At 40.9% G+C, this 108,409-nt stretch overlaps 2 protein-coding genes across 4 annotated transcripts; one reads left to right on the forward strand and one right to left on the reverse strand.

Moving 5' to 3' along the window:
* Positions 1 to 10,167: 10,167 nt before the first annotated feature.
* Positions 10,168 to 78,824, forward strand: ROS1 (ROS proto-oncogene 1, receptor tyrosine kinase). Its single transcript, XM_030944940.1, is given in 45 exon segments — positions 10,168 to 10,191; positions 10,193 to 10,288; positions 11,974 to 12,027; positions 13,899 to 13,958; positions 14,655 to 14,681; positions 17,681 to 17,741; positions 18,350 to 18,498; positions 19,682 to 19,820; positions 20,298 to 20,499; positions 21,167 to 21,243; positions 23,440 to 23,562; positions 24,514 to 24,698; positions 25,756 to 25,853; positions 26,385 to 26,896; positions 27,494 to 27,706; positions 28,555 to 28,665; positions 29,169 to 29,350; positions 30,315 to 30,506; positions 35,243 to 35,343; positions 37,325 to 37,539; positions 37,920 to 38,077; positions 38,651 to 38,813; positions 39,579 to 39,841; positions 40,654 to 40,717; positions 41,298 to 41,500; positions 41,977 to 42,188; positions 42,591 to 42,877; positions 43,787 to 43,963; positions 45,692 to 45,909; positions 46,317 to 46,458; positions 50,412 to 50,644; positions 51,464 to 51,640; positions 52,646 to 52,820; positions 53,294 to 53,411; positions 55,402 to 55,589; positions 56,226 to 56,318; positions 56,672 to 56,807; positions 57,218 to 57,380; positions 57,647 to 57,711; positions 60,367 to 60,496; positions 61,240 to 61,337; positions 61,955 to 62,158; positions 63,279 to 63,413; positions 68,488 to 68,651; positions 78,679 to 78,824. Coding segments are annotated over 45 exon segments (6,933 nt in total).
* A 12,113-nt stretch (positions 78,825 to 90,937) lies between these two features.
* Positions 90,938 to 97,768, reverse strand: VGLL2 (vestigial like family member 2). 3 transcript variants are annotated; one of them, XM_030944960.1, is made up of 4 exons: positions 97,637 to 97,768; positions 95,192 to 95,483; positions 92,987 to 93,505; positions 90,938 to 91,915 (listed from the first exon to the last, which is right to left on the reverse strand). In XM_030944960.1, the coding sequence occupies exons 1-4, from the start codon at positions 97,715 to 97,717 to the stop codon at positions 91,875 to 91,877; spliced, it is 933 nt and encodes a 310-aa protein (XP_030800820.1). In that variant the 5' UTR covers positions 97,718 to 97,768; the 3' UTR covers positions 90,938 to 91,874. The 3 variants fall into 3 exon arrangements, with proteins under 3 accessions (XP_030800820.1, XP_030800818.1, XP_030800821.1); XM_030944958.1 differs by having other exon boundaries at positions 90,938 to 92,077; XM_030944961.1 differs by lacking the exon at positions 97,637 to 97,768 and adding an exon at positions 97,355 to 97,494 and having other exon boundaries at positions 90,938 to 92,077.
* Between the last annotated feature and the right edge of the window lie 10,641 nt (positions 97,769 to 108,409).

The raw sequence follows: 108,409 nt of genomic DNA on the forward strand, positions 1-108,409 counted from the left end.
ATGTGGAACTGTTTTCTAGCTGACTTTGTAGCTTTTACTTGGAAAAGAGAGTGATCAAATGGGTTTTGATTAGTTCTCATGGCATTATCTGATTCCTCTCCTACACTCCCACCAATATGCTCCTGTTACCAGGGTTCTAGAGAGGCAAATCCTATCCTCTAAATGAGCAGGAGCAGCAAGCCCAGCTGCTCTTCAGCCTGCCTCTCCGTTACCAACCACTCTGGAGCACATGTAGGTAATTTCACATTGGCTTCTGCTGGTTGCAGCCTGGATTTGGTGGACCATGAACTTTCACTTACTTCCTTGCATCTTATGCCCAGTATTTTTTCTTGATGTTCTTTGTTCTATGTTACTGTCCCAGGATTTTTGTTGTTGTTGTTGCTTTGATCTGTAGAATTACATTAACGTGATAAAATAGCAAACACTGAAGCAAAAGAAACTGTAGGAGGATAGAACATAAATAAATAAAGGTAGTATAGAAAGTGGTCTTACCCCCTAAAGAGTTGCAGCTGAACCAATTATTAAAGATTAGGAGCAGGCCTGATTTTAACAGGCCACAGCTGTAGCCAATCAGAAGAGTGTTATAAAAGAGTGGATTGGTTGGTTGAGGGTAACTGTAGTCAGCTGGCTGCTGTGAGCACAAGGAAGAGTCAGTGCCTAGAGGAGTTGACTAAAAGAAACATCAAGGAGATACGAAACTCTAGCAATATGGAACCCTTTCAATATAGTGACAATAGAACTCATGCACTATAATGGCAACAGGAAACAAAAACAGCATGACAGAGATACCATAGTCATAGAAAATAATTATAACATTTGCAGACAGCCATTCTACCAAGTAAAGGCTAACTTGTTGCTACATAAAGGAAATATTTATAGCTGTTTTGTTTTACTAGTGTTATAAAGACACACTTATAGACAATTCCTCATATGTATTACATTTATCTGAAAAATTTGTGTGAAAATGCAGTGAACTATTTTTACTGGCATACAAACATTGGAGTAGATCTACCTGGGTACTCTGCACCTGGAATCTCCACTAAATGAAACATTACTGCTTAGTAGCCCTGTTTGGGCAGAGTCTCTTTCTTCAGATTAGTTCTTGGGCCTAACCTAAAGTACCTTGACATTACTGCCTCTCTTGACAGCAGTGCCAAATGTGTTTTGGGCCCATGCTTTCTAGATTCTAGTGCTGTAACATTTCAAGATGTTGCTGTATGCATAGCTCTTCATTCTGCTCAACCTCTGCAGTTTGCAGAGCAATGGAAGACTGCATGTGTCTGCACCTAATTTAAATTGCTGTTAGGATGGGTATTCCCCTGTACACTGGACTGAGAGCACAAATGCCCAGGGAGGTTGAAGGATATGGTCTTTACTTAACCTGTGCATTATTGTGAAAAGGGCACATTAACCTTTTTTCAGACAACAGTCTTTCTGTGGTTTGTGATTTAGTAGAAATCCAAAACATGGCTGGAAAATAAATTTTAAAAAGACAAAAGAAAGAAAAAAAAACCAGACAAAACCAAAAACCAACCAAAAAATAAAATCACCAAAAAAAAACACCCCCCACCCCAACCTAGCCAGAAGAATCTTCTCAGAAATAATTGTTTTAGTTATTGTTTTAAAATTATTCATTCTCTTATATCCATTTTGACACGGAGATTTTCTCTTTCTAGCGCATCCCTTTCTTTGAGCTCCACTGAGTCCTTTCAGCCTTAGAAAAGGCAAATCATTGTGCATGTAAATAATGCTGGAAAAATAATATACTTTTCATAAACCAGTTTAGATCTTTAATCCTGGGAGCATAAACATATGAACCTGTATGACATCCCTTGTTTAATGTTTGTCCTGTCTTAGCCTCTTTGCGTTGAGGTAGTGTTTGTCATTACAGCTTACGCATGTAATTGTTCTGCAAATCTTTTAGGAGTCCAGATGTGCTCACAATTGAAGGCCACCTCTTACTATTCGTGTTATCATAATGCAGAGAGAGGTCACTGCTCTGTTGTGCAAGATCACACTCAAACATGTCATGAGCAGCAGACCCTGCTCCCCTGGCTTCCCTCTATTAAGGGACAATGATGTATCAGACCTAAATTTAGTTAACAATAGCAGCTGTTAGAGTGAAGGCTCAAACCAACTGGGTCAAAGGGTTCCTTTCTTTGCCTCATTTCCCCTCTTCCTGGAGCTCACCTGATGTTGTGTTGAGCTCATTCAATTTGCTGAGGTAGCAGAACACTTTCTTGACAAGAAGGTGGATGGCTTTCCTCTGTGCTGGGGACCTGAATTAGCTCAGGAGAGGATCAAAACAGCGCCAGAGCTGGTGCCGGGGGGGGAGGGAGGGACCACGCTGCTAGGGGAGGAAAGCAGGTCTGGGACTGTGCCAGGGATACCAGGGCTGATGTCCTTCACAGGTGATAAATCCTCTCAGCATCGGGATGCACCCTCACTGGCAGTGTGCATCCCCTCCTTGCTCTGGCATCTGCCTGGCTTCTCAGTAAAGAGGAAGGAAACTTCCCTCAGCCTGAAGGAAATTTCCTCAGCAAAAGAAATAAAAAAGCTGGTTTAACACCCAACCCACCATCTTGCTGTGATTCTGACAGCATGCCTGTGCCAGCTCGGGGGTCAGCACATATGGCTGTGGGCAGATAATACTCAGGCTGTTTAAAAGCATTGCAATTAATTTTAAATCAATACATCTAAATTCGAGTGATGGCTGCTGCAGTCAATGGAGTTGGCAGACTCAGATCAGTGGCCTTTTGAGATTCTTGAATGATCCCTGTGACTCTCAGCTACTGGTCCAGAAGGGCAGGGGTTCCCTTGCTTGGGGTGACACCTACCAGCCTGCCCTGAGGGCACACCTGGGCTGGCTCTGCCCAGCTCCCCTGGGCTCCCCCAGGGACCAGGCCCTATGCCAGACCCGGAAGCCATCAGCCCCTGCCCCAGTGGTGCAACTCTCCATCCCTGGGCCACATCCCAGCCTTGGCCTCTCTGTCCCCAGGAAGGTGCTGGATGATGGCCCTGGCTGCCCTGCTCTTGGCTGGGGGTGCGATGGGCTCTGCCCTGGGAACCCCCCTACCATGGTACCTGATAAAAATGACAGCAAGCTCCAGGACAAAAGTGATTTCAGCTTTTATTATAAGAAAAAGAAAGACCTAAAGCAAGGGGGCCTGTGGGCCGAGCAGGAGCATTCCTGTCAAGGATGCTGCAGCACTGGCGCTGGGTCTTTTCAGCAGTGATGTCCCAGATGGAGCAGCACAGATTCAGTGGGTCAGAAGCCCCTTTTTATCCTGTTTTTTGTCCCTTTTGATTGGTTTCTTTTTGGATGCTTCATTTGCATGAAAGTTTAAGGCACTTGATTGGCCTGTTACGGTTCTGTCCAGGCTGGCCCATTTCGCTTGGGGGGTGATGCCCTTTACTTAGGGGTATCATGGTATGTTGAGTACAGTATTTCTTATAACTACCCTTTTAACCCCTTTTACAATATAATAACCAAACTAACAGTACATGCTTAACCATCTATCAACTCTTTTACAACAGTTTCTAAGCTATTTTTGACAGTACCTAAGCACTGCTAGTCCTGGGTGAACATCTGGTTCTCCCCGCAGCAGGGAAGGTGTCACTGGGGACCTGTGTTTAGGGAATAGGAACAAGCCCCGTGTTCCCCATAACAGGGGGCTGGGTGCCCAGTGGAGGAGCTCAGCAGGGGCTGGCCCTCATCAGGTTGATCTGAATTTGGGGCTGTGGAGCTCTGCTCAGGCCTTCCCCTGCACCCAGAAGGGCAAGGAGCAGACTTGTCTAAAGTCGTGGCAGCTGTTGGTGTTCCAGAAGGGTTTGTAACCCTTGGAGGATAAAGCCTGAAGCTGACTAGGCTGCTTGTGGTGTTGGTGCATGTTAGCAAGTAGAGACAAAGTGTTGTCTTGCCCACAGCATTTACCTTCTTAGCAGTTACTGCAGGTAAAAATTATGTGCTGGATTACCATCCCCAGAATTTCTCCTCATGGTAGATCCCAGCTAATTATGGTCTTCCCAGGGAATGTTTCCTTCTCCTTCAGAAAAGAAGGGATTAGATATATCTCCAACTGTTTGCATCAAGCCTTTGTTTTAGAGAACATCCTTAATTTCCCCACCCCCCTACGGTGAGGAGGTTTGCTCTAGCTTGCATGGAGAAAGGGATCTGCTTGTTCCTGTGCACCAGTGTCCGTGCCTGTACCCAGGGGTGCTGCTCAGTCAAGAAGAGGAGTGTGGGAATTTATGGGGGGAGAAGGACTGGGACTCTAGATACCTACCAGAAGGTCAGTGAGCAGTGCATCCAAATGATAGTCCAGCAACACACTTTCTCAGGCTGGTGATTGAAATGGTCAAATCCAGCCCCAGTTAATTCCTGTCTCCGCAGTGGGCACTGTTACTTCTCAATCTGTAAGGAGCTCAAGGCAGATGGGCTCTCTCCTGGATTGCTGGATAAGCAATTTCTTTTTATGGAACTACTGGGAGATGAAATGTTCAGGTATTTGGGAATGCCATGGAAACCAGGAGGTGTCAGAGGTAGAGACTTTTATGGGAGATGTTTATGCAAACTGAACACCTGACTGTTCTGAAGATCTTTACAAAGATTGAAGATTGTGTAATCTGCACTACTGCTTCTGCACCTTTTGTCTTTTTCTCCTAATCTTGATTTTATATCTTCTTACACACTGATCTACATGCTCAGAGAGGCAAGTCACTCCTTCTGTGGTATGCAATCTTCTTTCCTTCTGTTTCCCTCTAAAACCCTTGGCACATCTTTTTCATGCAATCCTCTTCAGACATCCTGCATCAGGCCATTTTACACTCACACTGTTGCACTGCCTGCTGTATGTTGAAAATTAGTGTATGTTGAAATTTAGTTTTCTTCAAATTTCAGACAGCACATTTGATTAGTAATAACTAATAGATAACACAGTTGAACAAATCACTAAACAGCTTTGCAAATACTTTGCCAACTCACCCTCTTTAAAGAAATACAAAAAGAAGTGCAAGCTTTACCTACTTAACAGCAAGGTTTTTATTGTTGCTTTGTGTTCACTCTCTCCTAATGTGTATGATGATCACACAAACATAGTCTAATAAACTCTAATTATTTTTCTTTTTAGATTTGAATTTTTTAACAATGTAGTTATAGATCCATGTTATCCTTTAGCATTCCTTATCTTTTCTATCCTGGCCTAGCTTTTACATCTCTTCCTGTTAATCTCCACAGCTCAAATTTGCCTAGTCTGAGATCCATCATTGTGCATCGTTTAATGAGACATTTCTCCAGTCATCATTACTGCAGATCAATAGGAGCAAATCCCTGTCTCCTGACTGGTTTAGCTAAGGATCTCATGCATGACTGTCTTTCCAATTTGATCCAGTTTAACAGTCTGTTTCTCCCCCCCCTCCCCAACCCCACTTTTCTAATCTGCAGAGATAGATATAAATCTTGAGCCAGACTCCAAGGGGTTTCTCTTGTATGGCCTTCCCTCTGTTTGTGCACAGCACTCCCTGACCGACTGGCTGCTATTGCCAGACAAACAGCTGTCTTAGCAGTTGCACTAACAAATGAAAGGGGAAGGAGGGAGGCCAGGGCAGTGGAGGGAGCTTTTTGCCCTAAGGGTCCTTGTTCATTTACTTTACTAAGAAATTCAAGATCTAACGGGGGCCCATTGCTGGAGGGAAAATGAGAATAATCTATGATCTTTGGAAAAGAGTGAAAATCCATTATCACTTAGTACTTCACATCAGCATATCTTTTCACGATGACCTCCCCAAGACAAAGATAGAAACTGATAAGTAAAAGCTGAGATTTTCCTTTTCACTGCTCTGGTAGGCTGGTTGAAGGGTTGACAGTCTCTCCTTTCTCACCTCTCCCAACTTTCCTTCTCATCAAAATAGGATTCATGAACGGTGGTCTATCTTCAAAGAATTTTTGGTGCTATGTGACTGGACACAAACAGCCCAGATTAGACACAAACATCTGCGGGCTTTTGGGTTTCCCTGCCTGCCTCCTCAGCCATGCCACGTTCAGTTTTTGTTGTACTGCCGATTCCTGCTGTGTGCTGCTGTTTCGTGAAACCGTGCACAGATGTGTTCGAGAGGCAGCACACAGACAATTGTTTCATTTGATGAGATTTTGGGTGCCTGACTCAAACGTGGGAGGAGATTAAAGTTAGATTGCTGGAGTGGGTATTATGTTGAGATTTTTGGCCAAACTTTGTGATGGAGGCTGCTGTCACAAGGGCAGGAATGATGGCACAACTCCAGGTCTGGATCAGCTGGGAGTTGACCATTTGAGAGATTTTGTCCTGTACTATTAAAATAAGCTGAAGTTGCCATCAGTTTATGTTGATGTGTTGGTCTGTAACCTTTTGGCAGCCCAGAAGGTGTTTCCCAGCTGATCTTTCTGGCTGTATGTGCAACAGCCTGTGGCTGTGCACTGGGGTGGATGGTAGAGGCTGCCAACCCCCCTTGAGCCAATAATTTTAATCTTCTGTAAGAGCAGCAAAGAACTAAAGCTCTGTGTCTTTGATCCTTGGTCTGCTTATATTATACCATTCATGTGTACAAATGCACAGTCTTGTGCATGTTCATGTACAGGAAAATTTTGTTTTTATGGATTATGCTGATTTCAGGTATAAAGAAGCTATTAGTTACTCACTTTACTGGCAGTAATAACGTACATGTTTCTCCTCAAGGTAGGATAGCCCTTACTCATTGCTATCAGGACTGACCCTTTGTCTGTACATAACTCTATTTCTCCTACAAGAGACTCAAAAGAACTTGAAAGGTGAATCCATAGTTTGTAAAGAGCTCTGATATGTACTTCTGTCCAGGTAGGGAATTGTGATCAAGTTTTCTTTTCTCTATTTTTCTCTTAATTCTCAGTCTTCTCCCTTGCAGATATACTGGTCTGTACTTGTGCTGCTCTTTGCGATAAAGGAAATTATATTCTGTAAGGAGATCTGTAATATAAAGGACTAGGTTTACTAATGATATCTCACAAAATTTGGATCCCTAGTACCACATCAGGGTGCAGTGTAATGGAAGTGATGTACTTAAAAATTACACTTAATTCTGTGTTATTTACAGATATTGCAAACAGTCCTTTTAAAGTTCAGCTTCTAAAGACCATTAGTGCTCTCTTCTTGTAGAATTCCTGAAATTCAGGTTAAAAATCTAAAGACTCAGGCGACTGTTACTGTTTGTTCTCCCAATATGTTCAAAGGAAGGTAAACAAGAAAGGAGATATTTCAGCGCTCTTTTTCTTTGAAAGTCGTGGTTTATGGGATGTTACAGTGACACCTGGTGGAAAACGGTGCTGGAAGTTGAAGAAAAATTTCTGCACCATTTGAGTAGTTAATTTGAATCATGTCTTTAATATTACTATTTTATTAACTAACTGTAATGGTTAGAGCCCATTTGTGCGAGGCATGTGTGTACTACCCCTGTATGAGTGTGCAAAGACACACACTCACAGACTGACAAGAATTATCCTCGTCAGTAACAGCCAAGCTTTCTGGTTACAAAATGTTCATTATGTGTATTTCATAGTAACCAAATTTCCTTGTCTGAAAAGCCAAATATTGTTTTGTTATTGTTACAGTGCTGTGGATTTTTTCTTCAGACTAAGATGCACCTTGATTATATTCCTTACCAGGAGTTAACCTGGTTCTTAACCTGGTGGAGTCACTGTCCCTGGAAGCATTCAAGAAACCTGTGGACATGGCATTTAGTGCTGTGGTTCAGTTGCACGGTGGTGTGCAGTCAAAGGTTGGACTCAGTGTTCTTGGAAGTCTTTTCCAACTATAATGATTCTATGATTCTGTGTTTCTCATCTCCCCGTGCTTCTCCCTATACATCCTTAAAAAACACCCTAGATATCCTAACAATCAAACAGTTCCTTAAAAAAATCCCAAACAAATTTTAAAAAAATGTTGACTATTTAAATGCTATTAAAAGTTTTTTTAAAAAGTTTGAACTTAGGCATATTTTTTTACCTGTGCTACATCTAAGTTAGTAATTTAAATCCACGCCAGACAGCACTTTTAATCCTGAGTGACCACATCCTGAACTCTCTCTGATTTTGATCCACATCAGCACTAGCACAAATAATATCCAGGAACAGTTTGGGACATAATAAATCTAAGAGCCATTGACCATAGGTATTTCAGCTGTGCCTATCCTCTTTTGGATTGTGAGAAAATTTTAAAGTGTGGATGTGGGTTATCCCATGTCACTTGCTGGGTATTGCTGTGGGTACCTTGAATTTACTAGTAAAGACCTAAAAGTCCTAGAGACCAAATCCTGAAGGTCCTAAATGTCCTAACTGTCCTAAGCCAAAGTTCTTTGCTTCAGGAAGAAATTGCAGCCTCCATCTGCCTGTCACCAGCCTCCTCTTCAGTGCTGCTGGTCACGTGAGCTCTGATGAAACTTCTTCAGCCAAGATGAGCTGGATTAGCAGAGACCTGCTATTTAAGCAGTCAGACTAAACTGGCTTATTTTGGCTGGGTCTAAGGAGGTCCTTCTTGAGCAGCTTTGCTCATGGGCTGGAGTGGGGGCAGCATCCTTCTGGAGTGGAGAAGTGACAAGCATAATGATCAGCAATTCCCCCACATCTGCATAGCTGAAAGCCCTTAGTTGAAAGCAAATCTCACCCTAGATGAGCCTTACCTTCATTTGGAAGCTGCCTTGAATAATAAGACTGAGATAATGCACAAGGAAACCCCCCAAAGCTTCCCAGGGCAACTGGGAAAAAAGGAAAGGAGGGAACCTGGTCCTAAAAGCCTTTCCCTCCTTGGACCACGTTGAACCACATGCTTCCCAATATTCATTGTCTGTCTCCATCCTGGCTTTCCCTTTCTTCCTGCCTTAGTGCATTTACTCCTTTCACTGCATGGGCAGAACAGCACAGGGGATTCTACTGCAGCCTACTACTGCAGAAAAACCAGCATCAGGTTAATGCCAACCAATTCACCTCTGCTGTTGCTGGGTTAGTGTAAACCAGGTTCTCAGCCTGTTTTATTGCATGACTGTAGAAATGTTTCCTTGGCAAGTCAACGGGGCTTGGAAAGGTATAGTGGAAAAGCAGGTACCCTTTCCAAGCAGCAGTAACAGGATGTGCCAGCCTCAACCAATCATCAAAATGCTGTGTTATTTAAAAATTAGCACATTTGATTTATAATGAGTAATACACATGCACAAAATGACATAGCATTTATATTTATATATACATCCAAGTGTGTGTGTGTGTAAGCTGGATTGATCTTCTACTGCAGAATTACTCTGTGGATATCTCTGCTGGTACAGCACAGATGTGCCACAGACCAGAGCCTGGATGTGTCTTAAGCTTGACTTTCCATGGACCTCTTTAATGTGAGTCTTCAACTTTCAACTTCAACCACTCTTTAAATCAGACACATGATTTATCTATCAGCTTCATTTTTCTTCCATGATATGGATGCAAACTTACTTGTACAATTGTGCCTCCTCATCTAGAGAGCCCCTAGCAAATTGGCTCTGGTTACTTTGTGTCTAGATTGCATCTGAAGGCAGACACTGTTCTGCATGATATTCTGCATGAAGGCAGAATATCTGTTCTGCATGATATTCTGGTGTGGAAGCAGAACATTTGGAAACAGTCATTCAAAAAAAGATTCATTAAAATTTTTACCATGTCTGATATGACCGATGGTGCTCTAACAATGTTATTCATCATCAACAACAAATTTTCTTAGTTGCATCCATGTACAAATACTTAGAGAAATACCTTCGTCTTGTCAAAATTAACATTAGGCTGGTTTTTTCCCACTGTTTCCCTGTTTCCGCATGGCTCGGAGCACCTGATCAAGCATTGCCCTTGGTTTCCTTCTTACGTTAATGATATTTGTGTAAGTCGATACACTGACTTTCATTTGTCAGCTCTTTTGTTTCAGTGGCTTAATAAGAAACTATGAAATAGAGGTTGCGTAACCTCAAGACAGGTGCTCCAGGAAGCTGAGAAGTTGTTGAAGGAGTGGAGTGTAAACTAGGATTCAGAAAATATTTTAATGACCTGACATGTAGAAATTTCAGTTGTGTCTCTGTCGCCTAAACTAGAAGGAGTTTGTATGGCCGAGTCAAGGGAAGAGGCGGATTATCAGATGAAATTAAGTTATGAAGAACGCTTGCCTGTGGGTTTTCCCCTAAAACACTTGTTGCTCTTTGCTGCCTATGGATCTCTGCAGTGTACTGTGCTTTCTCAAGGAACTGTCAAAACTTATGTACAAGTAACCTGGTAAGTTTTCAAGACCTGTACCTTATCTTTTGAAATACAGATTGATGTTAGCACTGCAAGATCTTCATATTACATATCAGTGTTTTCAAAATTTCTCTAAAGAACATCTTTTATTAAGAGCAGAGTTTAAGAATTAACATTTAACATTTTAATTTGTGGAATCTGGTAAGGAACAACTCCCACTTCTCTGACTGCATGCAATTACGATAAATGCTAAAGACTCTGGAAGGTGGGGAAGATAAACATTTCTTCTTTCAGTTTATTCACTTATTTTGGTCTAGTCTAGGGCTTTTTTTTATATAATTGAGAAAAACTGTAAAGTCACAAGAAATTTTCTTTCTGTGACACACAGAGCTATCCTGAACCTAGCTGCAGCTTAATTTTCAAGTTAGCTGGTTTAAATTGTGAGTAATTCTGTAAGTATTAAAATTAGTGGTCAGATCCTTAGTTTTATACTTTTTTAATATTCCTTGGAATAGTGTGCAATACATTCTACAAATACAAGACAAAGATAAGCAAAACCTCTGAAATCTAGATAATTATTCTGCCTTCAGGAGCTGCCTCCTTGCTTCTATTTGCCAGAAATGTGTTGATGTGTTTTAGAGCACTGTGTATCTTTGCATTGTAAAAAGGACATTTTGTGACTTGGTGCTAATTGTGGAAACCTGCTGCAGAGAACTATCACCTGCTCTATTTTATTTCATACACTTCCCTGACAGTTCCTTTAAAACTATTTGGAGCTCTTTCACCAGTGAAAGAGTTAATTGCCTTCCCTGATGGAAACCTATCGTGCAATGATAACTTTAATGGGGATCCTTTGATTTGAGTTTAAATTAATTCAGAATGAGAAATAAGCTGCTCTTTCTTTCAGCTTTGAAAGACAGGAAAATCACATTTATGTTCAGTGAATGTATTGATTCAGGTGTGAAAAATGTAATCTTTGAGTCTGAGAGTTGTAAATCTTATTTTTCTCCTCTGGTCTACTTGTTGTTTTTGATTTTTTATTTTGTGACAGCTTTGATTCTCACTATTGTCACAGTGTACCCAGTGTGCTGGAAATTTCTTCCTGGGAATTGTTTTGTTAAGGCTGCTCTTACCTGATTTCAGGTCAAAAATTTAAGAGCTGCTATTCAGCTTCTCTAAGGTTGTGGCATACATCCTCAAATTGTTTGCACTTGAGCGACTGTGATATGTTTTGTACACTGTGAATGATGTGAAAAAGCTGGCAGGTTCACTGGAGAGCACTTTTGGCAGGAGAGGAAGGGTGGTGGTGATCACCATATGGCTGCGTAAAACCCCTTCAAAATGTGGCCAGACAAAAGGCATTTAGCTGGAAGGAAGGTCTTTCCGCTCCCAGGAGGTCAAAGCCACTTGGCTTTGTCATTTAAGCCCAACATATTTGTGAAGGATTTGTTATTGACTCAGTGAACCAGAATGGGGAGGTAAGAGCCAAATTCCTACCTCAGACAGTTTGACAAACACCAACCGATTCCACCAGTGTCTTTGTTTGATGGTATCTCGGAAATCAAGTGAGAAGCTACTTCTCAACAGTAAATTTCTCCAGATGAGGAAACATCAGCCAAAGAAAATTTGGTTTACAAGAAGCCGATGACTGAGTGTGTTTTAATCAAAGAATTTTGGGGAGATATTTTGATACTTTAAAAAAATTATATATTTTCCTACAGGAAGGAGAACTCGGAATTACTAACCTTTGCAATGTTAGTGACATCACTGGAGCAGTGAGTAATGCTTTACTTTGTTAATTACGGACATTTTATGTTCCTGGTATTTGAATACAATGGGTACAGTGATCATATTTTCAAAGAATTCATGAAAATGTGCGCAGTTGCCTGTCTAGCATAAGTCACTAAGTTGAGTGGGTAGATTTGGTTGAGATTTTTAGAGACATGGCTATATTTTTTATTTAAGGAAAAAGTGTAAAGGGTGATGATCTCTGCTGTGAGTTATGTTCACATTTGTGGTCTACAAAGTTTATAACCCCTCATTTTTGAGACAATGAGTCAAAACTAGTGTTCTGTCCAACGTGTAGCTGTCTTATTCAGTTACCTCTGTACAGTTAAGTAGTTTATTTCATTTTCTCAGTGATTCAGTGTAAGAAAACTTATAATTGTTGAACATTTAGAGTTCTTTATGACTTCAAATGGTTGTGTCTGTCATGGAGGTTTAACGTGAGCTTTCCATAGAACCATTCTTGGAGGATTTCAGCTGATTTCCTAATTCAGATTGCAAATGCAATTCAAGCTGGTGGTGATAGGTAACAGAGAGAATAAAACTTTTCAGCTCCCATGAAGCTGCTGAATAAAGCTTAAAGACTAACTGGCAAAAAAAAAAGGAAAAAAGAATGTAAAGGTATGCATGCAGGATGATAAGCATGGTTGGAACCAGTGGAGAAACAGATAAACAGGACTACAGTGGGGTTTTTGCAAGTTATGTAACAAGAAGCAATAGTACATGGTCAAAGAAAAAGTTCAAGGAAAAGTCACCTTTAATATTGAAGCATTCAGTGAATATGGCCACCAGAGACCTCTCTTGATAAACCTTCAGGACCATAACAGGACTTCCAGTAGGAGGCAGCTACATGGAAATTAATTCTAGGAAATTGATCTTTATGTATTAGATAATTTTATAATACCTATAAAACACAATTTATAGGTATGATTATAGTGGATAAATATTTTTTTGAAAAGTCTCACTGCACACACAGAAATAAGGTGTCTTTCTGTGTGTCCTGTACAGATAAAGAAAACCTGCTTTTTAATGGCCCAGATTGTGTTACAAGGTTTTTTCCTGCCAATTTCAATATCAGTGATTATACATATTCTTTGAAGAGTGGTGGAGAATTCAAACTTCAGTATTTGCCACAGACTCGTGGCAAGCAGCCTCCCAGCACCTGGTATTGAGCGAGGCTGGGCCATTTATGATGCTGGGACCATAAAAGTCTGTGTTGTCAGTGACAATACATAGCAAGGTTGACTCACCTGTTTAAGTTACTGAGTATCTTTGCTCAGTGTTATCAAGTTTGCACTATATTTTTCATGAGGCTTTCCAGCACTCAGTATCAGTCTTCTGCTTCTAAAGTTGTTCCAGCTTCCCTTTAAAAAGAAAAACCTTCACAATCGTTAAGAAGTAGATGGGACAGCATGAACAAGAGAGGTCCAACATCAAAACTGAACAACATAATATTTGTTACTTCTCTGAAAACTCATGGTTTAAAGCCAATGCCTATTGGCACGCACATGTGGGAGGGCTTGTGCTGAACAGCTTTTCTCTTGTGCTTTGCTGTCCTGCACACTGCATATCTGCTGCTTCTGCACAGAGAGTAAATGGTAAAACAAAGCTGGGATGGTGGGAGTGCTGGCCACATTGTAGCAGGCTGAGTAAACTCATTCCCAGAACAAGACTGAATTTATTTTGCTTTGTATTTGGTTTTGCATGGAGAAGGGACTATACAGCATAACTGTCTTACTGTAGGATTTGAGTACTTATAATACCCGTGTGTACCTTTAATGTATTGCTAATGCTGGAGCAACACTTGCCTTTGGAATTCTGCTTTCAAAGTAATTTTTAAAGCCATCCTCTGTCTTTGCAGTGTACACAGGGATGTCAGTTTTGGAATGTAACTGTGCAAACTGACTGTCCACTGAAATGTGTGAGTATTACCTGAGTGTGAGTATTACCTGAGCTTTGGCTCTAGAGCACTTGTCTCCAGCCTGTCAAGTATCCTATCCAATGGCAGATGTTTAAAATCCAATCAGAGCAATGTTTCTGTGAATTGCTGTAATGCCTACATTTTTTTTCTCTGTTCCTTATAAATTCTGTTTTGGAAAATTAATGATTCTTGTTATGCAAGTTGCATCTAATATCAAAGGTTTTCAATTAGTTTGTCAGAATATATGTATTTTGCAGTTCATTCAGCTTAATGCAGGTTTTCAGACAGTGAGAATGCACTAGTGCTTTTCAGGATTTTACTCTATTGGACCTGTTTCAGAGTTGCATGCAGATGTAAATGAAGCACATTTTAGGCCCTCGGTAGATTGATTTCTTGTTTTTACTAAACCAGGTGGCTGAGAACTAGCTTTGGTCTGGGAAAACTGCCATGATAGCTTTCAAACTTCTAAGTTTTCTACATATTTTGAACACCTGAATCTTATTCAACCTTAGCATCACTCTAATGATGTCTTTCTGATTTCAAGTGTGGGTTTCCCTTCTTTCATTAGTTGCCAGTGATAAAGTTTTGTAATGTACTTTCACTGTAAGTAATTCTAATAAATTGGTATTATCTGTTTGAAATACTCTGTGATTATATTTTACTAACCCCATATTTTATTAATTTGTTTCTTGGCAGAATGAGACATACACTAGAACATGTGAGGTAAGTTATATACCATCAGAGCAATACAAAAAAATCACTATTTTAGTGATTGCTATGTCCACACAGTGCTAAGAAATACAATGTAGATACACAAACTTATCAATTCAGGTGTAATTGTTTTGTACTCCCTAAAGCTGAAGGATGAGTTACATACCTTTTCAGCATGGTGACCAAGGACAGGCTTGCATTAAGAAAGCAGACAAATCTCACTGTTATGGAACAGGACAGACCTATGTAAACCATGTTCTAGGCTCTCACAAGAGTGTTGTTCTTCCAGTTTTTCATTAATTCCATCAAAGACTATCCAGAGAGAATGCTTGTTAAGACTGGTATGATGCCAGCTTGGCAAGAAGTGGAAACAGAGTGGGAGCTAAAAGACAAAACTCTTGCCTGGATAGAGTCTGAATGAAATAAAATGCTATTCAGTAAGGGACAACATATGGGCCCTTAGAAAGAGACCTCAAGTGGGTAGTTCTGTGGATGGACTGGTGTTCACAGTGATGAGTTTGGGTCAACAAAGTGCTGGTAAAGAGATAGGCGCTTTCAGCATGAACATAGAGTGTAGGATAGGATGGGATAGGATAGGAATGAGATGATTGAAAGATTGTGTTTGGCACTGCTGAGACCTCAGGATGAAGGTTGATCCCAGGTGGAAGCAACACATTTCAAGGAGGTGATGGAGGAGTTAGAGAGAGTCACGAGTAGAATACAAACCCATTGTATTTGATCTGGAAATTTGATCAAAAGGATTTTTTTTAACGCTTTTTAGTCTATCCAATTGTGATGATGATGACAAAGGTTTACTAATGGTGGTTTTAGAGTGTAGGACCAGTCCAAGAAGTAACCAAATTACTTTTGTAGAAGCATAAAATGAGTGTGGGGGTTTTGTTGCTTTTGTGTTGGGATTTTTTCTTTGCCTGTCTGGTCACACGGTATTCCAATTAAATGTGCTGACTCTGCAGGGGCTTTTTTGGTCATTGCAACCAGAGGATCAGGTCATTGCAGCCTGTGGAGCAAAGGAGTGAGAGTAAGAGTGGGACTTTTTCTTTGGCATTAGCTCAGTTCTGTTTTCTGAATACACCTTGTGACTGAAATCTGTTAGTATTTCTCATTCTATCTAGGCACAGTGGATTGCCACTGAATTTCATGGGAACAGTCACAAGAAAAGACATCAGACTGTGGTTTATACAAGAACATTGCTGATGGATGGAGAAAATATGAGGATTTATTTTTCACAAGTAGAACAGCTGGCAAATTGCCCTTAAAATTTAAGGTTAGGAGCCTTAGCACTCCTCTTACCTCAAGCGAAAATTGGATTTATGATTCAGGTTCTTCTGATTTTTGAAGAAAGAATAACACAACAAATAACAAATGTTCAGAAATACCTGTGTTCAATGAGACAGAAGGCACTATGAATCAGCATGGAATCTGGGGACACTACCCCTTAAAACAAATAAATATTAGTTATAAATTAAAGCTCCAGTGTACACTAGATATCTACTAGTACCTGAATTTTCACCTGCTAACAGTGGTGATAATTTACCTGGAATTATTTTATTTCTCTGAATATGAAAATATTGGAAAAAATTATAAGTGGTTGCACTCGGCCCTGAATGTCTGGATGTGACATAATGTACCTAGGAATATACAGCTAAGCAAGTTTTCAAAGTTTGTCTTGATTGCAACTGTGTTGTCTGAAATAACATGTCTTACCAGTTTCCATGGGGTGCTGGAAATGTGTTTCCTCAAATCATATGAAGAGCAATTTAAAAACTTCCCTCACCTGCCATAATGAATTGCTTCTGAATGATCCAAAGGTTGATTATCACTTGAAAGGTTGCTGCTGTGTGGAGCAAACTTCAAGACTTTAAAGGCGAATGAACTTGCAGAATAAAATGAGCCCAAATAAACCTCCTGCCTGGAAAAGCTCAAATCACCACTTCTCGAAAGGTTTGGATTTCCAGGAGACTCAGTCTTGCATGTAGTTTTAAAGCTACTGAGACTTACCTAGAACAGGTTTCTACTTCTTTTTAAGTTCTCTGCATAAAAAGCAGGATGACATTGTATTTATCTTCCCTACTTGAACTGAAAACTCGGGAATTTTCTGTTCTTAGGATGTCATTGCGGAGCTCACTGCCCTGGGGTATTTGTTATATTTGCAGCTTGTAGGCACAACTGTAACAGAAGGAGTAGCTGCTGAAAAGGAAGTGTGAATTAGGCATGGCTGTTACAAAAAATTGCTGATTTCAGCTATTTTGAAAATTCACTGGTAATGCATTGTAAGAATGTGCCTCATTCATAGGGAATACATGAAGCAGGAAAGGCTAAAATGCAACATGTGGAATATATTAGTAACTAGTAAAAAACCTTGTCTTCCTAACTCCACGGTCATCACTGAAGTCTATTTCCAACTGTAATGTAGCCCCACGTTCATGCTTTCCACAAAGGGGACAGTGTGTTAGGAGGAAGCCTTTAGTTCAGGGCCCAGTGAATTGATGAAAAGTCTTTCAAGAAAACCTTCAGAGTGAGTTCATGGTAGTGCTATTTTTTAGATTTAATATAATTATTTCCACTGGGTTTGTGCATATGCAAAATGTCCACAGAATTTGTATGTATTTAAAATATGTTCGGCGGTCATGTGATGGACATGTCAAGAGGAAGATATCACCTGCTCTGCACTTGAGGGGTTTATTGAAGAGACGCTAAGAAAAAACAAGTGTAAGAGGTCGGTATGCCGAAATGATGAGAATAGGGAGGAGTATTCAACCGACCACTTGTATCTGTGAAGAGCAAGGAGGAGGGAATTCGTCAGGTATGTTCCTGAAGTTACAACCAATAGCGCAAAAGAGCAAGGTTAGGAGATGTATGCGCCTGCAGGGCAATAACGTAGGGTACTTTAGACGTTGAGTAGCTCGTCTAAAGTAAAATGTGTCTGCATGATTCTGGAAGGAAGTTTGCCTTCACACAAAGCTAACCAGTGAGTTCTGTGCCCTACACAGACAGTTTCCTGTAAGTTTGGCTGTAGCTGTGCAGAGGATGCATATGAAGATGAAGCACTAAGTAAGTCTGAATAGAGTCCTGTGTCCAACCGACAGCCTGATAAATTTGTAGTCTTGTTCTATGATCTGGATTTATTTAAGAAATAAGAAAGTCTTGAATATTTTCATTAATCAGAAAACTAACACTATTTTTTTTTCTTTTAACAAATGCACTGAAGTTTATCTTGGAGTAAAACATTATTCCCTCCTTTTCATGGACAGGAGACGACTTGAATCCAGTCTCAACTGTTTAAGATGATATCTTGGGCCAATACAGTGCTATTGAAATAGTCCCCTTGAAAATATTTTCAGAAGTCTCTTATGCCCTCTGTATGTTTATATTCAGAAAAATTTTAGTAAGCAGCTGTAACTAGAAATGCACTTATGCAAGTATGGGGTAGTAGTCACAACAGCTCACATTGATCCTGGCCCATTTCTGTCTGACTTATCAAACTGTCTTTGCCTTTAAAATGCCATGCAAGTTACTCAGCAACATTTTCAATATATTCTTTTATGTGTTTTTATGGGCTTTGCAGCTTTTAGTACATGAGGTAAAAGGTTTTTACCTTTGAGATGTGGGGATTCTCATGAAAGACTTTTTCTTACTGTTATACTGTATTTTCCCTTCAGGCTACTTGAACAAACCTAGTGCACCCTTTGCATCTGTCATTGGAAACCACAGTGTCACATTAGGGTGGAAGGCAGCTAACATCTCTGGGGTGAGATATGTTATCCAGTGGAAGTTCAACAAGCTCCCTGGTGACTGGAGGTACACAGAGGTAAGGGAGGACACCTCCTTTTACTTTGCAAGGCAATTGGCTGTTCTTTGATATTTTTTATTTTTAGAAAGATATTGGATAATATATCAGGTACATGAAAGAGATTTTCAAAATCATGAGTGGCATGGGGAAGCTGAGAAGCTGAGGATTATTCCCCATTTCCTGCAGCACAGGAACTAGGGACCTTGATGGAAACTAGCAGGCAGCAGGTTCAAAACTAGCAAGATGTATTTCCTCGCTGAATGAGTAGTTGGACTGTTCAGCTACTTCCTGGCACGTGTGGATGTTAAATTGCTAAATTTAAACTCCTGAATATTAAAATTGCTAAAATTACTAAATTGGGTTTGAGAAGTGACTGGAAAAAATAGCAGAAGAAAAAATCAAGTTCTAATAAATGCAAATATTCCCATTGTTTCAAGTTGAGTCATGCTTGTGAAAAGCCAATGAGAATATTCAGGAGAAATATAGCTGTAGGCTTTCTTCTCTTTTTTTTTTTTTTAATACCTTTCCCTAGAGAACTTTTTTTGGTTCTTGTCAAGGCACAATACTTGGCTAGAAAGACCTTTGTTCTGACTCAGTAGAGTTATTCTCATAATTTGTTCTTTTGCGTCAGCTGTACACTTTTTATCTTGCCATCATCTCTATTGGACCAATTTACAGGGCCAATTTACAAGTTGGTGCCACAAATCAAAAGTAAAGATAATTTGCTAAGCAGGAAGTTATTCCCAATGAATCATTGATGAAATAATAGGGAGCAATTACTTCAGACAATAAATATTTCAGTGTAACTAGGATCCTTTGTATCTGAAACCTGTGGTATACATTTAAAATACATTGCTTGTAACATGTTACTATTTCCGCTTTTTTTTTGCCTTTTTCTTAAAAGTCATATTGCATCAATTAATTACCTATTGCATTAATATTGTCTCAATCCTTTGATCTACCTGCTCATTGTTGGGATTTGGTGCTGTGTTCTAAGGAAAGAGAAGAGAAAATGTTCTGAAGAGATGGAAAATCAATGTCTATGCTGAAAATAACTTTCAGAATTTCCTCTTAAACTTATGATGCTGCCCTTTTTTTCTCCTGAAATATGTATATTGTTGTATGAGACCTGTTTTGCCCTCATAAAAGTAGCTGCAGCTGGAGGAAGGAAAAGCCCAACTGTGTTTGTGCATTAATCTAGGTAGTATCTGAAACTTCATATGTTGTCAAAGACCTTCAGGCCTTCACCGAATACGTGTTTCAAGTGGTTTGGATCATTACATCTCGGCTGCAGCTCCATTCTCCACCTAGCCCCAGCTACCGGACACATGCTTTTGGAGGTAATGAATTGCACCATTAATTCCATCTTTCAGGACCTTAACAGAAACACTTGAGTTTCATTGTTGTTTCTTTGGCAGAAGACATCAGTGTCTAATCTTTAGAATCACATGTATGTCATCTCTTGGGTAGCTGCAGAAGACAAAACTAAAAAAACTTTAGGTTCTTTTTGTTTGACCTAGAAGATTTAGGATTTCTCCCTGTCTTTGGTTTTAAAAACAAGCACAGAAACATGGAGAAAATTGTGAGGGCACATGGGATACTTTTGTCCATAATTATGCATGTATTTGATTGAAACACAATCCTGTTTTCCTGGACATTAAAAAAAAACCTGGAATGTTGCTGAAATGTTAAGTGTCCTTTATAATATTTGTTGGTGTATAAATGAATTAACAGGTGTGAAACTTAAAAATGTATTTAAAAAATCAAAATCAATTAATGTCTTAATCAAGTGCCGGAGTCAGATATTTGTCTTGCAGTTCCTGCTACAGCTCCTGTCATTAAAGACATTCAGAGTTCAAGTCCAAACACTGTTGAAGTTAGTTGGTCTCCACCACTTTTTCCGAACGGATTGATTATTGGATATAACTTGCACCTGAACAGCGAGAATCATGAATTGCTGAGAGCCTCAAGAGGGCACAGCTTTCAGTTCTACTCCACCTTCCCAAACACCACTTACAGGTACAAAAAGCAAAGAGCAAAGATACCAACATGGCCAGGTGTGAGGTCACGCTTCGTGCTCAGATAGCACCAAGTATGCCTTAATGCCACTTCTGCATAACCGTGCTCTTTACTTGCATCCTTGCCAAAAGCAAGGGCACCTTCCGTGAGGTAACAGAGTTATCCCAGGTGACTTGGCTGCTTTTATAGAAGTCAGATGGTGAGGAAGCAAAAGCACCTGGATATAGGGCTGGGAGGCTCCATTTTCTTAGCTGATGTTTTTAATTTTTTAGGTTTGTGTGGCATGTTTTTAGTATAGAGGGATCTTCTCTGGTCCTGTAAGCATCTGGAAAAATTCCTTCATTTTTATTAAACGCAAAAGTCTGCATTCTGCTTGCACTGGTAAATGCAGTTCTTCCTTGGAAATTAAATTGGAGTTGCTCTTCTGAGTCTGAAAACTAATTTTGAATTGAAATTTAGAAGATGCTGTTGTTTTTAGGCCTTTGGGCAATTCAGACTTTGGTTGTTTTTGTTTTTATTCTAAATTTTCCCAGAGCATTATATTTAAATGGGCATTTTCTGAAAGTCAAACACTTCTGTAGCAGCTTCCCAGCTGAATAAAATGTTTCTCAGGCAATCTTTCAAAAGGAACCTGCTGACCAAAACCTGTCTCTTTGGTGTGCCATAGGTTCAGTATTGTGGCAGTTAATGAGGTCGGTGCTGGACCCCCTGCTGAAGCCAACATCACAACCCTGGCATCCAAAGGTACAAAAGCAGCAGAATCCCTACCACTGTCTCTTCCTGGGGACAAACTCATGTTCCCTGGCCTGCCACATTCCTGGTAGGAGTACAAGTATTTAGACTGTGAATATGTCAAGGAGTTGTACACTGGAGAGTCAATAGCACATCGGAGAGGGGCCTGTTCTTCAGCTGTGGACGTGATAAGGCAGAACACCATGGGAATGATCACTTAATGTGAAACTCCTTTGTCAAAAATTCTCAATTATCTCGAGCAAAATATGTGAAATTCTCAATTATCTCAAGCCAAATATGTGAAATCGTACCAACTTTATTTTTGCTCTTTCACTGAGGTATTTGTTTTACTATATCAACTAATTAATATTGAAGGTAATGATGCACTATAGCTATTACTCAAAGAATTGCAGAATTATCAGTTAATTGGCAGAGAAAGATACACGTTGAGATAGAACACAAATAAGAGTGAAATCGATGTTCTCAAAATGTTCTTTTAGGAAAGAAAATAAAAGACTTCCCTTCTCATGAAAAGATTCAGTTGTCAGACATCTGGAAATGCTTCAGCTTTATGAAAACACTTCAAGACTGTCTCTGAATTGCCATTGGTTAGAGACATTGAACTTGCTTCTCTAGTGCTTTTTAAAATATTGGCCTTTTTTTTTTTTTTTGTCTGTGTTTATTAGTTCAGACACACTGATGTTTCCATACTTACGACTCCACAGAGGTTTGCTCTAAGGTTGGCTCACCCTGAGTTATCAATATTTGTGTCCTTTTTGAAACATCCGGACTGTGTTCACTATGTCAATCCAATTGACAAACAATTAATTTAAGGTAGAATACAAACAAACACTATAGCCCCTGAAACCCCTGCCTTATGGGGGTGGGCAGCCACCCCAACCCCCCTTACTAGTCACCACATAAAATTTCAGTTGTTTCCCCCTGAATTGCACAGGCACATGCTTTCTCTCTCTACTAACAGGAACAGCCTTTTGTCATGTCCAGAAATGGTGCTACTGTATCAGGCACTGAGCTGTGTAGATCTGAGCCCTGACAAGGGTCGGGGAAAGAATCTGATTTCTGCAGTAGATTGCAAGAAACGTTACTTGAAAAGAGATAAAGAGGTAATATTGGCCTCTTGTACTTTGCTCTGAAGGCATCATTATTGAGACTACTCACAGTGCATCATGTGAGAAATTCACGCAGCTCAATCTATGCAGATTATCAGAATAAATTAAGACAGCATTTGATCACAGTTTTGTGATATCCATATGAGGAAATGATATCTGATTGCAGACAGCTGCTTAAGCTGAAGAGGAGAAAAAAAAGGATTGTTTGCTGATGGAAATTAGCCAAAATCATACTTGAAATAATACACCATCTTTGAAAATGAAGGTAACAATCAGTTTAGCAGGGTGTGTGCTAGATTTCCAAGGATCTGAGCTTCAGAAGTGAGGCAAGCTATCTTTCCCAGGGTGATGTATAGCCCAGACAGAAAGTACAGATTTACTGCAGAGGTTTTGATGTAAATTACTTGGGCCTTTATAAGCATGAAATCAGTTTATGTGACCAAAACTATCCTTGTTGACTTTAAATTCTGTGACTTTATTAAAAAAACCCAAACATGTAAGTAAGTTTATCACCTTTGGAACAGATGATATTATCCCATTATCATCTGTATCTGTAAAAAGTACTTGTTTTTTGACTAAATCACTAATCATTACAATAAAACACCTGAAATAAGCATACTTGTCTTGCTTTTCTCCAGCTCTGTGGGATAATATTTTACTTTGACTGGAGTTTTCAAAAAGGTCCAGAGGGGTTAAATGTCCTATTTCTGCTGGATCTTGAAGTCACATGGATGTCTTAGTGCCTTTATTTCCTTGAGTCAGTAAGGCTTCATTTGCTCCAGCTTACCTTCCCTCACTAGGGAACTGACTATTGTCCCAGAAATGATGGTGTGAAATTCACATGGCCTGTTCTCACTCTGTGTGAGGAGCCAGAATCAAATGTAATGGTGAATAACTCCATATGCTTTCAGCACTCAAAGGGTTTAAGTTTTGGTCTGTCGCTGCTAATGTAAGAATGTATCCATACCTACAGACATACGTATGTTTGGGTACACATGCACATGCGTGTCTATTAATGATGTATCTGAGTTAGCAATGTGCTGTGGTCATCTGAATTCTGAATTTCCCTGTTTGCCAGTTAAGGAAAAAGCCTCATGGCTCTTCCTATCCAGAAAAGAGTCCTTAAGGAAGAGATACACAGGACATTTCCTCGAAGCTGCTCAGTGCCTGCCAAATGGTGCTATATACCACAACATCACAGGTAAAATCAGATTGGGCTCTCTCCTTTTCTGTCAAGTGCCACTAAGACCTCTTTACACTAAGGACAGAATGCATCTCACATAGCTTGAGACAGTATCTAGTCTCCCTTTATAGTCAATCAGGAGAAATAGGAGCTTTCAGGATGTGATTTGATGTATTTGAAGTGACAGACATTAGGAAGCGATAAATGGTTCTCCCCAGTGCAATTGTTTCTCCACTGTATCTAGGCAGCTGGTTCATTTTTTACATTGTAGGTATCTAAATTGAGGTAAGATGAATCCACGTTTCCTTGCAATTAATATCTACTTTTTCTCAACGTGAATATGGGGAAAATGAAGTGGTTCAAACTTCCGAATAAAATAATGCCAAGTTCTAAAATATAGTGCTAGTGCGTTAGCGTACTAATGAGTCATTTAGCAGCCGGAGTCACCAGATAACCACGTTATCTCAAATTACTCACCACTCCAATGTTTCTTATCTACACCGGTCCTTGGTGACAGTGTGGAAATCTGAGTTTATCTACCAAATTTTTCAGAGCCATAAAGGCTCCAGAGAAAGAATGTTGCCCCTGACTAAATAGCCTTGGATAGCGCAGAGGTGGCACAGATTATTTCAAGCTTGAATTCTAGAGTGAGTGGTGCTTTGTGAGGAGATGCCAGCCGCATCTGTTTGACCTGTAGAGGGGCAATCAGTGTCAGTTTGCATATTACGTGTCCTCTCTTTGATTACCTTTCTGAAGGGCAATTCTCTATAATAATGTCACTTACAAATGGGAATGTTTCCTTATTATCTGAAAGAATACTACAAGTGAGGAGAAAAAACAGTTAACTTTTCTCTGATGATGATGGGTTGCAGACTGAAAAATACATATTTTTAAGACAAGCAGATGAATTAACTGAAAAATGGAAACTTTTCTTATATTATCTGTGTGCATGTATCTTTCTATTTTTAGGTATTTCTGTGAATGTTTATCAGCAAGTTGTCTATTTTTCTGAAGGGAATTCTATCTGGGTGAAAGGAGTTGCAAATATGTCTGATGTATCTGACCTAATGCTCTTTTATGCTGGCTGGGGGAATATTGTGTCCATCTCAGTAGACTGGCTTTACCAGAGGATATACTTTGTTATGAATGAAAAGGTAATGCCCTAGTGCTTAATTTGAACCATTACATGATTAATTTTACATGAGAAAAATATTATTTATGTATAGATACGTATGCACAAAATAGAATTACAAAAATATATTTTAATATAACATTAATATTCACATATTTAGTAATTTAAAAAAGAAGAAAGTCTTGACTATCAGGTCATATTTAAAGTAAACACCCTATGTGGAACTCTGGCTCCTTGCTTTGTTTTTCTCCTTAGTACATAACTGTTTTGGTTTTAATTCATTTTTGAGACTGCCTTCACACCCTCCTCATACCCAGTATTGGCACACTGTTTCTCTTGGTTACCCATCTACCCTGTTCATTTCCTACTCTGCCTCAGGAAGGTGGTCAGATAACTAGATAGTGATTTTTTGCTGTCTGTCATAATTGACAAAAGATGCTAAGTGTTTCATACAATAGCAACAGCTCAGATTACAGCTGTTTCAGTTGGAAGTGAAAATGGAGATTAACCCTGCACTGGCTTTCCTACCCATAAAACATCCGTTACACTAATGGCCAGACTTTGTATGTGCCCATGTAATCCTGTAATGTACAAAGGACTAGAAACCTGCCCATAATGGTTAGTGGGGGATTTTTATTTTTTTAATCCTCTTGCCATGTTTGATCTTTTGCTTACTGAACAGGGAGCAGGAAAAGCAGTAGTGATGAAAAGATACAACAGACTGATGGCAGAGATGTCTGAATTCCAAGGTATTGCTTCCAGGACCAGAGAAACACTTCCCTTCCCTGCCAGATCATTTCAAAGAACAGTTTGCCTATACCCTCCAAATTGAGTATAGGCAGTTGGATAACCAGTTTTCCCTCCAGCTTAGAGGCATGACTGACAGCTTCAGGGTAAGCTGTCATGGCTTTGTGTACAAGGGTTATACTTGGCTGACTGAACACTCAGGAGCCCAGAAGGACCAAGGACTGTGAGAGAGGTGTTTCACTCTTTCCATCCCCTGAAGGAATCTCGGGTCAGCTTGTCTGCTCTGCAAACACACTATGAATGCATCACCCATTTTTTTTCTCATTCCCCAGATACATGTCTGCCACTTAGAGAACTGCACAGTAGCTGAAGACGTCACTCCTCTTTACGTGACATCCCCCAAGAAGGTTATAGCTGATCCCTATAATGGGTAAGTGAACTCTCTTGAGCACTTGGTGCCAAAGGTGCTATAAAGCTCCTCTCTAATTTTCTCCACTTCATTAGTCATCTAGGTTCCTGTTTCAAGCTCTTAAGTTAACAAAACAAAAGGGCAACAAATAACAAGCTACAAAACAACTGGAACAAGACAGATGCCATGAAGTATTGTTTCATGCATTTTCTTCTTTAGGGCATTAGCAGAAGAGATAAAGCTTTTCCAAACCAGAAATTTGAGTTTCAGAAATTTCATGCTTTTATGAATATGAAGCTCTATGAATTTTAAATGTTCATGGTTAGCATTTAAGGTATTATAGAAGAATATTCTCCAATAATCTGCTATGCAGATTCCCAGGAGGTAAAAGACTGATGTGTTTACTTCCCCAGTATATATATATACTAATAGTGCCAAAAGCATTTTTCTACTGTGCATAAAGGCAGGCACATGTCTTAGCTGCTAAAATATTTGTGGCTCTGCAGACTTCTTGCACTGTAGTTATTTGGGTTTATTTTGCTCTATGGCCAGTTATATCTTCTGTCTCCTGGAGGATGGCATATACAGAGCAAACCTTCCACTCTTTCCTGGCACTGCCTCTGCAGCTTCACCAGTGGTGAGATCCAGTGCTCTGAAAACCTTCACAATCAACTTCCAATCTAAGAGACTCATTTTCTTCAACAAAACACAACAGGCCTTTGTGTCAGGTTTTCTTGATGGTTCAGAGTTTCACACGCTGCGATCACACGTGCCATTTAATGACATGGTGAGCTTCGTTTATGAGGGTAACGCATTTACAGTCACAGATGGCTCGGCAGTTTTCCATGAGGAGGTCTCTCCAGTGGGAAGTTCTAGCTTCAATGAGTACATTGTGGACTGCAATTTGGTGTACCCAGAGTACTTTGGCATTGGCAACTTGTTTTTCTATGGGCCATCAACTCAGCCTTTTCCTTTACCAACTGCTCCTCGTCTTGTCACGGCTCTATTTGGATTGGACCAAGCCGTGATCAGCTGGAAACCTCCTGAACACACCATTGGAAGCAGTAAGTTCAGCTGATTATCCCTGAAGGCCCACTTACTTTCTTTCTACAGAAGTAATGTTCTAGTTTCCCTTTTCTTGATTTGGGCTCTAGCAATATCAATAGCAGGTACGGATGGAAGTTATGGCATTATCTCTGCTTCAAAAATTTAGCCCATAATTTGCCAGTAAAAGAGCTAAATTGTCTAAATTAACACAAGTGTGTGTTGGCAACTCATATGCCCCCTGCAAGGATTTGAAGCAAAGCTTGATCTTAAGTGTGTTGTAGAGTAGCAGTAATGCTGGGTGCTGGTATCACATAGGAAATGGATGGCGGAGATGTTAATGACCTTTGATCAGTGACTGTGCTATGTGCTATGCACTCTGTGCATGTGTCTTTGAATACCAGAAAATCACCTGGCCAGGGAAAATTTTTGTTCTAATGTCATTCTTCATGGGGGATTGAAGCATGGGGCTAGAGGGGATTTAATCTGTCCCTTTCCTAATTCCACTGGAATTGGCATTTTTGAAAGGAGTCTTCAAGACACATCTTTCTCAAAGGCTGTGTATCACCAGTTACAGCAATTTACTCTGTTCTCACACGATTATTTGCTTCACACAGGTTTATCTGCGTGGCAGAACTGGACCTATGATGTGAAAGTGTTGCCTCAGCACCCATTTGAGGAGGAATGGGTTGTCTCAAATATTACTAACACAAGGCTTACAGTGAAGGGGTTGGCCAGCTTCACAGCATATGAGGTGTCAGTCAGAGCTGTGTCTCCTGCTGGTGCAGGGCCATGGTCAGAGTCATTTAGAGGTACAACTTTAGAACAAGGTGAGAATTGCTTTGTCACACAGGGAAAATGAAGAACAAAGTGTGTATAAAACTTTCCACCTAGTGAGGCACACTCTTTTGGCAAAGACTGCAAAGTAAGGAGCACAAAAATGTTTTTCTTAGAATTAAAGAATACAGGATAAGTAAATTTGCTTTTATTTAAAGTAGTAAGATTTTCAAACTAGAATAATGATATTAAATATTATTTATGCATCAACGTTGGTACTTATCTACATTTTTCTAATGCAAATACTCTATCAAAATATTATTTGATACAGTAAAAGAGGTGTTATTCCTTTTCATTGCTCTGTGAAGAACTTTATATGAAGAAGTGGTTTGTGCAATGCCCTGAAGATTAATGACAATTCATGGAAAAGTGCAGCTTACCAAATGCTGAAAAGCCATGATTTGAGCATAGATATTCAGGGAAAATGGACGTGTGCAAAATGTCTGAGATTTCTATGTCTTTGGAATGTTTTTTGAAACCTCATTCACCCAAATTAACCTAATTCTGAGGAGAAAATAACTTCCAGTTTAAGGGGCTGGACTGGCTTAGGGGTGACTTTTACCTGACTTTGGTAAGGACAGGTCCAAAACCACAGTGATTTTTCAGCATCTGATAGGATTCCAAATTGCCTTATTGTTCTGGATCTGAAGGTGCCCTGAATCTCTGAATTTCTCAAATTATGATATTTTTGTGTATTTCTTTGTCCTTTATTCCTTAGGACAGGGGCAGTTTTAAAGGTGCTTTTGTAACTTTCCAGGAACAGGAACCACTGCTATTGAAATACAAATACTAACATAAATTGCTTGTTGGTGTGCACAACTGCAGTTTTCTTCCTTTGTAGCTGAAGAAGAGCCATATATATTGGCTGTGGGGCCTGAGGGTCTCTGGAAGCAGCGACTGGATTGCTACAGGCAAGGAGAACTCCTCTATCCTCATATAAGAAATGTTTCAGGTACATACTAAACAAATTGCACGCTGCTGCTACGGGCTTTTTGGCATTTGTTAGCTCTCCATAAATTTCACCAACAGCACTGAAAGACAAGAGTTCTCTAGACTTGAATGTCGTGAAGTGCAGTACAGCAGCTTCACTGGTCCAACACTTTGGGTTCATCCACTTTCTTCTATTTTATGAGTCAAATTAATCCTTAGTGAAGCCCTTCTGACATCACCACAGTTACAGAAGAGCTAAAATAAACCCTCTGAACTAAATAGGTCTGTCTCCAGCATCCCAATATATGTCATACATTTATAATAATCAGGGCTATATATGTACAATACATGTACATTATTTCCTATAAAGAAGCATCTATCTTCACATTAGCTGAGCCTAACTGTGCATTTATATTGATTTTTAAAAAGCTGAAGCACATGACTGCTTTTTATTCTTTAAAACAATGGAGTTTTTTTTTTAATTTACATGTTTGTGTAATGCTTAACATATTTTTTTTCTTCAAGACCTCGACTGGTATAATAACACTCTTTATTGGATTAATTCCATGGGCCGAGTTCAGACCTGGACATTGAACAAAAGAAAGGGTACCAATGAGAACACTTACGTCTCTGACATCAGAAATGCAAGGATGTTGGCCTTTGATTGGTTGGGTCAATGCTTGTATTGGGCTGGCAAAGCAAATACGGTAGGTATAGCTGCATTTCTTAAAAGAAAAAAATCCCTTAAGTCAACAGTAAAGACTCTTAGGCAGTATTTGGGAAAATAATCCCTACTTCTTGCAACCTGAGATACATTTGGACCTTTGCTATTATAGTGTAGAACAAGGAGGCCTTTCTTTACTTAAGCGATTTTCTACAGTTATACAAAAGTTTGGGGTAAAATATTCACTAACATTCACTAATGCAGGATACTGAATTCACCAGGTGCAAAACAGGCAAATCAGACTTGTTATCAACAGTTTTGTTGGATTCAACATTGTGAAAATAAATGAAGATAGTGAAAATGGAGGCTGCCCTGTTGATCTCAGCCAAGAAGTAGATGGACTTTATTTTAATCAAATTTGGCACTATTTGTTTACACAGAGATTTTCAAGGTTGACCTCTGCTCTGTGATATTTTGCAGATCACTGCAGTTAAAAAATAATTACAATTGCACTTTGTACACTCTCATATCAGGAACACTGACATGTGAATTATTTAAAAGGTATCTGACTTCAAAATTGTAGTGCTAATTTATGCAGTGCTGTCAAATTATGCCTTTCATTCCTTGCAAGTGCAAAGTCAGAAGCTGTTTTAAAAACTGGAGCTAGGAGGCCAGATTTCACACTGCCTTGCACCCTCATTTACACTTGTGAATAGTGAATATGAAGTGGGTGAGAAGTTCTGTCAGACAGAAGGCTGCCAAAACTGGGAAAGCGAAGGGAAAAAGCTATTTCAGCTTTTTTCTTTTGTTACTTTCTGGCAAAAATGAACTAATAATTTTGCATTATTCTTCATCCTTTTACTTTGAATGCAAAAGGTTTAGGCTTTGAAAGCTGAAGGCTTGCACAGTCTTTTGATAAACAGCTGTGGAAAAGTCACTAATGTACACTAAGCTGATCATAACTGATGATTTAGATGTGATGCTAAAGTCAATTATTTTGTCCCTAGATCTACAGAAAATCACTGTGGGGAGGCCATATAGATGTTGTAGCTCATGTTGTGTTCCCAGTGAAGGATCTAGTTGTGGATTCAGTAAATGGCTATTTGTACTGGGCCACGATGTATTCAGTGGAGAGCACAAGATTGAATGGAGAGGAGTACTTCATGCTACAAGAGCAGCCACAGTTTTCTGGTAAACAGGTGATTGAATTTTTACTTTTCTTTCTTTTTGTGAGATATGGGGTGGAGGGGTGGTGTGTGTTTTAGTATTTAGATCTCTTGAATATAGCCAGTGTTTATAGCTGTCAAAATTGTGGTGTAATGCTGCTCCTTCCCACATGTGAAAGGTTCTTTTTTTCCAAATGATTTCAGTCTAATGGTCACTTCTGGCTTTCTGGCTTGCATCAAAATATGCATCCAGAGCTTCATAGCATCCTGCCTCTTTTGTGATGATCCCCAGCTTGCAGTACTTCACAGGACCAGTTTTGATGCTTGGCACTTGCCAGGGTTGCATTTGAGGTTGCAGAAGTGCTGTTACAGAAACAGGTTTTACCCGTGGTGGTGAGAGAGAGGGGGAATGGCATCTGCCCCTGCTGCAGCCTGGCACAGCTTGCTGCTGCTGCCACAGTGCGGGTGAGGGTGCCACATATGCCACTGACAGTCTCCCTCCTGCCTGATCCTGTCCCTCATGTGGTGGCAGGAGCAGCAAGTTCTACACCCTGAGGATTGTCAAGGCTCTCCTTCCCCAGTCCACCCCTTCCCTTCCCCATCCTCTCTTTATCCCTTGCCCAAGTCAGACAGAGGCCTGGTCCCAGCTTGGGCACTCTTGCTTTGCCCCAGGCTCACGAGGAGCTCCAGAGGGGTGTGAAGAGGTTGGTGCTGAGCAGAGCAGCTCCTCAGAGAGAAGGGGGCTTATTGAAAGAGTAGGTAAAGACACTGGGCAGCACAGAGGGGAAAAAGGGATGGGGGATTGTTGTTTTAGCTGTATTAGAGTGGAAAACAGGTCCCATGCAGAAGTAATAAGGAGAGGGAAAATAGAGATGCTGTTTCCACCAATAGCTCACCAAAGATCCTGTAGTATGAGCTCATTAGCTCCCTTTTCCTACCTGGAGACACTTTGTTATGCTCTGAGGCATGCACAGACAATGTCCATATCTCTGCTTCTATGGGGATAGAATATAAGAAAATAAAGGTAGTATAGAAAGTAATCTTACCCCTAAGGAGTTGCAGCTGAGCCAATTATTAGAGATTAGGAGCAGGCCTGACTTTAACAGGCCACAGCTGTAACCAATAAGAAGAAGAGTGCTATAAAAGAGTGGATTGGTTGGTTAAAAGGGGAACTGGAGTCAGTTGGCTACTGCGAGAAGAAGGAAGAGTCAGTGCTTAGAGGAGTTGCCTATGAGAAACATCAAGGAGGTATGAAACTCTTGCAGTAAGGAGACAACAATATGGAACCTTTGCAATATAATGACAACATCTGCTGATGTCTCCGCTGCCTTTCTTCTACATTCACCCCTCTCTGAAGTCCTATTAAGTCTCTTAAAAACTTGGTTCACTGTTGGCTCCTCATAGATCAGTGTGAGCTTCTCTAAATCCATCCTGCCTTTGCCACCATGTGAGATTTGACCTCAGTCTTGGTAGGTGGAATTTGGTGTTGCCTACACAATGGGAGAACTCTGAAGCTGAGTATTCTCCTCATTAAAAGATCTGCCAAGGTCTTAGCATATTTATTCCTCCCTACCTCCCTCCCTTTCTTCCTTTATTTAAAACACAGAATTTCTTTTTATTCCACCTGTCATACACATTGTACTCTCATTTAATCTGAAGCCAGGTTGTCCATTAAAGACCCTCTCCACTTCTAGAGATCTGTCTCTCTTAGTTAGCTTTGCATTGTTCCCCAGAGCATTTAACTTTCCTTTCCCAAAAGAAAAGAATCTGGTGTTTCTCTGTTTGTAAAAAAAAAGCCAGGCTTGGTTTAGTCCATGAAAGGTAATTAATATTCTGAAAGGCCCACAAATCTCACAGGTGTTTTACTTCCATGAGGGCTTGGGAAGAAGGCAGGCAGGTTCTGGTGTGCCACCTGCTATACTTGTAATCCTGTATACAGAGGAACTGTAAAACTTTTGTATGTGAGAGAAAGGTCTGTGCTGTAAAGGACCAATCTATCTCTCAGTACCAGCCTCCCTACCTCTTTGTGGAAACTGGCTGGTGTGGACTGTCTCCATGGGAAGGTATATGTTGTCCAGGCTCAGTGGCACACTTGGTCTTGGACATATCTTCTGGATGATCTGTGGCAAAGGACCAACATGTTCCACTTTATTCTAAGTGGCAAACCTCAACTTCCTTAACCTCTTTTGGTTCTCTACTTGCTTCTCTGGATCGCCTCGTGCTAACCTCAAATTTCTTGTTCTTGCTTTCAGGAACCTTGGCAGCAGTAGGACTGCTTGTCTGGTCCTGTCATTTTTTTTTTCTGCACCTTTCTCTATGTCAGTGATACCAGCCTTCAACCATTCACTTATTCACACCTCCTACAAACAAACATCTCTCTCCTGCTTCTCTGCTGCCCTAATCTGTGCACTGACTTCTGAACTCAGCCTCCTGCTGTGATGCACACAGGCAAAAAGCCAAGCACAAATGTCTAGATTGAGAAGTGACCGGTTGTAGCTGACAGGTGTTTCTTTATTAAAATAAATCTCAGAATAAAACTATCAGAAAAAAAAGGACAGCACAACATTCTTTATTGGTGGAATTGTTGGGCTAGTTGTTACTAGCCAAAATATGTATTTTCTTTTCACAATGAAGTTCTTTACCTGGAAAGAGCTTGTCTTACCTCACTATTAAAGCACAGATATAATAGTTAATTGGTGTTATCCAACAGTTAAGGAATGTTCTCCATGTAAGTGGTTCTTACTGGTATTCACCATCTGTTTTTCTTATAAAGAATTGCTGTTCAGCTGGATCTTCAGCAGTTTGTAGCTGTACTTCCTTTTAGCTTGACATCTGAATGCTAGGAATAGGAATAGAAGAGCCTACTGTAAAAATGCCAGGTTTCCTAAACAAATACAAAGGCACAGCTTTGAAAGTCTAATTTCTTTGGCAGGAACTAAATCCTTCTATGGCAATTATTTTATTTTCTGATCAGTTTAGCTCAGCTGGTGTGTATTGGCAGAGCTTGATTGATTTTAGCAGAGCTCTTCTGATTTATTCTAACTTAGGATCTGGCATAGATTTCCAAAGCTCTTAGTAAGTTATTTACACCGTACAGTATGACTAGAACAAAAGTAATTTTACAGGGGACAAGCGAAGTGCATTATATGGAAGTGGGGCCAGGACCGTTTAAGTGTGGTTTCAATATTTTTAGTCAAAGAGTATTTCAAATAGCTGAGTTTATCCTGCATCTCATGGTGTTCAGTTACATAGCACCATCACAAATACATGTTGTGCCCAGAAACTAGTACCTCTCATGAGCTGGGAAGTGCTTGCCTGTTTTTGAAGCATCACAGAAAGGAGGTGTTAAACTGCTGCCTAACTCCTGAAAATGAATAGTACAAATATTTATTTGCCTTTTAATAATGATGATACGGGGGTCAGGATAAAGAAGATGGACACATCTATAGGAAAATGTAATAGCTGCAGAAAAAAATGGGGCAAGAAAGAGGGACTCAAAGGTTCAAAAAAGCAACATAAATTCAGGAAGATGTCGTTTAGTGTGGAGCATGGGAGGGAGAATAGGTAAATGGGATAAAATATAGCATGACTGACTAAATATACACTTGGGCACATACACGCTGTGAGATATTTTTAACAGGACAACCTACAGGAGCAATCATTCAAACCTTGATTTTCTGACATACAATGTCAACAGAAATATGTCAAGAATGTGATTACATAAGGAGCAACAGACAACTAAGTGATATAGCATTTGCTTTCCTGTCATCATCTTCTGCAGTTTATTAATGAAGAGTTGGGGAAAAAAAGGCTGCTCCACTTACGTACATAATGGAAATTTAAGCTTATAAGAGAATAGTTATGACTAGTGTTTGCACGAGAAATTTGAGAGCTGCTGGAAAACATGTTCAAAGAGGCCCCAAACAACTTGTTAGCTGTGCTAATGATATAAAATAGACTAAACTTGATAACATTTAGCAGACTAACTTATGGAAGCAAATTATTTTTTACTTGCAAAACAGATTATTAAAGATATGATTTTTATTACTGTTGTGTATGGTGTTGAATCTGTTGTTTACTGTAGAAACAAGAAAACTCTATTTTGAATATTAGGACCTATGAAAAAGAAGCAACAAATCTTTCACCTCCCTTAAAGGAAGGTAAAACATTGAAGTAATGAACAGGAAGATTGTTTAATTTTCTCCTTCACTTTATTTAATAATAAATTATTTACAACAATTTAAATATTCAAATTTCCTGCTTAATCAAAGAAATGAATTAAGATTTTGCATCTATTTTCCATAAGTAATGCAATATTTTAACTGGAAAACAAAGACAAAAGACCTGAAATGCTTTTTTCAAAAGGTGATTCTGACTTTCAGACTGGATATCACCCACCTGTTTCAGACAAAGAATGTTAAAATACCAGAGGTGTTCTGGAGATTTTGATAGGTACTTCCACTAAGCACTTGATATGCTATTGCCATCATATCTGAGGTACTCAGATATTCCAGGGATGAACATTGTGACAGGTGTTAAAAAAATGTTATCTGGAAAATCATCAGCTGCTATAAATAGGAGCCCACCAAGGACCTGATTATTTTCTAGTGCTATCTCTTTTTGTGTTAGAATAAACATTCATGGTAGTAATGCTATTTCTGTCAATAAAGAGGGACCCATGATGCTGTCTAGACAACTGTTATGCCTAAGGGTACTTATCTCAGAAGTGAAGATGTGTTCAAATTGCTATTTGGACTGTTTTTTCTTAGGTGGTTGGTGTAACTTTGGATCTCACCTATGGTTTTCTTTACTGGCTTGTGCGAGATAGTCTATATCTAAACCTACATAGAGCTTCTCTCTGCAGAGAAGGGTAAGTAAATGTATAGCAGAGATAAGAAAGTCTGTGTTCTCTACTTTTTGTCATACTCTTTATGAAAAAAATGTTGTCCAGTTTTGTATTTGCTGGGAAATGCCCCGACAAAGACAGGAATGATGAATCTGACACCATGTTCTCAGAAGGCTAATTTATTAGTTTATAATACTATATTATATTGAAGAATACTATAGTATACTAGCTAAAGAATACAGAAAGGATACTTGTTTAATGTTAAATTGGTAATAATGAAAACTCGTGACTCTTTCCAGAGTCTCAACACAACTTGGCCCTGATTGGCCAATGAGTGAAAACAACTCACGAGAATCCAATGAAACAATCTCCAAACACATTCCACGTGTGAGCACAACACAGGAGAAGCAAATGAGACAAGAATTGTTTTCCTTTTCTCTGAAGCTTCTCCGCTTCCCAGGAGAAAAATCCTGGGTGAAGGGATTTTTTTAGAGAAATGTTTATGCCACAGTTCAGTGCTGGGCACGCTGTTTAGTAATTTAATAATAAAACCAAGAGCTAATGATCATGGCTAGCTGATGGCAAACTACACATTGTGGTGGCTGGTAACACAGTTTTACGGTGAGAGAAACAAGGTATGGGACCTCAGCTGAACTGAGGTCATGCTCATCAATTTTTAGACTTAGCTTTAGGAAATAGTTGCTGCTTATTGTCTGTTTTATCTTGGCATTTACAACACTTGACAATTTCCAAGTGCCTGGAGCTCTGTAACTGACTCATCTTTTGTGAATCTCAGGACTTGAACTGACACCACTTTGTCACCTGAGCAAACAGTACTCAGCAGGCTTTCTTCTTGATCATCCTGAATGTGAAATGGCTGCATAACTCCAGAAAGGCAAAGTTTATTAACACAAAACATAAAGAACAATGTTTATGGGTTAGCTTGATTATATACTAAAGCCTTGAGAAAAATGGTGTTTTTTCTCTAAGTGCAAAGTATATAATGCATAGTAGTTTGTGAAACTATGTTTTTGCTCCCTTCCATGTGGAAAATGTAATTATATTATTTTTTTCAAGCATCAGATTAGACTGCTTAACCTTAATTGAGCAGCATCTGTATTTACATGTGCCCATAATGTTGCAGGCTGGTTTTGTGTGGAATCAGATGAATTTTCTGACTGCCTTTAGACTTGCTATGATTAATAGTAAACACTTAAAGAATCAAAATATGTTGATTAGTTTTAGCTGGAACATACAGCTCCATTATGAACCAATTGGCAGTTGTAAATCATTGTCCCTGGCATGCCAGAATACAGAGATTAGAAGTGATCCATCCTAATGGACCTGGATGGTGTGTCAGAGCTTTTCTGAGTTTGTTTTGGATGGCATGTGTCTAAGCTCAAACACCTTTCTGAGCTGGCAAAATGACACCTCTTACAACATATTTAATCTCTTCCCAAGATAAATTGGGACCTAAAAAGGCCTGTAAGTTTTGACATACAATATGCAAGGCAGATTAAATCATCAGTGATCCCAGTGAGGAAAAATGTTAATAGATCTTAGTAAATAATGGAAGAAAACTAGCAGGCCCAAATAAATCTGTGTTCCTGATCTAGTGAAGTAGAATGAATCTCATGCTCTGAGGTAGACTTCACTGTTTCAGTGGAATTGCTGAGAGAAGGTGGGCTGATTTTTCAAAATACTCATTTTTCTGCATATATGCAGCGGAATTTTAAACCATTTTATAATTGTTTTCCAATGAAATAAAGGGAATGAAGGTCTTTTTGTTCTTTCTGTGATGTCTCATATTCTGAAAAGCGTTCCTCTTTAAAGAGCTTAAAGAAAAATTTTTGATTTGACTTCCTGCCTCCTACATTTTAGAATTTGAATTATAAGTATTAAGAACATGAATTATAAGAAACGTAACAATATGTCAAACCTTGCATAAATCTGTTCCCTCTACATGTAGGCTATAAGTTTGCGAATTTCATACATGTTTCCACAGTTGTAGTAATGCCATCATCACGGAATTTGCAGCATGGAGTACTTCAGAAATATCTCAGGGTGCACTGGAATACTACAGTGGTCGTCTGTTCTGGATTAATAGGCTTCAGTTCATTACAGTCCAGGAAGTCAATCAGAGCCTTAGCATTCCCTTCTCACAACCAGCACAGTTTACAGCCTTCACCCTTGTTCAGGCATCACTTAAACCTTTGCCAGGTACATTATTTTCTTTGTCTAAACTCCTCAATTAAAGTATTCACTGTCAGCCTGCAATTCTTCATTCTTGACTTCTTTACCCATTTGACAAAAGATAAGGACAAGAGCAACTTATTCATAAATATATTAATAACTTATTAATAAATATATCAGGATACACCTGATATATGTATATATATCACTGATAAATAAATCAGGGTAATGTGCAATTATAAAAGCTGATGGTATATGTATGGATAAAAAGAATGTGTCATTCTTATTTATTGTTTCTATTTAATGTTGGCTTACAGGATTTACTTTCATGTTCTAAGTCATGTTTGAATAGTCTACCTATTCCTCACAATCCTTAGATTATTATTATTTCTTCTGTTTATGGACAGGAAACTTTTCTTCTACGCCAAAGGTGATTCCAGATTCAGTGCCAGAGTCTTCTTTCAGAATTAAAGGAAATTCCACAAGTTTCCACATCACTTGGAGTCCCTCCACAAAGGTGGAATGGGGAACTGTCTTTTACTGCGTGGGATCAAAAGCTCTACAAGTGAGCATATTGATGCAATCCCTCCCTACCTACCTGTATTTCTGCATCTACTTGCTGATACATCTATTTTTAAAAAGAAATGGAGTTTGTTTCATCTCTGGCATTTACAAATTGGTCAAGAACTAAACTAAATTGCAAACTCAGTGCAAGTTGTCCAGTTTCTCCACCACTGCAGCCAGCAGTGGCTCTGAGCTAGTGGTTGGAATGTGAATAGCCAGGCAAGGAGATCACAGTGATCAAAAATTCATGAGAAAGCCTCTCACAGTAACTCAGAGAAAGAAGTGACTGTGAGATGACAGTGGGACAGGCTTTGCCTGAATGTGAAATGTAGTCTTCATCCCTCCTTTAGTGCATTTGGCAAGCTTTACTTTAAATTCAAAAGGCAGATTGCTGACACATTGCTACCCATCACTACAGCGCCACAGGAGCTGGTGAAGCAATGACCACTCGCAGGAAGAGAAGCTGTGTTTTGATTTAGGTGACCCGTTTGGCTGGGGGATTTTGGAAAACTGAAGGCCTTTTGAGCAGGAAAAATGTCTTGCTTTATTTTGTTCTGTTTAATTTCATTTGCAGCTTCTGGAGAGTGAAGGATGCCTTCACCCCCATAATCTGACAGTGCCATCCTACCGAGTGGATTGGCTGGAACCATTTGCACTCTTTGATTTTACTGTCACTCCATACACATACTGGGGCAAGGCACCAATGACATCTGTATCCCTTCGGGCCCCTGAAGGAGGTACTAAAATTTTACATCCTGTTCCTTGTGTGTAATGGGTATTGGGAGCAGCTCAATGTCAGCAAATGAAACCCTGGTGAAGGATGAGCAGCTTTCAGAGCTAGTTAGCTGCAGGCAGAGTTGCAAGGACATGTTTCTGAGTATCTTTGGCAATCATCTATTGCATACATAAATGCAGACAATTGAAGTAATTGAATTCAGAGCAGAAAATGCAGGGCAATATATCCAGCACGTGCCTGTGACTATGAGCAAGAAAGAGAAACTGAATTCATTACAATGAACATGAAAAGCTGCATGCAATATCTTAATCACTTAGTAGATTAAAAAAAATGTTATGCGCATTTTACTCTTGCTTCAGTGTTTATTTTTGCTCTTATGCATGTAAAAATTAAGTTAGCTAAAATATAGTGTTGAGTGACTGAAGCACTGAGAAAGCTTATGAGATGCAGTAGATTTTGAAATGAATAGGAGAGGGAACAGAATATGCTCTGTGTTGTGAAAATTTTTACAGCCCCATAGTTACATACAGGACTTGGCTAAATAGATATGTCCCAGGCTCAGTGCAGGAGTGCAATTTTTTTCCTGTTTATACAGCTCTTTCTTTTGGCTAGGCAAGTTAAAATCAGATAGCTTCACATCAATGAAAAACAGAAAGGAGTAACCTTAAAGTTTTAGATAATCTTCTGTAGAGTTAATGATGAGTTAGGGTTTGTGTTTTAACAGGAGTATTTTGTTCTGTGTATTTTATCTTTATTTTTTACACAGTTCCTTCAGCCCCTAGGAACCCTAGAATATATGTGTTACAAAAAAGCCTACATGGAAGTGATGGGAAAGTCCTTGTTGAGTTCAGGTGGGACAGACCTGAAAGGGATAATGGAATATTAATGCAGTTCAGGGTTTACTATCAGCTAGTGAATCATAGCAGCCCTGCTGGCACTTTCACGGAGTGGATTGAAAGCAATGTTAAACCCACACAGATGAAGTTTTCTCTCAAGGATGTGCTTCCCAACCTCACAGTAAGGTTTCAGGTATGAAAAATTACTAAGCTTGTCTCATGCTAGATGGTAGATGTTATCTGTGCAGTCAGATGTTTTTGCCTGGGAGATATTTTTTTTGGCTTGGGCCAAGAGCTTGTGGTTTCTGCTTGTAGAACTGCTGATTTGCTGACTCACCCATGCATACCTACCTGGCTTAACTTCTTTTTGTATCGTGTTGTTCACTAAATGGTGAAGCCCGAAAGAAACTTTTCTAGAGGTCTCCCCAAACCACTGCTAGAAACCGCAAGTTTAACACAGATTCAACTGATGTGGTAGAGAGTGACAGGCCTTTTGAACAGAGCCACAGTTTGAAAAAGTCAAGGACTCGTGTGACTTCCATGGAAAGAGACTGCCAGTTCAAAACTTGTCAAGAAGTCATATTTTCATTGGTTTTGGAGCAGACTGAATGTGTGCTTGAAAGACAAGTTAAAAGCAAGACAGCATGTAATAGACCAGAGACTAATAAGAGAGAACACCATGTTGATTGCAAGGTCAACAAATAGTAGGAATTGTTCTAGGCTAGGAAAGGAAACAAAAAGACTGTCTGGAGTCCTTTGAGCTCTGACTATTAGATGCAGCATGGATTGTCAATCTCTGGGCCACTGGCTAAATTTCTCTTCACAGCCACGGTCCCAACTTGAATGCAGCCTTTGAACTGACCAGCATAGGCTTGTGTCAAACAGAGCACACACTTATGTTCCTAGATAAGCAGACAGGGGTTTTATCTCTGTTGGCTCTACAGGCTCTCTAATGCAGTAATTTATGCTGTTAGTTAACATAAGTATCAATCTCCTGTCCCACAGGTGCAGGCCTTCACCTCTGTAGGTCCAGGACCTTTGTCTGACATGGCAGAGAGGAATTCATCAGGTATGGATGATTTAGTTGCCATCTCATGATTTGTGTGCAGTAGCTGGTGAAATGACAGTACAAGAATTTGGCAATCTGATAAATAGCCTACAGCATGTTATGTAACGTACAGCAGACACCACAGAGGAAATGGTTACCTCCTCTGATATGAAAGATTAACACATTCATTATCAGTTGACTAAATTTTGGGAATTTCAACCCTTTCCTCAAAACTATGCTAAATTAGCTTTTTTGTGCAACCCCAGGTTAGGATGGAACAGGAGGTTTTCACCTGTAACGTGTTTACTGCTAAAGATCATAATATATTTCTAGTTTGGCTGTTAAAGGTCATTAAATGAGCAAATCTGTTTTACTGTGCTTAAATTTGTTAGGTAAGCATTCACAATGCCACTGAAAATATCTTAGTAGTTTGCCTGTGATGACAAGAGGGCATCTCATTGCTTTATTTATTTTCTGCTGCAAATACAATAAGTTCAGACCCATAATTTATTTGTATCTTGTACTTGCTTTCCTTATGAATGACTGTGTTTATCTAAGATGGGATTTTTTTGTTAATTGTGCTGTGCCCTTTTCCTTCCAGATCTTTTCCCTATCCCAACTCTAATAGCTATTTCTGCCAGCAAGTTGTTTCTTACTGACATAGATGGTGGTCATACCATCTGGGAACTTTCAGCCAAGACTAAAGTAAAGGACATCTGTTATACTGCTAATGATGATAAAGCATACCTTATCACTGAAGATTCTCTTTTTATTCTTGATATACAGAATGCTTCAATGTTTCAGGTACTTCGGTCACTCCCTGACTTGAGAGAATCTAGGAAAATGATCATTATGTGACCATTATTGCCATTATTTCATGGCCAACTGTGTTTTTGAAAAAGTAAAAATGACCAGAGTATGCCATTGTTAAAGTTGTCCTATTAATCATAAATGGTTTACTGACATCTGCTTTGTTGGTGTTTTTATTAGATGTTCAATTCAAAATTCATACTAGTAAATACAAGAAATTAATATTTTGTATCACATTTAATTTAATTTTATTTTATTTGCATCATTCTAATTTCAAGAATATGGAAGCAACAATTGATATTTGAGAAACAATAGTTTTGATTTTTCTAAAAATATTGCCAATCCATGACACGTCTTTGTATTTTGACTTCTACTTCCCAAGTAGACATTTTTCTTTCAGAAACAAATTGGTTTTCATAATGTCTTAACATCAGGTTGACAATTCTGTCTTTTTAAATTTTTTTCTTAAGTTTTTCAGAGATGCGCATCTTCACAATGTCACAGCTATCACAGTTGACTGGATTGCAAGGCATCTCTTTGTTGCCCTAAAAACACCACAGAATAAAACGCAAATGTTTTTTATTGATCTTGAGCTCAAGAAAAAATCTCTACAAGCCTTGAACAAGCAGCTCAGCAAAAGTAGTTCAACTGTATCATCTCTGTTGTCATATCCTTTCTTAAGGTAAGGCACATATTACTAATAACTTTTTTAAAAGCAAATTTTAGACATGATTTTCGTTAAAACTTGAACTTGTTAAGGACCAAAAAGGACTTTTTATAGTGGATGAGTTTTGGCATTATGTAATTCTCAGAAATTTTTGAATGTAGTGACACTTTAGTACTGCTAGTTGAGCTTGGACATGCCTAATTTCAAAAAGATGTTTGTGTTTAAGTAACAATTTTATATTATGCTTAAATACTGATAGGTACTTCTATATGTGTAGTGCAAATGAAAGTCAGCACAGATAACATTTTTTTTCCAGTAACCATTTTATCCAGAATAGTTATTGTGTCAGACCTGGATTGCATTTAGGTTGGTCAGGTTGAAATTTTCCTACTGAAAGCAGTGCATTTTCTTTGGTAGCCGCTTGTACTGGCTGGAAGAGTTTGATAATGGCAGCCACGTGTTTTATTATGATATTCTGAACAACACCGTGCACCACATCCTGGGACACGGATTGGTAGAAAAACAGATGAGGAACTACTGCACCTGTAATGTCACAGAAGCAGAGCTGGGAAGACCTATGAGTATAGATCTGTCTGACTCCAAAAATCCCCAGCTGCTTTTCATCAGAGGAAGAGATGAAATATGGGCCTCAGATGAGGATGGTTGCCACTGCTGGAGAACTATCACAATACCAAGTATTCAAGGTCTGAGTGTCTTTAATTTTTCTAGGTAGTTTGTGATTCTTGCTGTCTCTTACTTCAAACAACATTCATTTCAGAAAATAACATTCATGAAGCACTTTCTTTATAGAACTGATTAAGCTATAGTCAGATGTTTGCGTTCTGTGTCTCCAGTTGTATATCCTGTTCATGCAAACTAGAAGAGCAGTGTGAAGATGTTTACTTATGCAAGTGTGTATTCTAGTAAGACGTAAAAAAAATGCTACGGCCTCAAATGTTACTTGTCAATAGATTCCACTTAGAATATTTACATATTATTTTGCTAGGGTTTTGTATTAGCTACACCTATTGCAGTTTATTGCAATGAAAAGATACAATAACAACTTATGCCTAAAAATGGCTTTGCAGACTTCATCATGTGGGGAAGGTACTTCACGCAAGTAGGTTGTTTTGTATGACAAACTATCCATATTTCACTTCTTGTGATAATAACACTTACTCTTGGTTGCTCAGTTTTCAGCTCAGTTCTGGAGATCTGCTGGTAAAGCTGCTCTGTTACCAGATGAGCTGTCTTGTTCCTGAGGGATGGCAGATCATGGTGGTTTTCATCTTGGAAAAAAGAGCAAAGTTTCTTTAGACAGCTCTTGGTTTCGTGTTTCATTTCTTGTGTTTGTTAATTGAATAGCAGTTCTCATAATTATGGGTAATTATACACCTTCAAATCTACACCTGTAAACTGAAATAGCAGTGTCTCAGCTTCATGAGACCTGCTGGGAAATATCAGAAATCTCTTGTCAAGGGGAGGTCATTGGGGATACAGTATGGCCAAAATGGCTGTATTGACTCACTGTGAAAACAAGCACCCTTCTGCTCTTGTAAAATCATCTGCTCAGGGTTGACTATAAAACTTATTTATGCAATGTTTTCCTACAGGTAATAAAATTGGCAGCTTGACTGCAGATAAGAAATTTATATACTGGACTGCTGAAACAAAGGAATACACTGAAATTTGGCTAGCAGATAAAGAAAGCAGAAGACACTTTCTTCACAAGAGAGCAAACCACACGCTGAAAATCTTAGCTTACAGCTCAGCAGCACAGTCATATCCAGGTAAAGGGGATTTGGGTTGTTTTGTGAATTTAACCAGTTTCTATCAGAGCATGTATTTAAGTTGCAGATGTGTATTTACATAAAGTATGCTTCATGGATTCAGGTACCTTCTACACAGAAACAAATTAGACTTTTTAAAAAGGATGAATATAAGGACTGGCCTAGTGTTGGATACAATGAAAGGTCATGATGATGAATATTTCACCTGTTTGTTAATGCCAAACTATGCATATTTTCAAAGTTGTGTTAGACATGGAGATTTAGAAAAGTTGGTGTACATTACAGCACAGAAAAAGAGAAAATATGTTCCACGGTGTGGTAGCCAGAGTTTGATAGTGATCCCTGTTGCGACACAGATTTCTGAGTTTGTTCACAAATATATAAAACTAAAATAAAGGTCTGTCCTTTCAAAGATAAAAAGATAAGAACTCTACTTATTAAAGTGATTTATAATGAAATACCCAAGAGACAACTACAGGTTACATTATAGTAGACCCAGGCGTCACTTAGAACTCCTGGTATTTTAAACAAACCATTGTAGAATGATAATGAAATAAATAAAACATTAGTTTTAATAGAAAATTAGGGTTCATGATAACTATAGGTATTATCTTTGTAAGTGCAGAGGTTTAGAACAGCTACTACCATGATGAATATATTCAAAATAATTATTGAACACCAATTTTACATAAAAACCTGGAAAATATACAAATGATAATTTTAACAAGATGAACTTTGGAATAAAAAAATTTCACATTCTTTTGAGTAGCTGGTACAGTCATGCCTGCCTGTGGCTGCTCTGACCAATGCTCAGGCTATTCTTGCCAACACTCTGGGCATGTTTGTTCTCATGAGATCTGTGTGGGCTTGGCTTTGATGTTGGAGCCTGGTTTGGCCCAGGTACAGAATGTGCCAATCCCTATCCCCAGGGACAGGGTTTCCTGTAAGAGCCCCAGGCTTGGCTGCTGCAGAAAGGGAAGAACCAAATTTCAGTCCAAATGGATTATTCCTATCCAGAGACCCCACGGAGATTTTCTAATTTACATTGACAGCTGCAAATACATTTGGAGGAATATGCATGAACCTGACTTCGATAGCAACGGCAGGGTTACTCACTTTGGGAGAAAAGGTCTTAACTATGAGGTCAGTCGTTGTGGCCTAAGGGCAAGAATTAGTCCTTGTACCTTCCCTGTACACATGCCTAAATTTCTTCCTTCTTAGCAGGAAATCCGTTTAATATGTTTTTATTTTGTTTTAGAAGTACATCAATTTTCTTTTGTTACTTTTCAGTAACTGTCAGTGTAGTTTTCTACTGTTTTCTCCCTCCAGACTCCTTTTCCACCTCCCGCATTGTGTCTCATTATCTGTTGTTACATTAGACATGGAAAACTGTTTGGGAGAAAAAGCACACGACATTTAATTGCATGAGAAAGGCAAAGATGTAGCAAATTCTACAAACTTCCTCTTCTACTTCAAGAAGGACCTAAATTTTTCATTAAAATTGTATATTGTCAAAGATAAGAGTTTCTCTGAGGACCGCTATTTTTGCGTCCATGAACGCAATCAAATAAAGTTGCCTCAGGTAGAATTTTCTTCTGTTTCTCTTTGTGAGAGCAGAAAGAATACTTTGTAGTTGTGCTTTCTCATATGAATGGCGGCAGAATCCCATGCAAGTTTGCATTGGTCCACCCATAATTTTACTTTTTAATCTTTTGATGTCTTTCCTAGATAAAAGATGCCTGATTCTCTTGCCAGACACTGAGAAACCTACTATCCTTGCTACGACCAACACCAGTTTTACATTAAGCTTGCCATCTGTCACACCACAGCAATTCTGCCCTGGCATAACCCAGCCTACACCAACGTACCTGGTATTTCCCAGGCAGATGACAAACATCTGCAGGAACTCAAGGCAATGTTTGTCTGCTCCACAGCAAAAAACATTGGTATGGCTACTTCACACAGAAAGGCATGTGATACCATCTATAAACAGGGAATGTGATGTCACTTCTAGTGACTTTATGAACCATTCTGTAGTTTTCTGTCAGTGAGTTTTTCCATTTCTATATTCCAGCAGTAACTGTCCTTTCTCTATGGTAGATTCCTTAGTTTTTCCTTTGTGCAAGAGCCTCCCTACTTTTTGTCTTGTTTTTTGGTATGTTCTTTCTTTTCTTTAGGGACCTATTACCAAAACTGCGATTCAAACATTCTTTTTTTAAACAATAAAGTGTTTTACAATGCAAAAACACTACTGTGTTACTTTTTAACCACACATTTCATTGTCAGATGATTGGGTTGACATATGACTCTTTTCTCTAAGAATGCATGTTTATTATTTGATTTTGGCTTACAGGAATATCAGGGTCCTATTGCTGTTTTAGAGAACCTACAGCCATTTTCGAGTTATGCCATACAAGTTGCAGTGAAAAACTACTATTCAGATGAGGAAGTGCTGCCTGTGGGAGAAGGCACAGTTGGCACAACTCTATATGGAGGTTTGTTTCATATTTTATTCTGAATTTGAACTGAGTTCTCATCTCAGAGGAAGATGTATGCAAGTTTGGGTTGTAAATCAGAAAGTGGACAAACAGTCTGATTAAAATATAACCTGGGTAGATCTTCACAAGGTTTTGGCAAACAGATTTGATGAATTTGTAAGATTCATTCAATATATTTGTATCTATTCTTCAAATCTTTGTCTTACTTGCTTCCTGAGGAAAGATAAATTATGGTTAAAAGCTGCTAAACAGTTGTAGTTTCTGTCTTGGACCACATCTTTAAGTAAGTTGTGTTCGAATGCATGTGTGATTATGTAGTTTAAGTATGTGTTGTGTATTCATTCAGCATTAAGATTTTTTTTCTCTTGGCTTGATGTCGCTCTCATGATTGCTGTTTCTAAGGGTAATGCAGATTTGTTTTGTGAACTAGGCTGAAAAGTCAATACTTCATTTTTACTTTTGGCCTGAATGAAAACAGCTCATTTTCAGTTGATTTCAAGAATTTTGATGTGCCCTTTCAGTCCTTGTTCTTTGAGAATACTACAGTCTGAGCTGGATGCCTCCCATGCTTGTAAATACCTCAATTAGGGCATGAAGATACTTCTACTCATTCCCTGCTCCACTCTACCTGTTCACAGCTGTGGGGCAGCTGCTGTGCCAGTTTCCTTGAAGGTCTTGACATTTTCCAGAAAGAGAAGGATCATGCAAAAGGTGCATGCTATGCTTTTGCACATGTTGCAGCCTGGCCCAATAGAACTGCCTTGCTCAGCACTTTTTCTTGTTTAGCATGTGCAGTTCTGTACGCGCACGCTTGTCTTTATGAGGAGCTGCCTTTGTGCTCCTCTTCAGATAATTTTCTCTGTGCTTCTGCTGAAGTCCCTTGCTGAAAACCTGGAAAGCCATTATGAGGGGTAGCTATCCCCCCTGGTATACAGAGTGGTTGCTCTTCTGTTGTGTCAGTTTTGCTCTGTTGTGCCTGCTGTCAGCAGCCAGTGTCAGCTTGATCCACATAAACTCCACTTGCAAAGCCATCAGCCACCTCTCTTAATTCCTAAGTCAGAGAGTCAGAATTATAGCCAAGTCTACAGCATATCTGTGTTTTACTGAAAGACTGTGGAGATGGTACCTAGGGATACTTTGTGTTCAACTCACTGTGCTGTGGGAATGCTGTGGCCCTCATCTTCATTAGTTTTCTTGCCTGGGTCTTGTCCTGCAGAGTTGGAGCAGTTATTTTTTTGAGAGAGGGTAAGGGAGCGAAACTGAGAGGCACAGCAGCTTTTGGCCCTTGGGCACTGGCTCCCTTAGCCTGGCTGCATCAGGGCTGGCTGTGGCTGGCACAGAGCTGTGCTGCACAGCTGCGCATGTGGATATTGCTGTGACATGCACTGAGGGAGCCACAGCAGGGACCCCTAAGGTTTTCCTTTGCCTCTTTTTACCTCTCTGTGGGTTTTGACTGCTTCAGAAGTTGATGGAATAACTGGAATTCAAGTACAAACAGCCATCACTGAGTTTTTCTTACTTTCCTCAATGTCTTGTTTCCCTAGTGATCAAGTCTGCCCAAGAAAACATTTTATCCAGAACACCTGGAAACAAGTGCATGACAGGAGCCCTGATTTCCCTTTTTCTTTCCTTAGGGATGCACTCTTTAAAGGTTTCTTTAAGGGTTCATTCACAGAATAACTAGCCTCTCTTTTTGCCACCATTGTCCAGAGGAGAGCATCACCTGTGAGCCGCCAGTGGCTTCTCTTATGCACAGATCATTCCCTGGTTTTTATCCTGGGAGCAGTCACATTTTTCCCCTTAAAAGCCCTCTGTTTAAGGTGAGCTTCTTTTCATCTTTCAAATGGAAGTGAAACGAGGTGCAGGCATATTGTCACCCTTCTCATGGAATCCAGACTTGCTACACTTTGAGTTCTCTAGTTCCACTGTGCTGCATATTTTTCTCTTAACAGTCAGATCCCTTAGCATCTGCAACATCAAGGCAATAGGCTCCCATGTGAATCTCTGAATATTGTGAGCTGGTCTCTTCTACCATGCCTGCAGTGAGAGGACTGGAGGCAATGGCCTTTATCTGAGATGGGAGATTCAGATTAGATATCAGAAAAAATGTTCACAATGTTCAGGTGGTCAGGCACTGGAATAGGTTTCCCAGGGAGTGGTGGTGGAGTCACCATCCCCGGAGGTGCTTAAGAGGCACCTGGTGTTGGGTGATGTGGTTTAGGGGTTACAGTGGTAGTTCTGGTTGACAGTTGGACTTAATGATCTGAAAGGTCTCTTCCAACCTTGATGATTCAACCTTCCTAGGGAGTCTGTGGAGAAAAACAAACAACCAAACAAACAAAAACCCCCCAAACACCCAAGAATTCTGGCCCTCTATCAGTAGATTTCAATTCTTTGCGTGGGATTCCACATCTGTAATATAACATTTTTGTGATACATTGATTTAATAACATTAAATACTATTGGGATGTGGAAAGAATTGACATAATTATTTTTTTGTATGGGGAACTGTGCTATCCTGCAGCAATGTACATCCTTTCAGTGATGAAACATAAAGGTAGATTATAAAATGGGAGACTGGATTGCTCCACTCAAATGGAATTTTTTAGTCTCATGTTAAAATAAAATATGAAACTCAGAACAGGTTTCTCTAGTTGAGACAAAATATAAAATCTGGATGAAAATCAAGTCTTAGACAAAAAGCAAAGCAAACCAAACCAACAAAAAACCCTCACCCCAGCTTGGAAACCCTGAGTATTTTGAATAGATATTTGTATCAGCATTCAGAGCTTTTCAAATTTGTTGAAAAACTTCCAGCCAGCTGTAAATAGAAGGTATATGTGTCCTAACACTTATGTTCTCAATTTCATGAATGTAATTGCCAGTTTAAATTGTAATCAGATGCTGCTAGAGCCTCTTGAAGTGTGTACACTATTTAACACCTCTGAAGCTGTGTGAATTCCCTCAATGCCTTTTTCTCAATTCTCTAATGAAGTGAAAGAAGCTTGGAATAATTTGTGCTTTCCATCAAATAGCAAGGTAGAGGGAATGAAAAAAAGAGGAAAACAATGCATTGCTCTTGCCACAGAGTGTCACTCTTACTCCACATATGTTTTAGCTAGACAAATAAGAAACTTGTCCTTTCCTAGTCTAGTTTCTGTATATTTCATTAAATAATTTCTAGTCTTGCTATCAGGATATGAAATAAAACATATGGACTCATCATTTTGGTATGTTGGGAACATAAAGAGTGTAATGACTTGTTAACTTTTTACCTCTCTGGACACCTCAATAGGAAATAAAGATTTTTTTTTTTATACAGAGCAGGGACATGCCGTTACAAAGTCTGTGATCTTAAAGCTTCAAAGGAAGGGTTGATTTTTCCAGAACAATTAGTGAGTAACCAGCTGGTATGGACATCTGACCAGCAACCCAATTTCTTCCTTACACAGCTCAGCCAGACTCTTATTTCTGAGAAAAATTTTAAATGATGGGAAATAATGGATTTTCTTCCCTTATAAGTTTCCATTCAAGAAAAGACTTTCCAATTGGAATAGTGCACAGGTATTTTGTGTGTGTGCGTATTCAAGTAGACACCATAGTCAACTCACATCTGAGACCCTGATTAGGAAGCTAAGAGGGAGCAGGAATTCAGTGATATGGCTATCAATGTAGAGGTGTGTATATATATATGTGTGTGTGTTTGTTTTCCTGGTGTTCAGGTTTTTTGTCTGCTTGCATATTGGGATAGCTAAGAAAATACTAAAAGTCTCTCAAAATATTTTGAACTTGTCTTCAGCTGACTGACTATACCAGAATATGAGTTTTACCTGTGTAGAGTTTCAGTCCTGTGAATGAACCATATTAATAAACTTACATCCTTCTTTTCTTTCCTTGGTGACATTTCTTGACTACTCTAAAAAGGAGATTAATTTTTCTTTCTGTTCTAGTACCAGAGGCAGTTAACACTATTAAAGCATTAGTTTTGTCTGACACCACCATCAACATATCCTGGAGTGAACCTCTGAAGCCAAATGGACCTCTTGAATCCCTCCGCTATCAAATCTCTGTCAATTTATTGCCTCCTGTCCCAGCGACACCGTTGCGAAAAAGTGAATTTTCAAATGGGGTGCTTGCCTGGTCTGTCAGTGGGCTTCAACCTGGAACAAAAAATTTGTTCAAGGTATCATTGCAATTAGTTTTACTTGTCTGTTCAACCTGCAAATCTTTAGACTTCTCATCTGCAAAATAGACAAATGAAAGTATGCAATGTGGATTCATAAGAACAAAATTTGCTGCTTCTCCCTTTACAGGTGAAGGCTGAAAAATATAGTAAATCTGGACAGCAGGCCTGTGATCAGAGTGACAGTTTCAAAAGTAACCAAGTAAACGTGTTGTCTGCAGAATGTGCACTGGGTATCACAAATAGAGTGATTTACACAGTTGGGAGAACATTCAGATGATGGCAGGAGGGGATCTGTAGGTCCTAATTTGATTTTGGGCTTTTGTAAATGATTTGAATAATATAATGGGAAATATATGCACATACACATACCTAAATACCTGTATGCGTGTATGTGAGTATGCATACCTAACCAGTCATATTTGCCTGTGGCTTAGTGAAAAATAATGTGCTAAGGCACTTCTTGACTTTGTGTTTCTGTGGTTCTAAAACACTGCCTAATATGTGATGAGACATCTTCATAGCTGTGTAAGAGAGTGTGGCATTTAAGAAAGACCTAGAAAGAGAAGGGACTTGGTAGAAATCTGAGATGAGAAACTAAGAAGAGTCTCTGAGGAAGGGTACTCCTGGACATGAACTTTCAGCCTGAAGGTATATAACCTTGCAGCTATGAGGGGCAAAATCTTTCTACACCTTAATCTCTATTGCCTGAATACTGTCTTGTTTGAAATGTTGGTCTTCCAAACACTTGGTGCTGCTAAAGCAAAGCTACCTTTCCAACTGCTCTGGTATTGTACACTTCATCCATTGCCTTACTAGGTTCTTGCTTTTCATCCTGATGAGAACTGGCTTTCTGAAAGTGTCCCTGTCATTGCAAAAACATTTGAGACTCCAGCTGCACCTATCAACGTAGTCCCCAGAAACACCAGTTTCCAGCTAGAATGGAGAGCTCCTCTGCATATCAGTGAAAACAGCTTCTGGTTTGAGCTGCATAAGGTAAAAATACCTCTAAGTTTAGGGTGGGGTTTTTTTTCAGATCAGAGAAAATTTAACCTACTCTGCTCTGGTAAGCAGGACAGGGTGGGTGGCAGGATGTATATGAAGAGTCTCAGTGGATAATTTGGGCATGGTGATGTCAGTCTTAGCTGCTCAGCAGGGGTAGGATGGAGTCAGCATTTGCCAGGAACAAGGAGGAGTGCAGCTGTAGCATTTAGTGCTCCATAGTGCCAAAGGACATCCTGGATGACCTCACCAGAATTCCTTCTGAGTCTCCTGTTTCAGCAGTCCTATCCTGGTTTCCTCACTGCCCTGCCCCAACTGGGTTTGCAGTTGCAAATCCTATGTCTGCCCTGCACAAGAAAAAGAATAAAAGGTTTTTCAGCATTAAATATTAGCCACAACCTAGTATCTGGATTTATTTTCCTGTGACAGAGGTTAGGAGAAAATGCCAGAGAGAAGAGCAGGTCCAAGAAGTAAGGAGTAAGCACTGCAGTGAGAGCAGCATGCATGAAAACTTCAGACTTCAACACCTGAACCACTGGACACAGAAAAATTCATGTCCTAAACTGGATCATGTAAATTCTTTACTATAGAGAATCAGATTCAATAGACCTACACCAAACATTTCCCTGGCCTAAAATAAATGTCACATCACAATTCCACTAACCCACCACCTCCTTTCAATTGCATCATGGCAAGCTGAACTCATGGGCACGATGATCCAGAAATACGAGGGGAAGGCTCCTTTTGGCTGTGTAAAGCAGGCACTTAATCTGTTGTTCTTTGTTACTGCCAAGACTTGTAGGTCTCCTGAAAACAAAGAAGAAAATTAGGGTTTGTGTCCTTGGTCTCTGAGAGGACAGAGTCCCATGGTTGAAAAAGTATCTGCGTCATATTTCCACTATGATATTAAGAGGTGGCAAAGTAGTTGATCTACCCAGGAATAGAACTGTGACACACTTTCAGCAGAAAGTTGACCATAATGATATTTTATTTCTCTAGTGGCCAACAAAAAGTGACTGGTTTTCTCCTGCAAACACTACATGCATAGGAAATCTTGTTTACAAATGCAACATCACAGGAACTCTTCCTTGGACCAACTACTTTGTAAGAGTCACAGTAGTTTATGTCACAGGAGTGAAAAGCACTTCCTCTTCCACAAGCTTTAAAACTACAGGTAAGCACTTAACACAGCATGAGAAGATTTTAAGACTTTACAGGATGTGAACATTAAACATGATATTTTCAAAAATTTAGCAGGGAATTTTCTTATACTAAGACCCAATAGTTCTGTTTGTTTGAAAAATGAATAACACAATAGCATACGTTCAGATGTAATAGGGGGAAAGAAATGAGATTCATTTCCAAGTGGAGCAGAGGAAAGAGTGAGGAGAACTGAAATGAAATTTCTATAATGTAAGTGAACTCATTACTGGTGAAAGTCTGCATGTGGGTAAAAATTTTAGAATTCATCCATCACAAAGAGAAGGCCAAGGATTCATTCTCTCTGAGGGTTTTTAATATAGATCCTCTTTCCTTTTGTATGTCTAAACATTCATGTGTGCATCAGATTTTTCTCTGTGCCTGTTGGCCCTTTGTCATGCTACAAACATATTTTAAAGATTCTGTTTCTTCCCTGTTTGGCTTAAGCTGGTGTTCCCAGTAAGCCAGGAGTTCCTAAAAAAGCCGAAGACTCCAAAAACTCTCTACAGTGGGAAAAGGCTGATGACAATGGAAGCAAACTGACATACTACATCTTAGAGAGCAGGTAAGCAATGCATGAGGCACTCTTCCCATAGGTAACAGCCCAGAACAAATCTGGGTGTGCCGGGCTTTTCAAGTTGGCTCTGATGGGAAGAATGAAATGTATATGATCAAAAGGTTCTTCCCACTGGGATCTCTTTCTTAGATAAACCAAGAACCCATAATTTCCAGAATTTCTGGAAAACACAGAAGGAAAATAAACACTAACAACATTTTCAGAGTAATCTTGAAATACAATTATATGTTTAGATCTATGTCAGTGAACTGGAAGATTCGGAGAGAATTTCAAATCACAAATCTTACATGTAGTATGTATTTTTGGCTAATAAATATGTATAAATATATTAGTGTTCAGAGGACTGAAAGAATATTGCCAGAAATAAAGTATTCCCACCCATATGGGGTGACTGCATAATTTTTCAAGTTCTCTGTCATCAAATTCTAATTGCCTGGGCTACTGATGTCAGACTAGAACACCAGCTCGCTCTTGCACTGGCATTGGAAGGGCTGATAGGGCAGGTTATAGTATATTGCTGTGGGCAGTGACTTTGAATTTCTAATTTTTTGACCACGACTCTGGCGAGATTCCTTTAAAGCAGTCAGTGCAAAGTTTAATTAATGCATTATTTTAAAACTAGGAGAATCTATCTTCTGAAATATTCCAGTGATTGTTTGAAGTCATTATTGATGGAGGGAAGCAATTTTCTAAACTCAGCCATTATTTCTTTCTCTGTGCTTATGAAAACTAAGCACTGGCAGCACTCTGAGCTGGAAATGCTTTACCTATATAAGTTTTCACCCAGACATATTTTCCTGGTGCTGTAAGCTTCCTACAGTTCCATGAGCATGCAGGAGAACTGACATGCATGCTCTGAGAAAACGATGATTTTGATATGCCAGGAGACAATCTGTACCTGACTTGCTGCAAATGGGTAAGGAAAGGTCAGTCCCTTGGTCTTTGCCAGGACTGTGCATTAGCTGCTGTGCTCTCCAGACTCCAGCTTCTTATTTATCTATGGAATCATAATGCTTCACTGAAGTGGTCTTTTAAATTAGTCAGCTTTTCTCTTGTAGTTTGAATGTACACAAGCTGATGGTTTTGACTGAATTTCACACCAGATAGAAAAATGTTAGGCCACTTGCAAAGCATTCTAGAAAATGTTTGCCTAACCGCTTTAATCAACCTCTGTTTTTCATATAGCTCTAGTGGCAACATGTACACACCAAGGGCATGAGTTTTCCCATGTCTTCCTGGTTTAGAAGCGTTTGGCCTTTTTTCTCCATTAAAGTGTGTTGGGAGAATGAGTGACTTGCTCATGAAGGTCATTTCACATGATGTATTGCGGTGTTGTGTGACATGAAATGATATTTCAGATATGGCCTTTCAAGTTTAAGTATGTGGTCTTGTGAGCAATCAATCTCAGTCCAATGGGGAAAGGAAGAAATACACCCAGCAGTCAGCAGATACTATGGGAAAGTGGCTAGCTAAAGAATGGTATCTTCACTGCCAATGTCTTGCTTCCCATTTAGCTTGAGAAACCTGATGCACAAGAGACACTGAATCACTGAATTGGTCTGGGTCTGGAAGGGAAAAAAGCTCTAGCACAGTAGATTTGTTTTTTGTTGTTTTTGGTTTTTTTTTTTTTTTTTTGCCAGAAAGCTAAATAAGAACATTTTGAAATCTTGGTGGTGAGGCATATACTGAAACAGGTGAATCAGGCATATATTGAACAGGTTTTTTTTTTGTGTCTAAAGTGTTCTAGTATTTAATTTCCAATGCCAAGATAAAGATATTTGTTTCCTAGCACAGCTGAAATGGCACAGCAGAATTTTCTTCTCTTTAGCCAGAATCTCATTACCAGATTGAGCTTTTATGCAGGCAGAGAAATGCTGTGAAAACCATGGAACTGAAGGAAAGAATGGGCTGGGGGTGAGGCAGTCAACTGCCCTCGTGGCATTAATGACATTCCTGTGTCATGCTGTGCATGCTGCAGGAAACAGTCTGGCAACAGCAGTGATGTGAAGTCCACGTGGGAGGTGGTTTACAATGGCTCCTGTGGCAGTATTTGCACATGGAAGGCCAAGAACTTGGAAGGAGCTTTCCAGTTCAGAGCAGCAGCTGCAAATGTACTGGGACTTGGTGAATACAGTGATGTTAGCATGGATATAATTTTGAGTGAAGGTATGTCTTGTACTTTTGTATCCTGTTAATCCTTTTTTTTGTTATTCTAAATAGTCATACCAATTTAGGAACAGAGACTGGCTATTTTAATAAGAATAATCCTGCAAAGATAAAATAATGTCTCTAATAGGTAATAAATGATTATGTTTTTGTTGTGACCCCTGCTGCTAGTGCTCATCCAGGCTCTTTTGCTCAGAACAGTGGGCCTGAAAAGTGCTTCTCCTCATTTATAGCACTTTGTCTCTGTGACTCTGCCACTCTGCTTTATGATGTGATTCTTGAAAAAAAGACAAGCTTGCCCACTGGGTAAAAATATTGGAATTACTTCTTGCCTTCAGCCAGAATATTAGACTTTCACTTTGTGGCTGCTTTTGGAATTCCCACCTTGAGTAGTCAAACAGTTCAGCATTTTCTATTTCTGCATACACATTAGGTGGCAGGAATGGCCCAAGTCTGGGGGAGAAGGATTAGTCTGACCAAATACATATCCACATAGAGCCTACAAGAGAACTTTGTGCAGTGAAAGACTTTTACATAGCAGGGAGCTGAAGGGTTCTCTCAGGTGTGCTCTGCTGCATAGGATTGACATTGCATGCATACACAGTAATTAAACAAATTTTCTTTTCTCTTTAACAGATAGCATGATGTCCATGGGCACCATCATTGCCATTGTTTCTGTGGTTGGAGTTGTTGTGCTGTGTTTGGCTGTGGTCATGCTGTTTGGTTTTGGTATGTGATTGAGTTTTTTGTTTACCCTTGGTTTGCCAAGCCTTGGTGAAAGGCAGTTCAGGTGTTGGGAAATGATTGGCCTTCAGATTTAGGAAAATGCTCCCCGCCCTAGGATGGGAGCTGGGAGGAATTTGTATATTCTCATTCTTTGAGGCCCTAGAGATGGCTTATTATATTACATGGTATGAAGGACAGGATAGAAATTCACTCCATCCTCAGTAATTTCTTGCTGTTGTTTACCTGCCTGGAGAGCACAGGAGTGCTTAAGGAACTCTAATGCTCGTGTGGGTTCTTCTAAAAACTTGACCTTACTTTCAGGGTGAAACACTTAATGATCTCCTTTTCTATTCCAGTATGGAAACAAAGATTGAAATCCAGAAAACCGGCCTTGCCTGGACAGATAGTGTTTATCAAGGAAGATAAAGAGCTAGCTCAACTCAGAGGGATGGCTGAAACAGTGGGACTAGCCAATGCCTGCTATGCCATACGGTATGTCCTCAGAGCAAATGTATTTCAAGGAGAAAAACATCAAAGAGGTCTTCCCTGGACCAGTTTACATCAGGGCACTGATCCCTGAAACCTCAAGGTAGAGTTAAGAGCTGCATGTTTGCTGCAGGGCAGATCTGCTCCAAATGATGCCCTGCCATGCTGCCCCTCTGGCACACAGCCCAGTCTGGATCCCCCCTAGCCCATCCTTCATGTCACTCTGGCAAGAAACACAAGTGCACAGGGAAGGGAGAAGACCTGGTGTTTTCCAGTAACTTCCAAAACATCCAGGCCTCACTTGAGCTCCCCTTAAGTATACCTGATAACACAAATAGTACCAGCTTCTTTTGAATTTTTATAGAATTTCAGACATCCTTAGGTATGAATGAGTGACTTGTATTGCTGTTTTGTAGCACTCTTCCTTCTCAAGCAGAGATTGAATCACTGCCAGCTTTCCCTCGGGACAAACTCAACTTACACAAATTGTTAGGAAGTGGAGCCTTTGGAGAGGTATATGAAGGGACTGCAGTAGATATCCTGGCAGATGGAAGTGGAGAATCCAAAGTAGCAGTCAAGGTAATCATAATAATCTGTTCTCTTGCAAGAGAATGGGATGGGCAGAGAGATCTGTCTCAGAGGTTTTACCTGAGAAATGGGTGTTGAGCTGATCTGGGTGTTTTCTTTGCAGTGTTTCTTGCAAATGTCTTAAAGCTCAGCTCAATGATTTCTGGAAAATAATGTGTATGTAAGGCCACATCTATGTCTGATTGTTTTACTTAAGCACCATGTAGTAACAGTGATGATGATGAAATGTTTCTACACTTCTGCTTTCCGTTGAGCAGACTTTGAAGAAGGGTGCGACAGATCACGAGAAGAGTGAATTCTTGAAGGAAGCACACTTAATGAGGTAGGGACTGCTTTGTCCCTGGGCACCCTTCAAAGCTGGTATCACCTGAGGGTGGTGGCTTTCCAGGGGAATGAAAGCAGCACTTTCCTCTAAACAGATTATTTGGCATTTTTGTGTTTCTGCCAAACTAGTAAATCACTACTGATGAATATCATGTAACTAAAGTTATAAATCTGATAAGCAAAATTTAAGACATAGACTGCAAGTTCAATATGCTCATATCATGGATTTATTTTGGATTGTACTAGTGTATTTCAGGATCTTTGCTCCCCTAAACCAAGTTAGTTGCTAAAGGCAATGGTCAGAATTCAACTTATCCCATTTTACTGAAGGAAACAAATCAGAATAAACTGATGCCTTGAAGTTGTAATTTACAGTGGAAAATATTTTTTTAAAAATGTGCCACTAGGGGCTGCCACATACCCCTTCTATTGAGGTAGTGTTAAATTATGCATCTGCCACCACTGCAAGAATTTCACATAACAAGGTTTGTGTTTCAGCTGGAAATCTTGTTTTCTAGTGTCCCCAGAAACAAGAAGTTCAACTGTAGTTTTCAACTGATACTAAAAGACTGAGAGTGTAGTTTAGTTTTCAGATGCACTTTTGCACTTTTTTGACTTTTATTTCATCTGTGCAGAAGTAAAGCAATTTTTAAAAAAATGAAGGATTTATTTCTGTGCAGAAATGTGGTGTTATTAAACTGGAAATTGATTTTCACAGCATTCCAAATATTTTTGTGGCTACATACGTAAAAAATATATCTTGCATTTTTTGCCTTTTATGACACACTGTAACCGAATGAGGTAAAAGGACTGTTAAAAACAAAATTTGACCATGTCATTAAAGTGCAAATTAATGATAAAGAGTAAGAGTTGTGTGTAAGTTCCTCATAATCCATCTTCAGTCTACCTAGTAGTCATAAACACAGTTAAGGTGTTTTTTTCTGCGTAGTACAGAAATTATATGAACCCATAGTAAAAGTTTCTGAGGTTCTCTCAATTCTTGTTGCAGATAATAACCCAAACCCAGAAATCCTGGAAGAGTATATAATTGAAAATTTTTGCATTTAAATGTAGACATTGACACGGGCCCATATGTACACCAATACAATTAATCAGAAATGAAGAGAATAGCAAAGTTTAAGTATTATATAATCCCCATAGTCATTAAAACCACCAGCAGCAGCAGCAATGACAAAACCAATAATAATAATAGTAGTAGTAGTAGTAATAATGTTTATTTAATATTATTTGAATATTTAATTTTTTAATATAAAAATAATTATTTTATTCCATCATGGAGGGTTTAATGATTTCATTTGACGTTCATCTGTGAGGTCACATAAATTAAACCAAGGATAGAAAGGAAAATCAAGTGCATCTGAGTGCTTACAAACAGATAAGATATATAAGATGCAAGTTGCAAGATACGTAGGTGCAACTTTTATTATGCTTGCCTTTCCGGATGTTCATTAAAATTTGGCTTGTAATGTTATGCATATTGGCTCAGTTAAGCCAGAACTATTTGTTCCTTTTTATTGCTATGCAGCAGAGGGAAAATTGAGTTGCTTCTATTTCAAAAAGTCATTTGACATTGGTTATTGGAGAGTCATTTGTGTGCAAATACCTGCAGGAAATTCTTGTGTGTGTCCCATCCCTCGGGAAGTAAGGCACGATAGTCCAGTGGAGAAAGGTCTGCACTGGGTGCAGAGGAAAGTGCCAGGTGTTCCTTCCCCTCTTTTTGTTCCTGAAAGTGCCAAAGTTTGTCTGATTGAGAGGTACGTGCAAAGGGCCAGGGGGAACTGTCAGATTCTAAATCGCACTTTTTGCAAGAGTCTTTGCCCACACCTGAGATTAGGTGAATTGAAAGAGATTAGAAGGAAAATGTCCCTCTCTTGTTTGTTTACACTGCTGCATTTGACAGCATTTTGGACACCATCAATTCTCCCAATAGAGTCAAGTTTCTCTGACTGCTTGTGCAAGTGCTTTCATGCAGTGTGAGAGGGGAAAACCATTTTCTAACAAGTGAAGTGATTAAAAAAACACAGGCACTGTCAGAGGCAATAAATATTCTTCATTCTTTGAAGAATACTTGCAGTACTGAGAGTACTGATTACTCTGTGGTAATCCCTGTCTTAGACACACATACAAACAATTGCTAGTATACTTAGAAGTATTACTCATATGTATTTTCTTCCTCTTGCAAATGTACTGTGAAAAAACTGTCCCCTGCTGAACTGTGAAAATAATACATTGCACCTTGTGCTTTTACTTTTGTGGATTTCTCTGAATCAGCAGCTCTACTGTGAATATAGTAGTGAAAATACTCTATTAAAATAATGTAGCTATCTTTAACGTACAGATGATGAATCATCTTATTCCTAGAAGAAATTGCCATTTCACAACTTTTTTTTGCTTCCTGGAAATAAGATGAAGTGTGACTGTCAAAGACAGTGTAAGCCTGTGTTTTGGAAGGATGTCCCTGAACTCTCCTCATGACTGAGCAAATCCAGGCAGAGCTACTGAATCATGTTCATAGAAGCAGGCTTGTAAAGGCCAAACTGCTCATTCATTGCTTGCAAATATAAACACTCTGTTAGTTATCAACCAGCTGAATTTCTCATATGTCATCTTACAGTTGTTTCCTTCTGTTTAGCAAATTTGATCATCCCCACATTCTGAAGTTACTTGGTGTGTGTCTGTTAAATGAACCTCAGTATCTTATCCTGGAGCTGATGGAAGGAGGGGATCTGCTTAGCTATTTACGAGGAGCAAGAAAGAAAAAGGTGAAGACCATAAGATTCATACTTTTAACCTGTAACTGCCCAGTTTCTCAAATTTTCCCTTTCTAAAAGTCCATGCTGATGTTCAGCTGTTTCTGTACTTGCAAGGTCTGGCCTGGCTTTTCCTTAACACCCTGGGACTCAGTGCTGACCTTGCAATCAGTGATGCTGTGAAGAAGATTAAATGTCATTAGATCACTGACCAAAATTGTGGTTTCAGTCATGAGATGTCTGCTAATTTCTCACTGTGAAAATCATAAATTGTCCTTTTGAAAGTGGTAATAAATAATGGTGGTCATGTATGTGGTTTATTAGGAATCATAGAGGGTTTTTTTTTTTGTCTTTGAATAACAACAATATCCTTAATGTGAGAGCCATAGTCCGAGCATATAAGAATATACTGTCCCTGCGCCCTCAAATTCTTTAGAAGGAAAGAAAAGAAAAAAGGATAAACAATTTCAAGTAAATTTTTTCTCCAGTTAGTGTGTGGATTGGGAATATGCATGGCATGATGTGAGGTCAAAATGAAATTTTATAGCATTATAGCAATTGCATAGTTCATTTACACAATCAGATCAAATCTACACAGTGTTGAAATGCATATACATGTGTTCTACTAGAAAAAACTATTACACTGATTTCAAATGGAGAAATATATTTCAGTGAGGAAATCTCACATGGGGAGTTTGTCATTCTGAGCTGGTAAAGCTGGAAGAATAGCTAACTTCTGTCTTTGTTTCTTGTAGCTCCGGAGCCCTTTACTGAGTGTCACTGACCTCTTGGACATATGTTTGGATGTTTGCAAAGGCTGTGTCTATTTAGAGAAAATGCATTTTATACACAGGTACAGAGTGTACTTCCTTAGTCTTCCCAGGCTTACCCACAGTATTGGGACTCATTATCTTACCCAGGAAAAAATGTCTAGAAAAATTTCACAATGTAACATGACAGGAGAGAGCACTGGAGTAAAATCTTAAGGCTATGCTCTTCTGCTAAATATCACTCACAGTTCTCTCCCAAAATAGTGGGCTACTCTAAAATCTGAACCAAGGACTGCACCCTAGGCCAGAATCATATCCAGTGCAACAGAGAGAAGGACAAGTGGAAGATCCATGTGGTGTCTTTGGCTGCCTAGTGGGTAGCTTTAGAGGACACAGAGCTGGACTTTTCTCAGAGAGGTACAGGGAAAAGATGAGAAGCAACAAGCACAAATTACAGCAAAGGAAATTAGATAATATTGTTCACTACATCCCAGAGCAATCACTGAAACAGGTTGTCCAGAAGGGCTGTGTCATCTCCAGTCCTGAAGATATGCCAAACTTAACTGGGTGAGGCCCTAAATCACTTGATCCAGTCTTGGGGCTGGCACTGCTCTGAAGAGAATGTTGAGCCAGATGACTTACAGACCTGAGTTTTTCTGCCATGCTAACTCCATCCTCTTTTCTCTGCCTTACAAATCAGGGACTTGGCTGCTCGCAACTGCCTTGTGTCTGAGAAGGAATATGGGCGTTCATCCCGGATAGTAAAGATAGGAGATTTTGGGCTTGCCAGAGATGTCTATAAAAATGATTATTACAGAAAAAGAGGAGAAGGTCTACTCCCTGTCAGATGGATGGCTCCTGAAAGCCTTATTGATGGTGTCTTTACAAGTCGCTCTGATGTCTGGTGAGTTATAGCAGCCACAAAGCTGTGGCAATAACCATAGTAAATTCTGCAGCAAGAAAATATTGGTTTAGAGGAGGAATTACAGGGTTGTATATTGCCATCTCTAATAATTTTTAGGCTCAGGAAGACTTCCTCCTAAGTGAAATTTTGAGTATCTAATGAAATATTTGACACTATGACAGTATATTTCATGGATATATTTCTTTATGCTGTAAGATCTTTGGATTTTGGCTGGAAGGAACTAATGTCACTCAAATAATTTTACAGTTGTACCAGGCCCGCAATGTGCTTTTTGCTTGATTGGGCACTGAATTGACTGCCTGCCTGCATGCTGTTCCATTTTGTTTTCCATTAGGTTTATTGACATTTTCTTCCAACAGCCAAATACTTTGCCCTTTCACCCTCTTCTAGTGACTTCTTTATTTTGAAGACCAGACTTTGCAGCATCATCAGGAGAAGGTCACAGTACTTTTTTTTGTGAAGGTTAGCTAAAAGTGTGCCTTTGAGTGGCTTTGAGTTTAGTGTGAAGAAGTAGAGACCCACTGTCAGGAGACATGGCAAAAAAACCCCAAAACCCCAGACTAAACCAGATCCATGAAACCTGGTATTCACGCAAGTTTAGATTTCAGTGGCCACATGTACTCAGCCCATGGGTCTTGTCCAAGTCCTTACTGCCTGCACCTATCTATCTGACTGCTAGTCTTGCTCTTATCTGAGAAAGTAGTTTAGTACTCTGTGCCAAACCAAATGAGATGCTGATTGCTCCACAAGTGGTGCTTGGAAGAACTTGTCTTTCTCCAATTTAAACCACAACTCTAGAGATTTCAGAACACCAGTTTATATGAGAACATGCTCAATCTGAGTGTTTCCTGGGGAAGATGTTGGGCACTCAGTATCTTCTGAGCTGCAGCTCAATGAGTCTGGGAAAGCATCTCAGTTCTACACATTTATTTTAGCTATTCCAAGGCTGGCTTAGGGACAAAACAGAATTGTCTTCTTACTCCTAATTTTTCTGAGTCTTATTCTTAGGTTAGAGACAATCTAACTGCTAATAGGGAGATTTCATGATGAATATGGTTATTAATTTTTCTCTTTTTCTTTTTTTCATGGTGTTTCTCAGGGCTTTTGGTGTACTAGTGTGGGAAACATTGACTTTAGGTCAACAGCCATATCCAGGTTTCTCCAATACAGAAGTTTTACACCATGTACGATCAGGAGGAAGGCTGGAAACTCCAAACAATTGTCCTGATGACCTGTAAGTTAATTTTGTTTAAATGTTGTTGATAATATTTATAAGAGGCAAGAGGCTTTTTGCCAGTTGGTCATCATTTTGAAGATTGGTCATGCCCATGAAGGGCCCAACATCCTCCACTTTCATTTCCAATGAAACTGGCCAACATGCTAATTCATCCAGTAGACAAACCTGTGAATAAGAATTTAAGGCATGGATCTGATAGCAGTGTGAGAACAGGCTGAGAGTACCTGAAGATATTGGTTGGAAGTTAAGATGGCTCTAAGACTTTATTGTTCTCTCTACATCATGTTTCTGTGGTTGTAGATAAAACTCTTTCTTAATGGTAAGTGCAGGAATAGGCTAATATTAGAACAAAAGTGAAAAAATAAACTCTGCCTTTTGTAGAGAGAACTCAAAAAAACCAAAAAGAAAAGCTGAAGCCGTACAGGAAAAGGGAAGTCTGCACCTCTGGTTAGTCTTTATCTGAACTGGATAAGTAAATCCTTCAATTTCTGTTTGTGTCTTGAACACAAAACTCAGGTTTAATTGCAAAATTCTTGCAGTTAAACAGAATAAAATAAATACATCAAGTGAATCAAACCCATACTGTCCAGAGGTGTATGAAGGAGGAAGTAGGACATGAGCTTAACAATCACTCAGTATTGTCTAATTTCATGTCTCAATTTCTTTATCACCCGCTCAGCAAAAGCAGTCACAGCAATGCGCTTGACAGCTGGTTGTACAAATAGGGGAGGCTACTGAAAATCAACAATTCTTACTCCCAGGGCTGAGGAAAAGACCTGAGAATAATTCTGTGTTTGGCAAGCCAATCCCTCCATGATAGATCTTACACCAGTAACTGTGTTCTGAGGTTAAGAGAAGGTGATTATTTATCATTATGTAGATATAACTGAAATACCAAATTAGCAATAAAAACACAGAAAAACCCCAAACCAAGCTTTAGCACTTGGAGGAACTGAAGAGATTGGAATTTTACTTTAATAACAGAGGGAGAACTGGAAGTCACAGAACAAATGAAAGCCCAAAGAAATTTTAATTGTAATATTTTCTGAGAAAGGTTTCCTCAAAAACTTTCGTACATCTGTGCTGTGAATAAAAAAGCACAGGAGGCAGCTATATCCATGTACTAGTCTGACACTCAAACTTAAGCGAAGGCTCATAAATTGCCCTAAAACAAGTTACTAGATCTTCAGAAAAATCAAGAAACTTTTGCTTGAAATAATTTTTAAGGTCCCAGATCTTGAATTTAGCATAGCCTATAGGTCCTACATACTGGTCTGCCTGTTGTAGGATCAGTGCCTAATAGTAGTTTTTGAAAGCCAAAGAGCTGATGAGCTTAGACTCTTGTACCATCTTTTATCTCATTTGGTGAACACTCAGCACCTGCATGCAGCTTCTGTCAGTAGCATAAACAGCTTTTTGCTGCTTTGCTAGGTCATTAATGGCATGCCGGGATTCTTGACATTCCTGTTTCCATCCTTGTGGTTTTGAACCTGCATCAGGACATCAGCAGTCAGTAATTGTCTCCTCAGCACTTTGGCTTGCTCATTGTCATTTGACAAAACAAACCGTCGCTGATAGGAAGAGAGTTCAAAGGCCAAAGTACTTCAGCTGAGAAGTGTTTAGGAATCTGTGATGGGCTTACACTGCAAGTGCAAGCAGGGCTGGCACAGAAACCTTAGGGTGCAAAAGCATGAAGGAAGTGGGTTGTTTGTTTGGTTTTTTATTTGGAAGGGGGGAAAATTTCTTCCCCTTGCCTCCATTAGTTGCTACTCCAGGAACTACTTTTCCCCAGAGAACTGTGGCTAGGTAAAGCTTGGTAAAGAATCGAAAAAGGGTCTTGGGGATGTATAAATGAGACACATATATTGAAACATGAATTAGATCTATGAATGTAAAAACACTTTCATCAGAAATCCACATCTGGCACAGCCACGTGGGTATGAGGCTTGCATGCAAGAGAATGCCAAGGTTGGACTGAACTGAGTCAGAACTTTATAATTTAACAAATCCTCAAAGGCTGTGGATTGCAGCCTAGAGAATTTGTACAAGCACCAGGACATTTGCTGACTTGAAGTTGCAGTTTCAGGAATGCTCAGTCCTTTGCAAACTTACACAAGCAACTTTGATAAAAATTTTTTATTTGGTAGCTAAAAGCTTTTTACAATTTGTTTCTGGCAATGATCCCCTGGAAGAATTAACAAAGTGAAAGAGATGAAGGGCTTGCACAGAATGCATCAGATGATATCAGCGGCTTTTTATCATGATAAATTTTCTCATTTTCTAAGAAAATCACACATCAGTTGTATTTCCCATTTCATATGAGAATAATTGGTAATGCTTGTAGCTTCTGTGTGCTATAGTGCATTTCAGGAATGTTCACATTCTGCCTCCAATATCTGATACTGAATATTAGTTCTTTACTTTTCCAGGCTCTCAAATTCTAACCAGCCCCACATAAGCAGCTCTGTTGGACATTCAGTTGTTGCTGCCTGATAAAACACGGGCGTGAAGTGTGGGTTTGTAGGTGTACATCTAGTGTAAAGGTTAGCTCTTGAACCTGTCATAAACCTTTAGCTAATGTTGTGTTTGGAACTGTCATTTTTCATTTCTTCCTGACAAGCTTTCCCCATGAAAGAAGGGCAATCCTCTGGATCTCTTTCTCATGAAGTGATGCTAGCCCATGTTTGGTTCCCCAAAAATATAGGAATATGTTCAATCTGTCACTTACATGTATCTTGGCATGTCGAGCTGTCTTTCTCCGTCTTCACTGGTCTCATACTCATGCATTTCTGAACTAATGAAAGTTTGTGCCATATAATTTAAAACTTTGGATGTCACAGCATGCCTCAAAAGCTAAATGTCATGCCAGAAATAGCTGTACATGTAAAATTTGCAGATATATTCTGAGAGAGCATGAAAGTTTTTGTCATTAGAAACCTAAAGCCTATCTGAATTAAACACTTAGTGAAAAATACCAGTACTGATTCTTTAAGCCAATCACCAAGTAATTTGATTTAGGAAATAAAAACACGGAATATAGTTAAAATGAGAAAATTACAGTACTGAATTACAGTTTTGGCAGAAGTTAATATCCTTACTCCATAGCAAAACAGAATGGCTTTATAAAGCAGATTTTCCAATAAAAATAGTTATTTAGAAAGGCAGAGATTGGTCATAGGAACCAAAACAAAAAAATTCATATTCCACACTTGCAATGTTCTTGTTTCATAAATGAAAAGAGGGTAAATTTAGATTGTATATAAGAAAGAATTATTTTACACTAAGGGTGGTGAAACGCTGAAAAAGATTGCCAAGAGAAGCTGTAGATATCCCATCCCTGGAGCTGTTCAAGGCCAGATGGGTGGGGCATTGAGCAACCTGATGTAGTGGAAGATGTCCCTGCACATGGCTGGTGGGTTGGACTAGATGATCCTTGAAGGTTCCTTCCAACCCAAAACATTCTAAGAGTCTATGACTTCTGTAACATTTCCTATTTCTTTCTTGGTCAGTGGCTGGCTGTTTCTTCCACAAGGCTCTGTTCATGAGAGCCCAAGTATAAACCTGATGAAGCACAGCACCGGAGCTCATGTTTTTTTGCCTGGATATCCTACCAAAAAGCATGACCAGAAGGAAGATTGTTGGCTTCCAGCATCCAAAGCTGGAATTCAATGTGACAGACACTTTGCTGGCAGCAGAAGGAAAACCAGTTATTTAACCTTTTTTGAGACCTATTCAGTTTTTTTCTTTCTATATTTCCAGTGTCATCAGTAATAACCAGTACACCTGAAAGTAAGCAGATGAAGTGATTCAGAGTGTTAGGAAGCCAATACCACTTTTTAAATTCCTAAAACAGATTTTCAAAATTTCATGGAATCCTTTTGAAAAAAACATAATTACTCTGTTCAGCTTGAAAACCACAAGAATACAGGTCGATGACAAGTGGCTTTGAAACAATTTTTCTACTCACATTCTCACTTGACACTAATATTTTAATGAAAAATACCATTGAAAAATCAGAAGCCAAGCGATTCCTCCCAGCTGTCACCAAGGGCTTTTTAAGATGCCCAGTTGTGGTGAAGGACAGCAGTCATCTTTTTAAGATGGATAAGTGAGGATCTGAGCAAGACAATTCATTTCACATAACAGATTAACGCCTGGTGTCACATAGCAGCAGGTCTGGGAGGATGTTTGTCAGGGGAGGGTTTGAACTTAAGGCTTAGAGGTAAATGCTCCACATTCCAGATGCAGCTTCCTGAACCAGCCTTTCACTGGCTGCTCTCTGGTTTTGAGACTCGGAGACCTCTTTCCACTCCCGACACTTAGCATGTCCAGGTGTTGGCTGTGTTTTGGTTTTCAGCCTGTCTCTCCCTGGCTTTTGTAGGATTTGGTTTTGTGTAGCATAAACTCACCTTGAGCAAGGAATAAAAACCAACCCTATCATTTAGACAAACAGGAGGTAAATTTTCCACTAAATGGTAGCAATAGTATTGTCCAAGGTGGGCTGGAATCCCTGCACGCAGAGGAAATTCATACTGTGTTTGCCTTTGGAAAGCCTATTCATATTTGTTTTGGTCTGGAGGTAGAAGTTGAAATTAACTCTCCGTGTGCTGGAGGGTTTGCCTTGAACTTCTCCTGAATGTAAGGTAGCTTGAGTTGAAAGAGGATTAAATAAATTGAAAACTTCAGGTTAATTTCTGATTTTACGCTTCCTTTTTTTGTTTTAAATTTTTTTCTGAGCGAGAATTTCCTCCTTGTCTGCTTTCTTAGAAAGTATTCCTGACTTCTTCAGGGAGAGTAGATGTTCATAGCAAATGTGCCTTTTAAAAAAAATGTTATATCTGCTTCCAATCTCAAAAATATCCATTGTCGAAAAATTAAAATGTTTTAGAGTAATTATTCTCGACTTTAATTTGATCTTTAATTTGTTTTTCATTGCCTCAGCAGCTGATGATGATCTTTGTACCACACAGAAATTTTTCAGGCCAAACTTGCTTCCCAGATCTTTCATGGTAATTGTTGAGATTAATTACCCTATTATAATTTTTGTTTGCGTTTAAATTTTTTTTTTCAGATGTGATTTAATGACAAGATGCTGGTCCCAAGACCCTCACACCAGACCTACTTTTTCTTGTATTCATGACAAACTGCAAGAGATAAGACACTCTCCACTGTCCTTCATCTGCTGCCTTGAAAACAGAGAGGCATCAGCTGGAGTCATCAATGAAGCTTTTGAAGGTGAGTCTGGGCCAGCACCCGCTCTTCTTGTGGCTTCTGCCCTGCATTTGTCACTGCCTTAAATTCTCTGGCTGTTACATGGAAACAGCAAAGATTTAGCTCTATCATACGGAACATGTAAAGGTTCATTCTGTGCCTGGGAGGTACAATGAATTAGATGAAGGATGTGTAGGATTACCAAGCAAAAAGGCCCAGATGAGGTTGTAATTAAGCCTGACTCACAGAGACATCCAGTTTGCATCTGAATTCTTGGTAGTTCACAACCCTGTACCACTACAATAGATGCCTAAGTTCCTTGCAGAGACTGGAGAGCCTTAGAAGGTTTCCATGTGGAAATCTGTCCTAATTTCAAAGACATATAGGTTCTTTCCATGAGATAAACATGGCCATTAGGCACTTCCTCTAGGAGTACTGGTTCAGCAGCCACCTGCAAGTGAGGCACCATTTAGGCACCCTAGTAAGGTAGCCTTAATCCAAGCCAAACCCTGGTCATTCAGGTCTTGCCTATGCTCTGCACACTGTGAACAAATAAACTAAGTGGTGTTAGGGAAGACATACTTAAGGTATGGGACACAACAAAACTCAATTATATAAGAACATTATTAAGGTTCTGAAAACAGGAATTAAGAAAAAAGGGTATGCTAAAGGTATTACCTAAGAAAAAGGTAATGCTAAATTTGAAGTTGTCAGTGCAACTGGGATGTAAAGCATTTAAATATGGAAATTTAGATGGAACATCCTGGCTGGGTCAGAATAGTAATCTATTCGCATCCTTCAGTAATTCTTGGCTAACTAAATATTGAGGAAAAAGTAAACAATATTACTAAAAAATGTGATCTGAATTCTACAAAAAGAAAGTTTTTATCAGTTGAAATATTTCACTTTTATTTCACAGATTAATTTTTTCATTTAATCTGTTTGCATGCTATGGTTTTATAATGAAAAATATTGAATAGCTAAAGAACTACTTTCCGTTCTAGAAAAACCAAACCTGACTCTTTCTAAAATATCTAAAGGCTTTGCTTTGGAGGTGATTTTTTGGTGGTTTTCTTTTTTCCCTTCACAAATTGTTGCTGAACTAGGAACTGATTCACAAACAGTTTTGATACTTCAGTACTTCATATTTTCCTGAGAACTTCCTGATCCATCCCAGGAACGATACAGTACTCAATTACACAACTACATAGACATTTTTCTTCAGGATACTATCTATATTCAATTCACTGGCATTGTTCAATTGTCACTTGATTTGATATTTTGCTAATCTTTATAATTTGGTGAAGCTTTACAAATGTCAGTGTATTTCCATTGTGGTTTCTCTTTATATCAAATCCAGTCTGTTCATGGCATGTTTACATCACAAGACTAAAAACTTTATAAAGACATGCAGGGACCAGTACAGATAATCTATCATTTCATGCTTTTTTAACAGCTGATTTTGCATCCTTGTGCTATAATGAAAAACAATTTGCATATAGTGTTATTCTTTAGTTTCTTTAAGGGTATCTTAACTCTCAATAACAACATTGAGGAAAGAGATACTTAGTCTGGCACAAATGTTAGCCTGGCATTAGCTCAGGAAAGGACTACAGCCAATTAATTAGGCACTATGCCCAAGCTAATAGGCCTTACATTTTGGATGGACTTTATCTCACCTAAATGCAGCTGTCTACAGGCTAGGAGCCTCATCTAGGATAGTCTTCTAAGTATATCTGCAGTCAGAAGCAGAAAGTGAGAGCTCCTGTTTTTTGGGCATGCATGACAGCAGGAAAGGGGTCACCTTTTGCCTTACTCTTCACTGATGATGGCTGGCATCCGGGTGACTTGCCGTATTTAATTTGGTTCATGTAGAATCACAGGATGGAGGAGACTGGAAAGGACCGCTGGAGGTCACCCAGTCCAACATCCCTGCTCACGCAGGGTCCCCCCACACACATTGCTCAGGATAGTGTCCAAAATCTCAGCTATAGTATCTCAGACTAGATGTTTAATTTTCAGATGGCTACAGGAGCACAGCACCCACTGGACACAGGGCCGTACTGATTCAATTGCTTGTACCCACTCCTGAGCTAGTTTGGTTTCCTGGCTTAGACATCTCTCCTCTGTGTTCCCTAACTCCACAGGCAACAGAGACATGAAAACTAACAGAGTTAAGAAGTTCTTGTGGCATTACATCAATATCTGCCAAAATCTTTAGTAGGGCTAAAATTTCTGTGGAAACCTACATTTCTGCTGCTTGGAACTGGGGAAAGGGGCTGGAAGGTTGGTTGCCATGTTTGTGGTGGAATAGACCCGGTGCAGATGTAACATGAAAGAGTTTTAGTTTCAGTGCAAGTCTCTGCTTAGGCTGTGTCAGATAAGCCTGATCTTTCTCCAGCTGTTAACTTGCTCAATTTAAGCAAATAATTACTTTCACTGGGATGACAAATACATATTCTTAATGTAAGAAACAATATTTTGCCAAAATTTCAGGCTCTGCCGCACAGCAGAGGTCACAGAAAAAACCCATTGTTTTGTTTACTTGCCAGGAACAAAAGTTGCATTCTTAGAAATTACCGAGATGCAAAGGAAAACATGGATTGAGGCTTCCATGAAGTGTCAGTTTGAAGGATAAAAATTTGAAAAAAATCTGTTTAGTACAGAAAATATGGTAGTATAATGGACTTTAAAGGTGGTCTTAATAATAGCTCTGTACTGTATAATGTAATTTTAGTCAGAGAATCTGTTGAGAGGAGTCACTTTTAAAATCAGGCTCCATGAAACTTGTTTATAATAACTTAGTTGGTAAAATCTGGCCCACTGTGGTAAGCAGAGCAATTCAGTGTAGGCAGAGCTTTGGCTGTCAGAACTTTTACTTGGCACACTCTCTTCCTGAGCCTTGGACTTTTCTCCACCAGCTGTCCTGTTCCCTCTTCTGGCTTCCTCTCATTCTTCCCTTTCCATAGGTTCTGCCCACCTGCTGTTGCCTCAGACCCATTGCTGGATCTGCATTGGGAGGAGATGACAAAGCAACTGTTTTCATGCTTCCATTCAATGTTTTCATGCTTCAGTTCTCAAAAGTCCTTCTTAACTTCTCAGGTTCATTTGGTGATTCTGGTATAGGAAATACCCTTCAGGAAACAGGGTAGCTTGAATTTTATTCATCTGCATATCATCCTTCCATTTAAATGGATTTTGAAAGACTAAACACTTGACTAGCTCTTTACATGTATAATGCCATACTTATTTTCCTGTATATTTATAATGCACCTGTAGGTTATCTCCCTCTTTCCTCAAGCACAGTCTTAATAAGTCCATTAAAATGTTATGCCGTTTACTTGATTGAAGCTCTAGAGTCCTCATGATGTCTTATTGTTGCTGGATTTTCTGATCAAGGACACATGCATGTCAATTTTCTGTAGCTCTCCAGCCCTGAATTAATTTGACAGTTTTTCTGCCTGCCATGTAAATCTCATAAAGTGGAATTCAGTAAGACGTGGGCTCCAGAAGTGAGGCTGATTTAAGCAAGAAAAGGCCATTCAGGTTCCACTTGAGTTTCCAGACTAAAATGTGTGCTCCACTATGACCCTGTCAAAAACAGTTTGGGGCATGGAATATGTCTCAGACTGTAATTTGTAACACATTGTATAATAAGTTAGTGATTTTTAAAATTTGTATTCATTTCTAGCTGGGTCTAAGTGAAGTATTCCTTGTGTTCATAGTAGTAGTAGAAAGATGACAGCCAAAACAAATAATCCAAAATCTGTTCCATGATGGATTGTCCTCGACAATATTTTCCAAAAATGTTACATGGTCATTGGCCTTTGTGTGTAATGAAACCCCAGCCATGAGCATCCAGCCAAGAAATGCTTGCTCTCACCAGGTGACCTAGTTTCAAAAGAAAGAGACAAATGTCAAGCAAAGTGAAATCACATGCCTCAAAAATAGCTAAGATACTTAGCCTTACATCTTCCAAATTCTGTTGGGTCTTACCTAGCCACACTTCTAGGAGATCCATGCATGCTATTGGTGATTTTCATAGGTGGGAGAGATGAAAAACATTAGATTTTCTCAATAACCTTAATGCCAGTGCAGTGTGACACAGAGATGGCCAGTGTGGGTAAACCAATACAGACAGGCTGCTAGTGGACAGCATGCTAGCAGGATAGCATGGGGATGGCAAAAGGGGCACATGCTGTGTTGTTGCAAGAGTTACCCTTCTAAAGCAGGCATCGAGTGTCAATAAACACGCCTGGCCAATACCAGCACCTCCTGACGCTGCTACATTGGAAACTCAGGACCAGGGTTAGAGCTTTTCCTTCCCCCTACCAGTTTAGAGCTTTTCCTTCTTACTCTGGCAGGTTCTCCCAAGACATTGATTTTGGGCTTAAAGTAGCACTAACAATATTTGAGTGAGGGCAGCACTATCCAGCTGGAGGACTGAGACACCAGTGGGTTTTGAATTCAATGGGAATTTCCTGAGCACAGGCCCTGTCACCAGAGTTCCCATTCATCGCTGAAAGATAGTCTGTTCTTCCCCAGTTCCAAGAAGTGCAGCATGCTAGAAGGACAACCCTACATTGCTGTAAAAATAACTGGACCATCTATTTTCAGACATCAGTTTTTACATTTGCACATATAAGACAGCACTATAGCTTTCCAGGTCCCGTGAGTGCCCCTTTACAGAGGGAAACACCTGTTTGATTTGGCAAACGCCTTTCCTGACATCAGACAACTGGGCATTAAGCAGCTGGAGAGACTTCTTGCCTTTATGACCTAGAAGGACTATTCTTATCAGGGCTACTCCTCACTATGGTTTTTGGACCTATATGGAAAAGATGTCTAATTGCTTAGAAAAAGAGGCTCCTCTGGCAAGAGGAGATGCCAGGCATTTGGAGAAAATCCAGGATAAAAGACTAAAGACTGAAAGGAAACTTATTTGGCCTCAAAACCATGATTTTTAAATTCTAAACTGGAGATATTGCTTGAAAAATGTGGCAAGATACAAGAGTTAGAATTTAGTGATGTTTCTTTTTTTCATTTTTCTTTCCAAAGGCAGTGTATTTATTTCTTCAGAAGTTCAGGTACTTGCTAAAACTGTCATCTGTATTTTTTTTAAATCTCAGTGCAAAATTTTGCACTGGGAGGACTTGATATTAAAGCTAGAATCAGCAATTTCATCATTAATTATATGTTTGCTCTCTGTACTGGCTGAGTACGTGTTTTCTGTTCCCCATGTAAGAGCCATCAGTTTATTTTCCTAAACCCAATTGCCTTTTAAAAACTACTCCACACACCTCTCTGAATGTAAAATAATCACTTGGGCAAATGGAAGCTTCTCTAAAGCAGATGTGTTGATAAGGAACATTTTTAGAACCTTGTATCTAGTCTCCTTTGTATTTTTCTGAAATTCAGTAATCCTCTTCCCCACTTAGCTTAGTGAGCAGCTGACCCAAAGCCTGCAGAGGTCAGAGAAAAGCCTGCTTCCAAAAAAGAGTGAGTGGTTACAACACTGCAAGAAAAGGGGAACTTGGTGGTGTAATAGTTTCTTATTTGTACTCCAGACAAATGGTGTTTGATTCCAGAGAGTGCACATGAGCCATATGATGCTGCAAGTGAAATCACACCAGTATTTTGCTGTAGATCGAAGGAAAAAATCAGATGGTGTAAGACTGTAAGACAGATGTGTAGACAGATGTGGACAGATACAGGCAACTAAAACATAAAAACTGCCTTTACACTGGGTGTCTAGGCTGTCACCAGAGACTCCCAGACATATTCAGGGGATGTTAATGCGTTAAGGGAAGGATGTGGATTAAGCATGTCCACAAAGCGATTCATTCCTCCTTGCTCTGTTGACTGTAAAGACAGCCTAGGCAAGGAGCTTCAATTGGACATGTAAGACTTGGGTGGTTAAAACTTGGTAAAATGAATCTTGTTTTGTAACATGGAGAAAGGGAGTGCTTTCCTATTTGTATAGTCTTACTGCATTGCAGCAAATGTAGAAGGGGGGTTGCATTTATATTGTAAATTTTAATAAACTAAATAAGAAGCAGGTTTTTATCTGTAATTACTAGGACACTAAGATTTCAGTACACACTTCTCTAAAAAATACATTAAAAAGAGAGGCATTGTTTCAAGCAGATCAGTGCAGGGGAAATGTAGGGTGAAGAAAATTCTCACTTTTAGCACCTTTACTGTCTGACAGAATAGCAAAGCTCAGTGAGTCACCCTCAAACCATGCAAGATCATATGCTTCATTAGGCAGGAAACACAGATATATCTCCACTGATACATAATACAGAGTGGAGTATTAAAACGGATATATATTTGTTCTATTTATATTCTTACTGGCTGTGTGCAGAAAATGAAACACAGCTCCTCCAGCTCCAGGTGGCCATCAGGTATCAGGAAAATACTCTCTACACAGGAGCGGTCTCCTTGAGCTAACCAGTGTGGCTGAAGTAATGAAGTCAAGGTTCAATAGCCACCGTTTTCACCGTTTTGACAAGCTATGTCATCAGGTGTTTCTCTCCAATGTGTTTGCTGGGGGGTATATCTTTCATCCATGCCAGTAAGTCAGCTAGTCTCTTGTTTACTGCCACGTACATCGTGCAGAAGTGACAAAGGACAGAAAAAGAGGAGGGTATTACTGAGAAACAGGAAATGTGGCTGGACTTCTAAATACCTTACCGTACTGAAGGTGCTAAGCATTATATGGGATTATGTCACCCGGAATTAGTAACATCTCAGGCTGGCTACTTAGCTGGTGTAAATTGGTGGCACCCCACTGGTTTCAATGGAACTTCATTAATTTATGCTAGCTGAGGTTCTGGCCCTGAAATAGCTGTAATATAAGATCAGCATCTCTAGATCAGTTTATTCAGTCTCAACCAATCAGTTTTTCTACTGACATTCTTTCTCTACTTAAATGTTGTCACCTTCTTGAATTTAAACACCAAAACCCCCTCGTCTGCTTATCAAGACACCACAAAAATTTGCACCCTTCTAGGCAGGACTTCAAAACATGTTGTGAGCCCCCAGAGTTTACCAAGCAGGCAAGGACAGGCGCTCTGTGACTGTGAGGCAGGACCCACGGCCTGGCTCGGCTTTGCAGCTGCCCTGCAACAGGAAGCAGCCGAAAGAGGTGCTGGGATGGGGAAGGGGAAAGCACAGATTTTATCAGGTCAGGGCTGCTCTTCTCGGAGGAGGCTAAGCAAGCAAACTCTACTCCTCTATAGTATTAGTCAGGGATCATTGTTTCGTGCGTCAGTTAATGTGGGGCTCTCTGGAGTAAACTTCTGCCTATCCCCGGAGAGAGGGGTTGTAATTCATTTACCTGCAGTTTGGCTCAGATGTGCTTTATGCACAAGTTCTAAGCACAGCCTTTAAGCTTTAAGCACAGCTCTACTAGGAAAAACCGTCTAGCCAGGTTAAAGCCACAGGCATTTGGGACCTGAGATGTGTCTGCGCAAGTACAATGCTGAGCTTTGAACTTGCCATTTTAGCTGTAGGAAGCAGCCTGGGACAGCACAGAGCTCAGTGGGATCCTGCTTCTCAGTGGGGTACTCCTCGGCCTGTACAAAGCTCTGGACTGACAGGGCAAGCCTGCCTCGTGCCCTGAGGTAGGTTGTTCAAAGCAAATCTAGGGAACTCTACACTATGCAGCAGTTCACAGTGTAGACAACCCCTCAGAATTCAAGCCTGTAGAGCTGACTCTCTGGCATGACTTCAGATTTTATGAAGGTGCTCCTTGGACGTCTCCTCATGGGTTGTTTTGTTGACTCAGCCCAGCTTTGCTTGTGAAATCTGAGGGGATCACATCACATGGTTTATGCTGCATTTACTCACGTATAACCCAGCATGACTGTACATCAATCAACTAATTTTAGCGATGTTAAAACTGAAAAGAAAATAGTGATATCTTATAAATATACCAACCTGCCTCTCCACTCCCGTTTCTCTCTATCCTCCTTCAATTTCTTAACATTTTTTAGGAGGGCCTTCCCAAGATTATTCAGAATTCTCTGACTTGACTTACAGCTTCCCAGGGTGCTGGTAGTGCTTCTAGTCCTCACATTTCTGGGGGAATTTCACAATATATCATGAATTTTTTCTGCACTCGCTCATTTTTAGTATTTTGTGTCGGCGTCCATTCTTCTGCTCCAACTAAATGAGCAAAAATAATCTGCTTGCTTTGCTGACTTACATAACAGTCAAGCATTGTACTATATAACTTGAGATCTTTGTGTAGCTTTGCCTTGCAGAGCAGAATGGTGCTAAACTTTCATCAGCGCTGAACACTGCACTAAGAGATGACTCAACAGTGAAAGAAAGAGCACTTACAGTCAAAAATGTCACAGTCAAAGTGGCAATGGATCTTACACATGTCATATCATAGGGGAAAGGTCATCAATATTATATTCTTCCTCCATCATTGGATGTGATAAGAATATTCTGCAAAAACAGTATTTCTTCCTTATTGCATTCCCACAGCTCAAAAAGTAAAACCAAGGCAACGTGTTTGATATTTTAGCTCTTTTTTTCTTAATGAGAAACACAGTGGCACATAAGCTGAAAAAGGATTATAAAAATTTATATATTCTCTAGTTCTTCAGACCTGTTGGGGAAAGAATTAGTAATGTATCTATATATCTGGTAAAAATATCTCAGTGACCTCATACTCACATTTGTGTAAACATCACCTCATCAGTTCCAGATACTTATACAGGAAACAAATCTGAATGCTCCTCTAGTGTTCTATACTTAGGCAGGTCAGCCGGCATATGTCTGGTCTGTAAATACCCAGTTTTACTTGGGTCCTTATTTTAAGGTTTCCCTCTTAAGAGTTTGCTGCAAACGTCCCCTCAGCGTTTGCCTGTGTGCCTTTTCCAAAGCAAATTGTCCCTGAAGGTTGCCATTAAGTTAAACAAAAAAGACAACTACAGAAAAGAGCTGAACTGGTTCGTAAAGGCTTAGTTGGAGCTGAATTACTAAATATGGCCATAATAGCCCTGAACTGACAAAGTGAGTATCAAATGATTTCTCATTGCTGTCAGTCAGTGTGGTATGTGACCACAGTTTGCTCTGTTTCCCAAACCCCATCTTGCTAACAGGTTTCTAAAATCAAAATTCTCTTTCAGGCTTCTCCTGATAATATTTCCTATGCTAATGGACTCTAGCATGTGGAATAAATTTCCGACTTTATAGCTTGGGGAGATGTGTGATTATAGTGACATAATAAATTGTGTGTTGCCTGGTGGAATAGCACAACACTTGTGATTCCTTTGAACAGATAACCCTGAATGTTACATGCTTAATTTTTCAGTTATGAAGTAAAATAAGGAGGGAGCGTAATAAAAGAAGGTACATGTTACAAAAATAAATGCAAAAAATAGTAGCAATTATAACTTGAGTGCTTAGTTAACAGTTTTTATATTTTTAAAAATTTATATGCCCTGCAATAAATCTCAAGCAACTAAGTATAGATAAACTGCATCAAATTAAGGAAAAATGGAAAGTTTTTTAAAACGTGAAAACCATAGTGGATTGCCAAGTTTAAGCTTCTGGAAGAGCAGAATACTACAGAGACAGAAGTCTAGACTAGTCCTCTAGAGAGACAGTATATAATGATTTTGTAGATAGAAAACTACCAATGTTACAGGACTCTAGTAATCCTGCTAATAATACTGCTAAAAAGGTTCAGATTAAAATGTCTTTTGCTTTATGCTTCTTTACAAGGAAAAGAAGCAAGTCGTGCATTCATGATGGTATGGCTGCCTCTGGAGGTATGAACACTGATAAGTAACCTTTCCCAAGTGATTTACTTAAAGTTTTGGTCCACACAGACAATAGCAGAAAATGAATTTGAATCATCATTCTTATGAGGTCACTAGACCAACTTTCTCCAGCAGCTGATTTTGTTTGCTTTCTAATACTGCATGTGTATTACTGAGTGTTGCATTTTCTTTTTTTTTTTAAAGTTTTTAAAATATTTTTCCATTTTATTTTCTTTTCTCTTTCTTTTTTTTTTTTTCTTTTAATGCAGATAATGATATCCCATGTGCAGATTCAGACAGCATTCTTTCAGCCACACTAATGGAAACAAGGAATCAAGAGGGCTTAAATTATTTGGTACTAGTCAAAGAAGGCAACCCAGATGAAGAAAGCATCAATTCTGCTGAAATTAGTTAAGTCTGGTTATCACTGTTTAAGAGAGTGAAAGAGAAAAAAACTCTTCAAAGAAGACATAAGCCAAGGAAGGTATTCTGCATGTTATCATACTTACAGAGGTGTCTGGGAAAAAAAAAAAAAGCAATTCTTTAATAAAACTACCAGAAAACAAGGTACTGAATGTTGTGTATCAGGATAAGACACCAATTACATAGCCTTTCATTTTCTACATGTTATGGTTTGGGTGCTTCACAGGAGATAGTTTAAAGCAAAAAAACTTGGATCAGACAGAAAGGGATTTTACTGTGGTATTAAGTTTATGCACTCACAAGTGCCTCAGGCACACGGCAGCCCTTCCAAAAAGGAAATACTGGTATACTGCTTCAAAAAACAGACCAGCTTTTTCATGAAGAAAACCAAACAGTTGAAGTCTAACTTCACTGTGCACAAACAGGATTTTACAAACTGAAAAAAACCAACATAAATACCAAACTCCAAATCAGAAAGCAGCTGAAGAAAGGTGACCAAGTTGTCCACTGCTGCAGGTGGTCTGTTTCCCTAATTATTTAAACAAATGTTTGCAATCATCTTGCATATTAAGTTGCACAGCAATTGATCTGATAGCCTGTACAGTCCTGTTTTCTTACATTTCTTCTCCTTTCCTTTTTGAATGTTCATCATCCTTGTTTATTTTTTATCATACTGGGTGAAGGGAGGTACTCTTCCTTGGTGTGTTTGGAGACCAACTCAAAGTATATAAAAAAATTTTATACAAATAATTCTTCAATAAAAGACAGCAATAAGCTTTTTTCTAACCTTTCATCATGAGCAGTAGTTTGCGAATTATACAGAGCTATTCACTGACATCTTTCAGGAAGCTAGAAACATGCTACCATTTTATGCAAATATTTTATAGTGGGGCACACTGGAGAGTAGTAAAGGTTCTATCTGACGTCAGAATGTATACATTTGTAAGAAGCAACCTCATTGCAATCAAACTTCAAAAGTTTCTTAAACAGAGATTCAATGCAGATGAAAAAAAATTTGGAGTCTCAACATTTTGCTAAAATGAAATAGAAATTCCTGATTTTGAATTAGGATTCTTCAAAGTCCTTGAAAAAGCTCTTTCAAGCATTATATAAATATTTTTCTTACTCTACAAATCAGTGCAAAAGACAGATTTTCTAATAAATACAATTGCAGCACTTCACTATGCTCACCAGACCGTAAGCGATGGATAAACAAATAAATACTGTATTATGTTTCCTTCCTCTTTGAGTGCTGCTTGATTGGTTGTACAGTGATTCCTTCCATTTCAGTAATTTAAAAATTACTAACGTTTGCTAACCTATGGCATGTGGTGGCCAGAAACCAGGAGGATCCCTTTTCTGTAGCCACCACACCTGAATGTGCTCTGTGTGCATAGTTTGACTTAAGTCAAGAAGACTGCTCAGTCAGCAAGCCACAGACAAAGGTTTTGAACAACAGAACTCCGTACAATAGCTTTTTCTTTAACAGGAGAAACCTTCAATCCTCCCAAAATTTTAAGGCAATACCTTTCACAGGCTTCATGAGCACCTGTGATGTGATATCCCAAGTCAATTCAGTTTTGTGTAGATCTGCATTAAAAAAGAATCATGGAAGAGCCTAATCAATGTGTATAAACTGGGTTAGTGGGAAAGATGAGCATCAGGGACAGAGAGCAGTCAGGAGTAATGCCCTCCAGGTCTTGAAGCAGTCACAAATACACAAAGCAGTACAGAAGGAAAAAGGGGAAGGTAATTTTTCCTGTGTTCACATTTTGTAAGTGTTGCAAGGCAAGCCTAGTTTTAATGAAAAAATTAGCACAGCATGATGAGAAAGAAGTGTCAAGTTTAACACACTGCCAGTAAATGAAACCTTAGGATATTGACCAGTGATCTATGCCTTTTGTACCTGATAATATGAAAAACGTATTGGACAGGATAAAAAATTAACTTCTTGATCCAAATTTGAGGATCCTGATCTATAACTTGTTGAATTCAGTGGAGGACACAGCAACTACCCTTCACAGTAACTGCAGTCATCTGAGTCATGTTTGGTGATATGGTGTGAGCTCTGAGCATGGCCCTACCCATACACTGGCCAAAACTCCATTGTCCCTCCCTCATTTCCCTGCCTTAGAGAAGTAAGTATGCAAATGCAACTATTCCATTAAGTTATGGTAAAGCTGAATTTGATGCAGGCAAACTTAGCCTCACTTGCATCTACCCATGATTCTACTTGAAGGGAGTTTCTTAATCCCTCATACTTCTGTATCACCCTTCTCCTTACACATCTCTATGATTTCATCTTCTCTGTCTTATTGAAGTGTTGCTTCCTCTCTTCATTCAAACTCTTCTTGATTATTCATGTCTTTCTCAGCAACACTTGGTCAGTATCAGGAGGTCACCTCTTGCCTTCCAGCAGACAGTTCTGATTGCAGCTTTCATGCTGCTTTTTGACAGAGCAGGAATGAGAATAAAAGACCTCTTAAACACATTCTCTCTTGGGCAGGAAAACGGGTACTACCTGGCCTGTGTTTGCCTCTGTTTTTATCTTCTCCTATCACAGATCAAGGGAAAGAGTCAAGAAACCCTTGAGTTCAAATGTCTTGACTTCCATGGCTACCGATTTTAAATAAATATAGATTGATTTAAAGGTAATAACATCATTTAAAGAAAATAAATGTTTATCAGAAAGATTATATGTGAGATAAAGGTAGTATAAGGCATGTGGACCCAGTTTTCAGCTGCTGTAAATCAGGTTAGATATGTTAAGCTAAGCTGATGTACAGCATATAAAATCTGTCTCCAAGTATTTAGCTTAAATTTGTCCTGAGGTAAACTTATGCCCAACCAGTTCCTAAAAAAAAAAAAAGAAGAGGACTAATATCTTTAAGTCTCCTCCATTTTATTGCTGAGCATGATATTTCATGACATGGAATATCTCTTTGGTTAATTTGAGTCATCTCCCTGATTGTCCCTTCCCAATGTCTTGTGCACCCTCAGTCTATTCACTGGGGAGGGGACACAGAGTGAGAAGCAGAGAAGGCTTTGATTCTGTGCAGGCACTTTTCAGCAGTATCTAAAATATTACTGTGTTATCAGTATTGTTTTGGTTGTAAATCTAAAATACAGCACAAGATGAGCTGCTGTGAATGAACCCAGTGCAGTCTCTAAACTGCTGGGGAGAAGAGACAGGCACTGACCAGGAGATGCCCCAGGTGAGTCTCTGGGCCATAGCCAGTTCCTGTCTCAGACTCTTTGGTGTTCCTTGATGCCAGCACAAACACTGAGCAGCAATGGTGAGCACACTGCACAAATGATGCCACACACACAACCCACCAGTGCTGGACTCCCAAATAGCCATGGCTGAACTCTGAGCTGCACTTTGATAGACATGGATATATTGTGTGTCTGTAGCTGGTTTGTCTACAGACTTGGTATGCATATGAATGGGTGAAAAATATTCTACTTCTGACTGTAATTAGAATTTCCTATAACCCAACACAAATGCTGTGGTGATTAATTAATATTTGCAAATTCTTTTGTAAATGTGAAGGGCCATGGCAGATGTTACTGATTTACTAAGGCAGAATTTTCAGTCTTTGAATTTTAAGTCTTCTCTTTTCAGGTCTACAGCAGGTGGTAGCACTCAGCCATCAGTGCACTTCTGTTTTTCAGGGTTGATTGCAAGAGCTTTTGAGCTGGCACACACTGATGACCAGAGCTATCCAAAACCCGTGTATCTCATGCTTTCTATTTGGGATCCATGATCAGGATACTATGAAAGAAAACCAATTTTTTATGACAAGAATATTGAGTTCTTATTAGATCAAAGATAAAATCATGGAAATGTCCATGTAGCTGAGAGATGTGCCAGGCTCTAGCAGGATCATTCTCTGATTCCCGTGTGCCACAGAGGGAGTGCCCAGTGATGTAAGCTATGGGAATGTGGCTATCAAGAGCTATGAAGGGAAAATTTATATGGCTTGAAAGGATGATTTGTTGAGATATGAAAGGCAAAAGACATCCTTGCTTTTATCATGTTAGAAAAACTTGGGGTGTCAAGATGATTTCTTTTCCTTTTTTGTATTTAACATTCAGATCTCATCTTCTCTGGGAGACTTTACTGTCATTCATTCAATGGCATCATCACAGGATTTGGGAGACTTAAGAATGACCACCAGAAAAGCAGAAAGTTGTATTGCTATACTGCTAACACAAGTTTTTCTGTTAGTCTTTGTTACTTGCAGAAACACAGAAGTGGTGAGGACAAGAAAGTCAAGGACTAAATTCACCTCAGCCTAACTTGTCTGAGAACCTCAAGCCAGGGTACAGCACTGAGATTAAAGTTGTTGCTCCTCAGCTTTCCTGGTACCCTAGATAACAGAGCCTAGTAACACCCTCTGGATCACAATGTCCCTCAAAATTTGCTTTTCTCACACTTTTATAGAAGGGCACAAATATCCTGACAGCAGAGTCACTGCACCCTTACTTTCCATGATGGTTTTCAGCAAAGATAGTTTTACCATCTATTTGACTTGGCTGATGTCTCCAGGTAATTTCCTCTTTTTTAAAAATTTTCTTTGCCATCTGTGGCATGCTGTCTGTGATGATTTGAGTCCTCAGGTGTGGCTTTACTGAGCATAACCAGGTGAAATTGATCCTCTTTAATTTGGGTTTAGGACTATGCATTTTAATGGTGAAGGCAAGCTTTAGATTCAAATTTACCTCTTTCTGCACAAAGTTGATATTAATTCAGCTAGACCTGAAAGAGAATATTGCAGAAAAGAATGTCTGTAAAATAGCCTGGCAGCTCTGCTAATGGTTAAAAAATTCTAACTTACTTTCATTTAATTCATTCTTGAAAACCTTTGTTACACACACACTTCTAGTTGCAGAAGCTTGCAAATCAGCTGGATTTTTCGAACAATCATGGCTCTATTTATAATGATACTTAGCAACTCTAACTGATATTATGTTTTAACTCTAAAAAATAGCCAGAAACACAGGGTATCAAAGCCAAGTGAAGATGCCAAAAATGTTGTTATTGCTACTGACATTACTGATACTGCTGTGTAAATAGCCTTTTTTTATGATGTGTTAACTTCTTTGTATGACATCTTCAGTTTGGAGAATGTTCATTGCTGCCTTCTATCTTTCATTGTAAGAACAGAGTTGTAAAATAACCACTCCCTGTTTGGACATTAATTCCTTTTCTAATTCTGTTGACATAGCTGGATTTTCTTTCTGGAATAGAATAGAATCATTTAGGTTGAAAAAACTTCTAAGATCATTGAGTTCAACCATCAACCCAGCACTTCCAAATGCACCAGTAAACCATGTCCCTAAGCACCACATCTACAAATCTTTTAAATACATCCAGGGATGACGACACCATCACTTCCCTGGGCAGCCTGTTCCAATGCTTGAGAGCCTTTTTTGAGAAGAAGAGATATCCCATAAAACCCAACCTAAACCTCCCCTGGTGCAACTTGAGGCTGTTTCCTCTCATTTTGTCACTTGTTACTCAGGAGAAAAAACAAGCCCCCACCTTTTTACAACCTCATTTCAGGTAATCATAGAGAGTTACTCTACATAAAGTTACTCTTGAGCTTCCTTTTCTCCAGGCGAAGCAACCCCAGCTCCCTCAGCTGCTCCACATAAGATTTGTGCTCAAGACCCAAGGCTCTGATGCCCTTGACAGATTCACAGAATCAAGGCTGGAAATTATCTCCAAGATCATGGAGTCCAACTTTTGACCAACAACCACTTTGTCAACTGAACCATAGCACTAAGTACCTTGTCCAGTCATTTCTTGGACACTTCCAGGGACAGTGACTCTGCCACCACAGCAATCCATTCCAGTGCTTGACAACCCTTTTCATGAGGAAATTTTTCCTAATATCCAACCTGAACCTCCCTTTGCACAGCTTGAAGTTATGTCCCCCTGTCCTGCCATTTGTTGCCTGGCACCTCACTACAGCTTCCTTCAGGCAGTTGTAGAAAGTGATAAAGTGTCCTCCCAGTCTCCTTTTCTCCAGTCTAAGCAATCCCAGCTCCCTCAGCTGCTTCTTATAAGACTTGTGCTCCAGACCCTTCACCAGCTCTGTTGCCCTTCTCTGGTCATGCTCCAGCACTTCAATGTCCTTCTTGTTGTGAGGGGCCCAGAACCGGATGCAGGATTCCAGGTGTGGCCTCACCACTGCTGGGTACAGAGGGACAATCCCTTCCCTGATGCTGCTGGCCACACAATTTCTGACACAAGCCAGGATACCATTGGCCTTCTTGGCCACTTGGGCACAGCTGGATCACGCTCAGTTGGATGCCAACCAGCACTCCCAGGTCCTTTTCCTCTGGGCAGCTTTCTAGCCACTCTTCCCCCAACCTGCAGCACTGCCTGGGGTTGTTGTGACCCAAGAGCAGGGCATACCACTTGGCCTTGTTGAACCTCATCCCACTGGCCTTGGCCCATGGATTTGGCCTGTTCAGGCCCCTCCACAGAGCCTTCCTGCCCTCCAACAGATCAGCGCTCCTGCCCAGCTTGGTATTGCCTGCAAAGTGACTGAGGCAACGCTCAATTCCCTTGTCCATATCACTGATAAAGATATTAAACAGGACTGGCCCCAGTACTGAGCCCTGGGGGACACCACTTGTGACTGCTGCCCACTGGATGTAATCCCACAGACACTGCTCTCTGGGCCCGGCCATCCAGCCAGCTTTTCACTGGAGCTGAGAAAGGGAGCTGGGTAAAATCCTGGCCAAGCCATGAGCAGCCAGACTCTTCAGGAGAATGCTGTGGGAAACAGTGTAAAAGGCTTTGCTGAAGCCCAGATAAACAACATTGACAGTCTTTTCCTCATCCACTAAGTGGGGCATCTTGCCATAGAAGGAGATCAGATTAGTCAAGCAAGACCTGCCTTTTGTAAGCCTGAGCCTGATCCCCTGATTGTCTGGCATGTGCTGTGTGATGGCCCTCAAGGTGATCTGATCCATTCAGATATTTTCTTCAGGGAATGCTTTCTGGGATGCCTACCTGTCTACAAACAGAAATAAATTTCTGGGGAAAAGTGTTACTAAAAATCTCTTTAGAATTTTTTGGTTCTGTTTTATATTGTGAGTAAAATACTCAATCCTGATGGAAGCAATATAAGAAAAAGTAGTGACAAAGTGACTATAGCTGCAAACACCCTGTAGTTACCATGTCTGCACAGTTGTGTTTTGGCTCAGATCACAGAGTCCTGCAGGTCCTAAGTGGAATATATGTTACTGGGGCATGGGAAACAATAAAAGATAAATGAGTTATAGGATGGCTTTATAAAACAAGCCTATGTGCAAGGAGGTTGGACTGTGAATTGTCTTATGACTGTTACTCTAAGGACTAAGCAAATATAAAAATTGCAAATTCTTATCTGATCTATTTTTTTTTAAATGGCATAAGTGTCAAGTTAAGTGGCAAATGAAAACAATAACATTCTCTGGGAAATACACTCCCAAAGAGTGTTAACAAAATCAAATAAAAGTGCTGTCTTAAATACAGGATTTGCATTTTCTTAACAGAATAAACTCTCTGCCTTGACTCTCTGTGCACTCACTGAAGTGGAGGTCATGGCTAGTGACAACTGGGAGCTGTTCCTGGAGGCTTTCTTGCCTTTTTAGGTTATGAGGGTCTCTGTGTGTTTAGGATAATATGATTGACAGCTCCACTCCGGCCCCAATTAGCACCCTATAATTTATTAGCTTCTGCTTTCAGATTATGCGCTAACTTCACAAATATTTCAACCACGGAAACAGCAGCTATCAAGTGTCTCTTTCCTGATCCAGCTCACTTGGACTGCAGTTAAATACAAGGAGGGAGCTGTGTAGGTCTGTCAAGAGAGAATAATCATTTGTGTCTCTGTGCAGCTGGGGCTGTCACAGTTCTTTAGGACCCAGCTTCTGGAAAAAAGGAGTTGTTCCACTGGGTCAGAATCAGGGGTTAGGGTTGGTTCCTGCCACAGAGGTTCACTGCAGGATTGAGACCAATTGCACTGGCTCTTCCTGAAAAGGCCCATATTTGTCCAACTCTGTTTATCATGTAAATACTGGCTCCATGCAAACAATGTTGGTAGGAAAGTTTGTGTCCCTCCTAACACTGTTTCTTTGCTTCTTGCTGCTGTGGTGTGGGGCCAGAGTGCTAAGGATGGAAAAGCCTGGGTGAGGCAGGAGAACAGAGAGGAAATCAGATGCAGGGTTCAGGCTGAGGATAGAAGTCCAGGAGAGGAGAAGCGGAGAAGTTGGGATGGGTATGATGAGGGACGAGGGGCACCTTGCAGCTGTACCCAGGCCAGGTAGGGCAGAAGGAAATGTGCCATGCCGCAGGGAGATGCAGTACCCTTAGTAATATCCAATGTGCTATTACATTTCCTAATGGGACAGCACTCCTGCCAGGTGTTTACCCTGCCTTTACCATGAATGAATAAGCAACTGGCACATACCTAAAGAAATGCTCCTGTCCTTGGCCAGCCTGTGCTTTTGTGGGCTGCAGCTGACAAATGGAGTGCCCATGCATGAGACTGGAGGCCAGGAGAGTGCGCACCTGCACCCTGCAGCCCAGTGCTCCTGCACCTCTGCACCCTGCACAGCTGCATGTCTGCACTCCTGTACCCTGCACACCTGCACCCTGCACTCTTACACTTGCACCCTGCACACCTGCTCATCTGCATTTGCACTCTCTGAATCTCTGCTCTCCTGCACTCCTGCACTCCTGAACGGTCTCTTCCAGCACCTTCCCTATCTCTTGGGGGACCTGATGCAGAGAGGGCAGGGGCAGGAGGATGGGTCATAGCACCCCAGAGCCTCTCTGCTGCAATTTGCATTTAGAGCTTTGATGCACATTATTCCTGGGTTATACCTGGCTAAGGAGGCAGTAGAGGATGCACTGCAAAAGTAACTCCTGCTTTAAGACTAGAAATGGACATGAAGAACCCAGGGTGAGTAGCTTGTCACTACATTCAGATTAGATAATAGTGTTACCATACTGGCAACTAAATTTACAGCGTGGTTCCCTAAGCTGTAGTCCCAAAGCTTGGGAAGTGACTGAAGGAACACTTTTTTTTCTCTTTTTCTTTTATTTTTCTTTTTTTTTTTTTTTTTTTTTTTTTTTCTTTTTCTTTTTCTTTTTCTTTTTTTTCTTTTTCTTTTTTTTTTTTTTTTTTCTTTTTCTTTTCTTTTTCTTTTTCTTTTTTTTTCTTTTTCTTTTTCTTTTTCTTTTTCTTCTTTTTTTCTTTCTTTTTCTTTTCCTTTTCCTTCTCTTTTTGTCTTCTTTTTCCCCTTTTCTTTTTTTTAAGTGATCTTCTACTTGCATTTCCCTATGCAAAATTGCCTAGCATACAAAATCAATGTCTCACTCCTGAAAATAACCATAGGACTCTTCCCTGCTGCAACTGCTCCTCTGGGTGGCAGGCCCGGGAAGACAGCCAAGACACTACAATCCTCCACAGGAGCTGGCTCATTCTTCTGTAATCAAAAGGGCACGTTAATTACAACACTTGCCCAGAAAAAGATGCACAGCAACTGTCAGTTAGAGAACACTGCTGCATCCAAAGCCACCAGCAGCATTTTCCTCCCTTCCAAGAAGGGCCCAACATTTAAGCTGTAGCTAGAGCTTGTCTTGTGAGCCTAAATATGACTTCAAAGGGAAGGCGAGAAGGGTCGGCAGCTCCTGACCCAAGGAGGAGACAGGGCAGATACATTTCCCCAGAGGCAGCAGCACACAGTCTAGGGGACGCAAAAGGGATTATTCAACCTCTCTTTCACCCTCTGTCCCCTCCCTTCCTCCTTCTCTGCTGGGGGGTCCTATGGAAAACATACTGGAAAAGTAGGTAAGAAGTAAGCAATACTACCCTAAAGCTCTCCAACATTAGACCCTAAGTGTAGAGGCACATATATGCATTTAAGAGCTTCATGCTTCACTCTTGTGACTGCAGCCATACTGAAGCAAAGACCTCATTAAAATAAAGCGGAGACTGCTCCCACAAATGCCATGCTCTATCCCCACCTCCATCCTTCCCTTGACAGATCACTTTTAACCTCAGAGATCATCAAAACAGTATACTCCTTCATGCTTTGCTGATTTTCAGCTAATTTCAGAAAGGGAAATAAATACCTGTGGTGAATACATCCAGAGCTCATTTTGGAAACTCCTTGTGGAGAGGACACTCTTGCTATTGGGCAGCATCAGGTACCCTTGCTGTGTCCAGCACTGCCATGCTCTGCAGCAGATGCTTTCCCTCTGCCTTCTTTGCTGGACTCTGTATGAAGTGGTCTGAAGCTGTTTGTGTCTATTTGTCCGTCCCAGCTGGGCTAGTCTGTTTGTCTGGTGGGCAGCTAGAGAGCACAGTGGGGTACGTGACATTCAGAAGGGGACAGCAGGAGGATCTGCTGTCCAGGCTGGAGAGATGGGGACTCACATCCCCTTCAGTGCATGACAAGCATGTGACAGGTAATATTTACGTAACATCTAAGAAGGGTTTCTTTTGTAATTCCAGATTTTCTACAAGTATTCATGACTAAGGGAGTAGTGACCTATGATGCAAAGAGGAATGAAACAGGCTTGAGAAATGGCATGGAGGTCATGTGCGCTGTTACTGCATTAGGACCTGTGGCCCCAGTCCTGCAAAGACTAATGCCCAAGCCTTAAAGGTTGGTGCTCCTTCGGGAGTCAGAATAACACAGAGCGAGCAAAACTGCAAGGATTAGCCAAAACAGGGCATGTGTGCTTTCAGGCTGCAGTCTACCCAGAGTAGGACCATTTTTAAAAAGTTGTTTGTACTTTTAGCACCTTGAGCCACTGTCTTGGCTTTTGTGTTTAGATATTTTCATGATAAAGCAGTAAAAAATATACCCACAGAACAAATGGCAAAACCAATATTCATGGATTCACTGCATAAATTCTTGTGCTTGAATATATTCACAGTCAAAATGAATTGTAAATGCCAATGTAGCAAATGACTCATTTATGCTTACATGAATATTTCCAAATGTATTTGGGCTGCATCACTCAGCCCTCCTTGTTAAGAATTGCAGAGAAGAGGGGAGAAAAAAGGAATGAAAAAAGAAATAATTGTGGGGAAGCACAACCAATCATAGACTCAGATTTATCTTTAAAATAACCTTTAAAAACAGCCTGAAAAAGCCCTCAGGAAAATGCTCACAAAATGACCCTGCTAACTTTTAAGCTTCTGCTTAAAACAGTGTTTTTAATCACCTTTCTGCTGCAAAAAGCTGGTGCCTTCTTCCTTGATAAACTCTTTCTGTTATTTTTTATTATAGGATTCCTATTCTTTCCCAGAAATTGAGCTATCACCAAACCCAAGAGAAGCAAGTTTGGGTTATTCACAACTCCACTCCTGACACATGGTGAACATAATGCCAAATTTTGCCAGAGTTTGAAAGGTAAAAACTCTGATCTCAGCACAAAAGTTCACTTTCTACTGCTTCTCCCAGTGTCAGGGGGTAATGTTAGGAATTTCCTACTATATGCTTTAAAATTTGTCAACTTCAAAGATGTTACATTAAGGAAGAAAAAAAAAAACAAAACAGAAAAAACACAAAACACAGTAGTATTGGAAACCGATATTTTGTCTATAAAAAAAGTCAGCTTTTAGGTATAGAGTAAGTGCCATTTCTGCCCTATTTCATTAATTATTCATCACCTGGTAGTAACACTTTAATTTACCACGTCAACAGCAGTTCTATATGCTACAGTCCCCTCTGTTAGCCGAAGAAATACGGACCAGCTCCCTTACTTTAACCAATCTTACAGCCACACCATACTCCAAAATGTAGCACTGCAATGGTCTCATATTTTCTTATATTTTGTATTTATCTCTGTGTATTTTACTCACCAAGAAAATATTTTCAGCTGTTAGGATTTCTATTTATCTTTCATGCAAAATAATAAAATAACTCACTTCATCCATGTGAGAGGTATGGTTTCTGGTTCACCCTGAAGTTTTCAGTTTGCCTTATTTCTCTTATTTAGCTTTAATACTTCATTAAAGTACACAGGATGAATGAAGGAGATACCTTTAATACAGCTTTGCTACTGTTAAATATCTATTTGCACCTTTGAAAAAACCCGAAATGAAACAACTACTAAAGTGGCAAAATGACAGCAATAAGTAGACAAAAGGAAGTGTTAGAGGCAACTCAGAACTAATGTCCACCAAGTGCTTTTTGTTCTGGTGTTCCCTTTAAAGGCTGTTGGGTTGGAGGTGAGCCATTCTTCATTGGATCCCTTTCTTTCCCTGCTTTAAGAGGGTTTAACTTTCACCAGAAAATGTTTATTGTAAAAAGAAAAAAAAAGAAAAAAAAAACACCAAAAAACAACCAAAACCAAACAAACAACCCCACCCCCAACCAAACAACTGTTGTACAGCCAATGCAATGTGCCAAAGTCTGAGAAGTGCCACCTTGGTTTTCGTCTTTCTGGGATTTAAGCAGTTGTGAGGGGAACAGCTGCATATCTGTAAGTCCAGGGCAGGTGGCCCCAGTCAGACACTTGCCACTCACAACCACAAAGCTGAAAAATCTGACCAGTTCCATGACAGTCTGAAAAAGTTAATGAGTTCCAGTTTCTTCTCCTTTTACTTTTCTATAATGCAAAATAAAAATCCAGTTCAAAACTGCTGAGTATCTTTACCATGGTTGCATTCAAGAAATAACTTTCACTGCCATAAAAAAATATTCACACCACTAAAAAACCCCCACAATTTCCTCTGTTGCCTGTGTGAAGGCCAGTGCTTTTGCATCACCATCCATGATGTCATTTAACTCTTTCAGAGTAGTCTGGCTGCAGGTCTGGGTGTGGGGTCTGTTTAAATAGAAGTTCAATGTCTTTGGCTCTCGTCTTGCAACAGAATGACTTGCCTCTCCGAAATAAGTCTAAAGTATCACCCTTGCAATGCCAGGTCCTTTTAAATCCCGTTGTCTTTCCCCGAGCAGCAGGGCCACGGTGGGTTTGGAAAAGGGCAAGGGGGGATCTGAGAGTCTTTGAGTCAGCACATCAGCTCAGAAGGGATCCACCACAGAAGGAGTAACGGCGAGCTGCAAACCAAGACCAGAAGCTGTTACAAACTGACCCGATTTCAGCTCTGAATGCCACCATGTCTAATGGGTAGAGAGCTACAGGGGAGAGCCAGGGGAAGAAGAGTGAAGGACAGCTCTAAAACCAGTACAGATCCTTGCTTTTATCCTGAGCTTGCAAACCTGAGAATGGAGAGAAGAAAAAAAAAAAAGGAAGAAGAAAAATAGATACAGGCATTTAAGAACAGAGGAAAACAAATTCATTTCTTGCCAGCTGAGATCAGTCTAAAGAATGGGATCTCCAGAGCCCCAGAAGGCTGTGAAACAAGAAGAGCCCAAGCCAGACTGGAGAAAGTCTCTCCTGTTTAAGGTGAGGACACCATAAGGAGCCATTAGTGGCTGCAATAGTGAAACCAGCATGGAGCAGACTTTCCTTCCCTCCACAACCACTGACTCAGGATCTGTCCCTGCTGACTGTGCCTGCGCACCCATTTTTGTCAGCTCTACAGCCACAGCCTTGGTTCCAGACACCCCAACAGGCACCACCAGGGGAAGACCACTGCCTTTTTTCTTAGCAAATGCAATTGTGCTTTCATCTCAAAAACTGGAAGGAGGAGGTAATTAGGAGAGGAGCTAGTTCATGAACCTGCATGGTGTCTAGAAATGACCCTGCAGGGCAGCACATGGATAGGGCCAAGCGGTGACCTGGGGGCTGCTCCATTCTGCTCTTAGCTCTCGCTGCTCAATGCAGGAACAAGACCAGGGCCAGGACAAAAGTACCTCAAAGCAACCTCTAGCCTCAGGGAATGTTTGAGGCCATCAGAAATTCAAACAATGTTGTGGAGATGCGATGTGTCGGCCTGTCCTATCCTTCCTCTCCATTCTTCACTTGCCTGGCCTGAGAGCCCCAAGAAGAGCACCCAGGGCAGAGCTCAGGTGTCACACATGGGGCGTCTACTCTCACTTCATTCTCCTACAGCAGAACCTCAGCCACCACCCCGAGTCCTTCCCTACTGCTATGGATGGTGTGGAATAGGGAGCAGGGTTGCAGCTGAGCCAGGGGAGCTGGAGGGCCCAAGGGCAGCTCATTACCTGTGTCCACATTGAGGCCAATGCCCTGGGCCATGTCTCCTGTTGCACTGGGGAAGGGGCCCGGCGTCGTCCAGGCCGCGGCAGCGCCCGCTTCACTCTTGCCCAGTTCGCAGGGCGGGCTGACGGGTGCGGACACGGAGGCGGGCGTGAGGCGGTGGGGGCGGACGGAGGCCGTGGGCACCAGGAGCGAGCCGTAGCGGGGGTCAAAGTGGGGCCCGTAGACCTCGTGCATGGCGGTGGGGCGGGGGTAGGCCGTGCTCTGTGTGCCGATGTAGGGGTGGTGGTGGTGGTGATGGTGGTGGTGATGGTGGGCGTGGTGCCAGGGCTCGGGGCCGCCCTGGTGCAGGTGGCCGTGCAGGGAGGCGGGCACGTAGGGGTCGGTGGCAGCGGCGAAGGGCAGCTCACTGTGGGCGGCGGCTGCCAGGGGGCTGCTCAGGCTGGCCGGCACCGAGGAGGGCTGATACGTGCTGTTCCAGAAGGACGGCGGGAAGATGCGCTGGCTCATTGGGAAGGATCCATCTGGGTGAAGGAAGTGGGAAAGACAGTAGTGAGCACACCCCACAAGACTTGATCTCCTTTCTCTAGGGCTCTGTCCCTTCCTGAAACCCAAATGAGTCCTTCCCTTCCCTTTATTCCACAAAAAACTGGCTCCAAACAAATGCAGATTCCTCTCCAACTAAACACCCAACACACTTGTCCTATGGCTTATCCATGAAGCTGCCACTATGTCCTCCAGCTTTTTCTTACTATGTAGATGGGCAAAAGGTTGTTACCTAAGGCAAGAGAAACATCTCTTTCCTTCAGTAGTGGAAACTACTATGCACCACTTAAATTTTCAGGTTTGGGTTTTTCTTGTTTGTTTTTGTAATAATCTCCTTGTCTAAACATTTATGCCCAATGCTTCCTTGAAAAGCACCTGCTGCCTCAGGGCAGTAGCAAAGTGGGCAGGAACAGTGAGAGATGTGACTAAAGGCAAGTTTGAATTACTCAAATATCTGGGGGCAATTCTCCATCTATTACAGCCGTCTGTTTCTTAGGTATATTGTCAGCCTGTTTAGGAAGCCCTCAGCAGAACTTTGGAGATTGGCAGGGCAAAGACAAATACCCTACATCTTCTTAGCCCAGTTAGCAACATGCAAGATGGACTGATGATTATTAATATCACAAATAGATGTTATGTATTATTAATTTGGAATGCACACTGTTCTTGAAAGAAATAAAACTATGTTCCTAATACTTCTTTGCCAGGGAAGTATGTCAGCTCTGAGCCTTGGCATTGCTTGGGAGAAGGGGAAGCAGTTCATGATGAGCAAAACAACCTCCTCTACTGCCATCAATTCCAGCACTGAATATCTCTCACCCATGAAATATTCTTGGACACTACAGACAGCAATCCATGCAAGGTCTGGGAAACCAGCCCTGGCTGAGCAGGTGGCCCTGTGAGGGAGGGTTACTAAGGCTGCCCACAAGGAAGTGCCAACCCTAACTCTCTGGCAGATGGAGTGTGGAGAAGATTATTCCCCTCTGCCCTGACTACTCTCGTGGGCCTGTCCAGTGTGAATCAGACGTGGATACAGAGAGCTGTGCATAAGCCACGGCCTTGGCCTTGACAGCACATGGCCATGGACAAGTCTACAAGTCCTGTTTTCAGAAACTTAAGAGTCCTTGTCAGCACTCCAGCAATAATCAGGGTGGTGATACACGCAGGGCAAGATACAGGGACACACACAATAATTTCTTTTAGAGGTGGGAAGCTGATCAGATTGTTCCCACATTTGCTTTTTGCTTTGCTCCCATCACTATGACCACTCTAAACTGAAAGCTAGGGTCAACAGGGAATACACTGGTCACAGTCACAGTTTGGGAGTCACTCCGTGGCTAGTTGGGCGTAGCCCTCTCCAGGTAAAGCACCTGCAGTGAAAAGACAGTTTGTTTCCTCCAGCCACCTCTCAGGCTGCTTTCCCCTGGGCGATGCCCCTCTGCATAATCTGAAGGGCTTTATTCTTTCCTTTTTACCCTAAAAGGGCCAAGCAGCTGGCAGCTCCTAGCCTCAGATCCCAGGGGATGCCCGCCGGGCACCAGCCGCTGGTGGGAGGGAGGAGGGAGCTGGATGCGGAGCCGAGGCGAGGACGAGGTGCCGGCCCCGCATCTCCCGCATCCCCTGCATCCCCCGCGCCCCCCGCGCCCCCCGCTCTGGGCGCTCACCCCGCCAGGAGCCCGCGTTCCGCGCCGCCTTCGCGCTGCCCAGGGAGAAGCTGCTGGGCTGGCTGAGCGCCCGGCTGAAGTGCTCATCCACCACGGCGCTGATGTCCCCCTGGAAGTAGGTGAAGAGGACACAGCGGGAGCTGATGTACTCGGCCTCGGGGGGTCGCTCCTTCTCGGGGCTGCAGTCCTCCTCCTTGATGCTGGCCGTGGCGTGGCTGGAGAAGGAGCTGCCGGCGCTGGCGCTGCTGCCGCTCTCCGGGGCTTCCTGCATTTTGGAGTAAAAGGCGAGTTTCTGCAGGGAAGGAAAGAAAACGGAGCCGGTCACGCAGCACCAGGGTGCGCTGGCCCGCCCTGTGCCATCCGGCGTGCAGCGCCGAGCCCTCTCCCGCGGCCTTCCCGAGAGGATGCCAAAGCCTGCTCCTCCGCTGCCCGCCGTTCCCTCAGCATACACCACAATCCCCACACCCCCATGTCGCCCTCTCTAGTCCGGGGGCAGCGAAGGGACTGCAAACAGAACTGGGGGACCGAAACCCACGGGTGCCGAACGAGATGGAGCAAGAGAGCCGCCGGGTGGGGAAGGCGCGGCCGGGGGGGGCTCACACCGCCGGGTCCCCCGCACCAAGCCCCCCAAAAAAGGGTCTTTGCAGAGCTGGCTTCGGTGCGGACGGTGGCCGCCAAGAGCCTGCAATGCCGGGACACGGGCGGGCGACGGCCGAGCACCCACGGAGCAGTGCCGGCAGCTGGGAGAGCCGGTCCCCGGCTCCGAAAATCTATCTGGTGCCAAGAGTGTCCTGTAACCCACAGCGGCGAGGTAGAAGCAAAGAGGGGGGGAAAAAAGACTGACAGTCTCAAACACACTTCAGGGCAAAACTCAGCGTTTCCCTGGACACCAAGAAGTTCCAGGTATTTACTACAAGATTAATCTACTATATTCCGCCGAGTGGGAGAACAGCGGGCGTTGAGAAGTTTGCCGGATGTTTCCCGTCTTCATGCGCGTTAGCGTGTCTGCAGCTGCTGAGAGTTTCTTAGCAATAAGCGCTGGGACGCGGAGCCCGGGCTTGGCCGCCGCCAGCAGAGCCTTGGGGCGGCCGGCGGGGGAAGAGCCGAGAGGACGGGGCAGAGTCTTGGGCCAAGACATGCGGTATATTTGATAATGTCACTCGTCGCGGCGACCGCCTTTCCTCTTGGCTCCCTGTTCGGACATTGAGGTAATGATCATCCCCCTTAATAATGTCATAAGCCGGGGTTGAGAGGGTGGTGGGAGAGAAGGCAAGGTGGGGAAAGATATTATCTACTATTTGTGACGGGTCCTGGGCCCCTCTGCCGGGCACCGGAGGGGGCACAGGGACCGCCGCACGGCGGGGACTGCACCCGCCTCGGGCCCGGGGCGCCGTTCTCTGCATCCATCCCTTTTTTCTTTATGCTGGGGGAGGAAGGAATTAGTTTCTGGAAGGGGTAAGGGCGAGGCAAAACCTGGGAACGCAGAGAGGTTGAAAGGAAAGCGGTGTGCAGCAGGTGCAGCCGGGGGAGCCGCGCCTGCCCCACGCGGGACCGTGCGCGTCCCGGCGCCAGCGGATCCCCGCGCAGCCAGCACGGGCGGTGCGTGCCCGGAACATCCCCGCGGCCGGAGCGATCCTTTCCTTGAAACCTCGGCATTAGCTGATACCCGCGACCTCCCGGGCGGAGCTGCACGCTGCGGAGCGGCGGGACGTGGCTGCAGCTCACCAAGCCTCCGCGGGTCTCGCAGGCGACAGCCGCCGGCGGCCCGGGGAGCCGGAGGACGTCGAGGGGTCCCGCCGCCGCCGAGAGCGCCCCGGGACAGGGGAGCATCCTGTAGCCCCTTGCTCGCCTTCGCAGCCGCGGCTTCCTCCGCCATCGCCAAACCGGGCAAACCCCGCAATCTCGCGTCTCTCTCGCCTCCCCCACTTCCAGAGCGTAACTCCGGAGCACCTCTCCGAGGCGGCTGCAAAATCTCTGCACCGAGCGGCTTCCACCGGGATGCCGGCGCGCCGGGGTGCGCGATGCCCCGGGAAGCCCGGCCTCGCAGCCCCCGACGGTCCGCACACACATCGCTACCCCGACGCGCCGCGCTCCGAAGTAGCCCGTCCCGGTAAAGAAAGCAAACAAGCAAACATTTTAAATCAAACAAACGAGCAAACAAACCCCCTAAAAATCCTTCTGAGGGTTAAAATCGTCCCCTCTCTCCAAAGGCATCCCGTAGTCCGTCGTTTGCCGCCGGCGTACGTACCCTGCGGAGCCCCGCACCAAGGTGGGATGCGGTTCTGCTCCGCTCACCATCGCAGGCTCCCAGATCTCCCCTCCCGCCCCCCCTTTCCCCTCCCCTTCTCCTTTTCCCTTTTTCCCTTTGGTGAGGCCCCAGATGGCCATCCTCCAGACGATACCCCTCCCACCTTCTGCCTCTTCACCGCTGTCCCCTACACGTACCTGGTGGTAGGGGCTGTAGGCTGCTGTGAAGTAGGGCTGGGAAGGACTGTAGACTTGGTACATAACATCCAGACAGCTCATGGCTGGCCGCGGCCGAGAAGTACTTTTTTTCTCATCAACTCCTGTTCTGCAAAGTGGAGTAATGCTTCGGGGGAGGGAGGTTCCCGGGGGTTAAGAGGCACCACGCACTGGTGGGAGGAGTGAGGGGGGATGAGGCCGCGCTGGGCTGTGCTGACACCCCCTCCCTGCCTTCTTTCCCTGCCTTCCGCCCTTCCTATAGCGTGGCTCCCTCCCGCAAATACGCCGGGACTGGAGGGGATCCCCGTCCGCCGGGGGCCTTTCAGCCCCGGTCCCGGCGGGTGGCAGAGGAGGAAGGAACAGAGAGACCCCGGTTCCGCAGCCGGGACTGCCCGGGAGCAGCGGGGCTGGAGGCGCAGGGCGAGCTCCGGCCACGCAGGAGGCTGGCGGGGTGCGGGGGGAACCGGGGGTCGGCGGAAGATGAGGGCTTACCCAGCGGGTCAACCCATCTCCCGCTGCTTTTGGTTTTATTTCATTTCTTTCACTACATTCGGCGTGCCTCCTGTGCCGGGTGCTGCCCCGCTGCCCCCGGGGAGGATGCCCCTGCCGCCCGTCGGCCCTCGCTCCTGGCCCGGGCGAAGTGGAACTCCGGGAAAGGCAGGGATCTGGGTGACCCCATCCAAATTCCATCAAGTCCGGCATTCGCTGGAAAATGCCACCTCCAAAGCCACACGAGTTGAGAGGTCTGATAAACCGAAGGAGGAAAAACCAGTTGCTCCCGAGGAGGATTCTCCCCAGAAACTTTTAAATCACTACAAATCCCGGGAACGGCGATACTTTTGCATTCAATAGAAACTAAAACAACGCCGGGGGCAAAGTCACGTCAAAACAACAAATTATCGTGAAGGTAAACTGGATTTACTCCCTGGCTTTCTGCTGAATGCGACACACAAAGTTGTAAATAGGTGAATGTATCTTCACTGCTCATTTTAAAGGAGTTGCATATGAGGCAGATAATTTTTTTAACAGAGATGTAAGTTCTCATTTCAATATCAACTCTTTGAAATGTTCAGCTTCATGGTACGGGTCACAACTACTGTGAGAAGAGACTCATCTTGTTTTCTTTTAAGCACCTGTAATAAAGCAGAAAAAATATAGGAAATGCAAGGGAAATAATATTACTCAGTTTTCAAATGATGATTGGTTACGAAAATATTGGGGGAAATCTGAAAAGAATGAGCACTATGAATTTTGAAGACCTGGAAATGTTTAAACTAATTTTAGCAGAAAAATATCATATTTAAAACAAAGTGTTGACTCTACTTTGTTTTCGTCAAAATGCAATTTTTACATTCCAAGTGTTAGAAATTGTTTTGAATGCCTGCTGTTCACCAAAATCATATTTCAGTGCCTGATGATCATGTTTCAATGTTTTCTGCACCAGGTGCAAGGTTTAAAATTCATATTTAAACAAATTTCTTTCTCTGTATTCTTGGGAATTTGGGAAATTAGTTTTTCATACTGCAGTGCAGCCTGAAACACTGTGGCTGTGACTTCTGCCTCAGTGTTGCTCCTTCCCCCATCAGACCCAATTTTGTGTTGGTGGTCAAGAAAATGAGGCTTTAAAATAAGAAATGTAACTTATAGTCTATACTTTTATTTATCGTGAGCAGTAAGCAAATAATCACAGTAGAGGGAAGGACTCACTCAGTGGCTGGTGTCCAAATTAAAGCAGTCAGCTAAAGAACAGCCCTTCCCTCCTCATGGCGAGAGACCGAGGGATCTCCCTTGGGACAACGGGATCTCACTTCTCCTCTGTGCCCCTGCTTGTGAGAGGTAGGGAGCTTTCCTAGCACACACAGACCTGTGCCTGTCTCAAAGGTAATGGTGTGCTGGGCAAGGTACCAGAAAAGGCCCATTTCTCAGAGGTTAAGTCCTATGAACACCTGCTCCAAAGACACAAAATGCCCTCCTGCTCTTCAGACCAGCCCTCTACTGGGACTCTGTGCCATAGCAAAGGTAGGACTAAGGCTGAGCACTCACTTGTGTGGGAAAACCCAAAGTGTAACAGCAAAATGTGTGACTGGGTGCTGTGATGTGACAGATGATCTTCCCCTTGAGAATCTCTCCTTGGGGGCTGAATTCAGGGGTTTTACCTCACGCTCAAGTATATGCCAGGGGAATCATGTCTGATGGGGCTTGGTATGAATTAGGTCTCTTTTACAGACAGTTACTTGGCTGTAAAACTGTGCAGTGTAAGACACAAGTAAACTTCAGTGTCTTAATGCAGAGCAATAAAAACATTCATGCAAAAATGCCGGCAGTATTTTGCCTCTTTGGTGAGTCTGTGAAATTAGTCGTGGTATAGGAAATTATCCTGGGAACCCAGGGTCAGAAACTATATTCACTAACGATCTCACTGTGCATTTACAATTATATAAAAACAATCTTCCTTGGTGTTAACTAAAGAATTTTAGGTGGATTGAGTCACATAAGGAATTACAGAAACTTGTAAAGAAACAGCTGAGTTGCCTCAGAGGGAAAATTATGACAGCAGTAAAGGAAAGCACAATTTTAGAAAGGACATGGGTTAAGAACTGGCTGTGTCCCATCACACCACTGGCCTACTCCTAAGCCATACACTGGTAAATGTTTCACAGCAGTAATATGAATAGAAAATCTTGTTCGGAATAAAGAATGATAGGTTCTGATAAACAGCAAGATGCAGAAACTTGCCTCAGAAAACATTCCTATATAAAGCAAGTCAGTGTTATCTTCTAGCTAAGCCGGAACACTTTACAAAACAAAAATCAGGTGCTACCATGAATGGTTCACCAGACAAGCAAACAGACCATGAAACAAAACATTAACATTCAGAAAGACTGGGACAAAAACATGGTAGCACTGACCACATTAATTGTTCACCTTCCCTGGAAATCCTACATCCAGTGCCAGCCTGTCAGCCCCTGGTGTGTGAAGGTTTGAGCACTGGGTATCACATTCAGTTAAAGGATTAAGTGTTTATCATCCAGAAGGGACATTCCTGATATAACACTCTTGCTGTTCATAATATACTTCTTTAGAAGCTCAGGGAGACTGTCACTGTTTCCAGTAATGCTGTTCTAAGTAGAAGATACCATGAGGTGTGTGGAGAATCCAGCCTTAGCTGCAGCAATTTGCCACTCTGCTTAGCAGCCTTCAGTGTTTTTCTCTTCCAGCTTGGGTTGGCTTGGCTTCAGCCTCCAGCTGTTGGTTCATGTAATGTCTTAGTTCACTTATCTAAACAGTCCTTTTGTATGTAATATTTTCTCTTATGAAATTGATTTTATTCCATACAATATTTTTTCCTGCCAAAATAGATGGAGCTCCTTAACTTTCTACTGCAGTTCCTCTAATAGTTTTTGTACCATTTATTTGCAACATACGTAATTTTTCAACATTGTTCTAAAATATTGAGGCAAGAATTTGTTATCTTTCTAGTGTTTGTCTTGCTGAGAAATACCTGCTTTGCAACTGATGATTATAACTATTGGGTTTTTTTGCTATAACACAAATTTAAAGACATGACACTGATGCGCTCTTCCACTGTGATGACCACTGTATTTTCAGTATTGATTCTACAAGTACATAAAAGACATGGACTGCTTGGTGGTGAAGAGCCGATCGCATTGGGAACCTCCTGGAATTTCTTCTAAACTCTCACATATCTGACTGAGATTGCAAGTAACTAGGCTGAAAACTGTGATGATCCTATGTGAACCTAGGACACCTCCTCCTGATGCCTTGAACAGTCATCCTTTCTAAGACATTTTCCATCACTTATCTTCCCTGGTCGTAGATGTGCAACTCTTCAAACAGCTCCATTCATGTGCTATTTGCTCTTGAGAATGCCAAGAGGCTCAGCAATGGGCTCAGGTGTTGCCAAATATCCCAGTTCCCACTTTACTCACCAGTCTTCTTGTTACTATGTTACCTGCCAAATTTATTGGTGTGATTTCATTTCAACTTTCAATTTACTGATGATCTTCTTGCACAGTCCACAAACAAACTAATACAAATATTCCTATACGCTGCTCATATACTGTACTCCTATGTGACAGTAGTCATATTTCTAAATACTGAAGACTGTGTTTTGACTTGTTTCTTGTATTTTTTGTCTATTTGCTGTGTGTATTACTTATATTGAGCAGTACCAGCTCCATGAGATGATAAGTTCAGTTTCACTAGTCTTCCTATTCCTGCTCTCTACTTTACTCTCTAATGCCTCAATCTGCCTGTAGGACTCAGCACATACTTAACTTATAGCTGAATGCACTACTTGTGAGTTTATGTGGGTCAAATTTGCCTGAAATGAATTAAGATAGATAATGCTGTTCCTCTTTCTTATCTTGTCAGTCTTTGTGCTCCACACCCCTAAAAGCTTTTTGTTTTTTAGGGCTTGGCAACTGTTACCATGGTGTTCTCAGGGATGTTTTTGAGGTCCAGTCTCTGGGTCTGTATTAATGCAGAAGACTTTAGGCTCAAGAGCTTCTTGCTTGGTAGTTTTTGTGGATACTGAATTAACTGACATTAAAGATAAAAAGTCAGTATTATAAATGTAGTAAAACACAAAGTAAAAATTAGGGGACACATATCACTGACTTCATTGTCTCTTTCACTGTCCTGAAAAACCTGTGTTTCAATTTCAGAGAGTTTGTATAGTTAATTTTCATCTTCCTTTGAAGGTATGATTTTTTTTCCTCTTTTCCTTTTTTCCACCTACTCCTCTAAGAACTAACTGTTAGCTGCTCATTAGCCCCATGCTTGGCTACCGTTTGGTGTGCATTTGTGCATGTGGCAGCACGTCTGCTCCAGTGACACGCTGTGCAGCAGCTGGAATGCACGCCATGATTTTTACTCCATGATGTATTTCCAGGGGAGCTGCAGCCCAGTCCAGGGTGCAGCATCTGGCACATGTCACTCACCCGTCCTGCCCAGCCCTGACGGGCCAGAGGCATCACCTGTCTCTCCTCTACTGATGGCGGCAGATGAAGAGATCATTGTGCAGGGCTGGAAGGGAAATCCAGAGCTGTCATGAGGGAATACACTCACACGCATGAGAACACACTGAATGCATTGAATTTAGGGCTTGATTTTGTGACAGGAAAGTTCGTGGAAGTTTTTTCCCAAGTCAGCATAGGAACAGACTCCAGTTTGCCTTCAGAGGCAGAAGCAGCAGCTTTTCTGATGCAGGTGTTTTGGCACATTCAGATCTGACCTGATCTTTTCCCCTCTTTTCCCTTCTCAACACTGACTCACCAGAAGATAAATCTGGCTTGTTCTGAGATTCATTCACCAAGATATATACTTTTTGTATTTGTATGTAATATCTACAACACATATTTTTTCTCTGCTCAGAGCAGGAAGGTAAGTTCAGTGAAAATTTTCCTTAACAATAGCCTCCATGCACAAAATAGGAGGGATTTATGTTTTATTTTACTTTTTTAAAAAATTCCTTCCTGTGAAAGCAGAAAAAGTTTGTGTCTGCACTCTTTTGAGGTTTCTTAAGCGCCAGCCCTATTAATACAGGCACTAAACTCCTGATGTAATTGTGATATGTAGATCCCCTGCAATGTCCAGTCTCAGTGATTTTGATTGCACAGTCATACCTTTGCACGTTTTGTTTTGAAAAAGAAAGTGGTATTATACAAAGGCTTTAATTCCTGTAAATGCTTTCATTTTAGAAGCATATTTCTTTCCACTCTTCTAGACAATATTTCAGACAGAGGGAGGTAGGTGGCAGAGGAAGACTGCAGCTTGAGAAAGTAAGTGGCTCGATGCAAGGAGCAACAGGAAAATCAGGTTTTCAGCAGAGCACAAACAGGTAAGGTATGTGTCTTTTAATGTCTGTACAGACTTTAGTATACTGCCAGCAACATGAAACTGGGATGAGGAAAAGAAAGGCTCTCATTTACTTCTGTGATTAAGTCTTCCTCAAGTGGAAACTTTAGTTGCTCAGGGCAAGCAATATTATATCATACAAAAGGGGCTCACTGCTTCACTTCTGTTTTATTCAGTGTGTATTTGGCTAAGCTTTGAGAGAATCCCACTAGAAAATGGTAACAGACTATATTTTAAGCAACAAAATTGCAAAATAAAATAAAAAGAAAATTCATAGCAAAATACTGGAGGTGGAGCCATGCTACAGGGAATTGTGTTCTTGTTGCCTGGAATTGCCCCAAATAATGTAGCTCCTGGGTTAAGTGTAAATAGGGATGATTCCAGGGCCTGGAAAATGTCTTGACTTTATGAAACTGCACAGAGACTATATTTATTTTTTTTAAATGGTTATATTTAATAGACAACTTAGTCCTCACAGCTGCAAAATCGAACTCCATCCCATTTCTCAGAAGTGAGACTTGAAAAACAAACAAGAAGGAATGAGGAAAACAGTAAGAAAAGAATGAACAAACATACTGACACTACAGGTATGACTGTGTGAGGGAGAAGGGGATAAAATATGTTCTTTGATTTTCATAATATCTAGATATTGCAGTCCAGTCCATTGAAAAGCAGTGTATACATAGTCATATTGTAGCCCAGATGGGAATTCTGACTTAGTTTCATATTGGTATCTGTGTAAATTTACCTCTTTTAATATGAAACGATATTAGTATCCAGATGACTTATTTGTAATAAATAACAATGCTTCAGACTCTATTGAGGACATGTAGTTTGTGCTCCATGCCCTTGCTTGCACATAAAAATATTAGAATAAGCATGAAAGAAATTTAATCCCACACCAAAAGCACACCCTCAAAGGCAAATGATAATGCTCATATCAGAGCTCATGTGCTGGCATCTTCAGGCAGGATGGTCCTACTTTTTAAAGAAGAATCTCTTCTCATGCTGAGGCAGGCACTTCCCTGAACTACCAAGAGTTTTACAAATACATGTGAATCAATCAGTGAGCTGGCACAGCAGGTAAGACCATGAGTTTAGAGAAAGTAAGCCATTCTCATACCTCTGCTGAAGAAAGCTTGTGTGCATTAAAGAACTTTTTGTCTTCTAAGTTAAATTGATGGAGATACTATTCTAACAAATCAAGTTTTTGAAATGCAGATCCAGATTTTATAGCAAGGTAACAGAATGCAATTTTCATTTCTGAAAGATAACACAACTGAGGAAAACATTAAAAATTACCTTTCAATTTTTGTTGAAGTTCTGTATATAGCTGGTAAGAGCCAAACACATGGTTTGGCACATACTTAGAGCTGCTGCTTCACAAGAAATTAATAGACAGGACTCATTTAGCCTCAGAATTTGGCATAATTTTTGAATGACATTTTTCAGAAATTGATACAGACAGTTCTCTGGTGAGATGGGAGCATGGTTTATTGTAAAGGAGAGTATGAAAGCTGAAGAGCTGGCCAAATGAAGAGGGCAGCAGAAAGGTAGCTCAAAGCTATTTCTGCATCTCTGTCTCTTGAAATAATATGACTGCTGTATTAAATAAGCTGGCTTGTCCACCATTAAGGCATCAATTTTTTTGTTATACTGTCTATTGCTGGTCACAGGGACAATTTCGCCCGTCTGTGTGCCTCTTGTCCTGATTTGATCCTTTACTTCCAGCCTGGGAATAGGCTGGGACCTGGCTTTAGTGGCTTTGCTGTGCAGGGATGCTGCTGCCTTCAGGAGCCCTTGTGCACCTTCCTGGGGAAGGCAGGTACTTGCTGAAGCAGCGGCCGAGGGTGATTTCCAGGGCAGTCAGAAGCACTCAAGAAAAAGCTGTTGGGGAAAGCCTGCCATCAGCTCCATGCTCCAGAGGAAGATCAGGGTACTCAGGAAGCCCTTACAGCTCTTTTCTCTCCCACATGTGGTGTGCCTTGTCCCAGGGACAGGAGCTTGTCTTTCAGCGTGTGGCTCCAGCTGGCACGTGCCAAACCATAGTTCAGTCTCTCGCCTTCCAACACCCAGCAAACTCCACAGTACTCGCATTCCTGCCGCGTGGGACACCCCCTCCTGCCTCTTCCCGCATGGAGCACAGCCTGCTGCCATGCTCCAGGGCAAACCGCACTCCCATTGTTGGGTGTTGCGCTCTTTCCCAGGCGAGTGTGTTCTCATGGTGGAGGACAAATTTTATCATTCAACAAAACACACCAGGTGCCACGCTCCAATCACCTGCAAGTGCATTTAAAGTGTTTGAAGCCACTGTCAGGAGAGGCGTCATATAACCTGTTTGCTCCTATTTTCTCTCTTGCCCTGCATTCTACATGTGCAGAATTATGTTACACTACTTCTTTTCTGCTTACAGCCAAGTTGGGGTGTGTGTCCTGCTCTTCAATGAAGCTACAGAAGTTAGTTGCAAGTTCTCTCTCATGTTACTTTTGTGCATTGCCCTGTCATAGTGTCAAAAGTCAGTTGCCCTGGAGAAATAGGGTCCATAATTTCAGTGTTCTCCAGTTTGCCCTGCTCAGGGATCCTTCTACCAGGGTCCTAAAAACAACTGCCTTGTGGCATCCTTCTATATGCTCCTCTTACGTGAGAAAAGCAAGATGACTCCTACTCCACGAATTGTATGTGTTAATCTCCTAAATCAGTAATGCTGCCTCGCAGCTTTTGCATAGATGAGAGAAAGCTGGCACAAGGGTAAAATGAATTTTCCAAAGGGTATTTAGGGTATCCTGACACTGCATGCTTTTATCCAACTAGTTTTATGTGCTTTAACCATCACTATGTTTTCTTCTGCATCTCAGAGAACACATGCTAAAGTAGCAATTTCACACATACATGAAACACTAAGCAGAAAAAATTATCATCCTCACTGACTTAGTAAAAAGACAATTATCTCTTTACCAACACATTCATTTCTTCAACTCTGTCCTTCTGCACTCACAATTTGTCCTAAAATGCAAATCAGTTACAAGTTTTTTTATCAACAAAAAGAGTCAGTACTTTTGCTTTTAAGAAAGAGTAAAAAATACTTAAAGTATGTGTGAAAATATGCCCAAGATATATAGTGTTTTTCACACCAAAGAGCTTCAAATATTTTAAAAGGTGTAGTTTACATGTCTGCTAGATTGTTCCTACCAAGATTATTCATCCATTTAATAACTACTTACCTACCTACTAGCTTATTACATACATTTCTGAAAATTATCAAATATCTAAGCAGAAACAATTTGAGAGGGATATCATGGAAAGAGAAGCTGAGCCAAGCCTTCAGATCTAAGGGATATGATTGGGAAAATTCTAAATCAAGGACTGGAAAGAGCATTTTGTCTTTTGGGGGCATTGGGTAGCCTGAAAGCTAATTTGCAGCAGTTTCATGGACAAAATTCACCTCCAGTCTCCTTGGGGACTCATAATGTTTCCAGGTTGCTGTTGTCTTTTGTAGAAACACTTGATCGAAACCTCAGACACTAATTTCCCACAGCTCAACTGAGTTAATACTTTTCTCTTGTTTTTAAAATTCATGTCCAAGAGGGACTGGAAATCTACCTGTATTTGGGACTTTTGGAACACCCTTAAAAATCCCTATCACAGGGATTTCTCTAAGCAGTCACAAGCCCCATTCACCCAGAATGGGGTGTAATTACTGTAAGCACTGTAACTGATCCCCTTTTTGCTCTGTTGCATTTGATAGTTTTGACAGAGATTTCCCTGATGCTGTTGGAGGGAACTTTCAGCTTATGTCTCCCTTCTCTGCCACAGTCCTCCTTTCCACCCTTTTTGCTGGAGCCAGCTGGTGATCCCAGTATGGTTCCTTCAGTTTCTGTGGTGAGACTTCACTCTGTGCGTGCCTTCAGCAGGTGAACTTCACTCCTGCAGGCCCAGTTTGGATTTGGACGTTTTCCTAGGAAGCTGTACCCTCATCTCAGCCCTGCATAAGCAGCATTCCTGGTGTGGATGGCCAGCTGGCTGTTGCAACCTTTTTTCACACCATGCTATGTAAAACTACACAGGGCAGGTCTTGTTGATGTGTGAAAAATGCTTCTAACAGCCTGCTCCCATGTGCACCGAGGTTTCCAGCTTCACAGACTACCTGACCCCCAGCGAGCAGAAGTGCTGGAAACAAGGAAATGTTTTGATATAGGCAGGGAATGGAGAAGAAAATGAGCGCAGGAATAGGCTTGGTTTTCAGAGGAAGTTTCCAGAAGCATGCTGATTGAGGGTTGGCACTGCGGGACAACAACAAGTGCAATAAGAATGAGCCTAAAGAAGCCCTTGTTATATGCACAGGTCTTTTAAAAGACTGTTCTATTGATTGGTTTACATGTATTGACTACTTTCCACTGATCAGCTTCCATACAATACATGTATATTTGGCTTTTCTGGGTGAATGGGGCTTGTGACTGCTCAGAATGGCACACCACTGGTGTATCAGTCACATGGGATGTAACATATGCCAGATAAACATATTCTGACGTGTTGTCACAGAGGGACAGCTGGTTGTGAAGGAGGCAATAAAAGTGGTTAAAAAGTGCATGCATGTTGATGTATGCAAATATACATGCACACATATATGTGTATAGAAATATAATAGAGAGACAAATAGATATACACACAAATATTATTTTTTCTTCTCTGACAACCGTGATGAAAACCTGAAGATGAAAATTTTCAGGAACTATGAAATTATTAACTAAAAACTGGGAAATGGGTGCTTTTCTTAAAATATTGTGAAACATAACATTCAGTTGAAGAACTGCCTCAACATGAAGAACGTGGCCAGGCCAGCAGCTGACACTTCTCTGAAACCACAAGATGCCGGAA

This window comes from Camarhynchus parvulus, chromosome 3 (genome assembly GCF_901933205.1).
Source record: "Camarhynchus parvulus chromosome 3, STF_HiC, whole genome shotgun sequence".
NCBI classification, from domain to species: domain Eukaryota; kingdom Metazoa; phylum Chordata; class Aves; order Passeriformes; family Thraupidae; genus Camarhynchus; species Camarhynchus parvulus.

Excerpts from the sequence above, each read along its gene's own strand:
- VGLL2 (XM_030944958.1), bottom strand. The coding sequence starts at position 97,717 with ATGAGCTGTCTGGATGTTATGTACCAAGTCTACAGTCCTTCCCAGCCC. Across the intron at positions 95,484-97,636 it reads CCTACAGCCCCTACCACCAG|AAACTCGCCTTTTACTCCAA; the intron begins GTACGTGTAGGG and ends CCTTCCCTGCAG. Across the intron at positions 93,506-95,191 it reads GAACGCGGGCTCCTGGCGGG|ATGGATCCTTCCCAATGAGC; the intron begins GTGAGCGCCCAG and ends TCCTTCACCCAG.